Raw genomic sequence first — 103,489 nt, forward strand, 5'->3', positions numbered from 1 at the left:
AGTTATAGTTATGCAATTGCTTATAAAGCTATGCAGAACGTTCAGGCACTTTTGCCTGTGAACACATCAATAAGCCAAATCTGACCAGTCATACCAAGTGTAATCTAGAGTACACTTTGCAGGGACATCATTCTCTAATGATTTTTATTGTGCTTTCCATTAGGTTGTGACACAGGCAACATGTCAGCCTCCAAGATGATTTATGCTCACCCATCTGTACTGAAAATAATATTTATTTGGAAGCTGCTACCACTGTTTACATCAGAACGATATGATGAAAACAAGTGCACATTTTTTTACAAAACCTACGCCCAGGAAACAAAAGCTGTACTATAGGCACATTTAGAGCATCCATGGCAAGCAGTGCGTCCATTTAATTTTGACTGTTGCCAGGCATCACAATAATATAATCCACATAACAAACAAGCTGCACACATATATGCATGGGCAGATAGTGAATACACAAAATGAATAAGCCTCAAATGTAAAAACAGGTAATGAGGACACTAAGACTTAGTAAAGTGGACCCTGTTTCAAAGTTATGTTAGTGTGACCTAACTTGGTCAGACTGATTTGGAGAGAACTACATTTTATTATTACTTTTGGAGTAGTGTAAACTGTGTAGCTGCACGGAGTGTGTTAGCACTCTTTCTTTTTCATACTTAGGTGGCCACATGTTGCACTTCGTTCATAAGCTGCTTAGAAAATCAGGAATAGGAGTAGTATGCTAATAGGTGCTCCTGTTTTTTTCTTTTGTCCCTCTTGTTCCTCTGTGCCTGTTTTTTTTTTCACCAGTATTCTTTTTAACAATTGTGCACCAACTAGCCGTGCAAGAAGTTCTCAGTATGTTAACAGGCGACAAGTATTGTTTGCAGAACACTGCACTACAACTTGCACAACAGTAATGATTATACCATTTATATATTGTACTGTTCTTGAATCTATAATGACGCAAACTCTTATGTAGTGCTTCAATGTCATATAATGTTTATGCTATAGTCACATTTAAGTGAATGCTTTCAGCTTTTCTGCTTTTCACGCTGGTGGAAAAAGTTCTGTGGTATTGTAGACAGTAAACACTTGAGTTGCTACAAGGCCTTGTGCAGAAAAAGCTGCGTTACAATAAGGAGCCACAGTTGTAAATCCTATGAACACATACATGACATTCTGTCAAGTAATGAAAAAATAAAAGGAAAGAATGTGCATTTGGAGCAGTGGAATTGCATAACATAGTAACACGAACACAACAAATATTGTAGTGACACACTAGAGGTAACATGAAAAACAGCTGCAAGAAAGCACTGCTTGACAATGCTAGCATTTCAATGTCAGCAAGACGTCTGACTAGCTGGACCACAGAACCATAAAGATCATAGGCCTCAGGTTTATAATCACAATAAAGCAAGGAACATTACTATCCACAACCTTTCCTTGAATAGAGAAACAAAAACAAACTAGTAGAGGGATTTACAAAGCAGAATGAGTGGAATGTACGTGTGGCAACTACAGCCAAAATGAACCAAGCAGTACAGCAACTACATTATTACACAGCAAACATCAACTATTAAATTCAACAAAATCACCTTACAAGAATCAAAGCAGATCATCTTTAAAACTATTTGAACACCATGGCATTGTTTGACAGCCCTGTACCAAACTTTGCTCTCTCCTTTGATATATTTTTCTTTTATAGAATTTTTGTGAATGGGTATCCAATTTGCTCTAATACTGTACACTTCTGTGCTAGCTACAGCACTGGACTCATCACGCTAATGGCAAATGAACTTGTCCTTGCGAGTCACTTGCTCTTGAATCTGTACATTGTTTCATATGCAATAATCATTTCTGATTAATATCTAGGCTCTGCAGCACAAATTCTTACATGTGGTGACTGCACAGATGCACGGTTCACTGATGTATATAATATGCTTTCTTAATACATATGTGAAAGCACTGTATGCAAGTTTGTTCTTTTTTTTTTCTTGAAACACCAATGTATAAATCTGTGATAACGACCATTGGAAACACTACAAACCCAACCAGGCATACACCTATAACAGCTCTACTGCTGCTAACCAATATGCAATGCAACATCTTTACACAACAGCAAGTGACAAATCGTGACACACATGACAAAATAATTAACTGTGGCAGAAGAACTGAAAATTATCCAATAAGAACTACCATTTGTCTAGCAACAGATGTAATTCTCCTTTGTCATCTACTGCAGTTCCTATACAACTACAGTTGAACCTTGGTATAATGAACCCCAATTCAACAACATTTTTTTTTACTTTTTGAATCTTAGCTCTATCAAAGGCCATGCATCATTTATCATGACTTTATGAACTAATTTTGCATCACAGTTTCAACATAACAAAGACATCATGCATTGCATTGCATGCACTAGGGGCCTTCATGTAACAAAAACAAAAGAAAGCTCAGATGAACTACTGTTTGCTGGCATCTTTACATCTACAGGTGTTGCCAGTAAGTATAGGCAAGCAGCTATCAAGCAAAATGCATGACTGTGCTATCTGCCATCCCAATACAATGCCCACACCCTGCATTCCATTCCAAGGCACTGCAGCACTTGCTCCAAGCTCTTCTGCCCTCTATGTTGCAGGGAAGTCACGGAGGATGGAAAAGCTAGCAGAGAGCTTCACTTCACAATCCTGAGGCATAGTCAAAAAGATTTAAAGGAGCCAATGCACTAAAATTCCTGCTGTACGGCACACAGAAAAAAAAAAAGATTTTCTTTCTTCATTTTTTTTTTCACTGCACGCAGCAGTAAACATTCTGAACATACAAAATGATGACCAGAGTGTGTATTGCAAAATGTTTACCCAGGTTTCTTGCGCTATTTTATTCAGGCATGTCTACTGACACTGTTCTAGGCGGCTTATGCTTCTAGGATCCTATCTGTGTAGCATTTTGGACTACAAAAACATAAAAGCTTGCTTTAACAATAATTTTTTTACTTAACAAGGCCTTTGACTGGAAGTACTGCTTGTTACATTTGGGTTAGACTATAACCACTCTAATAAACCATAGCAACTGTTAAGTGCATAAAAAAAATTCAGGTCAGTTAACATCACCAGATAAATAATGTCTACCATGAACCTTGACAAGTGCTTAAATCACTTGCTAGCTGCTGCATTCTGAAGGACACACATTTCCACAGCATCTCAAGACATACTTATCTGTACATCATACATAGGGCAAACCTAATGTTTGCAAAGCAAGTTAGCTAAGCAAAAAGAAATTTATATAAACAAAGCTTAAAAACAGTCACTGTTTCAAAATGGACCTGTCTGGGATGGCTCTAATGAAGATAGCTGTGTATGCTACATACAGATATGACTGCATTCAGCAGACTGCAACATAGTGCAATGCACATAATCCTACAGACCTTTTGCTGCTTTCTTGGCACTTAATTTGCAGTGACTGGGCATCTACAAGGCTGTGAACCCACACACAGCATAGCAGCCCAAAACACAGTTTAGCTTTTACTTCCTCGTGGTGCTCTACAAGGCACTAGGCAGAACAGAATGCAAGCACATAAAATCAGCATAATTTTGGCGCAGTGAAGAGATTGGCGCAAGATCATAGAAAAAGAAGCTACTTCCAGTATTTACTACTAGAACAATTTTTTAGAGGCCTGCTTAACTACACATTTCAGACAGTGCACTGTCAACACAAGGAATAGCAGCCATCTAAAATAGTATCAACTTTCATTTGAAACCTAAAACTGTGACTACAGAAATAAGGCAAGCATGCTGGAGAAGAAAAAAGCAGCCCATGACAACCAATTTAAGGTGAAATTGACATACTTGTCTATGTTCACTGCACTAAAGAATGCTGGTTGGTTGAAATTTATTATTAAAGCTGGTTGAAAAATTTATTTGCAAACTTTTGAAATATTAAGTTTTTCTAGCCCTTATGAGTGCCCACAATGTACTCAAGGTTATTCAAAACTATAAATTGCTCAGTACTACTGCACACAGTCAGTGCAGCTATGCAAGTAATGTAATTTCCAGCAATTTGTTATGTGCGAAGTTTTTCGTCTCTTTCATGCACATAACACATGACACACCTCATAACTATTCATGTCAAAATGAATAAGCAGGAGTACACTTCTTAACCGGTGTGCACAAATTATCATCACAATTTTACAAGCTCTTTCGCACCTCAAACTGTTGAATGCAATAATAAAAGCTTTCTTTTTTCACACATCTTTGTTTGTGCGTAGCTGCAATGCTTTTAACAATGGAACACAATGCTTGATGTACAATAAAACTTTCACAATGCATAATGATGGTACTTCCTTGTGCTTAGTATAAACAAGCTGCTGAAAGCATAGTGCTACGACAATGAATTATAATGATACATGAGCACACGTATAGCTTCCAAGGCACACATTTCATAAGGGAATGCTTCTCAGTGCAGAACTTCCTTGCATTATGCAAGGCAAGGCAAGGAAAATCTACATCAGCATTAAATCAGCCTAACGCTATCTGTTGTCACTTGATATTAATGGACAATGAGTGAAAAAAAACTTAAGAAAGGCACAGGAAATCCACTCTGACATTCAGTAAGTGCAATGTTATTTGTTCTTGTAAGCTGATGGAATTAAGATTGAGTGGAAAGAAGAAAATGTAAACACCAATTAATGAAAATAGCTATAGAAGCCAATGAGAATGTATGACTGATATAATTTTTCTTCTGGTGCTAGTACCCATACATTTGGACTGATAAAAACATTGTAAATTTTGTCACTCTTACTGGCCGCGGAAAACATTTTTTGCAAACAATAATGAAAGCCATGGCACATTATCACAAATCAAGAAGTTTGCCTCAAGGCATAATAAGCAATCTTTTATTTTAGTTTAACACAATTTTCAATGTGCACACAGTTGAGCATGAAGCAGTATAATAATAACGCTCACTGAAGGGAAAAAAATGCCACATGTGACCATCAATAAGAGCTAAAACATCTGCAACCCAACAATGAGTTGGTTATAAGAGATCAACAATGCAGCAACCAATGTGATGTCTGTGTGGGCAAGTGCATGAGCCAAAATGAAACATAGTGTGAAACATCATGAACACACAAGCAGAAATCATACTTCTGTGTACTTTGCTGCCCACAACGTAACTGCAATGTATTGATGCTTTAAGAAGAGTTGTCGAAGGCAAAAGCCAGAGTTTCAACCTAAAATAAAGGCTGGATGGGACTCAAAGACTGGCACTGTCGTGCTCATTTATGGCTCTGCTCAATAAGCAACAAGCATGTGTGCTCTTATGTAGGTAAAAAAGTTGGGCTGCATGAGACCTCTATGCACCAAACAGTTGTTAGGCAACAGATACTTTGACACGAAGCTTGAGAAAATGCTTGGGGACAAACAAATATTCTTTCTTTCCAACACTACAGCAAGCTGTCATTTATCTTGTGCACTGGCAACACAAGACCTGCACATAATACTTGTTTGAACAGTACCTAACCAGAGTCGGCAAAGTGGAACGGTGGGGCGTGCAAATGCGTAAAAGCTGGATGTGTTCCTGGCTTCAATGGTGCCTGCTCTTTCGCACCAAAAGGGCCAGGCTGGGAAGACCCGTGCTGCCTTTGCTCAGCTCCGTTACCGCAAGCGTGACACGGCCATAGTCAATCTTTTGGGCAAACTCCTGGCCAAAAGAAATCCATAAGTTGGTTTTGACAAAAGGTCATAACAGCTATTAAACACACGCACGTGCACGCACGCACGCACGCGCGCGCACACACACACACACACACACACACACACACACACACACAGAGAGAGCACAATCAAGAGTAAACTCCATGCCCTGTGCTTGTATTGTATGCTTGGAGAATTAAATATATTCCACTATGCGTCTATGCTTTAAGGCAGAACACAGCAAAGGTCACTAGCTTAAACAACATTGCATTTCATTCATTTATTGAGGATTACATATTTATACTTGAGACACCAGACAAGTAACTGGAAATAATGAGGTGAAATATATGCATAAGATATCAAGGAAAAAAATCTTAAATTTAGCATTTTGCCACCTTTTCACTTGCATAAAGATCAGCAGCAATCTTTTAAAAACAGTAAAGGCATATAAGATAATCAATAGTGGTAATTTAATTCACAAATATCACACACATTCATCTAAAAGGGATACTGCAACAAAATTTACCAAAAGCTGAGAGAACACTAGAATGTCGTTCCTAGAAGGTGTTTATTTCCCTCATTATTTTGGTGGAAGACTCTATTCAAGGTAGGAGTGTAGCATCACTTGTGGATGAAGTAGATGGCATCTAATTACCGTGCAGGCTAGTTTACTGCTGCTAGTTGCAGCTGCTGGCCCAATATGCCCCAACCAGGAAAACAATGTGGCAGTTGTGCACCCATTAGTCTGGCATATGCCATTTGTGTGTATAGCTTTATCTATTGGCATAAATCCGTGTGAGGTTGGCACTTAGTCACATGTGCCTAAGGGTGTCTCAGCTATCATGGACGAAGCTTTCAAAGAAAAAAGATGGATCAATTAATGTGGATAAGACCAAGCAGAAGATGTTGTTTGGAGTCCAGTTAAGAAACTGCCAGTAATCCTATTATTTAAAAGTGATTACCTAACATTTTAATTGTTGTTCTAGTCAATACGTCAAATAAGGAGTTGTAGAGAATCATTAAAAAAAAATATACAACAGGCTAATGGAGTGTGGGCAGCATGCTCACTAGGCAAGAACTCAGATATAATATACATATCAAATTCCACCAGGTGCACCAATTAAAGAAAAATAGCCAGAAAAAAATCCTTTGCATTTATTTGCCTCTGAAAGTGATGGAGTTCCACTTTACATCAGAACAGTAGGTCTTACTTTAATTCATTAAATTCAGTGATAAATTTTACTGCAATATCATCCCTCAACCTCACAAATTATTCCATGTGTGCAACACAATTACCAATTATTTTGTAGATCGTCATTTTCACTTGGTTTTATTCCCAGCAACATTAGGCTCCTGATAGCTGACAGTTTAAAAAAAAAAAAGTTATCTTTGTTACTGATGGCACACTCACAAGTACATTATAATTTTTCTTGCAACAATATGCGTTCAAGTACTGTGTGGGATAAGGCTGTCCTAACATTAGAATAAATCTTGAGGCATGTAGCTCCCACATAGCGCTACATTATGCACTATGCTACATTTTTTACCAGCTGGTCCTGCATACCATACAGACCAGCTGCCAAAGTACATTCACAAGCATCTGACTGCTATCTACTACCTTTGAGCATACACAATTCATCCAATAAAGAATCGCAATGAAGCATCAGAGTTATAAACAAATGCTAGGTGCATTGAACATCATGCAACTACATCCTTACCTGGTTTGCATTTGGGAACTCGTGCCTGTGCAGCAAACGCCCATTAATGTATAAACAGCCTGCTGCCCTCTCTTCAGGCAAAGTCACTGTCTGGTACTGGAATGTTGCTTCTCTCTCCACTTGCTGCAGCAATAACCACAGAAACAGTAGTATGTCAGCTAATTGCAAACAATGAACAGTGCATCAGAAGACACACAGGCAACTCTGTGCAACAAATTATTTACACATGCATGGCATTTCAATGCAAGAACCTAGCAGCCCCTGCAGTTGTGTGCAATAATGAATAGCCTACAACAACAAAATTAAAAACTGTACAAATATCTTGTAACAATATTCTTGTAATTATTTTAATGCCACACCATAAAACCTTGTTGATGTGCTCCTGTTAATTTTTCACAGCTCTTATGCTTTGAAAAATCGGTCCCATTTAGTTCACATAGGATCATGTGTATTAGCTTCCAATTTGTTACGCTTTTCTTCCGAGTTGTTTCAACCAAAAATTCCTAAGGCACATCGGCAACATGTCATCTTCTGTCTGTGGTGTTTACATTGACCACCGCATGTCGCCACTGAAAACAGTCACTTCGCAGCACCTGCCAAGCAGTGCAATAGGACTGCCATCACTTTGTTTAGATTGTCACCAGTTGTGAATATCAACATGGCCCATAAAGTCGAAAGTGAAGAGAAAGAAGACAAAGGAACAATCGGTCACCCCACACTCACATTCACAGATGTTGTTGTGGCCTTCAATACCTTGCATGGTTATTTCTATATATACGGCTGCACGGAACCATAAAAGAGCTGAGTGCGCTTGAAAAATAGGCTGTTAATTAGCAGAGAGAGTTGCCCTTGTTTTTTTGTCCACCCGCCCTGATCTTTACACGCTGCTTTTTCTTCTGCTCAATACACTGAAATGAATACATTACTTGAAGCTTGCGCAACACCCCTTTGTCTCTGCCAAGTTTCACACAATTCTGTTTCACCATTCTAGTGTAATGCGTGTAAAAAATGTATGTAATGCATATGTATATGTCTAAAATGAATATGTAATGTAGAAAACATCCTGGAGGCATTTTTGCATCCACAGTATGTAATACAGAAAAGATTTTAGTACATTTAAGATTCTACACACTGTACAGAAAAGAACCCCCCTTGTTCTATATGTGCAGATTTATTACTACTACATTTCTGAAATAGTTCTCTTTCCTCACATTAATCACAGCAAACTTGCTCTAGTCTAGTTTCTTGTGCATACCTTTTAAAGAATGTCTACTGGTCAAGTCCTTGACATTAAAGCCTCCACCTTTGGTTTATAGAATGTAACATCACTGTAATCTACAAGCCTGGACGAAATCACTCTAATGCCGACTGCCTATCACGCGCCCCCACTGACCCGCCGCCTCAAGACAACGAGGATTACGACGCCTTCCTTGGAGTAATAAGCGTGGAAGATTTCGCTGAACAGCAACGAGCAGACCCAGCACTAAAAGACCTTGTCAAGTATTTGGAAGGGAACACCGACATTGTTCCTAGGGCATTTAAGCAATGATTATCTTCGTTTTCGCTTCAAAACAAGCTACTCGTAAAGAACTTCTCACCAGTCTGCGCCAACTACCTCCTTGTAGTTGCCTCAGCCCTGCGTGCAAAAGTACTGCACGCCCTACATGACGATTCGACCGCTGGGCACCTCGGATTAAAAATGAAAAATGAAAAAAAAAAAGAAGCCACGTGACAGAGCAGTTGCGCAGTGGTATCGTGCTGCTCTTAAGCGTGCGTTCAGTGAACAAGGTAGGCTCTTATCGGATGACGGCACCAATGCATGCTGCTGGCCGAGAGCTGCCGAGAAGATAACGAACGCCCCAGTGGCGTAGCCAGAAATTTCGTTCGGGGGGGAGGCTTACGTTGCAGCTCGGCATCCTCCTTAAGAGGAAGCTTTAGCTCGGTTGCTCCTATCTAAATACATGTAGAAGGGTAATTCGTTTTTCCTTGCAGCAACTGCTCCAAATTTGACGATTTCTGTTGAATTTAAAAGAAAAACTTAAATTCTATTGACTGCTGGTTTCGAATTTTTCATTTAGGTTGTCAATTTTTATTAAAAATTGGCCAAAATCGCAAATTTTCAGAAAGTGAAACTATCAAGTTTAAAACTCTGTAACTCAACAATGAAAAGTGATATCACAATTCTGTGAATTTCCTCTAATAGCACATCTACAGCAAACAAAATTGATATGTTACACATGAATCTAAAGAATTTAGTATTATGGAAACATGGCTTTTGCAGAACCTTTGTACACAACATAACTAATTCACGTAAGATACAAATTGACATACCAAATTTGTCCGCTTTGACTGTTACAATAGATGCTGTTGACAGAACCGCGATATCTGTTCTTGATGCAGAGCTGTTAGTTTGTAAACGTCGTGTTCCTATTTTTTTTTATCTTTCGAATTTTTCAAAATATTTTAAACAAAATTGAGGCCCTAAATTGATATTCCACTTCCAACAGACACTACAATTTAACTTTCTCCCTCAAATGCAACAAATTTCATTAAAAGTGATCCAGAGGTCATCTCAGAAAAGCGTTTCTGCGTTTTACATGTATTTGAATAGGCCGCGTCAGAGCTGGGCCCGAGCTAAAGATTCCTCTTGAACAAATTGTCAAGGGTTCAAATACATGAATAATAATTGCATTGCCATTGCCAAAGATGCTGCAAACGAATTCTTGAATGCTATGCACCGCAAAAAGTAAAATATGCCATTCTTCATAAAAGAATATACTCGTATGTGCCAAAAATTGTGCCCAAAATAACTGATATCAATGCTTCAATGTTTTTGTCTATTTAATAAGTAAAGAAAATATCACACGAACTTTAGAACTATATGAGTTCGAAACCAGCAAAGCAGTGCATGCCGCTCATATGAAAAATGTAAAAAGCCATGCAATGAACAAGTTGAGGATAAATATGTTAATGAAACTTTGTCATTCAAGAACCGTGTTTGCATTCATGTACGTATGCAATGGCCAGTAAAAAATATAAATGACGCAGGCATTTGGTCCAATGTATTACGCAGGAGCACCTGTCACCGGTCGTGTATCGTGAGTAATTGCACCAAAATTATAGTCGCAACAGAGAGCACGTATAAAAACAGAAGTTCTGCAAAACATACGAGGGCGTGTCAGATGAAAGTGAGCCAATACGAATACATGACAAACGGGATACTTTATTTAAAAGTAGTCTCCATGAGCATTTAGACATTTGTCCCATTGACTAAGGAGTCGCGTGATTCCGGTCTCATAAAATTCCTTGTTGCTGCTCCAAAAAGTCTGCAACCGACTCTTTCACGTCATCGTCCGACATGAATGTGGTGCTGTATTTTTTTTTTTCGGTTGCCCCAAAATGTGCATGTCGCAAGGCGACGGGTCTGGGCTGTGTCGCGGCTGTTGCAGCATTTCCCACTTGAACTTTGCCAGTTTTGTATTAAACACATCAGTGATGTGGGGACGGGCATTGTCGTGGAACAAGATGACCCCATTCGTCAATTTTCTGCGTCTCTTGTTCTTGATTGCAGCACGCAGCCGTTCCGGTGTTTCAAAGTATCGGAAACAATCGATAGTCTCTCAAGACTTAGCAAATTTTACCTGTAATGGTCACTGACGATTGAAAAAAAGAAAGTCAGCAACATGTTTTCAGCGGAAATGACGGCCTTTGCTTTCTTTGGGCATGGTGAATTCGAATGTTTCCACTGTAAGCTTTGCCGTCATGTTTCAGGCTCGTAGTAGTGGCACCATGGTTCGTCCCCAATCACAATTGCAGACAAAAAGTCGTCACCCTCATTGTGATACCGGATCAGATGAGTCAAGGCAGCGCCGAACTTCTCCATCTTCTAGCGGCGGTTCAAAATCTTGGGCATCCATTGCGGACACAAAAGCTGATGACAGAGATGTTCATGAATTATGGCGTGAACCGAATCGTGACTGATGTTCAGGCGCTCTGCCAGTTCATCGATGCTTATCCTCCGTTCTTGTCTCATCACCTCATCAACTTTTGCAATTTTGTTAAGGCTGGTTTCACGATGGCTTTAGTCCCGTCTTGGATCGTCCTTGCAACTTTCACGACCTTCTTTGAACCGTTTGCTCCAACGCTTCACAGTGCCTAATGAAATGCGATGTTCAACGTACACGGCAGCCATACGGCGACTAATTTCTTTTTACGAAATACCTTCAGCAGTCAAAAACTTCACGGCACCACGCTGTTCAACTTTTGGAGTTTCCATTATGTCACGCAACCATGTTCAACTGAATGTATGAGAGCATTACAGAACCTTTATCTTCACATCTGCGTGTCACTTTTGTAAATGAGACATCCCTCTCTTCTACGCACATGCCTCGCAGATAATGAACCGAACCATTATTGTGCGGGGTGGTTAGGCTCGCTTACATTTGACTCGCCCTCGTACATTAGAAATGCGAAGATACAATGGGATATACAAATGCGAAGATAGAGCTTGATAAAGGGCAAAAAAGTGTCACTGGAAACAAAGTTCACTGCACGTATACACAAAATCTCCCAACAAGATATTTCAATATATTTATAAGTCTCCAATAAATGTACGTATCTAAGAAAAAGTCACGGTATGTAATGCGTCAAACCAGGCAAATAAACATGTTGCGCAATCACAGATTCACAGAATCCTAGATACCGCACCGCCCCCATTTCATCCACTGCCCCCGATGTATCGAGCGCGATGCAAGATGACTAGCTTGCTCTTCGCTATCGCTGACTAGCTTCTCTTTGCGCACACAAGACTGAGCCGCCGTCGTCGGCTCACCCATTCCACCCCCCCCCCTTTCCGTACGCTTTCACTCGCACATGCAGCATGCGGCGCTCTGTAACGATGTTATCACCCTCGGACTTTATATGAAACATGAGGGCGACGGTGATGGCAGGAATGCGCTTGGGGTGTCCATATAATTGCTATCGCAATATTATAATAAGAGCACCCGTCAACTGAAGCGTCTCGTGGCCCATTACTTTCCGCAAAGGAAGAAGTAAAAAAATTGAACTTTCACCATGCAACAATTCGCTGCGCCGCAACAATGTTTTTTTTTTTCCTTTTTTGGTGCAGGGGCACTGAAATGAAAAAAATGCCAAGGAAAATATGTTGGCCACAATTTAATGCCTATTTTGCGCACGTAATGAAACTACCGAAGGAATATCGAAAAAAATGTGAGACGTTTGGTCCACAAAGAACCATAGGCATACTGCTCGGTATCCTACACCGGCGAGCCAAGACTTTCCGGAGAGGTCGCGCTCATGCGAACGCGGTGTAATATGTTGCGTCTCCACAGTGATGGCAGCAAGCGACCATTGTCTCTTTTTCTCGTCTGCTAGTCAGAAAGTGTCCAATAATCTGCCAGGCGAAAATCCACTCGGCCAGAGCAAACCAAACACGCACCGAAGTGCGCCGCACGGTGGTCGGGGCAACACGAGAAAAAGGTATGCGCTCTGGCTGGCTCTGGCAGCCCGCGGGTAGGGTAGCATGACCAAAGAAATTGAAGACACTCAATGTGTCCTCGCGAATAAAAGTCAAAGTAGAAAAAATGAATAAGAACGTAGTTAGCTTGGTTGGCTTTAGTGTCTTAACATGGATGCTTTGGCGTAGGTGAAAAAAAAAATTAATATTTTTTTATGTGACATGACGGCACAAATGAACCACCACAACGCTTCGTCTCATCGGACCTCGCTGCATGCTTTGTCAACTTGTCTAATAGTGTGTTGATTTGGCTTGTCCCATTGTATGTTCCAGTATCCCTGAAGAGAAAAGTGTATAATAGCTGTGTCTTACCAGTACTCACCTACGGGGCAGAAACCTGGAGGCTTACGAAAAGGGTTCTACTCAAATTGAGGACGATGCAACGAGCTATGGAAAGAAGAATGATAGGTGTAACGTTAAGGGATAAGAAAAGAGCAGATTGGGTGAGGGAACAAATGCGAGTTAATGACATCTTAGTTGAAATCAAGAAAAAGAAATGGGCATGGGCAGGACATGTAATGAGGAGGGAAGATAACCGATGGTCATTAAGGGTTACGGACTGGATTCCAAGGGAAGGGAAGCGTAGCAGGGGACGGCAGAAAGTTAGGTGGGCGGATGAGATTAAGAAGTTTGCAGGGACGGCATGGTCACAATTAGTACATGACCGGGGTTGTTGGAGAAATATGGGAGAGGCCTTTGCCCTGCAGTGGGCGTAACCAGGCTGATGATGATGATGATGATGTTCCAGTATAAGACTTTAGAAAAGTCAATACACCTTTGTCAAATGTTTAAAACAGCATTATACCCACAAAGTTCCGCAATTGAAAATCTAACGCACAACTTTGGAAACTTCAATACACCTTGCACATCAAAATTTTCTGAGAATTATACCCATAAAGTTTCGGAATTGATGTCCATGCGCTCCATAGATTCCGCGGCCTCCGCGAGATGACGCGGTGAGCCTGTTTGTCATCAAAACGCCATAGAAACTTTGTGCTCGGATGGGTCTGCTTGCGTTATGTGACTCCCGGTGCATGGGCGTTGCCACGAAATCCAGCCCGAGTTCACAATTTTCGCGGTGAAATGCCTTTTTGAGTTCGAAAAAGACATTCTAGACAAAATCCAGAATGAATTTTGGCGCCGGGGGGTTGCTTTGGTCGGCGGTGCATTGACAGCACGAAAAAATTTCGGGGAGGGGGGGGCTGAAACCCCATAAGCCCCCCCCCCCCCCCCCTCTGCCTACGCCCCTGGAACGCCCTGCTGCTTTCCCGTCGCCAGTCACGATTCAGCTGACCTTGTTCACCAAACGCAGGCTTAAAGGGACACTAAAGTTTACTATGAAGTTAAGTTAAAGGATAAAGCAATGCTCTAGAACATCTAAGGCGTCAATATAATCGCAAACGGAGCTTTAGTAACCGAGAAATTGAGGTAGAGCTCTGTGAGGTAAATGCATGACACGATGTGAGACCCCCCAGTGACATTCCGGTACTAGCCCAATGACGAAGGCACTCTTCATTATAATTTGTCACTAGTACTCAACTACTCGTATTAAAAAGAACATTTCATTAGGTTATAAGACAGAAGAAAATGTTATTTGTCTACTTCTGGGGCGCGATCGGAGATATTTTGTTCGATACGCGTTCTATTCGGTTGCTGCAACGTCACAAAGTGGCAGTATGCAAAATTTGTGACAACGGGGTGGAGAGAGCAGCCAATCAGGAAGTGCTGACCTCCCCGAAAGTTTACTTCCATCGTTTGTCGTCTGCTTGCAGACAGTATACTATAAAAATGAAATGTTTCTCGTCTTCCAAATGAATCAAATCTTTATCTAAAAAAATGTATTTTTTCTTCTCAAGCCCAAACACGTTTTCAAATAGTAGTACATGTGACTACTGCAATTTATAACTATTAGTTTCTTTGCGTCGTCCCTAGGTGGTGTCGCGCACAGCGAGAAGAAAAAAAGAAAGAAAAAAAAAAACGACGGGAAGAGCGGCGCACTTTTCAAGAGGCAGCGACAACATTCCAGTGGCTCGCTGGCACCAATGATGGGGTCGATTTCTCTGTACAACCAACGAATTATTTGTTTCGAGAAACAAAAACGACGCCGGAATTCACTTTCTGCCATTTATTCAAACGCGTTTCGCACCGCCACCCGCTTTCCTCCTTCCTCTAGAAACGCCAGCGCAACAACCTAAGTTCCCAACGGAAGCGCCATTTTCTCGAATTAAACTATGGATTGGATCCAAACGTGCCATGCCGCAGCCGCCGGTTGGATCCAATCCAATCCACCAGACGCGCCATGCAAAGCCGTATGATCCCGTATGATCGCTCCAAACTTCCCAGCTGCCGTCGGGATCGGCGCCTAGAAGACGAAATGCTCGGTGGGAGGCTGATTGACAGGTACGTGTCGCCATTTTGACGTCACCAAAAACGTGGTCGCGCCCCGTGGCTGGCGATGTCGGCGCGGAGTAGGCCAATCGCGCGCGCCGGTAACCGAACGAACGCGCCGAACAACCATCTCAGATCGCACTCCTGTTGGATTCTAAGAAAAAATAACATTTTGACGTTACCTTTCAGTAGTATGGGTGGTAGAAGGGTTTCGTTTTCGCTCGACTCTGCGCCGCGCGCGCTTTGGAGTTTCAGTTGTTTCGTTATCGCGTCGTGCTGCGCTGGTTCTGCTGGCTCGCGAAACTTGCATTTGGAACAAGCAGCGATAATGTCAAGTCCATGTGATGTCATGGGATGCGCGAACGGTCCGCGGAACTTGGCCAAGGGCAGTTGCAGCGGTGAATCCACCGTTACTTATCGCTGTGTGCCAACGAGTGAACCTCTCCGTTCGAAGTGGTTAAGTGCCGTACCTCTGCCACATCGCGTTGGCAAAGAGCCGAAAAATCACATAGTGCGCTCGCTGCACTTTCGTCCAGAGGATTACGAGTTCAACGCCGACTTACTGAAGTCGTGTGGAGAGGTACGCGGACGCTTCAGAACGCACTTTCTCTTAAAATAAGTATCTTCTTCGCATGAAACAAGCGTTTTGAGGTTTCTGGGATAGTATTTCAACAGTCCACGTTGACTTAATATTAACCTTTAGTGTCCCTTTAAGAGCAGCACGATACCACTGCGCAACCGCTCCGTCACGTGGCTTTTTTTTTATATTTCGCGGGCTTTCTTTGCAACCCGGGAAAAAAGGAAGTCATACGTATCGTACAGGAAATAACTCGATCGGTGGTTTCTGGAGGTGCTCTACAAATCTGCGTATCATACTTGGGGTCCTCAACCAATAATTAAAAATTTGGGTAATTAAATTTAAGTAATTAGTGAGTATGGGGAAAACAAAAAATTGCCCGAGTTACTATAGGCCAGTGCGAATAGTATGCGTTCGGTTCAATTCGCTTCCGACGCGCCTTTCATTTTTAAAATCTTGGATCAAGTTACATAGGACATCCTGTATATACCGAAGGTTCGACCTCACATACCAGCTCAACAGCCGCATCCGTGATTCCAGCTAAGGAGGTTACAGTTAAACTCAAATTGTCACACATGACTACATCTACGTCGGCAGAACTTGCAGCCCTCCATGCCGCGATGACCTACGTCACCGAAGAGCCGGCACAGAAATGGGTCATATTTTGTGACTCTAGCAGCTCTTCACAGTATCAAGTATGGCTTACATCACAGAACTTACGAGCAGATGATATATCTGACATCAGGGAAGTACACCACCATGCTCTGGAAACAGGACACAACACGATCTTTGAGGGGGTTCCTGCTCCCTGTAACATCGTCAGCAACGAGTTCGCTGACAAGGCCGTCCGGTCTGCCCACGAAGACACCCAGACGCGTCCAATAGCTTTGGTGAGGACGGACACTGCCAGGGAACTTTGCTATACTTGCACGCAAAAAGTCAAGCTTTCTGGAGTTCAAGTGCCTTCAACTGCGGGCCGCTTAAGCTGGACCCCTTGCTACGGCTACAACTGCCATCTAGCCTTTCCCGCGGCGAAACAACCTTGCTGTGCCGTTTGTGGCTGGGAGGGGCGTTCACAAACGCTTAATGGCCGAGATCCCGATGTGCGACTCCTGTAGGTGCGAGGAAACCATCGAGCACCTACTGTGTACCTGTCCTCGCTACGACGTACAATGCCTCTCTCTTAGGACAATTTCAAACCGACTGGACTCGAGACCGTTCTCTGAGTCAAAAATACTCGGACCGTGGCTACACCCGTCATTGGCACAAAAGGCGACTCGGGCACTAGTATACTACTTTCATTTCTGAAAGTATTCTTTGCCACCGGTCTGCCAATATGTAAAGGGGGCCAGGGACCACTCAAGCTGCCAATAAGCAGCCCTTATCTTGGCCCTCTCCATTTGCTTGTAATTGAGCCCAAATAAAATGAAATGAAAAAGTGCACCGGTTTAAGAGACCGCTTATAGTGTTCCTGGGGTGCGATCGGAGATGGTTGTTCGGCGCGTTCGTTGGCGCGCGATTGGCCTACTCCGCGCCGACGTCGCCTGCCGCGGGGCGCCGCCCCGTTTTTGGTGACCTCAAAATGACTACACGCTCCTGTCAATCATCCGCCCACCGAGCATTTCGTCCGAACGCGACGGGAGTTGAGAAGTTTGGATACAGCCACTGTAGTTTGGAGCGATCATACGGCTTCGCATGGCGCGTCTGGTGGATTGGATTGGATCCAACAGGCAGCCTTTTCGGCTGCGGAATGGCACGAATCCGATCCATAGTTTAATTCTAGAAAATGGCGCTTCCGTTGGAAACTTCGGTTGTTTCGCTGGCGTTTCTAGAGGAAGGAGGAGAGTGGGTGGGGGTGCGAAACGCGTTTGAAGAAATGGCAGTAAGTGAATTCCGGCGTCGTTTTTGTTTCTCGAAACAAATAATTCGTTGGTTGTACAGAGAAATCGACATCATCGGTGCCAGCGAGCCACTGGGATGTTGTGGCTGCCTCTTGAAAAGTGCGCCACTCTTCCCGTCGTTTTTTTTTTCTTTTTCCTTCTCGCTGTGCGCGACACCACCTAGCCCTTTCAGGCGCCACTTGCAATTATGCATATAAAAAAATCTTTTTATATATAAACATTCTTTTTGGGACCTAAGAAACACAAAACTATCGAATTCTTGAAAGTTATCATGAAACTTTATTATTTGCAACATCGTACACAATTGTGTACAAAGCGCCTCGGTGGTCACAAAATTCACTTGTGGAATGCGAGGAAGCAATTTCTCTCTTTCGTCAGGCACAGTTGCACGGCGCATTTCATGCAGAATATCCGGGTGCCTCATGTGCACTTCTCGAGCTTGCAGGTGACGTCGCGGGATTCGAACCAATGGTCAAAGGTATCGTAGTGCGCGTCGGTGCAAGGAAGCGATATTCTTGCTTTTTTGCCCTATGTTTGGTTGTGGTGCTTGGATCTCTGCAAGAGAAGGCCTTCCACGCTTTTTCTCGGGTAGCACCGACTTAATTAATGCTTCGGCAGCTTGCAAGCAAGGGAAAATTCATCAAACATAGGAGTTTCGCTCCAGGCAGCATTTGATTGTCACGGTGGTAGTCCAGCCAAGAATTGCAGATACCCAGGTTCACAAAAGGAAAAAACACTCTGTGTCCACTTCTTCAGCTTGCATTTCCCCTGCAGCAGCATCTTCCTCTTCTGTGAGGTTGGTGAACGCAGCTGCAACGCAGGCGTCGGTCGCTTCGCACGTGGCTTCTTCTTCGTCGCTTTCCCCAACGTCTGAAACATTTATCATCAATGAGCTCCAAAAGCCTTTCAGCTGTCTTTTGGGTTTTCTTATACTTGTTTGCATTGTAGAAAGAACGACGAATGGCCAAAAAACCTCGAAAGAAAATCAAAGCAACTCTCAACGTTCTTCATTTCTGCAGCGACCACGGCGCTTTGTACACAATCGTGTACACATGCGCGTGCGAGCGTTAGCATTCGGTCATCTCCTCAGAAAGGATAAAATTATCACTCCTCGGTACATCATATGATGCACAAGCGCGCCTAATTTTTTTTCGCTTGCCACAATAAAAAAAAGCGGCTCTAAAAAAATAAGAACTTCACTCACCGCTCTTTGCTGCTCCGGCGTCCGCCATTTCTTGTTTTGATATGAACATCTTCACCGAAATGCGACAGATGGTGCCCAAAATGCACATTGTTGTCAGTTTAAAGTTTGGAAATGTGCTAAAGCCAACCTAATAGAAAATTGCGCGCCCTAAACGCGAAAAAAACACCAGAAGTACAATGTACACAATTGTGTACAAGGCGCCTTAAAGGGCTAGGGACGACGCAAAGAACCTAATAGTTATAAATACCTAATAGTTATAGAAGTTAAAGAACCTAATAGTTAAAGAACCTAATAGTTATAGCAGTAGTCACACCTACTGCTATTTGAAAACGTGTTTGGGCTTGAGAAGAAAAAATACGTTTTTTTAGACAAAGATTTCATTCAATTGGAAGACGAGAAACATTTGGCTTTGTAGTATACTGTTTGCAAGCAGACGACAAACGACGGAGGTAAACGTCCGGGGAGGTGACCGCTTCCTGATTGGCTGCTCTCTCCGCCCCGCTGTCACAAATTTTGCATACTGCAACTTTGTGACGTTGCAGCAACTGAACAGAACGCATATCGAACAAAATATCTCCGATCGCGCCCCTGTGCATCATCCCACGTGCACTCAGTGCTCACTCTCTCCCTCTTTTTCTATTTCTTTCGCCCTTTCTCTTACCCCCAGTGTAGGGCAGCAAACTGGGCGGTCGTCTGCTGACCTTCCTGTCTTTGCTCTCATTGCTCTCTCTCTGTTCGCGCAGGCAACGCAGGGCCCGTTTATTGTAATGCTCGATTTCATGTTCCATTGTTCTTATGACGCGACGCGCGCCGAGGCAGATCGCAGCGATAACAGCAACGCAGCGGCGTGCGATTCATGTCCGAGCCGATGACGAAGTGAAGAAAAAAAGAAAGGAATATTGATATGGAACGTTAGTAAATGTGGCCCCAGTTCGTGGTTTTCTTGCACTCGCTACGTAGGAAGTGCTCGCAGTACATTCCTGGGGCTCTATTCTCGACACGCATGGCGGCTGCACGGCCGCCATTATCCGCCATGTTTACTCTCTGATTGGCTGTCGAGAGGTCACGTGTTTTGAAATTTTTGCCGGGAAGCGGAAGTTTTGCGAAATGTCATTTTGCGTTTTCATCAAGATGACGAAACGTGACGTGGAGCTGCAAATTTTATGGACTAATACATTTTTTTGGTCCTTGGCAGATATATTGTGATGTTAGCGCTTCAAAAAGAATGTGAGCGGTAGCGTGCAGAAGCCAGTGCAATGCATCTGCAATTGCGCGAATATGTGGTGGCGATTCAAGATATGCGCCATGCCAGCTTGCTGATTGGCTGAAGGAATATCTTGTGAGGAGCGTCACAGGAAGGGCTGTTTCGTAATCGTCAGTTTGACGATACGTGACGTTGCACTGGGCCGCCATTGCTGAGATTTTCCGCCATAATTTTTGCTGCGACGAGCCGCGCGAATTATGCTAATGAGCAGCCATATGCAATGGCAGCCGAGAGGAATGCGTACCGCCACATTTTCCCCGTCGTTTGGCGCCACGAAAATCTTTTGTTCATAACGCGTGCTCATAGTATTTGCATCGCTCTCGGGTGGTGTTGGCATTTGTGTTTGGGGCCATCGTTTTTTAAAAGAACGCGTTTATACGAAATAATATTGGTTGAATATAGCAAACTTTCAGCAATGTTGTCCACTTTTCACTGCTGCATTTGTATTGTAATCGAGATTAATGCCTTTTCGCACAATCAAAAGTTATTACAACGGCCTTTTTCTAACTTACAAAAAGAAATGTACGCAAGGCGGCGCCTTGAAGTTCCCTCCCGCGGTGCCAGTAACCAGCGAAATGAACAAGAGATGGCAGCGCCGGCGCTTGCGTCGCTCTAGTGGATATCTCTGGCGCGCGCAACGCTATCGGTGATATTCGTCCGTTTCTAAGCTAGCCGAGTCGGGCTGAGTCACTTGCGTTTCACGAAATAGCGATAACGTGGCCTAGAACGTGCGCGCATCACCACTGGTAGGTCGCGTATGTTGTCTCAAGAAAGAAAACAAGCGCGTTGGCGCCAACATGCGATGACTCATTCCATTTTCCAGGGACACGCATCCGAGCTACTGAAGCAGACGACGGCTTGTACGCAGCAGACGACGGAAGCGAGAAGCGTTTTCGACAGAATAATCATACGCTTTGAGATAGCTGCTTTATTTTTACTGCGGAGGAAAACTGTTTTGCTTTACCGATAACGCTACATTCAGTGCCTTCATTTCAGTTTCTTAGGCGAAACGTCAAGTTGGCGTCACGTTACGTAAGCAAAACTGGGCCGCCAGCGCCATTTTGTTTGCGTCGCGCCTACGTCACGCACCGAAGAAAATGGCGGAATGTCCAGAATAGCGCCCCTGGTGCGTGCATCGTGCAAGCTCCTGGTAGCACACGGCGTGGCACTGGGTATAGTGTACTCGAATAATTATTCTAGTACACTATAGCACTGGGCTTTGCCAACGCATTTACGCTTGCGACGCTACCTGTCGGCGGAGAATAAAAAGAATGATATTAGTAACTTACTTCAAGAATTGTGCATCCGCACGTTTATACTTTAAAACTTGCAAAATAATATTTAATTGATATTTTATATTTATTGAGCAAGTGATATGACTCAAGTGATATTGAGCAAGCAATATGACGCGCACTTCAGAGGCTGCACCTTCCTTCCACATCTGGCTTGGGAACAGCCCATTTGGGGCGCTATTCTGGACATTCCGCCATTTTCTTCGGTGCGTGACGTAGGCGCGACGCAAACAAAATGGCGCTGGTGGCCCAGTTTTGCTTACGTAACGTGACGCCAACTTGACGTTTTGCCTAAGAAACTGAAATGAAGACACCGAATGTAGCGTTATCGGTAAAGCAAAACAGTTTTCCTCCGCAGTAAAAATAAAGCAGCTATCTCAAAGCGTATGATTATTCCGTCGAAAACGCTTCTCGCTTCCGTCGTCTGCTGCGTACAAGCCGTCGTCTCCTTCAATAGCTAGGATGCGTGTCCCTGGAAAATGGAATGAGTCATCGCATGTTGGCGCCAACGCGCTTGTTTTCTTTCTTGAGACAACATACGCGACCTACCAGTGGTGATGCGCGCACGTTCTAGGCCTCGTTATCGCTATTTCGTGAAACGCAAGTGACTCAGCCCGACTCGGCTGGCTGAGAGACGGCCGAATATCACCGATAGCGTTGCGCGCGCCAGAGATATCCACTAGAGCGACGCAAGCGCCGGCGCTGCCATCTCTTGTTCATTTCGCTGGTTTCTCGCACCGCGGGAGGAAACTTCAAGGCGCCGCCTTGCGTACATTTCTTTTTATAAATTAGAAAGAGGCCGTTGTCATAACGTCTGATTGTGCGAAAAGGCATTAATCTCGATTACAATACAAATGCAGCAGTGAAAAGTGGACAACATTGCTGAAAGTTTGCTATATTCAACCAATATTATTTCGTATAAACGCGTTCTTTCAAAAAACGATGACCCCAAACACAAATGCCAACACCACCCGAGAGCGATGCAAATACTATGAGCACGCGTTATGAACAAAAGATTTTCGTGGCGCCAAACGACGGGGAAAATGTGGCGATACGCATTCCTCTCGGCTGCCATTGCATATGGCTGCCCATTAGCATAATTCGCGCGGCTCGTCGCAGCAAAAATTATGGCGGTAAATCTCAGCAATGGCGGCCCAGCGCAACGTCACGCATCGTCAAAATGACGATTACGAAACAGCCCTTCCGGTGACGCTCCTCACGAGATATTCCTTCAGCCAATCAGCAAGCTGGCATGGCGCATATCTTGGATCGCCACCACATATTCGCGCAATAACAGATGCATTGCACTGGCTTCTGCACGCTACCGCTCAAATTCTTTTTGAAGCGCTAACATCACAGTATATCTGCCAAGGACCCAAAAAATGTATTAGTCTGTAAAATTTGCAGCTTCACGTCACGTTTCGTCATCTTGATGAAAACGCAAAATTGCATTTTGCAATACTTCCGCTTCCCGGCACAAATTTCAAAACACGTGACCTTTCGACAGCCAATCAGAGAGTAAACATGGCGGATAATGGCGGCCGTGCAGCCGCCATGCGTGTCCAGGGGCGCTATTCTGGACATTCCGCCATTTTCTTCGATGCGTGACGTAGGCGCGACGCAAACAAAATGGCGCTGGTGGCCCGGTTTTGCTTACGTAACGTGACGCCAACTTGACGTTTCGCCTAAGAAACTGAAATGAAGGCACTGAATGTAGCGTTATCGGTAAAGCAAAACAGTTTTCCTCCGCAGTAAAAATAAAGCAGCTATCTCAAAGCGTATGATTATTCTGTCGAAAACGCTTCTCGCTTCCGTCGTCTGCTGCGTACAAGCCGTCGTCTGCTTCAGTAGCTCGGATGCGTGTCCCTGGAAAATGGAATGAGTCATCGCATGTTGGCGCCAACGCGCTTGTTTTCTTTCTTGAGACAACATACGCGACCTACCAGTGGTGATGCGCGCACGTTCTAGGCCACGTTATCGCTATTTCGTGAAACGCAAGTGACTCAGCCCGACTCGGCTGGCTTAGAAACGGCCGAATATCACCGATAGCGTTGCGCGCGCCAGATATCCACTAGAGCGACGCAAGCGCCGGCGCTGCCATCTCTTGTTCATTTCGCTGGTTACTCGCACCGCGGGAGGGAACTTCAAGGCGCCGCCTTGCGTACATTTCTTTTTGTAAGTTAGAAAAAGGCCGTTGTAATAACTTTTGATTGTGCGAAAAGGCATTAATCTCGATTACAATACAATTGCAGCAGTGAAAAGTGGACAACATTGCTGAAAGTTTGCTATATTCAACCAATATTATTTCGTATAAACGCGTTCTTTTAAAAAACGATGGCCCAAAACACAAATGCCAACACCACCCGAGAGCGATGCAAATACTATGAGCACGCGTTATGAACAAAAGATTTTCGTGGCGCCAAACGACGGGGAAAATGTGGCGATACGCATTCCTCTCGGCTGCCATTGCATATGGCTGCCCATTAGCATAATTCGCGCGGCTCGTCGCAGCAAAAATTATGGCGGAAAATCTCAGCAATGGCGGCCCTGCGAAACGTCACGCGTCGTCAAAATGACGTTTACGAAACAGCCCTTCCTGTGACGCTCCTCATGAGATATTCCTTCAGCCAATCAGCAAGCTGGCATGGCGCATATCTTGAATCGCCACCACATATTCGCGCAATTGCAGATGCATTGCACTGGCTTCTGCACGCTACCGCTCACATTCTTTTTGAAGCGCTAACATCACAATATATCTGCCAAGGACCAAAAAAATGTATTAGTCCATAACATTTGCAGCTCCACGTCACGTTTCGTCATCTTGATGAAAACGCAAAATTGCATTTTGCAATACTTCCGCTTCCCGGCACAAATTTTAAAACACGTGACCTCTCGACAGCCAATCAGAGAGTAAACATGGCGGATAATGGCGGCCGTGCAGCCGCCATGCGTGTCCAGAATAGAGCCCCAGAATAGAGCCCTTGGTGACGGAAACGGCGAAGTGAAACGGAAACGGCGAAGTATAGCTGTCGCTTTCCGAAGCGTTATAAGATTGCGCCCCTAGTGCAGTTGCACGCGATCTCTGCGCCATCTACAAGTGAAACTGGAGCGGCCAGCGCTTTTCAGTGTTGACAGCAGCGCAGTGGAATCAGAGTGGAAGAGACGCTGTTTACATTAGCCATGTCACTCCGCATATGACTGCACACGTTCGCGATCGATACCAGTTGCACGAAAGTTGTGCGCTCGATCTCGTCAAAGTGCGGGGCATAACACTCAGACGAGCGACGAAAAGTGAGCCACTATCGTTTGAACTAACCCTGGCATCATACAAGATGTGGACGTGCTCAGCAAGGTGCGCTGCAGTGACCATAGGATGGTAAGAACTCGAATTAGCCTAGACCTGAGGAGGGAACGGAAGAAACTGGTACATAAGAAGCCGATCAATGAGTTAGCGGTAAGAGGGAAAATAGAGGAATTACAGATCGAGCTACAGAACAGGTATTCCTCTTTAACTCAGCAAGAGGACCTTAGTGTTGAAGCAATGAACGACAATCTCATGGGCATCATTAAGGAGTGTGCAACAGAGGTCGGTGGTAACTCCGTTAGACAGGATACAGTAAGCTATCGCAGGAGACGAAAGATCTGATCAAGAAACGCCAATGTATGAAAGCCTCTAACCCTACAGCTAGAATATAATTGGCAGAACTTTCGAAGTTAATCAACAAGCGTAAGACAGCTGACATAAGGAAGCATAATATGGGTAGAATTGAACATGCTCTCAGGAACGGAGGAAGCCTAAAAGCAGTGAAGAAGAAACTAGGAATTGGCAAGAATAATTTGGCAGATCTATGTGTTAAGAGACAAAGCCGGCGATATCATTATTATTATGGATGAGATAGTTCAAGTGGCTGAGGAGTTCTATAGAGACTTATACAGTACCAGTGGCACCCACGACGATAATGGAAGAGAGAATAGCCTAGAGGAATTCGAAATCCCACAGGTAACGCCGAAAGAAGTAAAGAAAGCCTTGGGAGCTATGCAAAGGGGGAAGGCAGCTGGGGAGGATCAGGTAACAGCATATTTGTTGAAGGATGGTGGGCAGATTGTTCTAGAGAAACTGGCCACCCTGTATACGCAATGCCTCATGACCTCGAGCGTACCGGAATCTTGGAAGAACGCTAACATAATCCTAATCCATAAAGAAGGGGACGCCAAAGACTTGAAAAATTATAGACCGATCAGCTTACTGTCAGTTGCCTGCAAACTATTTACTAAGCTAATCGCAAATAGAATCAGGAACACCTTAGACTTCTGCCAAGCAAAGGACCAGGCAGGATTCCGTCTGGATAACGGACTGGATAATGAATCCTTACCAACTAGCTCAGCTTTCTGTCGTTCTAAGGATTCCGTAAAGGCTACTCAACAATAGACTATATTCACACTATGAATCAGGCGATAGAGAAATGTGCGGAATATAACGAACCCTTATATATAGCTTTCATTGATTACGAGAAAGCGTTTGATTCTGTCGAATCCTCAGCAGTCATGGAGGCATTACGGAATCAGGGTGTAGACGAGCCGTATGCAAAAATACTGAAAGATATCTATAGCGGCTCCACAGCTACCTTAGTCCTCCATAAAGAAAGCAACAAAATCCCAATAAAGAAAGGCGTCAGGCAGGGAGATATGATCTCTCCAATGCTATAATATAATAATATATGGGGTTTTACGTGCCAAAACCACTTTCTGATTATGAGGCACGCCGTAGTGGGGGACTCCGGAAATTTTGACCACCTGGGGTTCTTTAACGTGCACCTAAATCTAAGTACACGGGTGTTTTCGCATTTCGCCCCCATCGAAATGCGGCCGCCGTGGCCGGGATTCGACCCCGCGACCTCGTGCTCAGCAGCCTAACACCATAGCCACTGAGCAACCGCGGCGGGTATCTCTCCAATGCTATTCACAGCGTGTTTACAGGCGGTATTCAGAGACTTGGATTGGGAAGAATTGGGGATAAAAGTTAATGGAGAATACCTTAGTAACTTGCGATTCGCTGATGATATTGCCTTGCTTAGTAACTCAGGGGACCAATTGCAATGCATGCTCACTAACCTGGAGAGGCAAAGCAGAAGAGTGGGTCAAAACCTTAATCTGCAGAAAACTAAAGTAATGTTTAATAGTCTCGGAAGAGAACAGCAATTTACAATAGGAAGCGAGGCACTGGAAGTGGTAAGGGAATACATATACTTAGGGCAGGTAGTGACGGCGGATCCGGATAATGAGACGGAAATAATCAGAAGAATAAGAATGGGCTGGGGTGCGTTTGGCAGGCATTCTCCGATCATGAACAGCAGGTTGCCATTATCCCTCAAGAGAAAAGTATATAATAGCCGTGTCTTACCAGTACTCACCTACGAAGCAGAAGCCTGGAGGCTTACGAAAAGGGTCATACTTGAATTGAGGACGACGCAACGAGCTATGGAAAGAAGAATGATGGGTGTAACGTTAAGGGATAAGAAAAGAGCAGATTGGGTGAGGGAACTAACGCGAGTTAATGACATCTTAGTTGAAATCAAGAAAAAGAAATGGGCATGGGCAGGACATGTAATGAGGAGGGAAGATAACGGATGGTCATTAAGGGTTACGGACTGGATTCCAAGGGATGGGAAGCGTAGCAGGGGGCGGCAGAAAGTTAGGTGGGCGGATGGCATTAAGAAGTTTGCAGGGACAAGATGGCCACAATTAGTACATGACCGGGGTTGTTGGAGAAGTATGGGAGAGGCCTTTGCCCTGCAGCGGGCATAACCAGGCTGATGATGATGATGATCGTTTGGAATGGCGTATGATTTTCATCGCCTCTCTAGCGGCCGGTGTCAGAGATATTGGGGCGAAGAATGAAAAACTTCGTCGTGCCATCTGAACAGTGCACGGTGCCTATCCTTGTCGGCTCACCCACGCAGGCTTTCCCTCACACTTACAGCATAGAGAAAGAGATTTCTTTCTCTGTGCTTACAGCATACGGCGCGCGGCCGCGATGCTTATCGCACTTGGAAACGGCGACGCCGCCGGTCGAGATTCGCCTGCAATGTCCATATAATTACGATCGCTATAAAAAAAAAATCAAACGAAGGTTTGTGTTTCGTTTCCATTCTATGGCACGCTGCATGTGTAACACGCAGAAGCCAGCGCTCCGCGTATCGACACTCGTGCAGTGAAGCTGAACGGTCGCACCGGCTAGCTGAGCGACGGACAGCTGTCAGGGGAGAGGAGGGCGAAAGGGGAGCACGTCACGTCACTATCACTTTTGTTTGTGATTTACTTTCTGGCCGTCCATAGGCATTGACGTTGACTGTATGCCTGACGTAATTGTGACGCGATTTGACACGGTCAATGGGAGGCATACGGAGTTCCCGCCTCCTGGTGTAGATCGGTTGCGTGCTGTATTCTGCCGCGTGCAGCCGCAGTTGTCTTTCGCATAGCCGTTAAGCAAGCCCAAACGCTTTGTTGCCTTAGCTGCAAGATTCTGTTTTGCCGAGTGCTCCGCTTACCGTCTGTTAAAGTCATGGCTACAGAAGACAGCCAAGTCGCAGGATGTTCTGCGGAAGTCGAAATCACCGGCAAGCATGAACAGGTGGGAGCGTCGCTTTTAGGCTTATCCTAAATGACGGTTCCTCTAGAACATTCACTTGTTTAATAAGGGGACCTTGGCTTTCAGGCTGCTCACGCGCGTCACTCTCCACACTTAATATTGTTGGCCTTATTTCACGCAGTGCAGAGATGTGTTCCGTAGTATATAGCTGTTGACTGTTAACGGGCCCTTGAAGCAGATATGAAACGTAACGCGTAGTTGCGATGCTGAGTTCAGTGTCGGTTATTAAGCCGCTGTCTCCTCGTATACCTTGCTGTGCTGATATTCCCACAGACTGCTTGATTTACCTTTGTCAGTTGAGGTTTTTGACTATTTCGTTACTTATCAGTCGTGCTTTTAAAGCCGCTTGCCTGTCGTTTCTGAAGCCTTTTTTTTTTCTTTTTTTTCACGGCAGACAAGGGCGTGGCGCGCGCCGTGGTATTTGGCGATCCGGTCGGCCGCGTCCCTCTGCACCACGCGTTCACTATACCGCTGCGGGAACTTTCCCCTATTTGAGATCTTGTGGGGAACCCGCCGTGGTTGCTTGGTGGCTATGGTGTTGGGCTGCTAAGCACGAGGTCCCGGGATCGAATCCCGGCCACCGCGGCCGCATTTCGATGGGGGCGAAATGCGAAAACACCCGTGTACTTAGATTTAGGTGCACGTTAAAGAACCCCAGGTCGTCGAAATTTCCGGAGTCCTCCACTATGGCGTGCCTCATAATCAGAAAGTGGTTTTGGCACGTTACACCCCATAATTTAATTTTTAACGTGCACCTAAATCTAAGTACACGAGCGTTTTTTGCATTTCGCTCCCATCGAAATGCGGCCGGCAGCTCAGCAGCGCAACGCCATAACCACTGGGCTACAGCGGCGGGTCACAACTCCACTGGGGACAAAGATAACATGACAACGTTCGACACGCGACCTCTTCACGTAAGCGCAGAGCGGACAGTCAAATCCGTTATGTCCGTAATATTGAGTGCTCCTTAGCCACGGATTGCAGCCAGTATATTCGCCCCTAAGTAAAAATAAGTATTTTAAACCTCGTCTTTCTTATTTGGTGCCTGTCTTCTGTCACGTTTTTCCCGAACTATGCAAGAACCGACTAGCCGAACGAGTGCTGCTAATTTTCCTCCGCCCCGGCGGCAAAAGTTGACAGGTCATCACAATGAAATTTCTCTTCCACTGTGTTTAAGTTAGGTTAAAAAGAAAAATGTAACTTTTCCACACTATCACGATCTTCCTGCTGCTTCGAGAAAATTACAATTACAAACTGACACCACCAGCCTCAACACTTCCTGCTCACCTGCAGCCAGGCACGTACCCAGGATTTTTTTTCGGGGGGGGGGGGGGGGGCAACCAACTCCATCATCATCATCATCATCATCATTGTCGTCGTCATCGTCATCATCATCATCATCAGCGTGTTTTATGTCCACCGCAGGACGAAGGCCTCTCCCTGCGATCTCCAATTACCCCTGTCCTGCGCCAACCGATTCCAACTAGCGCCCGCGAATTTCCTAATTTCATCGCTCCACCTAGTGTTTTGTCGTCCTCGATTGCGTTTCCCTTCTCTTGGTACCCATTCTGTAACCCTAATGGTCCAACGGTTATCTAACCGGCGCATTACATGACCTGCCCAGCTGAAGTTTTTTCCTCTTTATGTCAATTAGAAGATCGTCTATACCCGTTCGCTCTCTGATCCAAACCACTCTCTTTCTCTTTTAACGTTATGCCTAGCAATCTTCGTTCGATCGCTCTTTGCGCGGTCCTTAACTTGCTCTCAAGTCTCTGCCCCATATGTCAGCACTGGCAAAATGCACTGATTGCACACCTTACTTTTCAATAATAATGGAAAGCTTCCAGTCAGGAGCTGGCAATGTCTGCCGTATGCGATCCAACCTATTTTTATTCTTCTGTGAATTTCCTTCCTATGATCAGGGTTCCCTGTGATTAATTGACCTATAGGTTAACATACTCCTTCACAGTCTCTAGTGGCCGACTGGCGATCCTGATCTCTTGTTCCTTTGCCCGGCTATTTATCATTATCTTCGTCTTCTGCATATTAATATTCAACCCCACTCTTACACTCTCTCTGTTAAGGTCTCCAATTATTTGTTGTAACTCGTCTGCATTGTTGTTGAATAGAACAATGTCATCGGCAAACCGAAGGTTGCTGAAATATTTGCCGTCGATCTTTACTCCTAAGCCTTCCCAGTTTAATAGCTTGAATTCTTCTAAGCGCGCAATGAATAACTTTGGAGAAATTGTGTCTCCCTGTCTGACCCCTTTCTCTATAGGTATCTCCCTGCTTTTCTTTTGTAGAACTAAGGTAGCTGTAGAACCTCTGTAGATGTTATTTCGCGAAGGACGAGTCAGTAAGACGAGAAACTATTTACAGATTATATTTACAAAAACGTTGCAGCGCTGACCGGTTAGATTCACAGCGCGAGCCCAGTTCGTTCTTCCTCCTCTTTTCTGGAGTTATGGCGTCTACGCGCCTCGTTCAAGCAAACAAATACCACACGCATGTAGCAATATTTTCCAAGCTTTTTACGTAAGCGTTCTGTACTCCTTGATTACGTAGTGCATCTACGATTGCTGGTATCTCTACTGAATCAAATGCCTTTTCGTAATCTATATAAGCCACATAGCGAGGCTTATTGTACTCTGCAGATTTCGCGATAACCTGATTGATGACATGGATGTGATCCAGTGTAAAGTATATCTTCCTGAAGCCAGCCTGTTCCCTTGGTTGACAAAATCCAGTGTTGCCCTTATTCTATTGGAGATTATTTTGGTTAATATTTTATATAATACTGGGAGCAAGCTAATGGTCCCATAATTGTTCAATTCTTTAACGTCTCCTTTTTTTGTGGATTAGTATAATATCTGCATTCTTCCAGTTTTCTGGGACCCTTGCAGTCGATAGACACTTCGTATAAAGAGCCGCCAGTTTTCCAAGCATTATGTTTTCTCCATCTTTGATTAAATCAACTGTTATTCCACCTTCTCCTCCCGCTCTTCATCGTTTCATGTCTTGCAGGGCCCTTCTGACCTCATCGCTAGTTATAGGAGAGTTTCTGTATCCTGTTCATTACTGTTTCTAAGTGAGCTATCGTGACTCCTCTGGGTGCTGTATACAGGTCAGCTTAGAATTTTTCCGCTGCTTTTACTATATCTTCGAGATTGCTGATGATATTATCCTTCTTATCTTTTAGTGCATACATCATTGTTTGTCCTATGCCAGGTTTATTTTTTACTGATTTCAGGCTGCGTTCATTTTTTACGGCTTCTTCAGTCTTTCTCATGTTATAGTTTCGAATATCAGTTATTTGTTTTGCCTTGTTGATCAGTTTTGACAGCTCCGCGAATTGCGTAACGCTGTACGGCCTCCAGTCCCATACAACCGCGTAGAGCGCAGGACTCTGCGATTCTAGACGTACAGCGCTCACCGCGAAAGGTTAGAAAAACACCCACATAAGCACAGCAGAGAAGTGGCTACGTGAGGCGGTTCCAAACAAGTAATTGTTCTCCACTTCCGGCGGCGTTTTCTCTACTTCCTTTTTAAATAAAAAGATGTTGATCCATAATTATTCTCATAAACAACGGTTAACTTATTTATTATTCGCGTTTGCTTGCAGTTTGGTTGTTACCTTGGCTCTCTCCCTTAGTAGATCGCTTAATTTCTCAACTCCTTGCGATTTTTGTTTCCAGTTGCCAATTTTGCACGAAAAGTGCTATACAATTAGGGAAAAACAGACGAGGTAACGGGTGACAGTCATCTTACTTATGGGTTTAAGGGTTATTGCAGGGTTTCATGATGGACGCTCTTTCACATTATTTTATTTCCCACCTTATCTAACCCATATCAAGTGTATATGGTTCCGGGCATCTGCCAGCGTCGCAGCGAGCCGTAACTCAAGGAAATAATGAAGCAAAGGGATAAGTTAAACGCAATTGGCGTTTTCTCCGGCCGCAACTCGTTTCATGAGAGCACACACCAGCTGAGTAACAGCCGCATCCCTCTCCTGGTCCCAGGACCAGCCTAAACAAAGAAGGTTGAACTAACAAAAGCAACAGCTATGCGCGTGACGGTTGAATAGATGGTGACAATTGAACGCATCTCGAGTTAATCGCGCGGGTGCGGAATCTATGAGAAAACTGTCCTTCACATTACAAGAGATGCCGATAACTACCGCCATCTAAAAGGAGTGAAAAAGGCAGCATAATGCTGACCGATGAACAGCTGCCAAGTCTCAACATTGATCTGGCGGCGCTTTAGGAATGTGTGAGGAGTGGTGGCGTGGGCGTGGAGGGGTTGGGGGGGGGAGGGTATGCCGCTTGATTTTGGGGGGGGGGGGCCGGGCCCCCCCCTGGGTACGTGCCTGCCTGCAGCTTGAATATAGAACACACTGCGTACTCTGATCCCAGGTAGCTATACCCGTTGCTGAGATCTCAAATATGTAAAAATCTCAAGCAGCAGTAGTGACCGGGTGGCGCAGAGGGATGTGACCGAACGCATCCGTTAAGCGGAAGCCCGGGCCCAACTCCGACGTGGCCTATTCAAATACATGTAAAAGGCAAAAACGTTTTTCTGAGATAACCCCTAAACCGATTTTAATCAAATTTGTTGCATTTTAGAGAGAGTTAAATTCTAGGGACTGTTGGTAGCGCAATTTCGATTTAGGTCCTGAATTTCGTTAAGATTTTCAAAAATTCGGAAGTTTGAAGAAGATAGAAGCACGAAGTTTACAGATTCATAACTCTCTGCATAAAAAACAGATATCGCGGTTCTGTAAACGGAACCCATTAGATCATTCAAAGCGGACAAATTCGATACGTCATTTTATATCTTACCTGAATTTATTACGCCGTATACAAGGGTTCTGCAAAAGCTGTATTTCCATATTACTAAACTTTTTGAGATTCATGTGTAACATGTCAATTTTGTCCGCTTGAAATGTACTATTAGATGCGATTCACGGAATTGTATTATCAATTTTCGTTGCTGAGTTCTGGAGTTCTGTTGAGTTCACTCTGGAGTTGTAAACTTGAAAGTGTCGTCTATCGAAAATTTTCAATTTTTCGCCAATTTCTAATAAAAAATTGACGACCTAAATAAAAAAATCCGAAACCAACAGTCACTAGATTTTAAGCTTTTAAATGCAACAATCCTTGTCAAGTTTGGTGCAGTGGTTGCCGAAAAAAGTGAATTCTCCTTTTACGTGTATTTAGATAGGAGCACCCAAGCTAAAGATTCCTCTTAAGGCACGGTCGACCGCGGTGCGCCGTGGGTTGACGTGTGCAACAGTTCAGTCGAAGCGCCATTTGTTTCGGTTCCTAAGCTGAGCGCTCCAGTTATGTTTTTGGGATTGATTGAAGAGATCGCGTCCATGGCCGTGACGGCTGTGGTTTTATGGAAGGCATTTAAAACGTATAACGTCTTTTCGCCACATAACACTGACATAAAATCAACACTCGAATATAACTTGCACAGCGAGAGCGGCAGCAAACTAAATAAAATTAGGGTATTGAACCGAAACTGAACCTAAAAATAAAAATAAAACTAGAGGTGCTCGGTTCAGGTTGGCCACCTTCCCTGAAACTTTTTACCCATAGACTACCTGCACTTATGGTTCAACCTAAAGCCCCTGCATCTACGCGCCACCGCCCTTGGCCGGCGGTGGCGCGTAGATGCAGGGGCTTTAGTTCAACCATGCCACCTGCATGCAAACGCAAACAAACTTGATGTCATTGTATAAGTAGCAGCACCATTATTATGTTGTCACCAACTCGCCTCAGGAAGGTATAAATGTTAGTAAATACTCTGAGCGTTTGAAATTGGTAACCGCCAAACAGTTCTCCGGAGGACGGAGAAAATGAAGCGCTTCCTACCTGGACGGTTGTTCTCGATCACATTGGTATGTAAATTAAAGTGCTGTGTAAATCACGTGTTACTTCCGAGGCGTGCTTCCACAGTGGTGTGTGTGCGTGTGCGCGCGTGTGTGTGTGTAACTGTTGGCGGCCTGAAGAAGCATGCGTAACTTTCTTTCCTTTCTGTTTTAAATGTTTCGTGGAGCGCAGGACCGCTGTATAGTTTCCGTAAAGAATAAAGTTACGCTGCTTTCTTGCAATTAAATTCAGGTTGTGCAAACGAACGCAAACTTGTTCAAACCTTCATTTTTCACTCTGGAATTGAACAGAAACAAAGAACCGGAACGAAAGAAAGTTTCAGCTCTACCCTCTGAAGTTTAAAATAAAGTTCTACGAGCCGAAAAGCAGCAGGCAGACTAAAAGGCAAATAACGTCACCGGAGTGCCGTTCCCAGCGCCGCCATAGGTCGTGTGCACGAAGCCATGTCAGACCGGAGATGTCAACCTATGCGATGTCATTCGTATATCAGTACTATTTGATTAGCGTGGGGAACTTAGTAATGTCCAGTGGAATCGATCAAGGATTGTGCGCCCTGTACCTGAGTAGTAATGTTTTCGTCGTTTTTTTCCAGCGTCGGTAAATCAACATTCCACTCAAGCTAGTGCCGCAATATTTTTCTTCCGCGGAGCGCATCTTTGCGTAGGTGTGCCTCTATTTCGTGCAAATCAACTGGTATGCTCTTGTCCTTCGGCAGCAAATAGAGCGACAAGCCCAACTGGTGGAAGAATCGAAGTTCATGTCTAAGTACCCAGGGAGAACAGTTCCCGGAGGAGCTCTGGTTTTCCAGAAACGACAGAAGAAAGGGGTGAGACTTGCAGCACAGTCTATTAGAAAGTCAGGCTGATGGGAGAAATTCGCACATGAGTGAACTGCTGGAAGTATACGAACCGGCTCATACATTTTCACATGTAAAATGTCACCAAATTGTCTTGGCGCTGCACTACGTGCCCGCAGAGAGTTTGTAGAGCTGGCGTTAAAATAGCCACACAGCAGGGTTAGAAAAAAATACAAAAACAAAAAATACCAAGAAATGCATTCCGTTTGCTTTGCAGAGTTCATCGTGTGCTACTTTGTTTCATCCCGTCCTAAAATATGGTCAAATCTCAAGTAAAGGCCTTCCGTATTTTGTAAATCGACAGAGGTGTGCAAACACGCTGAATTACATTAAAGGGACACTAAAGGAAAATATTAAGTAAAACTAAAGTGATTAGCGCTTGAGAATCTCTAAGGCATCAATATTATCGCGAACAGAACCTTAATAATGGAGAAATTGAGGTAAATGCAGGACATAATTAGCGACTCCCCTGGTATACTTGCCCGATTCTGTCACAAAAGGAAATAAAATGCTACTTATCCAGTTCTATTTCATCTTTAGCAAAAAGAATTAATTGAGATTACACTTGAAAACGTCGAAAGGTTTCGTTTTCGCTCGTCTCCGTGCCACCCACGCTTTAGCGTTTCACTAGTTTCATTATCGTGCAGTGCTGCGCTGGTTTTGCTGGCTCGTGAAACTCGCACAAACTGAAAGTAGTAGAGAATTCAACTTCCATGTGATGTCGCAGGATGCCCGAACGGTCCACGACATTTGACCACAAAGCAGCTGCAACGGCAAATCTACCGCTGTCTTGGCTCGGTTTCTCCATGGCCACGCGTTTGCGCTTTGGGCAATAGACCGTACCGCCGTCTGTCGTGCGCCGTTTTACTGCCAGACGGTAACAAAGGGCAGTGACGGTGTATACACCGTCACCCCTCCCCCCGGTTGGGTGGCTGGAGATTTGAATTTCGAAAAAGGTATTAGGACCCTCCAGATGCAATTTTCTCGTAAACTTAGTATTCACACGAAACAAGCGTTGCGAGGTTTCTGGAATGGTATTTAGACAGTCCTCGTAGACTTAGTAATTGCCTTGCCTTTAGAGTCCCTTTAAGCCAAAACGTCGTGTTATATACAGTGTCGGCAGATGTCTGGCACCAGATGCACCAGACGGTTTGTAAGTAATGTACGTAATGGCAAGCTCATTTTGTCAGTTTTGGTGGCTGTCATTTGCTGAATGGGAAAGTGTACTAAGATAAGATCTGGAATGGAGTCTGTCTCAAGAAATGCATTGTAATTTTTGAAGGTCATGACTCATAAGACAATCTCAATTAAGTGCCAAAGATGGAGTAATTGAAGGTCAGGTGAATGCAAAGCTCGTGCAGAAGCTTAAACAATTAGCATGGGACCGAGTTTGAGCGTATTTTAAGTGACGGTATGAAAACAGTCCATGCGGAAGCAGTAAGAGAAGCAGAGCGAGCGAGAATAACGTCAAGTTGACTTTTTATTATAACAGATTACTCAAGGTTGCAAGAAATTTGAATGCGTCAATTTAATTTATAATGTCGTCTTTGGGGATAAGATGTCCAGCAGAGATAATTTAAAGGCCAAATGCAACGAAATTTTGAAGAGCGCAGAAAGGCTAGTTTTAGATAGTGTAGATAAAATTTTGCACGGAAGCTTCTCTTAGACTCAAATACGAGTGAATGCACCACGTGAACATGTCTGACGACTAGTTTCGAACACAGTTCATTTACCCCAGCAGCCAGATTTGACCATGGACTGCCCAGTGAACCATGCTGGAGTCAGACAAACAATACCGCAAAGTGGGTGAAGTTCCCAAAGAATGCTACTCGCATATAAAAGACGCCGACGCCGTTATCGGTCGCAGGCATTCTCGGCATTACACCCGGGACTGGGCATGCAGCGCCCACGGTGCGCTGAAAATCTGAAGACTGTGGTCTGGGATCTGCGTCATATCCGCTGACCACCAGGTACACGCATTGTCTGCTTAGGTGTTTAAGGGTTCTTGAGAAACACATGCAATTATCCGTACTGAAAAGGTTGCTGCAATAGTATACAGGGTGTCCAAGCTAACTTTAGCCAGAGTTTAAAGATATGCCGATGCTTTCTAAGACGAAGCGAGTGAATGCATGTTGCTGACTATCGTATGAAGTAAGTCGAACAATTTTTTTATTCTGCTTACCTGCATAATGAGTCAAGATTAATTACCCACTTCTGAAACAACGAAGTTGGGCAAAACATTCCACTTAGAAAGTTGTAGAGCGGTTTGCAAAACGTCCGATTGAACAGTTTGTAATTTCCTGTACATTATGTTTTTTTTTTTCGATTACTGCAGATGCCCGCGGAAAAAAAACACGTGACATGCCTGCTTGCGCGCCGTGATTGCAGTGTTTCCAAACGTTCCGCGTACAAACGAACATAGCATTCAACAGGGTGCTCTACCGCGACAGGGCAACGACGTAGGCGTTGGCTGTGCGACTGACAACAGCAACCGTTATCGCTTTCACTACGATAACGGTTGCCCTGTCGCCTTTTAACTATTTCCGTACCGCGCCCATTGTGTATCGTTAGCCCGCTAACGATGATTTGAAACGCCACTTTCGAGAGCTTTCGCGCCACTCACGAACACACTGCGCTATCGGACGTGAAGGAGAACTATATTTTTATTTTCTAAAGCAGTTCGATTTTTTTCCCAAGAGGCGGTAATTTATGAACGTGCTCCGAAGTTTCGCGATCGTCAAAGTAGGAAGCAAAAATGGCTGCCTCCGGGAGCAGCGCTCGCGCACCGAATGATCGAAGATCTCGCGATTTCGCTGCGTCTGCGGCTCATTCTATTGACGGATCGTGCAGCAGCGAGTCTGAGGATGCTGCCTTTTCGTCGGACTTGGACTCTGAGAGGGACTACCGACGCAAACCAGCCCGGGACATCGGCGGCCGCAGCCCGGCACGCCCAACTGTAGTGCTCGCAGTTAAAAATTTTTCGTTGAACAGGTATTCCACTACAAATTTTTTTTCGGAGATAGTGTCAATTAGACGGCAATATATTTTGTATCTCAATTTTTTTACATAATGTTCTTAGTAGATACAAGCGTGTCTTTAGAAACTTTGTTCAGTGTTATCTCACAATCTTGATACTGGCAATTTATATCTTTTTTATAACATATATCTCGTTAACAAAACCTTTATGCGTGAAAAGTGCATTCATTCTGCTTTTTGTTTATGTATTACATAAAATATTCAGTGCAGTAGTTCCTTCAGAACAGCATCTGGCGTAATCTACAAAAACACCTATTTTTCCCATGGTAAGTAAGGAAAGAGTAAGCGGCAGCACACTCGGCTACAAGCTGTGTTCGTTTGTACGCGGAACCTTTAGGAGCATTGCAATCACGGCGCGCAAGCGGGCATGTCACGTGGTGTTTTTCTTCTGTATCTTGCGGGCATCTGGCAGTAAGCGGAAAAAAACTAATACGTAATAGATCGAAAATTATAAACGGTTTAATCGGACCGCTCTACAACTTTCTAAATGGAATGTTTTGCCTAACTTCGTTGCTTCAGAAGTTGGTTAATTAATTTAATAATTACGCAATTAGGCATAATAAAAAATAGCGACTTACTACATACACTAGTCAGCAACATGCATTTGATCGTGTCGCCTTAGAGTGCATCGGCATTTTTTTAAACTCTGGCTAAATTTACCTGGGACACCCTGTATACATATTTATATCTAATTTAGCCAAAGTGATATTTCGTTGCATTTGGCCATTAGTGGAAAGACACCTCACAAAAGTAAATTGCTGCGCGAAAGAACCACGTACCAAGTTACAATGAATATACCTGATATATCATAATGACGATTCATTGCCAATAATGATTAGCCAATTTAGCAACATTTTTTTTTCTTTAACTATATGCAAAAGTGTATATAATGTGGTAATTCCTCTTCAGATACAGCAGTAAAATTGTGGCTCCGAAAAAAATATTGCAGGTAAATTAAATAGATGAAGCCGTGAAACCTCTATAAGTGTACATGAAACAGATTTGGGCAGGAACAATTTTAAACAGTACCTGCTCTGCACTTTACCAGGAAATCTAAAGGGCTGCCACATTCCGTGCGAAACAAGGGTGATGGACTATTAAATTGTATAGTCACACCTGTCTGGGCAGACCTAATTACCTCGCTTAACAGATGTTACAGTTCTTTAAATGCTAAAATCGGGACTGGTTCCTTTTCAGCTTGGCTACATGGTTTCTTCTAGGCTGGTATCTGCACATATTTGTGAAACAAAAAATATTGTTAACTAAACTGGATTGGCAAATTACACCTCTGAAATACTGGAAATGTCATTCACCATGAGCGAAGTGTTAACCAGAAAGTATGCACATATGAAAAACAGGCTTGAAGTTCCCGTGCTAGCTCCCCGTAATGTAATGAGACTTGAGCAGTGCCTGCACAAGCACTAAATGGCTCAAGAATGCAAAAATTGAAACCTGCGATATTGATTTTTTTTTTCTTATTACGTGTGTGCAGCAAGTCTATTTCGACTCGGGAGACTACTACATGGCCAAGGAAAGAGACCAGAGAGTGGTTCTGCGGGGGCTCCCCACCGTTCCCCAAAACCTCATAGGAGTGGCCACCACCAAAACGGAGTCACTGCCACTGCGCAAGCCTTCGCCGGTGCAAAGCAAGCTGGCCTCGGAGCCTTTTTCTACAAGGTTAAAAGTGGGGGCTGCCCACTCTATACAGGGCTCTACGTGACATGTCGTGAAACTCTTTTGCTGTTGCTGCTGTTTTTGTTCACAGCTGCAAGCAACAGGGGCCATTAAACCTAAACTGGTCAGATGCTTAGGAGGTCAACCGATCCACTTTTTGCTCGCTTTGGTGAGACTGGACAAACTATTAAGACCAAACCATTGATCTGGTGTTTCAAGTTCAAAAGTAAATGCACTAGCGCCCGTTTCATTCATTTCAGTCAAATTTTTTCATGGCATATCATACTTGAGCCTAATTCACAAATCTCTGATATAGTTGATCACAGTAATGTCTGTAAAAGTTGCAGCATGAGAGGCTCACCTCATTCAACAGCTGGGGTGGGAGCAATATTGAGCAAACTATTCCAGAAGAGGCAACTGTCTACCCTATGGCCATATGGGCCCATTTCCAGCTTCAGTGTTGACAGAATTCATCGAAATTCATGAACCTTAAAGCTCTTCGGACACCCGTATTCAAATTAGGCCAATTTACACTTGCAACATTCAAACAGCATTTCTGTAGGGAGATTGAGGCACTCACACAATTAACTATTTTGATATATTGGCAAATAGTATACAGGTGCAATATGTTACCAGTGCCAGTTGAACTGCAACTTTTCAGATGATCCTCCCTTGTCATTTTACCTCTAGCAAAGTTTTTGACAGGGTGTTGCAAATGAGTTGCATTTTCTGCACGACAAGCTCAGGCATATGTCGGGATTTACATTTTTTAGCCGCACTTACATAAAAAACATTCTTGCAGAAACACTTCATTGGTAAAACAGACTAAAAGCAGAACAAGACCAAATGCTGGGCTTTCCTGCAAGGTGTGTAAATGATCATGTTGGTCTGCTTTCTTGCAGCAAAAGTGTCCGAAAGGAGCACTCTCCATGCAGTGGCACAGACTCACTTCTGGACAAAGAAGACAAGGAAGGTGCAGTTCCTGCTGTTAACCCATAGTTTGCCTGGTGCCCCTAGTTCCTTTTTTCAGTCAGTTTTACATAGACTATTTTGGCACCTTCTTAAATGCCATCTTTCCCATTGAATAGTTCTTGGACTTGCAGTTTGTAGGTCTGAACCTGCCCTTCAGCTTTAATTAAAATAAAAATGAGCTTGGTGAGAGCTCACAGTGACATTTTACCAATCGGTATTGCTGGCTCTGTTTTACACTGTGTGTTGCCGATCTACATTTGGGTTCCACTTACCAGTACATTAAAGCCATGCTGATTGCATACACTACAAAAAAATATTGCAGGTAATTATCTAAAATATTTCGGCACGAGAAAAAAAGCCATAGTGAGCACGGATGGTCGCCAAGTCTAATCACCGGGTGTTGGTTTTTATAATTTTAACTTTTCTGGAGTAATATTAGTGGTATGTATAAGCAAATATCATTTCTATGGAGCATTTATCACCTATGCATTACAATAGCATACCTTATAATGTGATCTTCTACAGAGCATATTTTCCTGTGATCCATGCCATTGGTGCAATAAATAAACAATGCACAGATTTTTTTTTTTTTTTCATATCAATGCCCGTTTGCCATCTCTTCTTGAATCAACAGTGAACACACTGCAGAACGAACCACTGTTTTGATAAGCTGATGAAGAAACTGCTGGGAATTACAAACAGGCTTTTGACCATGCCTGAACAAGTTCAGAATAGGAAGAAAAAAAAGTTGTTTATCATGCGATTATTGTACTTAAAAAAAAAGAAGCATGACAGACTAATTTCAGAAGTAGTTGTCTGGATGTTGGTCATCGAAGAATGTGACAAACTGTGCGGAAGCGGTGGCACTGCCATCGTCAACTTTGTTTATCTGCGGCTTCTCTGCATTGCAGTGTCTGTCGTATCTTGCCACACAACGATAAACGTCATCTGGCTCACCCGCACTTCCTTTCTACAACACTGCGAGCCCAGTACTTCCAAGTCATGAACGGCATGCGCGCTATCAGCATGACAGAGCATTCTCAACAGGAAAGTAGCGAGCGCAGCATTTTCAGGAAACGCAAGCAGGGGCACAGCCGCACCGCAGTGAGCATGGCGCTCACGAACCACTTCATCTTTCTCGTCCAGGTCCTTGGTTTTTTGTTGCCCCACAACGTATGCATACAGGATCACGGCCCGGCTTCGCTGCTTGATCTTCCGTTTACTGAAATCCATGGAACACAGCGGATGCGCACCCTGTCCGGCGCAGCCCTCGACGAGATGGACTGGCGGGAGAGCGAACCCTATCGCTTCACTTCTACAACTGAGATGGCAGCGACACCAACGGCGTATAAATGGAGCAACTTGTCGATCGTCGACATTGGGAACGGCCGCGCCGCAGTGAGCATGGCGCTCACGAACCACTTTATCTTTCTCGTCCAGGTCCTTGGTTTTTTTGTTGCCCCACAGCGTCTGCATACAGGATCACGGCCCGGCTTCGCTGCTTGATCTTCCGTTTACTGAAATCCATGGAACACAGCGGATGCGCACCCTGTCCGGCGCAGCCCTCGACGAGATGGACTGGCGGGAGAGTGCACCCTACCGCTTCACTTCTACAACTGAGATGGCAGCGATACCAACGGCGTATAAATGGAGCAACTTGTCGATCGTCAGCATTGGACACTGCCCTCCGCAGTGAGCATGGCGCTCACGAACCACTTCATCTTTCTCGTCTAGGTGAGGAAGGATTACGGGAAATGTTTTCGTAGTAACAATGTGTTTCTTGTGGTGCTGCCGTGCCCATGGCAAGTGTGTTCACTTGTTGCCGAGTATGGTGTTTCCTTAAGAAATTTATTACTCTTGTCTGGAGGCATAGAAAGTAATCCTGGTCCTACTATTCAAGAAGTCATGAACGAAATACGCAAAATGGCTGCAGATCTTAACGACATTAAAAGCGAGAACAAGGCGGCTTCTGAATCCTTAGCAATCATTCACGCCAAACTGGATGGACTGTCGCACATCGAGGGTAGGGTAGGTGACGTAGAAGACAAAATTATCCGATTGGAACGAACCGTGACTAACCTAGCACGGCAGGTTGACGACCTCGAAAACAGAAGTAGGCGATCGAACCTAATCGTTTACGGAATTAAGGAAGAACAAGAGGAGACTGTCGAGCGCCTTGAAAATGAAATATGTGTGAAACTCGTTCAAAATAAACTTGGTGGCACTATTTCTGGAATAGAGAGGATTCACCGCCTTGGGGCCAAAAAAGAAAACAAGACACGTCCTGTTATTTTTAAGCTGCTTGATTCCAGAGATAAAACTAACATATTTAAGAACTGCACCAAACTAAAAGGTACCACCATATCAGTCAGTGAAGATTTCTCGTTAAGGGTGCGTAATATTAGGAAACAACTATGGGATAGCTGCAAGACCAATCGAGAAAATAAGGATAAAGTCAAATTGATTTTTGATAAAATTAAGGTTAATGATGACGTGTTCGTTTGGGACGAAGAAAGTGGTGACAAAGTACCATTAAACAGGAAAAAGCAGAACTTTGCAAAAAACGGGAACAGCCTGACCAACAAGAAAAGCTAACTATAGTGAACATTAATTCCAGAAGCGTTGTAAACAAAACCGAAGAATTAGAAGCGTTTCTTCTGGAGCACTCTCCGCAAATAGTCACAATCAGTGAAACATGGCTGTCATCACGAATTCCGAGCAGCGGTATCTTTCCACCCGGCTATATTGTCCTGCGCAAAGATAGGTGCGCTCGGGGGTGTGGTGTTGCAATTTTGGTGAGAGACGACATTCCAACGATGCCCATGCCTGACGTACATGGTATAGAAGCATTGTGGTGTAAGATTACTGTCGGTAAATTTGTATTCTTCGTCGGAACTATGTACAGGCCCCCAAACGCCGATTGCAGTATGCTTCACGCACTGGCTGATTACATGCAACGTCATCTTCAGGATACTCATAAAATTATACTCACGGGTGACTATAACCTACCCTCAATAGACTGGGCAACGCTTGACGGCGGAACTGCCGATCCGTCCTGCGCAGAAGCATTGCTGGAAATTGCCTTTAACTTTAGCCTCAAGCAGATTATACATGCACCAACACGTGTAACCACGAAAACCAGCAATATATTAGACCTCACCTTCTTCAGCGACAATATTCCCGATAACACAATCTCTTGGGAAACAGTCAATGGCATTGCAGATCACAAAGCAACCATATGTTCATTACAATTGCACAACCGGCCGCGAGCGCGAAAGAAAGAGACTCAAATATACGACTGGACAAATGCTGATGACGTTAGTGTTCTTGACTCCCTAGAAGAATCTTACCCAGAATTCCTTCGGTGTTTCCACGATGAAAGCATGCCAACTGATAACCTATGGGTGCTTTTCAGGGCCAATGTTGATCACTGTCTCAGAAAATTCATTCCTAAGAAAATAAAAACGGTACGCAAAACGAACCCATGGATATCAAGAGAGATTATACATTTAAAACGCAGACTTGCAAGGCTCAGAAAGCTTAGAAACAAAAGAATTTTTTTCATCAATTGTACAAGAAAAATTAGCGAACTTTCTCACGCGTTGAAGATAGCAGTGAAAACTGCTAAACAAAAGTACTTAGATGAAACCTTAAATAATTTCATTAAAAAATCCCTTCATAAATTTTGGCACTAGCTCAAATCTAGGGTTCCGAAGAAGAGCAACTTATTGCCAACAGAAGCCTTAACCAAGGCTACCCAATTTAATCAATTTTTCCAATCAGTTTTCACAGTAGACAACACTATCCCAGACAACATCGCACAGACAAGTGACATAGGTGAACTACCATGTGAGCTAAATATAAAGGAAGCGGGAATTCTTTCTTTATTACTTTATCTTGATATAAAAACATCCAGCGGCCCAGATAACATTCCAAATACTTTTCTCAGAAGGTACGCTGAATGGGTTTCTAAATACTTATTGCTAATTTTTACAAAATCGTTGAAAACTTCTGAGGTTCCACAAGAAAGGAAAATTGCAAAAATTATTCCGATACATAAATCAGGTGATGCTACAAATCCTTCAAACTTCTGTCCTATTTCACTCACTTGTACAGCAGGAAAAATTCTTGAGCATTTAATATTAAAACACATCGTAACTTTTGTTGAAAGTAATTCTCTAATTAACCCTAACCAACATGGATTTAGGAGTGGTTTGTCTACAACAACTCAATTAATAGAGACTATTCATGACCTAGCATTAACAATCGATAAGCAAGGACAGGTAGACATAATTTTTCTAGACCTATCAAAAGCTTTTGATCGGGTATCGCATCCAACACTAATCCATAAGCTGCAAGGAATTCTGGGACACGGTATTCTTACAAAGTGGTTAAAAGCATATTTGTCAGGACATCAACAACTCGTTCATTTCGAAGGGCAATCCTCAGACTACGTTGACGTTTTATCCGGTGTGCCTCAGGGCACAGTTTTAGCTCCCATTCTCTTCCTTCTTTTTATTAACCACATCGCAAACGGCATTGACACAACGGTACGCATGTTCGCAGATGACTGCATTATTTATAAACCAATACATACCAAGGATGATCAAGTTGTTCTGAATGACGCACTTAAAAATATAGCAAAATGGTGTCAAGACTGGCAGATGACGCTAAATGCAGAAAAAACTGTCTGCATGACAGTAACGAGAAAGAAAGAACCACTAACCTTTCCATACCAAATTCAGCAAAAAGAACTACACAGGGTAGAAGAATACAAGTATTTAGGTATAATTATCTCTTCCGATCTAAAATGGAACTAACACGTGTCATACGTGGCAACAAAATCACTCTCAGCGCTTTTTTCCCTCAAACGGTCCCTCAGATATTATTATTATTATTTGTTTTGCACACATATACACATATACACAGGTAACAGGAAAGGGATAGCGAGGAGCAGGCTGGCAACTGCCACCGGAAGGGGCACAACGCCTGCCTACTCTTCTGAAGATACACTTCACCCAACACCAAACTACTCGCGTACACGTCACTCATTCGCTCCGTTATAGAATAGGGCGCCATATGCTGGTTTCCATACACTAAATGTGCCATAGCGAAATTAGAGAACGTACAAAGAAAAGCAGTAAGATTCATTTATAATAAATACCGTCGTCATGATTCCCCAACTGAACTTCTACGCTTAGCCGGACTCTCAACAATTAGCGATCGTGCTAGATATCTCTGACTAAAATTCCTGTTTATTCTCCAGAGCAATGCCCTAAAAATAGACAAAAATAAGTTTTTAGTACACTCTAACGCTAGAATTTCAAGAATGAAACACAATAAACAATTATCTGAGTATAGGTTTCACAATGACACCTTCAGATATTCATACTTCCCACAAGCTATCAGAGAATGGAATATGTTACCACAAGAAGTTGTCGATTGTACAACCCTCGATTCTTTTTTGTCTAAGCTGTCTAACCATATCTTTGTTGCTACATGATGAAATGTGGTTTTTTACATTATGTTCTATTGTCACCATGAATGCGCACTGTCTATATTGCTGTACGTGTGTGTGTATAAGCTTATTTTTTAAACCAAAGCCAAGGCCTCTTGTAAACGATTATCGTTGAACCCTGTGTGAATGATGTATTTTCCCTTTTATGGATGTACCCTTTCCTGCCAAAGCCTTCGTTAAGGCTAGCAGTATGTACCAAATAAATAAAATACAGATGACGATTACTGTTGTGTGGCAAATATACACCCCAAAGGGTGTACATTTGTTTAACAGTGTACATCTAGTTCACTCCAAAAGCAGTTGCACCCTTTGTGGTGTATATTTGCCACACACCAATAATCGTCATCTGTCTTGTCCGCATTTCCTTTCTTTAACGCTGTGAGCCCGGTACTTTAAAGTCACGAACGGCACACGCATTATAAGCATGACAAAGCATTCTTGACAATAAGTAACGAGCACAGCGTTTTCAAGAAAGGAAGTACAAGTAAGACAGATGACGATTATTGTTGGGTGGCCAATATACACCCCAAAGGGTGCAAATGTTCTTAGAGTGTTGGTCTATCAGATCAGGTGATACCACAGCTTCCCTGGCCAACCAGCTTCACAGCGTGGATTGGAGCCACACGGTGATGGTTTGTCAAATGAGGGCTAACGATGTGATGTATTTGCAGCGAGTCAACTCCCGTTGAACAAATTAACGAGAGTACAAAATGCCACCTAACGATATTTAAGTTCCAGTACTAAATACTGTTTAGCAAAATATTTGTGAACGACAAAATACTCGCGACAGTATACAAAATACAATAAGGCATTGACTCGAGCTATTAAAGTTATGACACCGGTCTGTTCACTGTGCTAGACTGTCACACAAAGGACAAACTGAAAGAAACTGACACACATGTGCGCAATTATGAAGAGTGCCGAGACCAGCATAGTAAACCGAATGATGTCGTATCAACTCGTCCTAGTTGAAGCCTTATTGGGCATAACCTTGCGCTAATTTGCTACCTGGCACTGCACAATACAAGAAATGATATGTTATGGTTGTCACCACAGAATATACTATATCGAACAGTACCCTTTTCACAGCCTGTGCCTCCGGGCTGTCTGACAGGCAGATGACATCGGGGCCAGCCATGGACAAAAGGGCCTTGAGATGGTTTCGCTTGGGCAGTTTTACAGGTGTCACTGGATATTCGGGGAATGCAGCAGCCAGTGCCCGTGCTCCTGCCTCATTTGTCCAAGGTGATATACCCACAAAGAACTCACGACCTGCAACGCACACCCATGATCTAATGAATGTAGGGAAGCGAAGCTTTCAGGAAGGATGATATCTTTTATGGCATGCAACACAGAATTAATGAGAAAAGCAAGTATAAACTTCATTTACACTTAGGAATAGGTAATGTAAATGTCACAAATTTAATTTGGAGGCAGAAACTGTGATGTTTAGTTCAATGTAATGCTTCTTCCCACTTTTAAGAGAAATGTCCTACTGTGGCTGAGGATATACCTGTGAAAAGCACGTTTCCACCTTGAATAATTGCCATTGGATCCCGGATTTCCATTACTGCAATGCCCAGTTCTTTCTTGATGGTAGCCCGTATTATGTCCAGCTGCAATGTAAAAAACAAAGCTTTCACTTATGTTTCATCAATTTGGTTCATACTGGCGACTCTGCTGAGACACACACGAACAAAAAGGATAACCGAGAAGCTTGATTAACTATTGGCTTCATATGGCTGACCCACACATCACAGACAGACACGGAAATGCATTTATTGACTCGGCAAGAAAAAGAAAGGGCAGCTCCAACGCACTTGGAACCTACATTACACGAAGCGTTCTTGAAACTTTTCAGTTAAATGCTATGCAAAGAATCGTACAATGCGTGTAATTTTATTTCCAACCACGCGCAGGAATCACCCACATTCTCCCATCATATTTTTCTTTTGGCTTTGCGGCAACGCGCATGCAACTGTTCGTGTTCTGCACCGCGTTTTACAGCATATCGAATACATGCTTCGGCCGGCAAGATGCTCCATCTTGGCTTTGAGAATGCGCTTCAGTTCCATGACACAGGTGCAAATGCCACACCTACTTTCACAGCGCAAGTTTTTATGTGCTCAGCCTTTGACACGCGACCGTGGATTACAGCAGTATCCAGGATCGGCCCAGTCCACTCGGCAACAAACCGACCGAGCAGCCACGAAACGCACCTTAGGGAAACAGGCAAAAACGTTTTGCTTTGAAAGCAAATAGTTACAGGTGCTACATGTACTATTGTCTTCTTTATGAATGGAAATACGCGAGTGCGTGACAAATAGTGAAATGTGAAAACAAAAGTGGCACCATTCCTTTTATTGCCCACACTTCTTCTCGCACTAAAGAGGATGGAAGACTGGGCGAGTTGGTATTGATTCATGGCATATAAGCAACAGCGCACTGAAAACGTCTTCGTTTTCAGTGCGCTGTTGCCTATTTCCCACTCATTTTCTTGCACGTTACCTTCTTTCTGCGTTGACACAGCATGCGAGCGACAAAGAACGGAAGACTGTACTGATAGGGTGATGATGATGTCATGCTCCCAGTTTACAGCGATAGTGCATCCAAAGGAGTATAAAGAAAAACTGTTGGAGTGGAGGGAGTGCCCGCTAAGTGAAGCCGCCACGTCGCCATCTTGCGGGGGTCAAAAGCATGCCGGCCGCCGCAGCTTATGCATTTCGGGTCGTCGTATCTTGCCGTAAGCAGTGCTGTGCGGATCCCAAAATATGCTGCGCGCTCGAGTGTTTTTAGGAAAAATGACGTACAAATCGTTGACATGTTAGAGTTGTCCTCATTTAAATAAAGTTGCAGATCAGCACTGCCTTGTGCTAAAATAAAGGGAAATTTTATATTTCAGGCTAAAAGGAAACAGCCGCTACCAATGTTCTGAGACTCTCCATGCAATGAGCATGCTAAAGCACCTACAACACCTGATGATAATGAAGGTAATAATGAGTACTTATGTTTGTTACATGTATTGCTATTTCTCATGCTACATTTTTAGCTTTTAATTTTTCTTGCTTTCTTGTTTTGACAGCTTTCATGATTGCTGAATTTCTACACTAGATTAAAGAAGGTGAACAAACGCTAATTATTGCACTAATTTTTCTTCTACTTGGTGGCTGCTGCATATTGATGTCAATAAAATGGGAAAATGCCCGAGTACTGGCATATCTGCGATCCGGAGACCTCCAATATGGCTCGCCTCATAGCCCACAGTGCTGCATTTGAACTTGAAAATCCATGAAACAATTAAAAACCACCGGAAAGGTCAGCGAACAGCGCTGCGAAGATCTTGGCAGACCGCTTCTTGCCCTTTCAGAGTGCACTCTGGTGCACTCTGAAAAACGTTTCACGCTCAGAAAAACACTTTTACGTAGCACGTATCAAGCAAGAGAAAGCTGCGTTGGGAGTTTTTCATGTTGCTCTACAATTTTCGTTAACAACGTGTTAACGATTACACTCCTGCGAAAAATTTGCACCAGCAGCAAAGAATACATTTCGTTACTGCTAGTAGAACTTGTTGTTGGGCGAGTTGGTAGATATTAGCGAACATTGTTTAACTGCGCGAACAAACGAACGAACTTTGTGGTTCGTTCGCGCAGTTAAACAATGTTCGTTACTGCTACTGTGTGTAGTTGAGCTCTGTGCCACCGGATGGCTGCACCACGCAGACCATTCATATTTGCGCTTCTGCTCATCCCGTGAAAAGACAAACAGCCAGGCCCTGTCCCCTTGCTTTGGGGCTTACCCTAATACCGGACTCGCGAAATGCTACTGCGATAGTAATGTTCTGGTGTAAGGTGACCGCTGCAAATGCGCAAACCCTGGCACCGACCGGATAGCAGCAGTCCGATGCGCTGCAGCCAGTCCGCTCGTCTGCTGCCTTGCAGAGGGACACGATGTCGCAGCTTGACATATTGCCAGTCGCTACGTTTGCAGTCCACAACGCAACAAAGTCGAATTATAGTGCTCGCGAAAAGACTGAGACGGACTCTGACTGCGGAGCTCTCGTCAAAATGGACCACGTTGTAACACAAGTAGACGACGCTTGTTGTGTGCCGGAAGTGCTTAAGTGTAGTGAGAAATTGTTCTTGTGTATTCTCTTTCTATTTCTTTTTATAGAAACAAATTAACTAACATTCCAACTATTACGAACATAATTTGTTCACCATAAAGGAGGAAAAATTATCGATGACGTGCCCTAGGGAGCCAATTGGATAGCTCGCCCTACTGACGTCAACTGGGTGATTTACGTCGTATGGGTAGAAGCGGCTGAAAATTCCGTCGAGCAGCGTGCTGCGATCGGCAGCAATGTACATTTTTAAAACCTTATAATAAACTACACACTTTACGCGGAGCACCTGGATGTGTCAATTAATGATCAGAAAGACCTAATCTAATGATTCAGTATGTTTGTACAAAGTCATCAAAATTGTTTCAGGGTCCCTTTAAAGGGCAGGAAATAAGGCCCGGGAATGAAGAATGTTTGAAAATCAGCTGTTTTCTCCATATTTTATGGCATTGTTTGGGAGGAGTCTATTTGCTGGGAAACGTATGTAAAAGTGAATTTCTTTGTAATGTACACGCGTTATTCCTGTTAGGTCTGTATATCAATATGATACATGCTTGTAATTTACTTTTCTTCAGCTGATGGCGTACGATGGAGCTTTGTACGGAAATTACTGCTGCTTACCTCATGCCACAACTTTGGATGAACGCACAAAAAGCTCGGAACGAGCATTTATATAGAGCAAAATAAACATTTCATAATTTCACAAGACGTCTTGCGTTTACTTTATTAAATTGCATGTGGCACAGATTCGTTGGAGGCTTGTACAGATCGTTCGCAAACATTTTTAGTAAATAAACAGATTCCGCGCCAAGGCCGCGCGTGATTCAGCAGTAGAAGCGAAAAAAAAAAATGCTGCGCCGATCAGCGGATCCGGCGTGGCGTGTACCAGCTGGCGTTCAAAACGCACGCGCCCAGAACCGAAACCGGAAGGTGTTGATCCCGTCCGCTTGGTGCGCTACAGTCAATTCGGCCGCTGGGCTCTATGGGAGTGTCCGCTCTTGTATTTCTTTCTTTATGGAAGTACTGGGCTTGCAGCGTTAAAGAAAGGAAATGCGGCCAAGACATATGGCGATTATTGTTCATTTGTCTTGTCCGCATTTCCTTTCTTTAACGCTGCGAGCACGGTACTTCCAAGTCACGAACGAAATGTGCATTATCAGCACGACAGAGCATTCTCGTCAGGAAAGTAGCGAGCGCAGCATTTTCAAGAAAGGAAACGCAGGCGAGACAGATGACGATTATCGTTGTGTGGCAAGATACGACCCAAAGAGTGTACTATCGTGACCAATATGAGCGGGAACACGCGAACGCGTGGAAAATAGCCCCGAACCCGACGTGGGATGATTCGCGGCGGCCGCTGTCGCAAACAAAGTGGGAAGAGCGCCGCGGTTCCACTAACTGTTTGCACTCCCGCCTCGCTGCTGCTAGGAAACGGCAGCTGATTGCGCGTCACCAGCCGCTAGCGATGGTATGAGTTCATATCTGCGCGCGCAGCCACATCCAATGATCCGTCAGGCTACGTAACTCTGAGGGATCGGCCGTGACGCAGCTTGCCGTGATACACAGGATTTGCTCGCATCTAGGTAGTGTTGGCTTAGCATTGATACGCCTGTGTTATCTTTTCTTTTGTGGAATATGCTTATAAAGTAGACCACGGCTGTCCGTGCCTAGCACTGCAGTCATATGTGTTTCAGCGCCTAACGATGTCGTGAGTGCCTTTGCATAAGCGTGAGGAAGTCGTCGAGATGTCAAAGAAAGGTTACACGCACCGCAACGTTGCTGCCTTGACAGGCTGCCAGTTGAAGACGGTCAACAGGATAGTCTTAAGTATACCAAGATGAAGGAAGCATTAAGTGTGCGCCGCAGAAGAGGCAACCCCGCGCCACGTCGATGGACCAATACGTACAAATTGTTGCTGCAGTCAATGAGAAGCCATTTCAAATTGCGAAGGACGTGCGCAGTACTCTCGACTTGGCAAATGTAAGTGACAGCACAGTACGGCAAAGGTTAAGGGAAGCCGCAGTCCGTAGTCGCATCGCCGCTCAGAAGCCTCTTCTCACAGTTGCCAACACAACTGTTCGCCTGAAGTTCGCTGTCAATCACCGCATGCATGTCAGGTGGCGGATTGGAAATACGTAATCTTCTCTGACGAATATACTTTCTCGGGCCGCTGGGACCAGCACAAATAAGTGTGGCGCATGGAGAACACACGCTTCTATCCGCAGAACAACAAGGAGGCGGCCGCAAGCGGACGCACGTCAGTAAACGTGTGGGCGGCTACTTCGCCAGACGGCCTAACTTCACTTGTAAGAATCTCTGGGAGAGTTACGAGTGCTGCTTATTGCACATTGCTGGAGCACGAGATGTTCACATATGCATTGCATGGTCCACTCCCGGATGGGTACTATCTATTTCAACAGAACTTGTCTCCTGTGCATACAGCAAAGGTCGTGACACGTCTTTTAGATGAATGAGGGGTAATGCGCCTTGAGTGGTGCGGGAAGGGTGCGGACGTGAATATAATAGAGCATACTTGGATACGTATGAATGCTAACATTTCCACGCTCTCCTTGGACTTGGCGACCGCAGATGAACTGCATAGGAAGCTATACAAGTGTGGAAACGTCTTCAAGGTGACACAGCCTTCGTCGAGGCTCTCTACGGGTTTCCACCAAAGAGAACGGAAGCCGTCATTAAAGCCGGCGGAACCATTACCCGTTATTAGCCCACCAAAGACGCAAGAAAAAGGCAAGCTAATGCTGATATATTGGGGTACTTTTTTATGTGCATTCAAAGTTTGTTACCGCGTCGCAAGAGCTCAATAAAAACTTTTCAACCGACTGCTGCGTGCAGCTCTCCGTTCACGAGAACCAGGATACAGCAGAATAGGTGTAAAAAAATAGTTTTTTCCTGCGCCTGAACGCTATTATAGGCGCTACAGTATCAAGCCAATATCACTGCCAGACGTTCCGTGCGTGTCATAGAGCAAGAGCAAGAGAGGTATTTTGCGCAGGACTATAAGCAACACATTGCCACGCCCTGCGTGCTATTGGCGGCGAGCTCGACCACTGGGAAAGCTAGCGCCACCGTCGGTGTGACGTCGCATGAGGGACCAAGTGGACACAGCGGCCGCGTCGGCTGCTTCGGAAGCGCCCAAGCGAGCTGAAAACGAAAGTTTAAAGTCCCACCTGTGCCGCGGTTCTGATTAAGTGGTCAGGCTTTACCACCTTGGGTGTCTGCTTGACAACGTTTGAAAGTACTATAATAGGAGTGGCTGCCTTTGGAGGCACGCAGCATGGTAGGCTACTGCTCGGTGCCGCATTGCCGGACGTACGCAACGGAGCCCGGTGTCAGCCTTATTCACACGTGGCCGCAGGGCAAGGAGCTGCGTGAAGCTTGGCTGGCGAAACTTAGAACTGGCAGACGGCCATCTGCTACAACTCGGGTATGCAGCAAGCACAGACGCGAGGAAAATTTCTGCTACGGCGCCAGGACTGCGTGATGTTCGGTGAGTAGCAGAAAACGCGCACTGAGACGTTCGCCCACACCCGCTGCCCGGCTAATGTCATGACGGTTTGGTCTATGAACTTCTTGATGCTAGATACTGGCAAGTTCACTGGAAAGGAAACGGAGCGGTAAGACGCACATTTTAAAAGGCACGGCATATGGTCATGTTTGTGTTATGAATTAATGCACTGGATCACGAAAATCAAGCAGAGGGAAATCGCACGCTGAGAAGACCGATAAACATACAATGCGACGCAACTTGACAAATACTATTGAAATGTCCAAGAATTTAGAAGACAAAAAAGATTGCATCGTCGCGGCGGTACATCACAGTCGCCGTAGCTAGGCGTCGAAGTCTCTATAACGGAATTATTTTTGAACAGTTCTGATAGCGTCCACGCAACAATGGTTGCTAGTGTACTGTCAAATGTTCATATGCTGCGGCCTAAAGCTCACGGCATGGTGCGAAAACGCGCTCACAGCGAAAGCAAAACATTGTGCGCGGACATGCATGCAGACGCGCAGTCGGTCGATGCGAACCCGTGCGATCGCTGGATTGAGGCTCCATTCTGTTATGCCCCATTTGGTTATACAGACAGCCCACTATAAGAACATATTTCACATAGTTTACTCTCAGCGTTTGCCTACCTTTCACGCAAGAAGCCGGTTCGGGAGACTCCATCGCGGCGACCGCGCGCAGTGGCGTTCACGTACTGTACGTATTCGTTAAAGAGATAGCGACTGTAAGCGATTCTGTGCCTTCAGTATACCCAAGATTATTACATCGACAGTCAAAAACTTCCCTCCTTTAGAGTACCTGCATAAATGTCCAGGAGGGTTGCCGCATGGTGTTTTTATTGAGCGCCGTATGCGAAACCCATGAAGAGCGCGCCGCGTGATCCCTCATACTACGCAACTGAGGCGCTTCCGACAGATGGCGACTCCGTAACTCCTCGCTACCAACAAGCATAGAGTTTCTTACAAAATTACTAGAGGGAACTCTGGCGCTAGTGTCTACGTGACCTACAATGGGAGCGCTTGTCCCAGCATGGGAATTATGGGAAGTACATGGATTTGCCTAAACTTCGTCCTTTTGGCTCCAAACGGCTTTGTGACTTTGTAAACTCGTCATTTTCAACAGTTTATTGCGTAATAAATAATTAAATAAACATCATTAATATTGCCCGACGGCAGGATTCGAACACAGCGACTCTAGTACAGAAGCCTGATATTGAAACCATTAAGCCACGGATGCATGTATCGACAAGCGAATGAAACGCACTTATGAACTTATCGCGGGCATGCCAGTGCTTTGAGACGCTTGGCGCGTTTCGATTTGGGCACGTCATAGACAAGCTCAATCCTTGCAATTAATAGCAATTGTACGCGTTCCCGGCGTGTTCTGCACTTCGAAGAATGTAGATTGCGCTGAAATATACGACAATAAGATTTATATAGCGTAATATACAAAGCCACAAGAACGTCTGCATCCATAAGCACGAAGATCAGACAAATCAATGTCCTTCCCATGGCAGGACAACGACTGCAGCGCCAGAGTTCCCTCTAGCAATTTTGTAGGAAACTCTATGCCAACAAGCACCTCATCATTGCTAACGGCCGGTTAAAATCATCTGCCGTTTCGTAGCAACGCTAGCGAGGCGGGAGTTCAAACAGTTAGCGGAAGGGCGCGCCCTTCCCCTCTGTTTTCGACAGCGCCATCCGCCTATCACGCTAACTCGGTTTCGAGGCTATTTGCCACGCGTTCGCGTGTTCCCGCTCATATTGCTCACGATAGTACATTTGTTTAGGAGTGTATGAAGGGAAAACTACGGGCGCGTGACTGCTGTACACGTGTTATCACGCCAAATAGTCCGGCAGCGTTTGACAGTGCTTTTGGTAGCTCGGAACAGACACTGCATGAATCGACGCACGTGCGACGGTTTCGCGTTTCCCCAGACGCGGAAGGGAAAAGCCGCAAAGTAAGTAAACCTTTACACTCAGTGGTGTATGCTGTCTTATTTAACTGTTGCTAATAAGGTGTTCATGTTTTGCCTTCCCCAGCCTAAACTAACCTGGATTAAAATGCGGGAGTCTTTTCAGAAGCGCTCTCACTTGTGCACGCTTTGCATCCGTAGCTTTCCCTTCATACCCACGGAAAGTTGTCCTCGAGTATACTAACAACACCACCACCTAGATATTGCTAACCACAGGGGCTAAGTGGAAAGGAAAAAGGCACTCCTAGCGCGCACAAGAACTATGCCGGTTTCTGGCAATGGGGAAAAACTTGCGCCGTGACGCAGCAGGTGCTTCAAGCAACGACAGCTGACTCCCAAACGAACGCAGTGCGGCTGAACTTGATGTGCGCGCCTGTCAGTGGTGATGCCCAGACCACACTTAATATTGCCCGACGGCAGGATTCGAACACAGCGCTTGCACGCGCTTGCACGCGCTTGCAGACGCGCGCAAGCTCGCGTTCGCGCGCCCACGCATACGCAGACGGTGCAGCATGGCTCGAACGCGTCGAAACGCGGCGTGATCTCGGGGAACAGCTCATAGCCACCATAGCGCCTCCCTGTTATCGCGCGCCTGGGTTGTCTCGCGTCGGAGCGCCTGGCTATGCAGCTACGGCGCAGAACGTTCAACTCTTATGGTATCTTCGACTGGTCGCCTCCATTCCCCGAAGCAGAGTCGGGCAGATCAGGCGTTCCCCGAGCTCAGAGGTAGAGGACAAACGCGCAAACCGAACGTGCGACTCGCTCTCGGAAGAGGAAATGGCAGATGCGAAACCACATGACTACTGCCAACGTCCGATGATTCGCCTATCCAAAGCTCCCGGCGCTGCCGGGAAAAACCGGCGGACGCGCCGGCGGGACGAGCGTTCGTCGAGACGCCAGCATGCAGTGGCCTAGGTTACGGTGGGCCGTGCCAACAGCAGCGACGCGGCGCTGCGATGACGTTTCAATCTCGACGACTGCTCCGACGACAGGGCCCGGAGCGCGAGCGCTCGAAGATGGAGTAGAGCTATCGAAAAGAACCAGCCGAACGCAGGGCGCGCACCCTCTTTCGACCAGCCGAAGACAACGCCGCTCGCGAGAGCGCTCCAGAGCGCTCCGAAGCGACCAGCCGAAGATGGCATTAGTGAAAGATTTATATAATGCAAGAAAGTGCTTCTTCTTTCCTTTTTGTGCTGATCTAACAGCTATAAAGATATAACAGTTCCGTTTATATACCGTATTTTCGCGATTCTAAGCACGCCCCCCTCCCCCTATTTTCGCGAGAAAATTGGGGGAAAACGTTTGCATGCGAATCTAAGCACCCCCCTATTTGTTCGGAAGAGCGCGTAGCCAAGGGCGCAAAGCGCGCTTGTTCACTCTGTCATCGAGCCGGAGCCGTCGGAGTCCCGAGGTGGCACGGCGGCCGCGGCGTGAGTACGCCGTACAGCCGGACTGTACGGCGAAAGCTGCAGAAAGCGTACCCATCAACCATCGCATAGTGGATTTCGGACGCTTGGAAGCGGGTCCAAGTGGACGTAGTGGTCAAATCGTTTAATAGTGCTCGATCACAAACCACTTCGACGGAACGGAAGACGCCCTCTTGTGGGATGTGGGTACCGAGAGCGGCGGTTGAAGCGTTGCGACAAACTCGAGTGGTAGTGATAGTGACTGCGCATCCGACACAAGGGGTGGGTTCACCCTCTGCACCTATTTTTCTTTTAAATGTTTGCAAAATAAAATCTTATTTCTCGCACCCGTCTCGTCGTTATGTCGCAGCGAAAAGAGGGAGGGGGGGGGTAATTCTAGATTTTTCGAATCTAAGCACCCCCCCCCCCTCACTTTGGGCATCGCGATCGTGAAAAAAAGGGGGTGCTTAGAATCGAGTAAATACGGTATATCGAAACACTTTGAAACACTAATAATATTTGAGGTTTTACGTGCCAAAACCACTTTCTGATTATGAGGCACGCCGTAGTGGAGGACTCCGGAAATTAGGCCACCTGGGGTGGGGTTCTTTAACGTGCATCTAAATCTAAGCACACGGGTGTTTTCGCATTTCGCCCCCATCGAAATGCGGCCGCCGTGGCCGGGATTCGATCCCGCGACCTCGTGCTCAGCAGCCCAACACCATAGCCACTGAGCAACCACGGCGGGTACACTTTGAAACACTGTCGATAACAAGAGAAAAGACGGGGAATGCGGGAGATGGAAATTCAAGACGACGATGAGCAAAACGGGAACAAGGTGAATGCTTGAAGTAGTAAAGGCAAGGTGCAGCTTGGCCTCCTCCTTAAGGGGATGCCTTAGCTCGCGTGCTGCTATTTAAATACATGTAGAAAGGTAATTCGTTTTTCCTCGCAACAACTGCACCAAATTTGACGATGTTTGTGGAACTTAAAAGAAAAACTTAAATTCTAGTGACTGTTGGTTTCGAACTTTTCATTTAGGCGGTCAATTCATTAATAAAAATTGGCCAAAATCGCAAATTTTCAGAAAACGGAACTATCAAATTTAAAACTCCGTAACTCAACAATGAAAAATGATAGCACAATTCTGTGAATTACATCTAATAGTACATCTACAGCGGACAAAATAGATATATTAAACATGAATCTAAAACAAAAATTAGTATTATGGAATTACGACTTTTGCAGAACCCTTGTACACAACGTAACCAATTCACGCAATATGCAAATTGACAGACCAAATTTGTCCGCATTGACTTTCCTAATAGTTGCCGATTACAGAACCGAGATATCTGTTCTTGGTACATAGCTATTATTTTCTAAACGTCGTGCTTCTATGTTTTCGAAATTTCAAATTTTTCAAAATATTTATACAAAATTCAGGCCGTAAATCGAAATGCCATTTCCAACAGACACTATACTTTGCCTTCCCTCTCAATTGCAACCAATTTCATTAAAAGCGATTAGCAGGATTATCTCAGAAAAGCGTTTCTGCGTTTTACATGTATTTGAATAGGCCGCATCGGGTTTGGTCCCAGCTAAAGATTCCTCTTAAACAATTTGTCAAGGGTTCAAATACATGAATAATAATTGCACTGCCATTGCCAAAGATGCTGCAAACGAATTCTTGAACGCTAAGCACCGTAAAAAGCAAAATATCCCATTCTTCATAAAAGAATATACTCGTATGTGCCAAAAATTGTGCCCAAAATAACTGATATCAATGCTTCCATGTTTTTGTCTATTTAATAAGTAAAGAAAATATCGCACGAACTTTAGAACTATATCAGTTCGAAACCAGGAAAGCAGCGCATACCGCTGATATGAAAAATGAAGAGGCCATGAAATGAACAAGTTGAGGACAAATATGTTAATGAAACTAAGTCATTCAAGAACCGTGTTTAGATTCTTGTATATATGCAATGGCCAGTGAAAAATCTCCATGACGCTGTCATTTGTTCCAATGTATTACGAAGGAGCAGCTGTCACCGGTCGTGAATCGTGAGTAATTGCACTGAAATTATAGTCGCAACAGAAAGCACGTACAAAAAGCAGGAGTTCTGCAAGCTATACGAGGGCGAGTCAAATGAATGTGAGCCAACGCGAATATATGGCAAACGGGGTACTTTATTAAAAAGTAGTATTCATGAGAATTTAGACATATGCCCCAATGACTAACGAGTCGCGTGATTCCCTTCTCATGAAACTCCTTACGTTGTTGCTTCGAAAAATCTGTAACTGACTTTTTCACGTTATCGTCCGGCACGAATCTAGTTCCGTTCAGCTGTTTTTCGGTTGCCCCAAAATGCGGAAGTCGCAAGGGTACAGGTCTGAGCTGTATGACGGATGTTGCAACTTGCAGGGTTTCCCACTTGAACTTTGCCAGTGTTGTATCAACCACATCAGTGACGTGGGGACGGGCATTATCGTGGGACAAGATGACCCAATTCGTCAATTTTGCACGTAGTTTGTTCTTGATTGCGACACGCAGTAGTTCCGGCGTTTCACAATATCGGAACAATTGATAGTCTCTCAAGATTCAGCAAATTCTATCAGTAATGGCCCCTGACGATCGAAAAAAAAGCCAACAACACCTTTCCGGCGAAAATGACGGCCTTTGCGTTCTATGGCCGTGGTAAATTCGAATTTTTCCACTGTAAGCTTTGCCGTCGTGCTTCAGACTCGAAGTAGTGGCACCATGGTTCGTCCCCGATCACAATAGCAAACAAGAAATCGTCATCCTCATTGTGATACCGGATCAGATTAATCAAAGCAGCGCCAAATTTCTCCGTCTTCTGGCGGTGGATCAAAATCTTGGGCATCAATTGCGCACACAAGAGCCGATAACCGAGGTGCTCATGAATTATGGCGTGAACCGAGCCGTGACTGATTTTCACACGCTCTGCCAGTTCATCGATGCTTGTCCTCCATTCTTGTCTCATCAGCTCATCAACCTTTGAAATTGTGCGGGATGTGATTGCCCGATGGCTTTGGCCCGGTCTTAGAATGTCTTTGCAACTTTGCCATTCTTCTTTGAACCGTTTGCTCCCACGCTTTACAGTGGCCAATGAAATGCAATGTTCAACGCACACGGCAGCCATACGGCAATTAATTTCTTTTTGGGAAACACCTTTAGCTGTCAAAAACTTCGCGACACCACGCTGTCCAGCTTTTGGGGTGTCCATTATGTCAGGCAACCATATTCAACTCATTGTATGAGAGCATTAAAGAACATTTATCCTCACATATGCGTACCACTTTTGTAAATGAAAGATGCCACTCTGCTACGCGCATGCCTCGCAGATAATGTACCGAACCATTATTGCGACTCGCACTCGTGCATTAGAAATGCGAAGATACAATGGGATATACAAATGCGAAGATACAGCTTGATAAAGGGCAAAAAGTGTGACTGGAAACAAAGTTCACTGCACGTATACACGAAACTTTGCAACAAAAAGATATTTAAATATACGTATAAGACTCCAATAAATCTACGTATCTAAGAAAAAGTCGCTGCATATAATGCGTCAAACAAGGCAAATAAACATGTTGCGCGATCACAGATTCACAGAATCCTGGATTCCGCCCCAATTCCATCCACTCCCCCCGATGTATCGCACGCGACGGAAGGCGGCGCGCTTGCTCCCCGCTTTTCTCCTTTGCGTACACACGACTGAGCCACGATCGTCGGCTCAGCCATCCCCCCCCCCCCCCCTACGCTTTCACTCGCACATACAGCATGCGGCACGTGGTCATGATGTTATCATCCTTGGGCTTTATACGAAACATGAGGGCGACGGCAGGAATGCGCCTGGAGTGTCCATATAATTGCTATCGCAATAATATAATAAGAGTATCTGGCAACTGAAGCGTCTCGTGGCTCATTACTTTCCACAAAACAAGAAGTAACAAAATCGAACTTTCACCATGCGACAATTCGCTGCGCCGCAACAATGTATTCTTTTCCTTCTCTGGGGCGAGAGCACCGAAATGAAACAAAAAAACACACAGGAAAGTTTGTTGGCCACAATCGAATGCCTACTTTGGGCACCTAATGTGGCTACGGAAGGAATATGGAAGAAAACATGAGACTCTTGGTCCACTGAGAACCAACCATACGCATACTGCTCGATATCCTACACCGGCGAGACAAGACTTTCCGGAGAAGTTCTGCAAAAGCGAACGCGGTGCAATCCGTCCAGTCCCCACAGTGATGGCGGCGAGCGACCATTGTTTCTTTTTCTCGTCTGCTAGCCAGAAAGTGTACAAAACTCTGCCAGGCGAAAATCCACTCGGCCGGAGAAAACCGAACGCGCACCGAAGTGCGCCGCGCGGTGGTCGGGGCCACGCGAGAAAAACGCATGCGCTCTGGCTGGCTCTGGCAAACCGCGGGTATGGTAGCCAGGAAAAAAAAAAAAAAAAGAGGCTCCATGTGTTCTCGCAAATAAAAGTCAAAGTAGAAAAAATAAATAAGAACGTAGTTACCTTGGCTGGCTTTAGTGTTTTGATATGGATGTTTTGGCGTAGGTTAAAAAAATGTTGATATTTTTTTTTTATGTGCACATGGCGGCACAAATGAACCACCACAACGCTTCGTCTCATTGAACCTCGCTGCGTGCTTTGTCAACTTGTCTGCTAGTGTGTTGATTTGAGTTGTCTCGTTGTGTGTTCCGATGTAAGACTTTGGAAAAGTCAACGGACCTTTGGCGTCAAATGTTTATAACAACATTAAACCCACAAAGTTCCGCAATGGAAATCTAAAGCACAACTTTGGAAATGTCAATGCACCTTTCACATCAAGAGTTTATGAGATTTATACCCATAAATTTTCGGAATTGACAACCATGCGCTCCATAGATTCCGCGACCTCAGCGAGATGCCGCGGCGAGCCCGCTCACCATCAAACCGCCCTTGAAACTTTGTGGTCGGCTGGGGCTGCTTGGCGTTATGTGACTCTCGGTGCATGGGTGTTGCTGCGAAATCCAGCCCGAGTTCGCTATCTTCGCGGTTAAATGTCTTTTAGAGCGTCAAAAAGACATTCTAGACAAAAATTGGAGGACGCTTAAGCTTCGCCTTCAAGAGTGGGACGCGACAGCGTTCCCGTCGACCCGCCAAGGGGTATAAGACAATGCGCTACGGCACAGCGATCACTGACGATGCGCCCCGCATCGGACTTAGCGCCCACCTATCACGCGGTGAGCGTCGAGCAACGCAGCGTTCGGCGCGGCAACGAAACGTGCGCCTGAGCGAACGAAACGAACCAAAGAACTCGGTGTCTCGGAGGGGAAACGATCTACGCCAGCCAAACGTCGTGATCGGCACGGGCAGAGAGATAGATAGTAATCTAAACCGGGAGCACGGCGAAGCGTCGTCAGGGGAGAGGGAGTCCCGCGACGCGCCTGGCAGCGGTCCCAATGCGCGCGCGGCGCGCCTCCTGTCGGGGCAGCGCCGTACATTGAGAGGAGGGGGTCTTCTGTGTTTGCCGCAAGATGGCTCTGCGTGTGCGGAAAGCGCAGAAGAAATGCAGCGGAAACGCACTTCGCAACTCGTGTAATTGTGACTTCTGTACGTTACATGTTCATAATTACCGATATACACCGCAGTATAACTTTCCACGGCTCGTTTCGAAGGCAACACCGCATTCACTAGAGGCGCGTTTGCACCGCTTGAAAGCATCGAACTCGTGGCTGAATGGTAGCGTCTCCGTCTCACACTCCGGAGACCCGGGTTCGATTCCCACCGGGCCAATCTTGGAAGTTGCTTTTTATTTATGAAGCGCCTGCCGTGATTTATCGCTCACGGTCAACGCCGCCGACGCCGACACCCGACGCCGACGACACCGGCTTTTCTGCGACACGAGCTCCTTAACGCTGTCGCGTTAAAATCCAGAATGATTTCCGGCGCCGGGGGTTGCTTTCGTCGGCGGTGCATGGACAGCACGAAAGAAAATCGGGAGGGGGGGGGTGCTGAAGCCCCATAAGACCCCCCCCCCTTGCCTACGCCCCTGGTGGTCTCGGCTTTATGCCTGAGCTGTGCACTCCGCTGTACACGTGTCATTTGACGCTGATGGTACGGTTAATTTGAAAACGATAGCTGTGCCCTATGATGTAGCCAAACTCGGCGTGTTTTAACGTTGGATTGTGAACGCTATTTATTATAGCGCAGGTTTATTCCAAAGATTAATGTGGCGGGTACAGGCGCGGTGGTTTTACAAGCGATAGCCCTACCCGCCGTGGTTGCTTAGTGGCTATGGTGTTGGGCTGCTCAGCACGAGGTCGCGGGATCGAATCCCGGCCACGGCGGCCGCATTTCGATGGGGGCGAAATGCGAAAAGACCCGTGTACTCAAATTGAGGTGCACGTTAAAGAATCCCAGGTGGTCCAAATTTCCGGAGTCCCCCACTACGGCGTGCTTCATAACCAGATCACTGATTTGGCACGTCAAACCCCACAATTTAATTCAATGTTTAAAAGCGGTAGCCCTGTCGCAGCCCATCTAGGAAATCATACTATTGTAGACGACAACGGACCGGTCCGTACGCCATGGCATAGAATAAAAATATTTGCCGCTTCCAGTGCGATTCGTGCGCCCCGATGCGCGGCACCCCATCGTGCTCAAGAGATGCTATACAGATAAGTTATTGCGTGTCGCTGAGGGTGAGCGTATATGATGCTCTAGTTCAGACGATAAAGTGGGACCGCTGCTGTAGCCGAAGCGGTGGAAAGTGCTTTGTAAGCATGCGCTACTGCTGCCGTAATGGGAACGCGCCTTTGCCGATACCGATGGCACAAGAGCTGAAGCAAGTGGTATGCCCCGTATGCCGGCGTGGGTTCCGTCAGAGTAGCTTCTTCGTATCGAGTAGAACGACTGATATCGCTGTTAGACGACGTGATCACGCTCGACCATGCAGCGGCGGCGGGGGCAGCGCGAAAAAAAAAAAAACGCAACTCTGTTCCCTGCGATAGCCATTACATCCATATACGGGGACACTACCCCTAATTGTATACGTAAGCCCACTCTAGTTCGTCTCGAAGATTTGAGATTTGGTTTATCCTAAATTTAAAAAAAAATGCAATCCCGATAAGTAAGTCACATAATGTCGATTCCACCGTCAATCTGCATCAAATCGAGTCATGCCACATATTTAACATATAAAAAAATTTTTCTATAAACGCACAGGAAGATTTGCATCACTTAGAATTAGTACGTTGGATCTGACGTAAATTCTTCCCTGTTGTTGTTATTCTTCTTACTATTATTATAATCAGTATTGGAAGTAGTAATAGTAGTAGTGATTCTTATCATTACCTTCGTTCTTACACGGTCACGGAAGCGGCCGGTAGGTCTGGCTCAGCAAAAAAAAAATACACCAGAGGCGACGTGGACGACGTAGAAGAAGCGAAACGGACGCAACCTTTTAGATGGAAACACGAGCCTAAACCAATAAATAGCTGATAACTTCGCTCTTTATTGATTTAAAGGCTCCTATGGCGCCGCGGTTTCTGTTACAGATGACTGGCAGAACAGCATTGCGGTTTTGGGAGCGCAACGTTTTTGCGTTACTAATGTTTATGCTTCCTTCATTTTTTTTAGCAGATGGAACACGAAATCAGAGGGCGGCAGCGCAGCTAGGTTGTAGAAGTCACATAGATATAACGCTCAGCGAGCGTGTTAATTACCGCTTACTGCTTACGTCAACAGTAGTAAATGCGCTTTACAAACTCGAGAAGTAAATTCGCCGTCAGATCTCGCAGATCAGAGAGTTTAATCCTATGCATCAGGTTTCCGAAAACGCAAGGAGCTCTTGTGTCGGTCGTAGTACTTGTGCGGACATTTTAACAAAGGTGAAAAATCCCACAGATATGTAGATCCACTGCAAATCACCATGAAACGCTTGTGGATGTGCGGAACTGTTTAGTGTATCTAGACAGTAATTAATATTGCGGATAGGTAGTTCGCAGCAAACGAAAAGAACGTGTCGGATAACTTTACATAAGCAAAGCACAACTGCGCTGAGAAAGAAAAGTTTGCCTGTGTGTCTGAAAGTTTGGTTGAGCTGCGCTAGAATGTTTTGCATCCATACTGTTGTTGATGCTAACAGAGGCGTCTCTGCCACTTCTAGATACAGGCCTAAGTACAGAGGGATGAACTGCGTGTCTTAGCTCATTGAATGACCATTTACCTGGATTTGACATAGCCTAGCCTTCCAGGCCGTAAGAGCAGGTAAAGTTAGCCGAACCGGTTCAAACGGTCTATTGTGTAATTGCCAACGCGTGTAGCTGGTATTCTGACGGCTCATTATAAATTTTATTGGTGGGGTGGGGGGTCTACAATAAACTCTAAAAGTTTTTATTCAAGCTGATTGAATATTTTCACACCGGTACGCTGGTGTAAGCGACATCAGCCATTCCCGTTTTAAGTACCTAATCATTATGTGGTGTTCCCAGTCTGTGAGATGGCTGAAAAAGACACCACAAGAAACAAATGTTTGGTCGTAGTGAAACATCGGTAGTGTTTGTTAACTGATTTTAACTACCTGAATCTGCACAAGAGGCCATGAGTGATGCCGTAGTCAACAAGGACACGGAGTAATTTTGATCATCTGAGGTCTCTTATAACGTTCATTACAACCTAAAGATATACGTTCCTGTAGTTTGTCTTAAAAAAGAACGACCGTAATAGCGGGTTTCATCCCATGACCTCATACAAAACAGAAGACCATCGTCAATGCGTTGGGTTTCGCGAGTTTTAAAATGGTCGTGTACATCAGTCTATGTTCAGTTTCATCACATTTCACCAGTCCTTATAGCAAAGAGGCAAGGGTGCGTTGTATGGCGTGCCATGTGCATAAGGACATAAATGACTTCCGACTTCTACTTTAACATGACCTTGCGAAAAGAACGGAACTCTTACATATTATTTAAACTAATGTGCCTTACCTGAAGCTCTTCAGTGAAGCTAGTCTTTGAATATCGAACAGTTAACGATGAAATTCTGCCTTTACTCCCGTCCTTACCAAGCCCTCAGAAAAGGTACTTGGTGTTGCTAGTTGCGAAACGCGGCATTCGCTCGCTAGCTGAAAGAGCCTAGGGCCACTAGGTCGCCAAACAACCCCCTCAGCGTAAATAGCAGCGCTGCGGCTAACGAAATAACGCCATGTAGGGTTTCCCTACTATTTTAACGCGACAGCGTTATGGCGCTCGTGCCATAGGGAAGCCGGTGTTGTCGGTGTCGGCGTCAGCGGCGTTGGCCGCGAGCGATTAATTCCAGAAGGCACTTAATAAAAAACACCTTGCAAGGAGGGCTGGTGAGAATCGAACCAGGGTCTCCGGAGTGTGAGACGGAGACGCTACCACTCAGCCACGAGTACATTCCAAGGTCGATCCAAATAGGTCGCGAAGCTTCGGGCGAAAAGCGGTTCAGTACAGATTGTCACCGACATCAGCATGGGGGGTTATGGGAGCAGCGATTGAAGCGCGACTATGTTTGGAGGGAACAAACATTGGGAAAGAAAAACGCGTCTTTTAATTCAAACGAGACACAGCTAGATTCATTCAACGAAAATAAAATTCCTAGTCAATTTTATATATTCGCGATGAGTTAAGAAAATAGGTTTAATTTTATTATTATTAATAAATGCATTTCTTTTCAGCGCCCATCGCTACAGGGGGCGTTGACGCCACTATCGCTCGCAGTGCAATGCACGTCTTGAAATGGGCAGAAAGGCTCACTCGTATCACCTGTTGAAATACGCCCCCCTCACAACTTGTGATTTCTTGCTTGTCGAAGTTTGTCTGAATTTGGTGACGCGGGTAGCTTCACTGCTTCTTAATCTGTTCAGTCAAAAGTAGTGAGTTACGACCGCCAGATAATTGTGTAGTTGTTTTCGTGCGACTGCTCTGGCCGACGGGCTTGGCATCCGACAATAGGATCAGCACTCTACACCTAAACCTTTCGTCGGCCTCCAAGGAAAGTATGTTCCGGGCAGGGATGCGATTTCGACAACCGTACGGCTGGCAGCTGGCCTTTTCCTGCATCGTTTTCCATGCTGAAAGCTCGAAACGCCCATCAACTCGAATGGCGGGGCATTTGAATATATAGCTCCAAAGGAAGAACAACAAAACAAATTTCGCGCTTTCAAAAACAAAATGACGTCACTTCTGCTTTTAACGGACATGGCGTCACGTTATTTTTTCTTCCGCCGGAAGTGTTCCCACCAGATACAGATGGCGCTAAGCCCCATAAACCGGCGATGGACCGCCATGTTTTGAACGTATGGGCTCCTATGGAAGCTTCGCTACCAGGTATATTTACCTTGTACATTCCTTCAAAACGGGACAAAATCGCCTCTAGTGAATGCGGTGTTGCCTTAGAAACGTGCCGTAGAAAGTTATACTGCGGTGTATATCGGTAATTATGACCATGTAAACAGAAGTCGCAGTTTCACGAGTAGCGAAGTACGTTTCTGCTACATTTCTTCTGCGCTCTGCACACACGCAGAGCCATCTTGCGGCAAACACAGAAGACCCCCTCCTCGCAATGTACGGCGCGGCCCCGACAGCCCCGACACGTGGCGCGCCACTCGCCCCTTGATCGCGTCCGCCTTCATGGCGCGTCGGGGCCCGGCTATCTGTGCCGATCGCGACGTTTGGCTGGCGTAGCGCGTTTGAGTAGGTGGTGCGAACGGGGTGCGATAACGCTATCGCGTTCCGCTCTTGAAGGCGAAGCTTAAGCGTCCTCCAATTTTTCTTAAAGGCGCTCTGAACCACTCTTTATGGAAGTGGAGAAAGGCATTTGAAGTGGAAATAGGCTATTTCAAAATACTTTGCCGCATAAAGCACTTCAATGCGTTCAGCAGAAGCGGAGTTATTGGCAATCAAACACGGCCTCCGCTCTGCTCCCGTTCCTTCTTGAATGTCTTGCACTGCGAAGGCTACAGCGCAGTGGGGCGTGCCCACAACGCTCCGCCTCCTACGTGGCGCGCAGTTCAAATTTCATTTTGAATGTTAACGTAGACGCCAGTACTTCCGCCTTTGGTGCCTACGACGCGCTAAGCATAAGCCAAACGCGGTTGTCCTCAGCAAGCCGCAGTGCGCTGAGCCAGTTAGAGCCAGTGGATTCGTGGCGGCACACCGCGGCGGCCGCGGTACCTAGGCTATGTAGCCGACCGCAGCTTGATGTCAGCTATCGGCCAATCGCAGCCGTCTAAAGCCGAGACGACACGTACGCTTGCGGACGCGCGTAAGCTCGCGTCCGCGCGACTAGCGCCTGCCGCGCCTTGCGAGTAAAGGCGGTTTGCATCCACAAAGACGCGCGACAGCGCGCGCTCACTGGGCTCACTCACAGACGCCTTGGGCACCGCTTCGTACTTTGTTATCGACAGTGTTTGAAAATGCTTCAGTTTATATAAACGTAATTGTAATATTTTTATAGCTGTTAGAGCAGCGTAAAAAGGAAAGAAGAACCACTTTCTTGCATGATATAAATCTACTTCACCGAGAGTTGAACGTTTCGCGCCGTAGCTGCGCGCCGACGCGAGTCAACCGAAGCGCTCGATCGGAGCGGAGCTGTTCCCCGAGATCACGCCGCGTTTCGACGCGTACGAGCCATGCCGCACCGCCTGCGCATGCGTGGGCGCGTGAACGCGAGCTTGCGTGCGTCCGCAAGCGTACGTGTGGTCTGGGCTTAAAGCAGAGACCACACGTACGCTTGCAAACGCGCGCAAGCTCGCGTCCGCGCGTCTAGCCATGGCCTAGCGCCTGCCGCGCCTCGCGAGGGATGGCGGTTTGTATCCACAAAGACGCGCGACAGCGCGCGCCACGCGCGCTCATTATGCTCAGTCACTGACGTCTTGGCAGACGTCGCTTCGTACTTTATTATTGACAGCGTTTCAAAATGCTTCAATATCTATAAACGTAATTGTTACATTTTTATAACTGTTATATCAGCACAAAAAAAAATCACTTTCTTGCATGATATAAATCTGCTTCACTGAGAGTTGAACGTTCCACGCCGTAGCTGCGTAGCCAGGCGCGCCGACGCGAGGCATTCCAAGCGCGCGATAGCAGGGAGGAGCTGTTCCCCGAGATCACGCCGAGTTTCGACGCGTACGAGCCATGCCGCACCGTCTGCGCATGCGTGGGCGCGCGAACGCGAGCTTGCGCGCGTCTGCAAGCGTACGTGTGGTCTGGGCAATGACGAAATAGTGCGTCTAGAAGAGAGTGAGAACAGGGTTTTCTGTTGAAAAGCGAGCGTTTGAAAAAGATGACTTCGCGATCCGCTTGCGAGCTCCATGCACCGCGTACGACAGCAAAAATTGGCCGAGATGTTCGCAGCAGCGTGTGCTACCCGCGGACTATGTTATTTCACCAAGCCCGGGAGGTGGTTCAGGGCCCCTTTAACAATGTATAACAATGCCATGCGCCATGAACATGGCTATGACGGCTAAACATGACCATGAACTTCCAACTGGATTGGGTTGGATATTTTTTTTCCTTACCAATATGGCCAAACACTGCGCTGGGCGAGGATAGAAACTGAGCTCAGCAGCAATTACAGGGAGATTTTACTCTCAACCGTACAACCGGAATAAACAGTCGGGAGGTTTGGCAGGTATGATTTTGCGTCTCGTCTTCGTCATTGCTGTAACAATGTTTCGCGCTAACACTGCTTCCACGTAGGGATGTCGTGCGCACGGTAACCGCAGCGGTTAATGACACGCGATATCTGCTTTTGCTTCGAGCCATGCCTGAAGACGTGCGTGGCACCTCCAAGACGAGCACATAGCTGGCAGAGTGGTACAATACATTCACGAGGCACACTGCGCGTGCTTTGGCAAGACTCAACATACAAATGCGTGAGAAGAGACTTTGGCACCAGTGTTCATCGTTCAGAAGCCTCAATGCCCGCAAGTGCTTATATTACCAAACGTACAGCGAGCGAACTATTAAATGATCGCTTCCCCCTTTACTACAGACTTCGATCGTAATCTATACGACCACAGATCACATACTGCAGTTATCTCACCAACAATAAATATTTAATGCAAAAGGGGAATTAATCGTACGTGCTGCTATCAAGGTGACGATAACGCTAACCCGAAGAGAAACGGAAACAGCAAATATCTTTCGTTAACTCTAACCTAAAACATGAATAAAAATGACCACATGTGCGCGCAATTTTCCCGCAAACAGCATATCATGAGAAAAACTTCGCTCATTCCTAACACCATGGTTATGCTTTCTTCAATGACCTATTTGTTTTTTCAATTGTGAAATTCGAAGGCAATTTGAGATGCACGTGCGTGCGTGTGTGTGCGAATTCACACTGGGGACTTCTCTCCGGACTCCTTTGTTCCCGGCGAGTATACCATCGCTTTGCTTTTATATATTTTATACATGTTGCGGGCGTTTCCAATCACGGAGTGTACTTTGTTCAGGCAGCCGCTTTAATAAATGAGTGATGCACGCTTCATTTTGTTTCGTTTGTTTATAGTTTTCTGCCCCAGTATTACTGCTACCAATGCCTTAAGCAGCAGGAATATTCTAACTAATGAACTTTTGTGCGCAGGCACCGGTAGCAGGAACGATAACTAGTTCGGAAAGTCTGAAGTTATCATGACACATGTTATGCCGCGAGGCAACAAATCGTTTTGATAACATGCTTTAGTTTAGTTGAGTAAGCAGAAAATGCTGTTTTCTCACTCAGCGCGGTGAGTTGTCAGTCTATTCGCTCGCTAGAAATTTAGAAGTAACTGCAAACAGCACTCGTTCCAGATTTGGAGCATTCGGCCTGGCCACAGCGACGCTAGATTGCTTTGCGACACTGTGCACACAGCCAAATGTCATTACAACTGGTTCGATACGTTTCTAAGTCACGCCTTTACACTAATACAAGTGACACTGCTTAAAAGTAAATCCTCGCTAAATTTCGGAAACTTATCGGAAGAAAGGCAACTTGGTCTGATTGGGTGTTATTTACTTCTCACGTTTCACCGGGGCTTCACAATTCCTACGGGCGGCGGGTGTCTGCTGTGTTCCCTAGCTCTAACGCTGTACACTGTGAACACGAACAAGCGCAACTAATCAGACGCAGACTACCTTATCAGACTATCAGTTAACTGTAAAGAAAAAGGTGCATCCCGACTCATTTATTTTTATCCGAAGCCGCACTGACCAGGTAACTTAAGTTTTAACCTCTTTCTCTCAGGGCTCAATATCCGTGTTTACCTACTGAAAGCACGACAGACATTACTGCCTATATATTGTGGGATGATATGTGATATAATGCAACACGAGTCACAGTGCGGAGTTGCCGATGAAGGTCAAAAATAGTCAAGTATAGTACTTGTGGCAGTGAAGCAGCGCCGCGAACAAATATTTGCACCTTTCGTTGGCCCGCTACGCACAAACACTTCCCCTTCTTAGCCTCCGGCTCACTTGAAAGCCTGTTTGTCTTTCCGATGACCATGACCGATGCGGCACAATAGAGGCAGGCCGGACGTTTGCACGCACAACGCAACGATTTCCGGGGTTTCGTCACTGAAATACTAGAGATCGCTCAAAATAAGGTAATCGGCAGCAAGAACACTTCGGCTTCGACGAAACACTTCGATTATACGCCACAAATAAGAAACTTGAGCCCAGCACCAAGAGAAACAGCCGCCGTGAACCTGGAACTACCACTGCTTCACCGCGCGGATAGGTGGCAACGGAGCGTAAACAAACTCGACTTCACTCCGCAATGCCGGCACTCCTAGGGACAAACGCATACAAAACGAGCAAAGAAACTTCTCCGTGGTACCTAGGCAAAGCGAGATCATAAGAAGCCAACAAACACTGACACCAAGGACAACATAGGGGAAATTACTTGTGCTTAATAAATAAAATAAAGAAAACGATAAATTAATGGAAATTAAAGTGGATGAAAAAACAACTTGCCGCAAGTGGGGAACGATCCCACCACCATAGGTGAGATTACTTGAGCTTAATAAATGAAATAAAGAAACGATAAATTAATGTAAATGAAAGTGGATGAAAAAACAACTTGCCGCAGGTGGGGAACGATCCCACAACCATTTTTTCATCCACTTTCATTTCCATTAATGGTTGTGGGATCGTTCCCCACCTGCGGCAAGTTGTTTTTTCATCCACTTTCATTTCCATTAATGATTGTGGGATCGTTGTCCACCTGCGGCAAGTTGTTTATCCATCCACTTTCATTGTTGTGGGATCGTACCCCACCTGCGGCAAGTTGTTTTTTTTCATCCACTTCCATTTCCATTAATTTAATGTTTTTTTATTTCATTTATTAAGCACAAGTAACTTCCCCTATGTTGTCCTTGGTGTCAGTGTTTGTTCGTTTCTTATATGACTAATAAAAATCGGGCCCCACAGTTAACCCCCCTTTTCTTCTCGTCTAGGCAAAGTGAGGCATTCAAGGCGCAAAAGCCCCCAGATTTTCTCTCTGGCACCCGCTAGTACTCGCGCCTGCGCACAAACGGCTGGCGATCTCACCGCGCGGGCAATCAGCGTCGGAGCGTAAACTCGACCTACAGTGTACTAGGAAGCTTCTAATTGTGACTAGAATACGGTTGCGTATGGATGAGTGGGACGAGACGATATAGAGTGTACTTGAATAGTCTCGTGAACCTGGAGGCCGTAGCCATCTTTGTTTACTTGGAAAGTGTTGCCAGCACAAATAACGGATTCTAGGGTTGCCGATTACATGTTTGTTTGTTCAGCCTTGGACGTGTGCTCGTTTTATTTTGACCTAGCTCATAAACATAAAACCTACTCTGTGTAATATCGTCATATCTTATTGCTATCTGAATAGTTTGCCTTTCGGATAAAACTGTTTTTCCCCTTTTATACATGATGGCTGTTTCACATGCTACGAACTTACCATAAGCACCAAAGGACACCAGTGACGACGTACAACGGTCGGCCAGTGCCCATAGTTTGGTAGGGGCGGTAACGGTGCTCGTCAATCGTACGGATCTGACCAACACACCAACCTTATTCGACAACTCGGTAGAAATTATTAAAATACGAAATCGGCGCCGATCAGCCCCAGTGGAAGGGCGCGCAGCCCGGCGCGGCTTCCACGGTACCGTGGGAACTGCGAGCCGTACGTGTTCCCAACGACTCGGTTGTCGCAGGCTCAAGTATCGTCGACTAGATGCGGCTACCGGACACCGACTTTATTCCCAACCTCAATATGATCAATGCCACAAGCACTGTCGGCGCGAGTTTACAGCAAGCTCCGGAGACTGAAAGCATCATTTATCGCCTATTTGCCAGAGGAAACGTAGTGGGACAACGGAAACTTTCGCGCAGGTGACATCGGCTACTGACGACAGCCTCCCTCCCCCCTGTAAACTGCAAAGCAGGTGATTTCTGCGTATGATTGTTCGCTATGTTTACGCCTATCGCAGCGCGTAAGCCAGAAGACTTCGTAGACCTAGAGGCGCTCGAATTAACCAGCAGCCAAGCATGCTGCGGAGATATAGAGCTTCCTGCGACCTCCATTTCTTTTTTTTTTTTTTGGTTACGTATCACCGCTCCGATTGAACCCACCTGGTGCCTCGACGAGAACAGCGCACGAGTCTCTACACTGTCCAAGTCGTGGCCTAGACGCGCCAGCAATAAACAATGAGGGCGGCCGCGCGCTTAGTGATTGCACAGGTGCGCGGTGAGCAAATGGACATTGATCAGTTGTTTTTGGATTCGTGCTACTATCTAAGCTTGCAAAACTCCGATGCTGCACAGTGATGAAGACAACAGTGAAAGGCCCTGGACTTATTCGGACCACCTGGAGTTGCAGTCCTGAGTTCGACGAAAATTCCTGTCGTCAGGTAACATGGTGAAGAAGTTTTTTTGTTGTTGTTGTTCACACTAGGGCAGACAATAGCCGTTTTCTGGGCGGAAACCGCTCTTGCCCGCCTTATGTGAACAAGGAACCCGCACGGACCCTGAAATACCTGTGTTTCTTCACCTTGACTTGATCAGTGACCAAAACTGCTTCTTTACGCGAGTTCTCTATTGTCCACGGAACACGCGATTTCAAAGGCTTTTTTTTTTTTTTTGCATTCCCCCGTTGCATCTGCATTCCACAGAGCACGGCCGCTGCAGCAGCTGGGATTCGACGCTACCGCCTCGTGTTCAGCAGAACGTCGAAGACACTCGCGTGGTTGAACTGGATTACGAGGGCGCGTATGCGTACTCCACTCAGGCACAGGTGCTGCTGACAACTCAAAAGACGAAAGCGACGCTAAACGCTAGATCCGAACAACTGGGGCACTCCCCTGTAGGCTACTTCCATGTAGTCGGCGCCAAGTATCCCCTTCTTGCGCTACCGCGCAGCCCTACGAGCACTTGGACTCTTGAACGTGACTGGTGATGTTTCCGCCGAACGCAGCCTTCTCCCATATCCAGGGCCACAGCCCGTTTATCGACAAGCTGCCGCGTTGTCGCCGGGCGCAACGAGGCCTGATGAGCGCGCAAGGCCGCACGGCGGACGCCATACCGCGGGCGCTCTCCCCGCGGCCCGCCGAACGGGGACCCCCCGCACGACCATCGGCAGGGACGAGCCGTCTTTTCGGCGGGGCCAGAGGGCTGTGCGACACTGCCTTTCGCTCTCGACCGCATGCGGCGAGGCAATCGGCCAACACCCTCTAGAGAACGCGTTGAATCGGCCCGGCGGTGTAGCCAATTTCTGCAAGGTGGTGAAGCTTGCAGCTCATGGCATCTTCTCGGACACTTCAAGGTGGAGCGCACTATACAGTAGTCCTGCGTTTTTTTTTTAACTTTAAAAGACGTTTCACTTCGTTTTCGCACAAGTTTAGCCCCAAGGTAGCATTTCCTTATTTTTTGGCTTGTATCGTTCAATATGTCATATGGCATATTTGCTTGCCTGGTTTATCGGAAAGAAAGAAAGAAAGAAAGAAAGAAAGAAAGAAAGAAAGAAAGAAAGAAAGAAAGAAAGAAAGAAAGAAAGAAAGAAAGAAAGAAAGAAAGAAAGAAAGAAAGAAAGAAAAGTGGTGTCGCATCACATCTGGCCTCCGGAGAAGTGAGCTGATGCAGATACGTGGCCCAGTTTAAAGTTGCCTGATGGCAACGAAAATTTAGGATGCAAACAACAATATCAAACGTACCGAAGGAAAATGCAATCTTGTTGCAGTATTTGAGTGAAAGCAGCAGTAAGCGCTAAATCTAAGGTTAGAACAAAAACGCACGTCCCTACTTATTACTGTAGCCTTGAAGAAACGAGGTACTGCGACATTGAGTCCATGCATTCTGTATTCAATTCGACACATTCTGCACCATCGGAACAATTAACTTCGCAACTTGGAAATAACCGTTACGTTTGACAAACTGCAATACGGGAAAAATTTTAATTAAATTATGGGGATTTACGTGCCAAAACCACTTTCTGAGTATGAGGCACGCCGTAGTGGAGGACTTCGGAAATTTCGACCACCTGGGGTTCTTTAACGTGCACCTAAATCTAAGTACACGGGTGCTTTCGCATTTCGCCCCCATCGAAATGCGGCCGCCGTGGCCGGGATCCGATCCCGCGACCTCGCGCTCAGTAGCCCAATGCAATACGGGAATTCGGTAATACTGAAGAGTGCCAGAAAGTGCAGCATCTAACTGAAACCACAACTTGCAACTGCTAATCTCTTCCGAGCTTTTTTGCAGCCAAGCACGCAGCTGGCCAGTATTAAATTAACGCTGGTAATCCCGCCGCTCATGTTTCTCGCAAATCGGATTCAAAACACACGGACACGGAAAACAGTGTAGGTATCCTCTTGTTCTTGCAGTGCTGAGCTCGGGAAACGTATCATGCCGTAGCAGCACCGATCACAGAAACCAATGCGTTTAATAAAGAATGTTCGTTTTCTTTCTTTTTGCCTGCTATGTCAATAGCGAAACCAGAACTTTACGGGCGTCATGGTGCTATTCACGGTATCGGAATAAAATCGTCGCATTTTGGTCCAGAAATGATAAGATGAATGTGCTGAAACCACACCCAAACTACGTACCGAGCCTTTTTGATGGTTCCAGATAGCGCTCCGTCTAAGTTAACTCCAGCATCAGTCAATCGCTGTGGCGGCTCACATCTGACCGGTACATCTGGTTACAGGTGCCGAATTGGCAAATGCTTTAAAGTGTTTGCCACTGGCCCGCCATCCTCGCTAATAATATGTCTGACATCACGATTCGCTAGTATCTGTTCTTACGAACAATTTCAGCACATAAGAACATTTCCGGCCCAAACCAGATATTCACGAAAGTTGTCTCACGTAAATGCGGTACGCGATTGGCCATCCCTGCGGCGATCCTCTTGCTATCACGCCGGCCAATGAGGAAGCTTTCTTACGTCAAAGAAGTTTTATGAATAAGCAGATTCAGAAAACTTCTCTTACGCAAATGCGCTTTGAGAATCGCTAGCGCTCGTACGCCGGCCAATAGATAACGTGCGGGGCGAGAACGAGAGGACAGGCAGCCCGCTGACGAGTGATGAACGAGCATAGGTAAGACATTTTTGCGAAGCAATGGCCGCGTTCACAAAGGTTTCCCTCGTAAGAACATTTTGTCATACAATAATCGCTGTCGCAACTCAATAGCGCCTTTTCTAAGAGTTCTGTGAACACGGGCCTATAGGAGCCGAGTTCACAAAGCTCTCCGTTCGTAAGATTTTGTCGTCATGGGACAGCCGTCTTCGCTGATGTGTCCGCTACCACGAGTGGTTGGCGCATGTTCTTGCGAACCGCTCTAACGTACGAACGTATTTGTGCCAGAAGGTTCAGCTTCCAGTCCAAGGGATGAATGAATAAAGGCTTCTATCCGCAAGTTACTTGGGATCAGTCGGCCACATTCACTGATATTTTATTCACCAATAAACACAGGCGCCTGTTCTTACAAGGCGTAGTGATTATGAAGCCGAATTAACACGACTTTTCCTTCGTAAAAATATATTGTAATAAGCCGGCACCTGCAATATACTAGTGCTGTTTTTTTTTTGTAAACGAGTCATTCGAGCGCACGAATTGTTTTGTGAATGCGAGCAGTGCACCTCTACTTTCTACTTGTGACTACATGCCAATTTTCGCTCAGTGCACTTGCAATGCTCAATGAATAAAATACAGTATTTCATCGTTCCTTATGCAGTAGTCTTTCGTAAAAATCTCGCCACAGGGCTGTGCGCTGTTCCGCGACAGCCTTTATTTGTGCGTGTGTGTCGCGAAATACTTTAGGCTATTATGGCGCGTAAAACATACGGCATCAAAATAGCTGTTGCAGAGTTAAACACAGTGCACACAAGTTTGACTTTCAGGTTTTGTCTAAGCAATCAACAATCCAGCGAGTAATCTGCATTCATCTACGACGTTTTACTGGGTGGTAGTCTGATTTAATTTCATTTTCCGGCGAGATATACATCAGGGCACTGTTTCTAGTTCTCTACTAAATAACACAAATAATAAAGAAAGATAACTGTTCTGCTTTCTCTAACGCTTGTATGAAGCACCGTCAGGTCGCTGACAGACATTCAGCGATAACAGCCACGATAGCATCCCACGCCAGGAGAGATAAAGTGGCATTCCAACCTACGAAATAACACTAGCGCGAGCGTGTAACAGCCACTGGCGTAGCGTCGAAGTCTTCAAATAGCATGCAAGTACGCAATAGCCGTGACAGTACAGCTGCCGCGATAACATCACGACCTATAGCGTCAGCATATATGGAAAACAGGGAGTCGTGCAAGCGTGATTCGCCACACCCAAGTAAACACGATGGGAATGTAGATGAACGCGACTTTCGAGATGTATGAATGGGTGTGTCACCTGGATACATCATAAGCTCTCTCATTATCTAGAATAACAGCATCGCGTATCACTGTTGTCAATTTTACCGCAGTTTGCACTAAACAGTCAAGAAAAACATCACAATAAAACTAATTATACGCGAGTGACTACAATTTAAACAGCATTAGCGCATGCATTCGGTGACATACAGCAGGAGCCAAGTGACGCGACAACTTTGAAGCACTACGGCAATCGGCACGCCTCATATTTAACAACTACTGCATGCATATAAAATAATCCGGCTTTCTTACTTCCTTCTGGCGCTCTCCGTTGGCTGGCCTGCAGATTAAGGCAGCACCGTTGCAAATGATCGCCGTGTCATCAACGAATGCGCAGTTCGGTGTTGACTCGTCGGCCTGCAGTTCGATGACATCAAGATCAAGGCTACGAAGAATTTTACAAAATTCTTCGTGTTCTTTTCTCGCCAATTCAACGTTAATGTCGCCTATAAGACCCGACGAACATTCCTTGATGCTGTTGGGAACTCGACAGACGACCGCATGCGTATACCGCCCGAACGCCATTTTGAAAGTGCTTGTGTTGGCAAAACAAAACTCGTCTAGTGGGACGCAAACTAGTTAAGAAAGATTGGTGTATTTTCTAGAAAAAGATGCAAGTTATAAGCAAAGATATAAGTTGTAAAATAGGCTAAACAAGGAATTATTTACAAATATGATGCAAGACGTAAACAATAATGCGTAAAACAGAAAATAGACCGCTAGTTGACTTGAGGCAGAAAAGAGAGAAAGACCATCGCTATCAGCATCAATCATAGAGCGAGTCAAAATGGAAGCGCTTCACAAAGCTTTAGTGCAAGAAGTCGAAAAATACAAGGCTGTTCAGAAAGGTAAGCGCCTTTAAGACGTTTACTTTAGCTGGTTACCTGACCAAATACTGCAGTGTTCATTCATTTGCTTGTTGACTAAATTCGGCCTTCTGTAGTGTGTTGCTCATTTACCGCTGTCTAGCCCCGCACACGCCTGCCTCAGCGTTGCACCGAAAGCAAAACGTGCCTAAAAATTGCAGAAAACATAACTTTTTAAATGCAATTCCGAAATAAACTTTCCCGACTCAAGCATAACATGTTTGTTCTCGATTATATTCTCATGCCTTAGGACCCGACGACAATTGCAGTTATTCTCCCTCTTGTCGGGGTGTGGTAATCGAGAGCTAACAAAAATAGCTCCTTAAGACAGGCAGGTTTGAATTGTGTTGATGGTGCTGCCTGGGAAATAGTGCAATGCCCTGCCTCCGAGGGCTGCATACTTGCGGACGGCTTTCTGGTTCATTAGATTTCACAGAGCACGCGCCCCAACCACCCACGCACTTGTGATATTTAATTGCTGGTCACGTGGGCTGTAGTTACGCTTTTAACTTGGCGATTTTGTTGCCTTGCGTTGTGAGAAGTGCTTTCCTGTCTGGAACTGCGCACGCTGAATCCAATTTACTGTAAAAGAATGTTCGCAGTCACATGTCTTGCGTGGTTTCGTCGTGAAAAGTGAAATCATATTAGATGCACTTTGACTGCTTTGGTGAAGTCGGTGCGCCATTCGTTGGTATTACTCGCTGCGCCGGACGTAGAGGTGTGTGGAAAGTAGCCTCTAAGTACAATAGGCTGCATTTTTTTCTTGTTGGGACGTTAAAATCTTGCTCACAGGTTCACTACTCTCAACAGATGGCTTGACTTGTGCTTCCTGCTTGGGGCAGTTAACTGTGTTACTGATTTTGTGAAGGACTTTTCCCATGGTTTGTGCATATATTGTAGAGAATGAATGTTTTTTTTCTGTCTTATTGTTGCCTAGTGACTCACAGATGTGAAAAGAAAGTGGGCTGGTCTGCTAAAAATCATGTAAGCAGCTGCACCTGCCATGGAGTTTAGCAGCAGAAAAGACTGCCAGCAGTAGTTCTGCTGAATAATCCTGCGTATTACATCAAAAACAGCTCCATTTTCTTGCAGGCATAAGGCATTGGGACGGCACCTCATGAGAGTAGGCATAGCTTATTTAGATTCTGTCTGACATAAATTTGTTTGCTTCGAGCCGCACCGTGTGCAACAGTTTTGTCCAGTTTGCTACCCCATGTAAGAGAAGGGGGTTAAGAGTTGAAAGGGGAATCTCGAAGTGAAGTACCAGCAGTGCCAACACTTGGGGCTACCCATCATGCCTGCAATTGGTTACTGAGGCCAGTGAATTTCATAAATTGCAGCATGCCCCTGTTGCTATGTAAGCCTGTGTCACATAGCACCGTGGTCTATGAATCTTTGTCTCTAAAAATATCTGCAGTCAAGCCAGTTTAAAAGTCTGAAGAATGTCATGTTCGATGTCATAATGACTAAAAACATGGTATGTGTTCATTATACCATCCAGCAACAGCCTATAGATTAAGCAAAGGTTAGTTGGGCTAGTACATCACTCAAAAACACAGTTCATTCTCTGTAGTGTACTGACTGGGTTGTTTTTTCTTTCTTTGGAATTCGTATGTAGAAATTATGCATATCACAGTGCAGATGCAATGGCTGATGCATCTGTTTAATGTCCCACAAAATTTTGCAGGCTGTTTCAAATAGTCTTCCTAAATTATGGAAAACATTACCTAAATGTTGTTTAATAACTTTAAAAGCTAGCGTAATGTCGTCTTTTGGGGAAGTTAGTAAATATTGTGACATCACTGCATGAAATTACGGCCATAATTAAGCACTTGTTCCTTGCTACCTGTAACAGCAATGAAACGGGCTGGGATAATGCAACTATTATAGTCCAGTGTTCTTCCCTTTCATGTTTCATCAGTGGTCCGAGTGGCACTCCATCTATGTCATCATTGAGATTGAGATGTTATCACCGAGTTGAGCGAAAAGAATGCTTACATTGAACTGGTGTAGATTTTCTTAAATGGCCACATTTCTTCAATGGACAGAAAAGGCAGCAAAATAGTTCTGGTAGTGTTGCATGATATTCTCAAAGCAAGTGCTGCCAATCTGCTCTTCCAATTCGTGGCACTCCATTAGAATTTGCATGATATGTAGCCTGTCATTTACACTAAAGAAGTTGTAAAGTATTTTTGTGAAGTACAACACTTTGTTTTTTGTTTCTTTTAATTTAAGCAGTCTTGAAAAATCTTGATAGAACTGGTAGCTGATATTGCAAATGAAGAGAAAGCCATCTTTCGTGTTAGGGATGGTTTGTTATGATTTGTGTCATTGTTTATGCTCTAAATATTGTCACAGGACTGTGAGCAATGTGACAAAGACAAGGTTGGTAATTGTGTGGAAGAAAATGATGATTGTGAAGGTGGGCTATCTGCCATCTTGGTTGTGTTGCATTTTAGTGGAGGTGCTAGAAGTTAATGTGCACAAAAAAATATAAATTAGCCAGGGTAATATTCTTTATGCTCCACGGGATATCATTAGTTGTGTGTATGTTCTGAGGGATGCAAATTTTCACATTTAATAGTAATCTATTACCTGCAGACTTCCAGAAGACGTACAGCTTGCGACAAAAGCTGGACTCCCAGTTGAATGAGAACACTGTTGTCAAAGAGGTAACATTATTGCTTATTTCTCTGAGTGGTGAATTTTCTGCAGGGCTTTTTTTTATTGTAATTTATTATTTGTGTGCAAGTGGGTGCATGTGAAGCAACAGCATTCAACTCATTTGTTTTACGTTATACGTTGTGTTGCTGTCTACTGCCTCATTTGCAGGTGGTGAGGACATTGTGCCAAGCTATGGCATCTTTTTATGCTGCTGTAGTGTGATTTCTTACTGAAATTGCATGAATGCTGCCTCACAGTACAACTTTAGAAATGAGAGTGTCATAGCCAACCACAACAGCACAAGATGTAAAGCATTCCATGCCAAATTATAAGCCTGCTTGTCTTCCTTTAGTAGTAAATTCTTACGAGATTGAAAATCAAATGTAGAAGTTAGAGCAACTCTGAGAATGTTGGGTTGCTATGGGTACCTGCCATGAAGCACATTGACGTGAGAGCCAGGGTTACTTTGCATAACATGCACATGTGTCATTCATGGTGGACCTCTGAGTCAGACCGCAAACTGAACTGTCCAGGACAAGGCAATGCATACAAACGTGTACTGTTAGCTACTTAATTGACACAAATAGGCTGATGGCAAGAAACGCATGCAAATCGAAGGTAAATCGAGAAGGAAAAAAAATTCTAGGGTATTACATTAAAAGCTATGATATGATTATAAAGCATGCTGTAGTGGGAGACTCCAGGTTAACTTTGGCCACCTGGGGTTCTTTAACGCCCACCCACTGCACAGTAGGCAGGTGTTTTTATTTCGCCCCCATCGAAATGCAGTCCCTGCGGCCAGAATTTGATCCCACACTCTCTGGCTTGGCAGCGCAATGCCAAAGCCACTACGCCACTATAACCTGCCGTGGCTGCTCAGTGGCTATGGTGTTGGGCTGCTGAGCACGAGGTCGCGGGATCGAATCCCGTCTACGGCAGCTGCATTTCGATGGGGGCGAAATGCGAAAACACCCGTGTACTTAGTTAGGTGCACGTTAAAGAACCCCAAGTGGTCGAAATTTCCAGAGTCCTCCGCTACAACGTGCCTCATAATCAGAAAGTGGTTTTGGCACGTAAAACGCCATAATGTTTTACGCCACCATGATGAGTGTAGAGGAGAAAAAAAGGAAAAACAAAGAAATGTTACATGACTCAATCTGATAATGGCACTTCTCACTTGTTAAAGCAAAGGAAGAATTTAGTGTGAACCGCAGAATACATTGTGTCATAAAGCTTTGCTCACTTGCACTGTTCACAAGTCTCAGCTGCAATTTCAGGCTCTAAATTTTGGGACGCACCGACAGCCACGATGGTGCTCTTCTGTGCCTCCTCATCCTCTCTGTGTTCGGTTGTATGTGCACTGAAAACAAATGCTAACCAACTACGTCAGCTGAATACTAAATTGCTGCCAGACAAGCAGCATAGTGGTGTGGCACTTGGCATCTGGCCAACTAACTGGTTGAAGGAAGAGTATTAAATTACATGTCAAAGTTCTTGTATGTGGGGTTAGAAAGTGCAACAATAGTTTCACAACATTTACTACCCCAGGGTGACATTTGTAGTGTTATTTCAGAACACTGAAACACCATCTAGAACTAAAACATCAATAATGACTATGAGGCACGCCATAGTGGAGGGCTCTGGATTAATTTTGGCCACCTGGGGTTCTTTAACGTGTCCTTAAATTTAAGTATACGCGAGCATTTTTGCACTTCATCCCCATCAAAATGCGGCCACCGCTGCCAGTGTTGAATCGCCACCTCGAACTTAGCAGCACGATGCCGCAGCCACTGGGCTACCACATCGCATGGTGACATGGAAGAAATCGCCACCCAAGCACTCCACACAGATAGTTAACCAGCAAAGCTGAAACGTGTGGCCTCAGTGCTTATCACTGGGTTAATCCAGACCGTTCATTAAATGACGGCTTGGTAGGCTGCCGCATTTTCGATACAGAGTTGCTGCTTCCACTTGGCTGCACAAGCCTGTTCTTGTGCCCAGGCTGCAGCATCGGCACGGTGTAGACGAGCTCATTTTCGGTTCTGCTCGCTGCGTTGAAAGCTGCCTGCTCCTCAGGAGTACATATGATGCGTGGCCTACCCATTTCAGAGCCGGAGAGAAACTGCTGCGTGCGTGCTCAGCTGTGACGGAGAACAGCGGTGTCACTACTGGTGCAGCTAATCCAACACCACCTAGATAGCACAAGGCCTTTTCACTGCAATCCATGATGTCATGTTACCTGGCCCGACTGCCACAGAATCTAATGGGGGATGCTCCCGAGTAGACAACAGTGATTTTGACTTCACCGCTTTCATCGCGCCACCCTTGGCAATGGAAATTTCAGGACAGGTAGCGTGATGTCATGGATTGGAGTAAATAGGCCTTGTGCTATCTAGAGTCGGGTACAACTTTAGAAAGAAGGGGCTTTTTCTCCTCTAAGGCGAACAGACGAGCCTCCACCAATGAGCGCGCACTCTAGATAGACGTCACGAGCCCAACGGCCGGTGACCCCACCGATGGAGAAGAGGGCTGCCCACACTTCAAACGGGCCCGAATCGTGTCAGTCATGTGCGTCTGCCCCTCGTCAGAGTGAATCCCCGAACTGTTTGTGGTGGTCTGTCATGTCAGAAATATTATTGCGAGCTTAAGATGCACCATTTGTGCCATGTGCATTTATTCTGAACTGTGATCCGGCAACAAAAGATTGCAGCGAGCATCGCTGACGCTATGCTATGCGAACTGGGGAGAGTGTAGGCTTGGAAAAAAAAAAAAGGTAAATGTGAAATGGAACAAGAAAAAAGGCTATCACATTCTTGAAAATTAGTTTGTGAAAACAAAGAATTAACAAAATATAAATCATATGCTATTTAAACCAAGATTTTATCTAAAACAATGAATGAAGCATTTTTGCATCTTTCGTGTCTCGATCGTCATCTCTCCCCAGGTTTGTAATGGTTTTGAAAAATCCATTGTTTTTTTTTTAACCCTTTCAGGATCGATTTTTTTTCGCCATATGCGACTGCCCAGGTTCGATTATTTTTATTGCAGATTTCAATTCTTCTGAGGGACCTATTTCGAAAAAAATTTGCTGTAATTTTTCTAGGGTGACTGCAAAGTGAGAAAAAAATATTTTGCATTGTTATATGTGTACTCTTTATTCATGAGTAACAACAATAAAAAAGGCAATTAACTTATAAAAATTAAAAATTTGATGCATTGTTATGATTCAAGGCTTAGGCACACGAGAATATTTAAGTGTCAAATGTTCCTGCTCTTACACTAATATTTGCGTCCATAGCCTAATCAAACTGCGTAGGTGGGTGCACCCAAGAAAACTGTGTACTGTGTGGTTGTGTGTCCATCAGAAAGGCAGAACTTGTGACATCCGCTAATCTTCATCTTATCGCCAACGCAAATCTCCCCCCCCTAAATAAGAAAAAGAACAATGGTTTTTTGATAGCCGGCTGCGATTAGGGTGTTGTGCAGTTGAAGCTGTTCTGTATGTTGTGCATTTGCCTCTGTATATACAGGGTATTTCAGCGAACATTTTCTAAAATCTTTAAAAGTTGCCTAAGACAGATATCACAATTCTAGTTCGTGAGCTGGTCTACTCGAAACGGCAGACAATACTTGCACAAAAAATTGAGATGCAAAATTGACTAATTAATTTTGTAACTAATTGCATTGTGGCCCATATTTCAATTTACAAATTCTAGCCGTGGAGTTCGCAAGGCAGATCCACTTGGAATGAGTTTTCAAGATGACACCAATTTCGGGATATAAATTCCCGAACTTTGCAGAGAAATGCATAGGCGTTCCAGTTAATTTCTTAAGAAACCGTCGTTTCATGCACTGAAACACACAAGTAACTGGAACGCCAATGCATTTCTCCGCAAAGTTTGGGAATTTATATCTTGGAACTGGTGTCGTACTGAAAATTCATTCCAAGTGGATCCACCTTGCGAAATCTGCTGCTAGAATTTGTAAATTGCAATATGGGTCATAAGCTAAAAAGTTAATTAGTGAATTCTTGTTAATTAGTCAATTTTGCATTTCATTTTTTTTTTTTTGTGCAAGTAGTGTCCGCATTTCAAGTAGACTTGCTCATAAACTAGAATCGAGCTATCTGCCACAGGCAACCTTTCAAAAATTTTGAAAGTGTTCACTGAAACACATTGTATATTGCATGTTATACAATAGAGAATAAAAAGTCGAAAGTTGGCGCTTGCTTTGTTCCCTTCCGTCCACATTTGCGCCAAAGCGATCATATTTACGGTCTACTCAGCAATATGAACCGACTAGCCCAGCAACATGTACTTCTGGACTTGTAGTGCATGTGTGATCTTGGAGGCAATGTTACCCATGACTCCTTTTTGTTGTCTGCCGTGTGGCACCGCAGGTACTTTCAGCAAGTGCTGATAGCAACACAAAGTGATCATGCATTGTGCAATAGCTAATGAAGTGGCAGTAATGTAGAAGCTTCGGTTTTAATTATGTTAAGGTTCTCCAAAAAAATGTTATGGAAAGAGCACTGCTTGAGCAATAATCTGATAGTGATGTGTGCATGAATGATAGAGCTGTTCATTCAGCGCTGCACTGCATTTGAGTAATGCAACTTTTTTATGTATGTGTACTCATAGAGCTCGAGATAATTATGTTCATTTAGTATGAGGAAGTGCAGAATTGTTACATTCTTCAACATTTCATTTTTTTTCTATGCAGGAGCTGGCTCTTCTAGAAGCTGATGCAGGGGTGTACAAGTTAATTGGCCCTGTACTGATAAAGCAGGGGCTTGAAGACGCCAAACAAAATGTTGAGAAAAGACTGGATTACATCAGCACAGAACTGTTAGTGCAACAATTTTTCTTCCTTTACTACTTGGACATGAACTAGGTACCATGAACTATAAACTCTGCTATGTGCCCCCTATCACAAGAAAGTGAAGGCCAGTTGCTCAATGCCAACAATAGCAAACTAACTTTTACTTTTTTGTGGTAGGCTGTACATTTGTTTTATGGTAAGTGTTCCACATGCATGCAGGCTAGCCACTACTCACTGTAGTGTCTTCACGGTATAGCCATAAGGTACAGATGAACCGCTATTAAATCTGAAAGAAAGGACAAGGAAGTAATCAGTGAAAAGAGTTGTACTGAAAGGAGGTAATCCTGGTACGGTTATTTAAAATTGCAGCAGTGTTGCATGCACTTAAGGTAGCTGAGAGAGACAAAAGCCATAGTTTTTGGCATGATGCCATTTTTGCATTCCTTCGCGCACATGCCCTGAACAGTGGGATTCTTCCATGAACACTGGCTCACCCAATATTGCATAATGCATCAAGTGCAAACAGAAACATGGAGTCCTGTTAAAAACTTTGTTTTGAACAACAGTATGCTGAAATTAAGGCACATTTCTGAAGCCTAAAGCTCAAGAAATTACCGTAGAATGCATTGGTGGTGGAGCCTATAATTGGGGCCACCACTTTTCCTTTGTAGCTCAGAACATGAACAGCAGGAGGGTAAAAGGCCGTGTTAATAGAGAAGTTAGTATAATTTTGGGGGAAAATAATTTTTTAGTTATGTATGTGGTACACCTAATTTAACTCTTTTGTTACCATATAAACGTCACTCATTTCATTAGTTGTAGATTTTTTCTGTTAATAAATACTTGCCACAATTTAGGCTACACAGTTTTGAGCAACAAAACTGTGTGCAGTGTGTACACGACCATTGCAGTGGTTGGGGTGAGTGCTGGTAAGGGGTTAGGTAGTGCAGGTTGGGTAGTGGAGCATGCCATATGAATTCATAGGGCACACCCAAATACTGCATTGTAAAGGATGTTTTGCACACATAATGTCCACGTCCCACGTACATCCACATGCAGTTACGTGATATATGCTGATGAAAACTGTAAGCATTTAAAAAATGACATTTTCTCATGTCAGATGCTGGTCACCACTCGTCACACAAGGTACCTAGATAGAAGTATGGTGGCACAGGCATGGAAATAATATTTTGACCAAGTATACAGTGCTATAAAAATGGTACAGTTAATGAAACACAAACATGCTTAGATTGTTTTTATTGGAAATAAGCTTTGCTTTGTGACAACCTATCAGTGCAGTAGCAAATCCACCAATATGTGCAAATGTGCGAGGTAATAACATTTTCCCATTTCTATAACATCAACAATAAATGTAAATTTCTTTCAGCATGGCATCCTGCCCTCATAATTAAATTTGTCTGCAACACCAAGAGACACTGAGTGTCACACCAAGAGACACTGAGTGTCTTGTAATGCATAAAACAGCCCCTCATCTTCTGCAGACTTTTCAGCACACACACACACAAGAAAAAATTGTTGTGTTGATTTACTTGTGAATAAATGGTATATTTCTACAGATGTCCATCAGTTTCACTCCTGGAAGTTGTCTTTCATAGCAGTGAAAATTTTGATGTCATCTTGAAAGCACCCACACCCCCAATTGAGCATTTTGCCAACACCAGAAATGCTTCAACCATCACATACCATTCTTACATTTGTAAGCCATTTTATACAAACTCGTCTGAAAACTGTGGCAGTCAGTGAATCCCTTCACATTCATTTAGGTGCGGCAGCACGAATATCCTGTCCTCGTCAAAGTGCTGAACAGGCATGCCTGCATTGGTACATCACTGCCGGCGAAAGGAATCACCACAGCGGCGACATGTCTGTACACATTTAGAGCTGGCATATAACAATGCAGTAACTGCGATGGTATTTATTGCTCTGTGCCGTGTGAAAGGTCTAAACAAAAGGTTTAATTGCAGATTAGGTGGTTAGTAAAGTACAATAAAGGTTGGTGCATTTGCTGCATATCTTGACATTAATGGTGCAGGAATGGAAGTGCTGTGCCAATTGTGGCATCTTGCGCCAGGCCATCAAGCTTCGCCAGCCTGCGTCAAAATGCTAATTTTGAATAAAGTTGCTAAATTTTGCGGGATCTACGTGTTCAGTGGCAACCACATAGCTATGTGTTGGTTAGCATTTAGCCCTGGAATACAAGCCAAAGCAATCCATTTCAGCGTTGGCATCTTTTTAGTGTGGGTGTGTTTGGTGCCACATTGTAACTTTCCCATGGGATAATGGAATTGTTTTAATGCGAAAGCATTATATGCCCATTGCGCAAAAATCTGTCATAGTCTGTGCGACCGAAAGATGGTACCAAAACTGGCCGATGGTGCAAAAAGTAAAAACAAGTAAAAAAAACATGCATGAATTGATATAATGTTTCTCAGGGAGCTTCCTGTAAACAAAGTAAATTAAAGGCTTTGAAAAGAAAATTTGGCACATTTCGGTCTGGTTGAGAATTGAACCTAGGCCCCGGGGTGCGAGACAAACACTCTTCCCCAATGCCATGGCGACTGCACGGTTTGGGTTGACTAAAGGTGTGCCTAGTTAGGGTAGCTAGTGTGGGGCCACCCTAGCCTAGTGCGTGCGTCATTGCACAGGTCACGTCGCAGCCATCTGGCAGACTAAAGGTGCAGCCTAGTGTGTGCTTCCTTGGGCATGTGCCGGTGCAGCCAATGGGGATGAGGTGGCGCACGTCATGAGTGTATAAAATCAGTGCGTTCAGTAGTCGTCTTCATCCACTGTGCATTCATCATGTATTTAGCTGCAGTTTCTCTAGATTTGTGGATGAAAAGAAGCATGTGCTTTGGCATTTAGCTTTAAGCTAGGGCATATATGCAGCCAGTAAGCTCGAAGTCAGACGAAGTGCAGAGTCGGGCGCTTATCCGTCTGCTGATGCAGAAGACGACACGCAGTCTGCTCTGATCGGCTACAGTGCAGCACACGACGTTATAGTCTCTGCCCAGCACTACACTCGCCTGCACGAGCCTGCATGGAGTGTAGGTAAAAAAAAATAGGCCTATTGTCTCGGCCTCCCGAGGTCTACGAATGGTATAGAGCCTCTGCCTTGTCTGCACAAGCTCTCACCTGCGTTCTAACTGCGCTTTGGTAAGGCCAAACCAAAGCATGCTAAGCATCTCAACATGCTCGCTTGCCCACGAGGAGTTCATAATTAGAAGGATGGCTCAGCGGCGTTCAGTTGGACATTAATGCTTTCACATTCACAACTTATAAGAAGTGCTTGGGCGTCCTCGGATTTTTGTGCTATACATTGCATTACAAATGTTTTATATAAGTCTGATGCATTTGCATACTATGCAGACCAGCTAAAGATGATTTGATCTGGTGCCCTTTTGGGGCAGGCAGTCAGGAAAGAAAGCTACACTCTCAGCTGAATGTATAAGTTGTACAGTCTGTTCAGCATGTAGCTCAGCAGTTTCATTGTGCACCAGTGAGTTCTCTATTGGTAAATCTGCGTCAGTGAATGGCGAACACCATGAGAGTTCATTCATTTTAAACAGCGCCAAAAAAATACACGTACAAGGAAGAGCACAGGACTAGTGCTGTTTTTCGGTGCTGTTTAAAGAATTGTCCGTACCTACTAGCTCACGCCCAAACTCTCCTAACCATGGGAGTGTAACGCTCAAATAGAATCTGCATGTTAACATCTGGTTAACGGGGTCTTAGTGCGGCACGCCAACAAACGGTCCGCATGCTTTTGTGAAACTTCATCAGAAATATCCAATAGAAACCTAATGGTCACTCACATTTGTACTCCGGATCTTCTAGTTTCTGCACGACCACACCAAACAATCAGAATTGCATGTGCATAACATACACAATGAATACCAGATGACGATGTTTATGTGTGAGGCTTATGATATCACTGGCCTGGAGACGCGTTGTCATGTAGATTTTCTTTTTAAAAATTGCGCAGGCTTTCTTCTTTTCTTTTGGAAAAATGGATTGCACAGGATCTAGGTTGCTGAAATCGGTTATGCCTGTTATGGGTTATTTCATAACGTCCTCCACAACTTCGTATTGGCACCTTATGAAGTAAGTAAGTTAATAAATGATAGCGAATTCTACTTAAAGATTAGTTGCTCATGCACATCCGAAAATAAAAAATAAAATCAAATAAAATAACTCTTGACAAGCGTTGCCAAAACCCTATTGACATAAGTGGCCGCTTTTCACGTAAAGCCCTCAGTTTTTTTTCTTGGCCACATTTAGTTGGCACACCCAATATGTAACTTAAGAGTGGTTTCCGAAAAACCGATATGGGGGTTCCCTTTGTCAGGTGGATGACCTACACTCCTCCTTTCGGGCCTCCACAGAACACATGCTTTTTGGTTTGCCTCTATTTCAGTCATGTTGAGCTTTACCAAGCTGATCCAAAACGTGTATCTTCTGCTTCAAAATGGGCAATTCATGCTCCAAACCGGCTCCAAAGGGCCAAATTTGCTGCTCCCAGAGCTGCTCCAAAACTCCCTTGGCCACTTCCATTCCTGGTGGTGCAGAACCATGGTCGTCCGAGGGCGAGAATGTGAACTTGTAGAATCAAGAAAATTTAAAAGCAGTACGCACCTAGCTCTGTGAAATTTTAGGTTACACTACCGAAAAAGAACTACACATCTTTCATTTCTTACACTGTTAACAGTTTTGTCCACATTTTATATACATATTGGCCATTTCCTGCCTACTGTCTCTTTATCGAATTTTATGGTGCAATAGCTTTCCTAACCGATGAACTAGAAGCATTTACAAATATGTTGGTCTTGTTTCATGGCCTTGCATAATATGGCAACGCAGTGCAAGTTACATGACCATTGGTGAAAATATTGCAGTCTCTCAGGGACTATGCTTAGGAGTGCCGAGGTGATAAAAGCAGGTGTAGTGTAGTTTTGTGTGAAGTGCTTTTCCTATATTCTTAGGTTGTCACTGAGTATAAGTATTTTGCAAGTAAAGATGTAATCGTTGGTTACTGTGTATCCCACGGCTGAAAGTAATCTTCAGGCTTAAAGTGCAACTCCGGCGATTTTTTGACCATGTCAAGGTAATAGAATATTTAGGTTCCCAAGGCCCCCCTGTCACGCGTCTGATAGAATTGTTTAGTAAATTTAAAAATAATTTTAAATAAGCAAAAAAAAAATGCAAGAATGAAACCGAAACCTGTCTAAGCAGCCAAGCGAATCTTCGTGTGACGTCACGGGTGTCTCCACCGGGGAAGGCACGCAAGGTAGGCTGGTCTCGCTCGCTGGCAGCGGAGAGCAGATGCTCGGCTGAATCGTGACCGTGCCGGATCTTCAGGTGGCAATGTCAGCTGCACCAGCTTTTCGGAGCTGTAGATATTGAAAGGTATGATTCGGACCACGAATCGCCGTTCACATCCGACCCGCCATCACGAGAGCCAGCGCCCATGCGCTACATATCATGCTGCAACACGAAGACCAAGGATAGCCCAAACCACTGATTTGATATGTGCTGCTTGCTATTTTAGGTGTTATACCCCATCTCAGGGAAACGTTTCGCATGCTCACTGTAAGATGTGGAGCACGACTTTCTGCATTTGTATCTCGCAAAAACGCTGCTGGTAGTCCAAAGCACCGAAAGGTGCAATTGTTTAGATCGCCAGGTAACAACCACTCGTTGTTCGCTAAAGATATAATACTAGCCGCTCATCAAATAATGGCAGAACATATCAAAACAGGCAGATTTTGTGCGTGTAAGCACCGTTGCTTCACTGAATCGCACTGATACATATGAGCGATCGTGCACCTTCGAAAACAGCGAGCGGGAGACTAGTGTGGGAACGTTATGCTTCCTACTTATCATTCTGTGTACTCTCTTCATGCACACAATATGTTCTATAATGTGGACATAGATGAGGACTTTTGCACGTGTAATCGTTTATTTAGAGAATGCATAGTTTTCTCGCAAAAACGTTGATGCCAGTATCGACACCGTTGGCAGCTGAACGAGGCGGTTTACGCTGCTGTGTCGACGGGGCCTACGCTTGCTGCCCATTTGGGATACGAGGCAAACAGTGCACCTCGGAAGCTAAATAATGAGTCGGCATGACAATACATAAAAATACACTCGTCTTCGTAGTCGCATTTAATTTAGGGAAGTGCCGGTGCGTGCAGCGGGCAGCTTTCCATCGAAAACAGCAACATTCCGATGTCAATACTGCTTTGTGTTGTTTCTTCTCGCTTTTTGTGTGTGCACTGTACGAAATGAGGAATGGTTTATTTCAAATCTGTATGTGCAAAAGTGAACCACAGAAGTATTTTTCTTCATCCTGATGGCTCAATTAGCTTCAGGTCAGTCGCTCAGGTCCGTCAGGAGCAGATGCATGAACTACGCGACTGTGCAATATAGGCTTAACCTCAGCTGAAGGCGAATGGCAACGGCTCAAACTGTGTGTGTGGATGGCGAGGGCTGAAGTTTGTGCAGCCTACAACACAACACCACTTGCCACCCCCTATCGCTTGTCTGTCCATAGGGACTGCAAATTATTGTGACAGCAACTTTTCATGCAAAGCACTAGCTCACAATCGTCGACTCCTCCACGCTCTCGTTGTTGTCGTCTGCATGATCCTTGCATACTCTGAGTGGAACTCCTCTGACGTCATACACAATGTTGCCTGTAACTGAGGAGCAGGTAAGGTAGGGTGTTCGAAGCAATTTATTAAATTCTTTTGTAAAAAGCCTGTGCAACTCTCAAACCTGATTTTTTGAGGACATGGTGTGTGCAGAGGAACGTACCCAGCGAATTTCATCGACATCCGTTGACATAGAAAAATTGCCGAGTTGCCCTTTAAGGGCTTCATAAACCAGATTTAGAGTTCCACATGGCTCTGAAGTAAGTCTTCTGCAATGAAAAGTTGTTGTGATCACTCGGGGAAGCTCCAACTTAAGAAATGGTGCTGAGGGAAAGCAATCAAATGTGGGGGATGGAGTCCACTATAGGCCCACAGTACCCCATCCTATTATTCACTGAACTTCAAGTGAGTATGTCTACTGTTAGACATAAGCATTTGAAGTATTAGGGTTCAGTATAAATTGGCTAGACTGCATTAAATGTTATTCTGGATGAAAGCGTTGCAGTAGTAATGGTTATTTAAAAAATTGAATAAAAAATCAATATCTAGGTATTTGTGGGTCCGGAAATTAGTGCAGAAAGAAAAAGAAAAGAAACATCCAGAAATACTAATTTACTTTTTCACTGAAATGCACTAGCCGCTCATCAAATAATGGCAGAACATATCAAAACAGGCAGATTTTGTGCGTGTAAGAATGTCAAGTAAACTAAGTTACGCATTGTGTTCATAGTTTCATCATGTGTAAGTTGGATAATACAAAAACCTTGTTTTCACTAAGCATTGAAAAGCCTGTCTTCTGTGCCATGCCAAAGAGCAATCACTCCGTAAGAGTGAACAGGCGTTCTTTGCTGATTACACAGAAAAAGTTTGTTGTGACTCCATTTTTTTTCTTTTTGTAACACAGCTACCGAGGTCTTTTTGGTCTGCATTTCTTTAGGCTTGCAATAAAACAATATTGAATGCATAATATGTGCATAGCCCCTCCTCGTGCATAAGCCTGTCTCTAATTCAGCTCTCAAAATGTAAGTTGGCGTGGCCTGGTACTGTGGCTGGCTTGAGAGCTTTCTTACAATATTTATGGCATGTGTAATAAGATTACTCATGCTGATAACATTGATGCACTGGAAAAAACAGATTTGTAGGCATATGAACTATGTATAGGGTCTCTCGCATTGAATGTTAGACCATGCATAATGTCCTCTATACACGTTGGCAAATCCTTAAATAACTAAACCGCTGCAAATGTAAGTGTGCATTTCACGTTTTCATCATACGACCAAAACAATGCTTACGTGGAAGCAGATGCTAAAGTTTAAGGCCTTGGTGACAAAGCATGAGTGATGATCAGATGATCAAGTGTAGTCTAGAGCAGAGTGTTCACTGCTGCTACTATTAAAAGAACATGCAGATGAAGTGATAAATTTTTGCTAGTCATCTTGGGAAGTCGAATCCACGTTTGAGGCAATATGACTATAGCTGCAGCAGAACCGTACTTCTCATAACTCCCAATATGCTATAGAGCAATAAATGCCCCCAGAACTTAAGCGGTATTCTAGCTATAATGTGGTTGGTATTGTTGAACAATATTGAAATCACTATTTGGTTGTCCATCAAAAAGCCATTGATCAAATAGGTTTCCTCTCGTGTGGTAAGAAAGGTTCTATGGTGTAATATTGGCCTGTATAGCTTATTGGTGGGATTTTGGTGGTAATCATTACTATAGCACTGCGATTTTTAAAAATGAGTTACGAAAGTTGCTTCAAAAGTAGCATTCTAGAATGCACTATATTATTCAAAAGCTACATGTGAGCAGCCGAAATTGTCTGTGAATTGTCTCTGGTTTGGAGTGCCACAGCCGAACATTCTGAAGACTCTAACCACAATATTACTTTCCAAGAAACCCAAATCCTTCAAATAAAGACGAACTCACGAAAAAGACTGCTACTGGAGTCATGGCACATTCAGAATACGGGGCTTAACATAAACCACGTGAAGGGCAACCTACCCTCTGTGTTTATCCATGGCCTTGGTGACATGACGAAAAGAAGGAAAGGACACCCAGCCGGGTACATCCTTGCTCGAGGTCGCCAACACCAAAATGTCTGTGCTCCCCTGTGCTCCTTCCCCCTCCCTGCCTCCCGTCAACGGCACTCTTGCGAGTCAAGCCCCTCCAGCATCGGTCATCCCAGCCGACCAGCACCGCTGCAGCCATCCCCCCTTCCCATCTGTCAAGTGTCTCCCTACCTTCCGTACTCTCCCCTCCTTTTTACGAAGGACCCTCTAAAGGCTGCCCCGCCACCAATAAAGGAGCCGAATGGGCGCCGAAACATTGGGCTAGTGAAATTCACCTATTTAGTTGGAGTCAGTCTGAAAGTCCTAATCAATTTCCCAACCAGACAGGTAATTCTGTTGAAATGTTTAGCTTCTGTGACTGATGTGTGAGCTCTGTGGCAATGACGAAGCGGCGGTTGCCTTCACAGTGTCTTCACAAAATGCTTCTGTTTTTAGAGACTTGATCTGAGTGGGTCTTAATGCTCTGGGTTCTGCACTTCCACTAAATATATTCGAATTGTAAACAGTTACAAATGTTATTGTGTGATTTAGAATGGAGCAGGTGAATGATAAGCTATATTGACTGTAGAAAGGCACGTATATAGGAGAGGCTGGGCTTGTTTATGTGAGCCTGAACACACTTCTTCTTTATTGATAGGTTTTGGACAAATCAGTGCTGTGAAAAGCCTTCAGTTAGGCCAAGGGGTGTAAGCATAGTATTTGACCTGCATAAAGGTCGCAGAATTGTCATCACCATGTTAATGTAAGGCCTTGTGTGTCTTGCAGAATTTTATCTTTCCAGGAACACCGAGAACTAGACAGTTTTCACGGATGGCATAGGCGAAGTGTATCTGTTGCTAGGAAAATCAAATTGCTTGTGTTCGTTTGAATCGTGCCGCATTTGGAGAGGGAGAGAGAGAGATTGGCTTTATTATACAAATAGCTCATTGGCCCAAGCCGCACAATGTGAGAGTAAATGCCAAATTTCAGCTGTCATTGTCCATTGTTATGTATGTTAATAGTAAGGTAAAAGCCCACTACACATTATTGGTAAATTCATTGTTTATTCTTCACTCACACAGAGAGCTTTGCAGCAAGGTTTAGTGGAAATTTAGCCATTTCTTTGTCTCATTTTAGCGACAAGCTTCAAAAAATGATGGAACGGGCACCAGAATTCTGGTGAAAAGATGACTTTGTGCCAGAATTCTTGATACTTGCAGTTAGTCTTCATGTAGTTAATTTAGGTCCCACTGGACACACAATATACAGGCCTGCCCCATATTCTGCATATTTTACTGTAAGATTCAAAGGCATTAGTCTGCTCCAAATGTACCATTCCGCTCCAACCGTCCCTGGATGTGCCAAGCTTCTCAAAGGCACCCATTTGAAAACGTGGAGGTAAATTTAATGGCATACATCTTTATGTGGGCTGTCATAAGTTGTTCTAGGTATGCCTCTGAACTTTATCCTTCTTGCATGAAATGTGCTTATTTTCAGTGCTTTAATGTTTTATCATTTTATTTTAAGGAGATTCAGTCAAAGCATATACTGATACATCATGTTGTAGCTTACTTGTCCATGTTTTGAGTAGAAGTAAAGCAGAATTAATGTCAGAGTGCCTTTAACATCTTTATGCAAAATTTAAAATAAGCGTTGCAGAAAGCGTGCATAAAGAATAACTAGTAATTTTACTGAAAAGTACTGAGGGTTAAAAAGCTGAAATATACATGTCAAGTGCTTTACTGTGGTTTTCAGCTTCCATAAGTTAGCCTTTAAAAAAATAATTACATTTTCTTCTTATGATTGTTAGCTGAAGTTGGATGCCCATGCTTATGTGGTAAAGCAGTGGCTTTGTATATGTGAAAACAGGTACACATCACTTCATGTGCTTGTAGCATTTGTTTCAACTCCATATAGCAAGTGACTGGTTCTTTCTTTTCCTCTTTCTTTTTGCATTCTTTCTTTGCATTGAAGCAATGACTGTCAGGATGGGAATAACCACTACCTTTCTTGCATTTGAAAATGCTTGGTCAGCTTCTTTTCATAAGCAAGCTGTCTTTATCATGCTCTTTGAACTGGCACCAAAACCTACACATGCTATGCTCTGTATTTATAGTACTATAGACTAAGGCTATCTGCAGAGGCTGTGCTAAAGCAGTAAGAGCGAGTAGCCACACTTTTGTGGAAGTTTGGTCTGAAATCAACTATGCATGTTTCACCCTTGTGTGAGTGAAAACCCCACATAATGGGAAACATTCCTCGTAACACTCTCTACGTACATTGTTGAAGCAGTACGGAATAGAAGCAGCCCACTACAAGAAAAAAAAAAGAAATTGTAAATAAATTACTGGAACATAATAGTCTGTACAATGCTCACTTCTGAACCAGTGTGGCTGTCAGAATGGAGGAACAAAGTAAACAGAAATTGTTCAGCCATCATCACAGCTGTAAATTAGATACTGTACAACCAGCACAGTTAAGATAAATTTTGTATTGTTTGATTTAGAAGTGTAACAAGCACAGGAAGCCAATTTGGATGATACATGCCTCTTGTGGTCTGTAGACTCCCCAATGTGATGAATTCACAGAGCAGGGGACGTATTCTGCAAGGATTACTTCAGTAATACTATCGCCTTCACATGATTTCTATCGCCAATTTATGTGCAAGATGAGCAATTAAAGCATATAGTGGCCACGTCCCACAGTTGCATCCTTCATAAGGCAGTCGGGAAGATATCACACAGCATGGTCAATGTGTGTGAATTCTCTGTCAAAAGCATTGTTTTGCATCTTTGAACATTTCATATCTTGATACATTCTAGCAGCTATGTAATAATTGCATTCACTTCTAAAGGTTAATGCTGCTATGACAGTCATTTGCTGCAATTTGGGGTTATGCAGAACCATGCCTGATTTGCCTTTTTATATCGAGAACTTAAGTTTGGAAATCAAGGTATCCAATGTTCAATGCATAGCCACTGTCAGTTTAATTTTAAACTTTGCATCTGCGAGTCGTGAACATGCAAGATGTCAGGATGTCATAGCCTGTGTGGTTGTTTACTAGTGTAAAGCTAGTAGCTCAATCATCAAAAATCTGCCTTCGTTTTACCAAAAACAAATTGTTAATGTGTACGTGGTTCAGTTTGATTTTTTGGGCAACGTGTGCCAAATCAAAGCTTATTTCACAGAACTGTTTGTGTTGTGTTCAGAATAGGTTGCCTTTTCCAACCATGAAAAACTTATACCCATAGATTTATATATGTTGAGTATTCAGCATACTTTTTCTTTTTTTAACCTAGGAAAAGGCATGATTCCCTGCTTCAGGAGTTAGAGAAGAAGCAAGATGCCCAGAGGGACACCATCCACAAGTTGGAACAACAAATCCAGCAATCCAAGGCAAAAGCAGCTGGAAAGATGTGAATACCTCAAACATGTCTAAATTGTTCTGCTTATAAAACTAATACAAAGCTGGTTTCTCTAGAGTCTCTATCTCTTTTTTTCCTTGTTCTTCTTCTGTTTTTTTTTTTTTTTTAATAAGACGGAAGCAAAAGACCAAATGGCATAACAATGGCCTTTGTTTTGAGTGCTCTCTGGCATCCTCGGCCATGAAGAACTTTATCTGCAGGCTTTCTGCACATGTCCACAAATACATTTTCTACAATTTCTTATGACATGTAAGCATCTTTTCCAAAGTAATAAACAAAGGAAACTGCTGTCCAACAAAGATGAAAATATGGTTGATGTAATGGGATGGGAGCTTGCATGGCTCATTTCTGGCTTAGCAAGTCGCTTCCTGGTGTGAAGGGGCTTCCAATTGAGGCTCCCTCTATTTCCACCTCTCTCTTCATCAATGATACAATGCAGTGTTGGTGTTGTAAAGTTTTGTAGAAACACTGCTCAGCAGCTGGGTGTTTTCTCGCGTACTCTCCTGAGCAGTGCAAGCCAATAGCACCTACCATGGAAATGGGTACAGGAACAAGTTGAAACAGCAAATAATGTGCACCAGATTTATTTTTCTAGCCACCCTTCTTGCTGGCCAGCTACAACAAACATGCTCAACCCAGGGTGGGCATAAGCCCTCTGTTGCTCTTGTTCCTGATGTAAAGCCGAAGTGTGCTACTCGTTCGTGTGCATGGCTTTAATGCACTGAGCCACACTCGCAGCCAGTGGCGTAGGGGGACTGTGGGCCCCAGGTGCCAGTTGGGGGGGGGTCATATATGTCTGAAGAACCCACCCCCTCTCCGCTGGCTTGACTGGGTGTAAATGGTAAAGAATGCTTCGGTAACCAGCAGCCCCAGCTCATGTACCCAATGTGTAGTGCCGCAGAATTGTCGGCTGCAGCTTTATCAACATCCTATGTAATAATTGAACGAATGTACGGGCTAAAAAATTTATTTCGCTAAGTGGTCACTAAACTACTCGCCTTAGCGCAACATTTCATGTGTGGTGCGCTCATGCTTATAGGTTGCTAAACTACAGTCTAGCGATGTGGCTCTTGGGTCCTTCTTCCATTCTGTGCACGCTATCTTAAAATAGGATATATTAAATAACTGTTTAATTAGGAATTATAGAGAAAACGTTGCAATTTGGGAAGTGAGGGCCCAAAGTCATATTAACTCAACAAAAACTTTAATGAACAAAATCGTCTTAGCAGCTAGAGCCTGCAATGCTTTGGCACTGCAGGCAGCCTAGTATGGCAGTACCGAAAGAAATATGAAATAGTGCACCAGTGACGTCAGTCCCTCTGTACTATCCATTGCGAGTGCACACCAACAGTAGCGCAAGCTTTTGCTGGCACGGGTTTGATGGTGGCCTTCTCCTTTTTTTCTCCTTTTGTTTTTATGACGCCAGCAATCGACGCAGAGCGTGCTCTATTCCGTTCCCAATCTTGTGGTGGTACCGCAGCTCAGATAATCAAACCACCTTTGCCAATAGCAGCAAATAAAGAAAGGCTTTATGGATCAGAATGAAGAGAACTCGTAATTTTCATAGCATTGGCGCCTGTGCAGCAAGGAAGCAGGTGGCGTTTTCTAATAAGGTGTGGAGATCAGCGTCACTGACATGATATTTAAATTTTCATTTGGGTTCAGGGCCACCGACAGCCAAAATATGGCATGCCCTAGTACCTACGACAATTTTTTTGAAGTTGTTGGGCAACATATGACTGTCGGGCTTCAATTTTGCAAATGCAATATTGCCTCTAGAGTCGCTAATTAAAACTTTAATAAAATAGTTTTATTACATGTGAGCCATATTTTCCAAGATGCCGCATCTCTATTGACCGCCAAACCTTACAGTTTCACAGCAGATGTGCAAACGTGCTTATCACAAGTTATCAGTATAGCACCCTGTGTTATTTGGGGCAGAAAATAAAACATCGTGTATAGCGGCTGCATTCGCGATCTCTGGGAACGAAAGTGAAGTGGGCGGGGACATGCGCAGTATCCAAGGCGGCGGTGCTGGTGCTGAAACATCAACACACGCCCCCCTCCCCGGAAATTTCCGATAGCCTCTACTTCGTGACTACAGTGGGGGGGCAGAAGACCTATGGGCCCCGAGCACCAGATGGCCTAGCTACGCCACTGCTCGCAGCAGACAAAATTTTCCCCTCATAACATTGCGGTTGGAAGCATTCCTTATAGTGCGGCTCGCTAGTGTTCTCTTGTAACCACAGCTCATGCTTGTAGCTGAATGTCATGTACGACAAGAGGACAGTCTTCATTCCACCCGGTAAGCTACTCCTGTGCTCACTCTAGTGGTAATCAGATCAGTACGTTGTTACACGAGGATGCTAAAGCCACTGCTGAGCATCACCAGTGAACACTGTCCTGCACTGCCATCTGCCGGCAAGGCTGTGTTATTTTTGCTGTGCAGGTATGGATGTGCATAGCTGAGCTATATTGCTTTTTATTTTATTGTAAGTGATAACATCAAGGGCTACTTGGAATACCAAGGGCCAAGAGATAATACCTAGATTTCCTTTTTTTTCCTTGATAAACCTTGAATTTGTGTAATGCGGGTGTCACATGGCGCACTTTTAATCGCGGTCAAGCTCGATCTGGATTGAATTTGTGGTCGTGATTGGCTCCTTTGCGCAAGCTGCGCGAGGGAGCCAATCACAGTCAAGAATTTCTATCTGTATTGGGCGTGATCGCGATCAAGCGATCATATGACCCTGGCATAAAAGTAATCGCCATATTTGACTAAGAAAAATGACATCATTGTGTGTCATGTGACACTAAAGGAGATTGGAAGTGTGGGAACGAAAGACGGCAACAATAAGAATGGACTTGACATGCTCTTATTTTGTCATGAAAATGGTTCAGACCTGCAGCTGCTTGCTTCCAAGCATGTAGTGTGCGCTTTCTATGCACTGTAACATCTTAAGGACACCAATCTTAACACTGCTGTAGCCTCCCAGACTCATTAAGTCTGAAGAACTCTTTTAGCTCCTTTACTGTGTTCTGGCCTTCCATAACCTATCGTTTCTTCTGAGTCGGGATGTTTTTGTTTCATCATGTGAGCCACCATTACCAAGTTCCTTCATGCAGGACAATAGAGCATGTGCATAACAGCAAAAGAGGGGTGGTTGCATGGTTATTCGTTTCTGGTTAAACATCATGGGTGTCGCATGTGATGTGCTTGACCCTCCCCTGCATCAGTCATCCATCATTGATCTGTTATACATTTAAAAGTGTGCCTAGAGTGCATTAATTTTTCTTTTGTAACCTCATTAACGTGCTTTCCATAAACACTGCAGTTTGTGGTTTGGTGGCAACTGTGGAGCGTGGGACACTGAACCATGAACGCTTTGGCATTAAAAAGGGTGTAAAGCTTTGTCATAGTGGCTCCACATGAGCTGTACCACTCCAGCTACCGGTAGCCCCAAACACATCACATAGTAACAGTTGTAAACAGTGAGTGCGTGCATCTTCTAGCGGACAATGAAGAAAAAAGTAAAGTTACGGGACACATTAGTGACCAAAATTCTTTGCTCAGCTCTTATCATACTGTGGTACTGTGGTGCCTTTCTACAAGGTCGAGCATGTGGTGTCTTGTAATTCACATTTTAATGCTGAATAAGTCTTTTTGCTTGCTCTATAAGGTCCACCACGGTAGTTGAGGGACGCCTTCATCGCTGAAACCTGCAGTGCGTCTCTTTTTCCCTTGCTGACTCGTGAAAGCTACGGTTTCACCAATTCCCACAGTTCGTGGGTTCTGCATAATTTTTCACTACTGTACCAGCTTGATTCACGCTGGCAACATAGTCTGTGTGAACAGAGAAATTATGACATTGGGATCCTATATAATAGCCAGCTTCTGAAGTTAGCAAATGAAAAATTTTCTTATGCTGCACTTTTCTCCAGGTCCTTTCTGCTTCTTCTTTAATAATATAGGAGGACGGTAGTGCTTTTCTTTATGTTTACATACTCGGGAATTAGACATTACCATCTTCATTATGTAACATCCCACTCACACGTGTGGAGCACTTTTGATCACAGATGTGCCCATTGGCGCCTTTGCGCTAGCTGCAGAAGGGAGCCAATCGAAGTTGAGAAATTCTGTCCCTTTCAGGCTCAGTTGCAACTGAAAATGCCCCGTGTGACCGGGATATAACAATATTTAATGCTCAATTCTATTAGCTACCGCTCACGACCAGCCAATATCAATGATAACCTATAGTCTGCCTAACAATATTGGGGGCGAGGAGTTACGGAGTCACCATCTGTCGGAAACACCTCCCTTGCGTAGTATGTGGGATCACGCAGCGCACTCCTCATAGTTTTCGCTTACGGCGCTCAATAAAAACAACACGTGGCAGCTCTCCTGGGCATATATGTAGGTACTCTCAAAACGAAGGGAGTTTTTGACTGTCGCTATAATAATCTTGGGCAAACTGAAAGTGCTGAATCATTTACAGACGCTATCTCTTTACCGAATACGTACAGTGAACGCCACTGCACGCGGTCGCATCGATGGAGTCTCCCGAACCGGCTTCTTGCCTGAAAGGTAGGCAAACGCTGAGAGTAAACTATGTGAAATATGTTTTTATAGTGGGCTGTCTGTGTGACCAAATGGGGCATAACAGAATGAAACCTCAATGCACCGATCGCATGGGTTCGCGGCGATCGACTGCGCGTCTGCATGCATGTCCGCGCACTATGTTTTGCGTTCACTGTGAGTGCGTTTTTGCACCACGCTGTGAGCTTTAGGCTGCAGCATATGAGCATTTGACTGTACACTAGCAACCATAGTTGCGTGGACGCTATCAGAACATTTCAAAAATAATTTTGTTA

At 44.6% G+C, this 103,489-nt stretch overlaps 3 protein-coding genes across 4 annotated transcripts; 2 read left to right on the forward strand and 1 right to left on the reverse strand.

The window, feature by feature from the left end:
• Positions 1-213: 213 nt before the first annotated feature.
• LOC139049446 (N(G),N(G)-dimethylarginine dimethylaminohydrolase 1) lies at positions 214-78,779 on the reverse strand. Its single transcript, XM_070524835.1, has 5 exons — positions 78,371-78,779; positions 47,674-47,776; positions 47,239-47,432; positions 7,397-7,519; positions 214-5,685 (listed from the first exon to the last, which is right to left on the reverse strand). The coding sequence occupies exons 1-5, from the start codon at positions 78,641-78,643 to the stop codon at positions 5,569-5,571; spliced, it is 810 nt and encodes a 269-aa protein (XP_070380936.1). The 5' UTR covers positions 78,644-78,779; the 3' UTR covers positions 214-5,568.
• On the forward strand, positions 27,979-41,238 carry LOC139049448 (cAMP-regulated phosphoprotein 19-like). The gene is made up of 4 exons (XM_070524837.1): positions 27,979-28,189; positions 34,820-34,930; positions 39,489-39,673; positions 40,573-41,238. Exons 1-4 carry the CDS (start codon positions 28,121-28,123, stop codon positions 40,667-40,669), a joined length of 462 nt encoding a protein of 153 aa, XP_070380938.1. The 5' UTR covers positions 27,979-28,120; the 3' UTR covers positions 40,670-41,238.
• Positions 78,780-78,812: 33 nt separating the features above from the next.
• Positions 78,813-98,674, forward strand: Pfdn6 (prefoldin 6). Of its 2 annotated transcripts, none has more exons than XM_070524842.1 (4): positions 78,813-78,966; positions 81,586-81,656; positions 86,371-86,495; positions 98,492-98,674. In XM_070524842.1, exons 1-4 carry the CDS (start codon positions 78,906-78,908, stop codon positions 98,610-98,612), a joined length of 378 nt encoding a protein of 125 aa, XP_070380943.1. In that variant the 5' UTR covers positions 78,813-78,905; the 3' UTR covers positions 98,613-98,674. The 2 variants fall into 2 exon arrangements, with proteins under 2 accessions (XP_070380943.1, XP_070380941.1); XM_070524840.1 differs by lacking the exon at positions 78,813-78,966 and adding an exon at positions 79,552-79,702.
• The last annotated feature ends 4,815 nt before the right edge of the window (positions 98,675-103,489 follow it).

Source organism: Dermacentor albipictus, chromosome 1, assembly GCF_038994185.2.
Source record: "Dermacentor albipictus isolate Rhodes 1998 colony chromosome 1, USDA_Dalb.pri_finalv2, whole genome shotgun sequence".
Taxonomy (NCBI): domain Eukaryota; kingdom Metazoa; phylum Arthropoda; class Arachnida; order Ixodida; family Ixodidae; genus Dermacentor; species Dermacentor albipictus.

Excerpts from the sequence above, each read along its gene's own strand:
- LOC139049448 (XM_070524837.1), top strand. The coding sequence starts at position 28,121 with ATGGCTACAGAAGACAGCCAAGTCGCAGGATGTTCTGCGGAAGTCGAA. Across the intron at positions 34,931-39,488 it reads AGAAACGACAGAAGAAAGGG|CAAGTCTATTTCGACTCGGG; the intron begins GTGAGACTTGCA and ends ACGTGTGTGCAG. Across the intron at positions 39,674-40,572 it reads TCGGAGCCTTTTTCTACAAG|CAAAAGTGTCCGAAAGGAGC; the intron begins GTTAAAAGTGGG and ends GCTTTCTTGCAG.
- LOC139049446 (XM_070524835.1), bottom strand. The coding sequence starts at position 78,643 with ATGGCGTTCGGGCGGTATACGCATGCGGTCGTCTGTCGAGTTCCCAAC. Across the intron at positions 47,777-78,370 it reads ACGGAGAGCGCCAGAAGGAA|CTGGACATAATACGGGCTAC; the intron begins GTAAGAAAGCCG and ends TTTACATTGCAG. Across the intron at positions 47,433-47,673 it reads TGGAAACGTGCTTTTCACAG|GTCGTGAGTTCTTTGTGGGT; the intron begins GTATATCCTCAG and ends TGTGCGTTGCAG.
- Pfdn6 (XM_070524840.1), top strand. The coding sequence starts at position 79,633 with ATGCACTTTGACTGCTTTGGTGAAGTCGGTGCGCCATTCGTTGGTATT. Across the intron at positions 79,703-81,585 it reads TCGCTGCGCCGGACGTAGAG|ACTTCCAGAAGACGTACAGC; the intron begins GTGTGTGGAAAG and ends TATTACCTGCAG. Across the intron at positions 86,496-98,491 it reads GATTACATCAGCACAGAACT|GAAAAGGCATGATTCCCTGC; the intron begins GTTAGTGCAACA and ends TTTTTAACCTAG.